Source organism: Ammospiza nelsoni, chromosome 18, assembly GCF_027579445.1.
Source record: "Ammospiza nelsoni isolate bAmmNel1 chromosome 18, bAmmNel1.pri, whole genome shotgun sequence".
Classification (NCBI taxonomy): domain Eukaryota; kingdom Metazoa; phylum Chordata; class Aves; order Passeriformes; family Passerellidae; genus Ammospiza; species Ammospiza nelsoni.
Genome location: NC_080650.1, coordinates 7,658,536 through 7,797,129, shown reverse-complemented (window position 1 = coordinate 7,797,129; position 138,594 = coordinate 7,658,536). Strand labels below are relative to the sequence as shown.

The following is a 138,594-nucleotide window of genomic DNA, read 5'->3' as shown; positions in this document are numbered from 1 at the left end:
GAAGCGACCCTTAGCCGCAGTGCCTGCCCAGCCCGCTCCCGCCCATTCCTGGGGCTGGGCCCGGGCTGGGCCTGCACCTGCAGAAGTCGGTGCTTTGGCACCCGGGCCGGTTCGTCCTCCCGTGACAGCCGCAGAGATGCGACAGTCGGCATCGCCCTCCTGGTCTGAACGGCGGTGGTCTGACCTCTCCCATACCAGCTCCTCAGAGGGGTCATTGTCAGAGCTTAAAACTAAAACCGCTTTAACCTATGCAAAACCTGCATCTCCGTCACCCCTCGGTACCCTGGCGGGCTCACACCGACCTGTCCGTATGCGGGATCGGTTACCCAGCTCAAGAGTTTGAGATCATCTCTAGGAAAACGCTGTGTCCTGCCATGAATGAAGTGGCCAGAGATGGTTCAAATCTCATCACTGTAAAATGTGAATAACAAGCAGCTCTTGTGCAAAATCAAGGACACCCGAGTCAGTTCCTCCTCAATTCTTGTGTTGCTTTTCCTCCTGCAGCTCCTGTCTGCCCCAGAGCGTCCCGCTCCGAGGGAGTCACTGGCAGAGCTCATTGCTGGGGTTCAGGACATCCCTCCCTGTGAGGTGAGTGCAGCTTTCTTGGAGTCACACAGAAGTGTTCTCATCAACACAAATTTTCCCAAGTCCACATTTAACCTTTAACTGTACGTGTTTAAGTCTCTGCTCTGCTTTCCAGAGCAGTTGGAAACTGTTGGCCTCTGTGGAGAGTTCAGAGGTGATACAGTTACCACTTTGTGCTTGTGGGTAGCACAACCACAGCTGCAAATGTTGGGATTTCTGCAGTGCTCCAGAATTCCCTGCTGGGCAACACCAGGGAAAGCCTGGCTGAACCAGAAACACTTGGCTGTGAAGGCAGAGGCAGCCCATGTGTCTTTCTGTGCCACATTTCAGTGCCTGTGTTTTGTTTTGACGCAGCTTGATTTAAAATACGCAGGTAGCTCTTAGGAGCGGGGCTGTTTCACACCATAAATGTTGTTTATTTAGTCTGCCAGGCAGGAATGAGGGTCAGTCTGTGTTTGTGGAGTGTGCCATGATATCTCAGATCTGCATGAAGATGTAATATCTACAGCCTGAACTTGGCTCCAAATGCAGGAATTTCAGAAGCATGTATAAAACCACTTGAGGTCTTCTTTAATGTGAAATAAGAGGAATATTTGTTCAAGGCCAGGTTGGATAAGGCTTGGAGCAACCTGGTCTAGTGAAAGGTTTCCCTGCCCATGGCAGGAGATGAGAACCACGTGAGGTTTAAGATCCTTTCTGGCACAACCCACTTGTATGATAAACCTGCAATGCTGCACTCTAAGCCAGTTAAAACAATTCTAATTCAATTTTTTGTGGAACTTCCCCAGGTCATTCTGATGTTCAGCACAAAATTGCTTTTCCCAGGCAGTTACAGTTCTCTCTGCAGAAAATCTCAGCAGAAATGTCACTGGAAATTACATTACTTGAATAAAGCTAATGGCTGGAACTTGTGTCAAGACAAATTAAACAATGGGAAAAAAAAGTGAAAGTTGCTGGTGTTGAATGAAAGGACAAAATCTCTTTGCATTTACTATTTCCCTTGCAGAGCACAACCAAAGAAGAAAAAGAAAGTGGATGTGAAGAAAGAGCAAGCACAGAAGGAGCGTATGAAGAAAAAGCTTAAAAAGTTGGAAAAAGCTGCCCCAGAACTGATTCCAATTGAGGATTTTATAACCCCACTGAAGTACACAGAGAACAACAGGTCTGTAGGTCTGCCTTTCACCTGCACTCACAGTGAATTTTTCCTTCTGCACAACTGCAACACAGTGCTAGCCTTGGTACAAAACCTTGCCCACCTCCATCAGGACAAAATGTGCAAAGGAAATATTTGTTCTTGCTAAAAATAATGAAGAACAGTGCATTTCCTGTTAGAGTGACTGGGAGACCTCATAGACTGACTAAATTATTAGTGAATTCAGTGTATTCTCTGGCTTTGGTGGGGGGTTTTTGCCTGGTGGTGGGATTTTTGGTTTTGGCATTTTGTTTTTCTTAGTCTGGTCTTTGGAGTCAGGCTGTTTCTCCATTACAGTGTCACCCTTCTCTTCATCAGGGTCCGCAGTCTTCCCGCTCTGTCTCCTGAAGAGTCTGAAAGAAGAGTTTTACTTCTGAAGAAGTGGTGTTTGTTTAAGCAGAAACAAGATGAGGCAGAAAAGAAAGCAATTCAAGCCCTGGTAGAATCTCAGCAGGAGGCTCTGAGGGAGCTGCAGCTGGAATCTGAGGAGCTGTACCAGGCAGCGATCCTGAGGGACGAGGGGCTCTTCCCCTTCGAGAGGGAGGGACCCAGTTACACCCCTCCCCTTCCTGGCTACGATCCCCCCGAGGGGAAGTGTGTGGACATCACCAAGGTGTACACACAGTGACAGGGGAGCTCCTGCTTCAGTGCCAGGAGGTGCTCAGTGACTGGAGGAAGAATGGAGTAATAAACAATTTTTCCTGCAGGTTACAACACTGCAGGACGTGACTGTAAAATAATAAATGAAGTATCTCTGTGTTTTAATGATGATCCACCTAGCAAAGCTACTCGACCTTACATAGTAGCAAAACCAATTTTTTTTTTTCTCATATTGCCGTGTAACTGTTGTAGCTACGTTTCTGTGAGTTTGCCCCAATACAAACCAGATCTCTCACTACATTCGTTTAAACCTTTATTTTTGAGTAGTTCTGAGTAGTCCCACAGCACACAGCACCACTGGAGAGCAGTTCCAGGGTGTGCAGCCCACAGGTGAGAAGCTCTTCAACCACCACAACCCTGATTCTGGGAAATGTCCTTTAAATGCCAGTGTTTGGGATTGTCCTGAGCCAGCAAGGAAGAGTCCTAGCTAGTTTGTTTTTTTGTTTTTTTTTTTTTTTTCCCCATTTGGCAGGTCTGGGGTGGGTACCTTGTTCCAGAAGTGCTCAATGCCAGCTGGTAGGGCAAGAGGCCCTCATAGCTAGAGCATGTATGCATTAATTTGAAAGATGCCTGCTGAAATGAAATCTTGCTATGTAAATCAACAGTAAAAGACCACAACCAAATTAAGCCCCTCAAATCTCCTTTTAAAAATATTCAGTGTTTAAATAAAATTTCAGAATTTTTGAGTGAGTGCTAAAGTATTGTAGGGCAGAGGTACAGCTGAATAACTTCAAGATGATGCAGAAGGGAAAAAAAATGCATAATTCTGAATTGTGTATTATGTTACTGACCAAACACAGAAAACAGTCTTGTTAATTTGATTTGTCGTGGTCAAGTGGTAGATACCAGTCAGATGGTGGGCTCTTCCTGAGCTTCCACACTGGAGCATATTTCTGTTTTTCCATAACTCGAGTTCTTTCACTCTTGCACAAAGCTTCCTGAAATACAGGAAAAAAAATATTTCAGTAATAGTGTTGGATGTTCCAGTCATACAGAGCTGATTTCCTGCCGTGAACATCTGAGCTAAAAGAATAAATATTTATCATGCTTAAGCAGACGTGCTAAATGTTATCTAAGTAAGCCAGAATACAAGTTGTTAACTAAATAATATTTATATTTTGCCTCTGGCTCCTAAGTTAGAAAGGAAACTCGCCAGAAGCTGTCCTGGCTGGCGGGAGGGAGGAGCTGGGCTGGAGCCCGCGCTGCAGGGCTGGGGGTGTCCCGTGTCCGGGGCTGGAGCCGGGGGCATTTCCAGACACACCAGCAATGCCTTTGCTCTGTAAGGTGGCGGATTTTTATTTTAGGAAGGAAATGTCAGCGTAACAGAAATCAAGAGCTTTCACAGCTGAAAATTCTCCCTGGGTCCTTCACTGGATTTTAAGATAACCCGACCCACCTCCGGCATTTCCAAACCCTCCCCAACCGCCGCGGCTGCGGGGCTTCAGTGCCAGCAGCCCCGGCCTAGAGAGCCCCGGGAGGCCGGGAGCGGGACCAGGAGCGGGGCCGGTACCTGCGCGGCGGGGGAGCGGTCCCTCTCCCAGGCTCGGCAGGCCTCGTAGTCCTCCCGCCAGCGGCTGCACTCCGGCAGCTCCCCGTGCGCGTAGTAGTGGTGGAAGGCGTGGCGCAGCCCGCGGCAATGCTTCCACTCCCCCCAGTAATCCTCGCACGAGCGCGGCGGCTGCGGACGGACATGGCCGGGCTGAACCGAGTCCCGCCGGGCTGAACCGAGTCCCGCCACCCGCCCGACCCCGATGCTCCCCGGCCCCGCTCCCGCTCACCCTCCAGGAGCTGCCCGTGCCCTCCATGCCGCCGCCGCCGCCAGTGGCCACCGCGCCTACGGCGGCACCCGCAGCCAATGGGGAGAAGCGGCATAGAACCGCCCCGGCCCGGCAGCCAATGGCGAAGGGCGGCACAGAGCGGCCCCGGCCTGGCAGCCAATGGTGAGGGGCGGCTCTGTCCCGGCAGCCAATGGCGAAGGGCGGCACAGAGCAGCCCCGGCCTGGCAGCCAATGGTGAGGGGCGGCTCTGTCCCGGCAGCCAATGGCGAGGGGCGGCACAGAGCGGCCCCGGCCTGGCAGCCAATGGCTGCGCGGCTGGCGCACGGGACCAGCGCCGGCCGCAAGCTCGGGCGCTGCCCGGGGAGGCGCTGGGGTCGCCCCGCAGCCCCCGGCCCTCGGCCGGTCCGAAAATCCCCCGGCCCTCGGTCGGTCCCAAATCACCACACGGGCACGCAGCTGGGAACGAGGAACTTTACTCGGGCTCGCAGGAGAGCGCAGGGTTGCACCCCGGTACGCTCGCCGGCAGACGAGAGGGCGCACAGGATACGCTCGCACCATTCCAAAGCGGCACCGGGCAGTGCAGATGGGTCCCTCCTCTCCCTACATGTGCCAAGAGATTGCTACGCTACGTTATAGTATCTGAACTATTAAAAGGCATGTTATTAATTATAAATATAAAAAGCAGTTACAGGGGGTTTGCTTAGAATGATTAATAACCCAACACCTGAAGCTAAGCTCAAAGAGACTCCCTGCACTAAAATCCTAAACACCAAAGTCACCCTTCATTTGCACCACACCAAAAAGCTGATCTGAAATTGTGGCAAAATACATATAAAGGGAGGAAAATACCAAGCACAGAGCAACATGAGATCATCATCACTCAGGAGATGTGGGGAAGATGTAGTCTAAGAACCAGACCCTTAGTAAGGTAGAGCTTGTTAGTTTTGCTTCTCAGGTTTACCAGAGATCTGTGTTCCCCTCTCTACAACGCATACAAAAAGCTTCTTCCAAATTCCCAGAACTGACAGCTCCAGCTCTAAACATGAAGCCAAAACACCTATTAAGTGCTCCTGTGTTGTAAAACGATCTCTCAACTGCAATTATTAAGATCCAAGATGCTGCAACTGTTATTTTATTTTCCCCCTAACTAGCTGAAGGTACCACAGCTTAGGGCTTTCTTCCTTTCTTGCGCAGGGACTGCCCCTCTCCTGAAAAGGCAATAAAGCGGCTTCCAGACTCATCCTGGGAAAAGAAAGGGAAAAAAGGTTTTACCTCTTGGCTCACTGCTTGTGTGTGATGAAAGCTGAACAATTGTTAGCAAGAATACTCCATCAGAGCAGCCACTGACTGTAGACATTTCACATCCCTAATGTAGATAAAAATAACTTTCTTCCTGAAAATAAAGTAGCAGCATTTTGGTGACCTTTCAGCCAACTGGCTGAATAAACTGACACCAGGCCAATCTCCTTCCATCAGTAACAAGGACATCAGAGGCTGCTTCATGTGACTCAAACCATTCTAAACAGCTACTTTCCAAAGGAAGCATGCTGTACAAAAAACAAGGGGAAAGAGAGAGGCACCACAAACTTGGATCTTAGTTCTAATGTCCTGATTCTGTGCAAAACTGGGGAGGATTCAACCTTATTTACCTCTTCCACCTTCTTGACCAGTGGACGTGAATTCCTAATGAATGTGATTCTACCGATCTTGAAGTCATAGTTGGGAATTCCTCTGGAAAAGAAGCATAAAAATATTATGTTTATATACTGTTAAATTTGACACAGAGAGAGCTCCTCTGTGTCTGTCAGTGTAATACCAACACTGACTGCACATTTTCATTTCTAAATAGCTCCAGAGTTAAACCACTGAATTGTTTTCTGAAGAAGCAAATAATCAAATACTGGAGTTGTTGTGGAAGGTTGGCCACAGGCATGTTTCCATTAGCCTGTGGATAAGAAAGTCTATTTTCTAAGGCAAACTCATGATAAAATGAGTTTGTTTATATTGCAGGAGCAGGGAAAAAACCAAACTCTGCTCAAACACTGATCCTGCACTGGTTTACAAGTGAATGATGCAGACATACCTTCGGATGTCCCCTGGTTTAATTGGTGAGGGACTGGGCTCCACACCTTTCTTCTTGCCATCCAATCTGTTCCCAGATCCAGAGAATGCCTGTGGATACAAAATCAGTTTTAATTGAACTGGCATTTGAAAGCCCACTGCACAAGGATGTTTTATCTGTAAAATCTTACAGCAATTTTTATTTAGTTTTTCAATTCATCATCTTTTTGGTATATAGAAGCTGATGAATTGTGGGTCTAGGGGTCTATCTCAGTCTCCCATCTGCCCTTTGCAGACAGCAAGTCATGCTGCACCTGGCTGTGATCACACAGAACAGTCCTAGGCACTTGCCAGTTAAATAACAAGCATCTCTAAGAACAGATACCATTATTTTGCAGTTGTTCAGCACAACTTTCCCTCACCATTTTACAGCATTCAGAAACCAGCAGAAACAGGGCACTTACACGAAATCCTATATCGCTCACATATCCACTGTGGTCTGTCTCCACATCCTGAGAGGGAAAAAACAAATTCATTTTGTCTCTGTTCTCACATGCACATGACGTGAAAACAGTTCCAAGTATTTCTGACCAAACAAAACTTCAGAACAATCACTCTCCCAAAACATCAGTTGGTAAACAGCAGTCCCCTAAATAACACATGCAAAAGCTTCTGGTAAGTAAAATTTCCCCCTAAGAACTTGTTTAAATAAAAAAATGTATGTTGGCACTCCTCCCACAATCAATAGTGACTTCTAGGGAATGCATTTTGGAAGAACAAAAGTTTAACATACTGCAGACTCTTCATGTTGTGCAGTTCTTTCTGGTTCTTTGTATCCCAAAGGAGCATCAAAATCCACCTATTTACACAAGAAGCATGAAAAAAACCTATGATTAATATTTTTCTTTAAATCATAAGCTTTATACTACTATTCCTCAAAACTCCATGAACAGTTATCACTACATTTGATCTAAAAAGAACTAAGGTTTGGTTGTTAAACATTTTAACTCAGAAGTAAAAAAGGCCAAGCCTCCTAGGAATGAACCTTAGCATGAAATGGAAACAGAGCAGTAGAACATCTCCACAATATCACTGGAGTGTGAGTAAAGACAAGGCTATTAAATAAAACTCAGATGAAACATGCCAAAGCTAAACATTAAATTCTGAGCTCTGCAGTCACCTGAAGTACATGAAGTGCCAATCAGGATCACAGATGGGGTTACCAAGGCACATGAGCACTCCCAAGTGAGTCACCTTCCCTGCCCCAGGGATTGCACCTTTCTTGCAGCACCAGCTGGGCTGGGTGTGCAGAGCTGTCACTGCTCAGGTGCCCTCTCCTCTTGGGGGACACAGCTAGGGCAGACTTTCCCCATCAGCTTTGACTTACATTCATGTCACACTCTATGATGGACACAGCCTTATCTGGTTTGGTCTCCATCACCCGAAGCTCATAGATCTGAAACAGACAGAGGCATTTGAAGATTGCATTATGTGTAAGGAGAGCACATCAAACCTTTCCCTCCAGACCTGAAGGAAGTATTCTTTAGGTTGAGGACTCAATACTGCAGGGTCTCTAGAGAATTGAAAAGCAAAAGTTTTTAACTTAGAAGCCTCTCTGGCTTCTGTACACATTACTGAACCTTGCTGCACTCTTACTGTACTTTAACCTGTAGTTCTGAAAACAAATTCTGAATTTAGGATAAATTCTTTCCTTTGACTTGTAAAACCTTCAACAGCACAAACATTTATTTTCTTGTGAGTCCAAAGAAACTTAAACAGCAGCTCAGAAAAAGACTTAGCTGACTCCATTTTCACTCCAATAGAAAGCCAACTGTGAAATCTGCCATGTGGGATTATTTGTCCAAACACTGCACAGCTCTGGGTCGATTGTTTTAGTACCAACATCCAACAACTGAACTTAGCCTACAGCCCTCAACCCTACACTGTACCTTTTCATTGTAGTTGATGGCAATCACATCCCCAGTAGTTAGACAGGCAAAGTTCCTCAATGCATTTTCCAGTCTTTGGAGTATGTTAAGATGAAATATTTGTTTTCAGTAAAACATCAAAGCCTTAAAGTCACCATACTGTAGACCTCTAATCCTTAGTTTCTCAAACATGGTTTAAAAGTCATCAGTACTGCAGACAGGATTTTAGGAAATGTTAGGATGTATAAGTTCTTCAAAGGGACACTCAAAACTCATTGGATTTTAAGACAACACTCCTTCTTCAGAGCACATCACCAGCCTCTCCCTGGTTTAACAGCCTGTACATCAGCTCCCCATCCCTTCTGTTTGCAGGAGCAGCAGCAGTGGCCATGGACTACAGCAAATGTATGAGCACACATGAAAAGCTCGCTCTGTTTCATCATTCCAATTTGGAAGACATTTTTTCCCCTTATTCCATAACTGAATAGGAAGGATACACAGCTTTGGGATTGGTGATGTCAAGAAAATCTGGGCTTTGTGGCTGGAATTTTGAATAAGTAGCAACTTGCAGATTCACACTCTCCACTTGCACCAGGCCTCCTTCTTCCAGCAGCAAATTCTGCATCATCTGCAAGAATGGAAACAAACACACAAAGCCCAATCAATGTGTCTGATGTTTTCAAATCTCTCTCCTGTACATATCAGCTCTGGTGTATATTCAATTTCAGGAAGAACAGTCAGGTGCACATTAAAAGCAGTCTGCTTTGCTAAGTTAAACTTCTGCAGAAGAGAGCCTGAGCCAGAACTGAAGGCTGTTGTAGAACATGACCAGCAGAGACAGGCACAGGAAATATTCCACCTCCTTAATATTAACTTGGTAACTTGCTAATCCTACTTTTCAGGTTCTGACAGTCCAGCATGAGGCAGCTCACCCAGTGTGGAAGGTAACAGATGCCCTCATCAGCCACAAACTCCAGCACTCCACAGTGAGTCATTCTGTCTGAGTTCTTGTTGGTCAGCTTGAACAGCATGGGGTAAGTGATATTAAGGCGGCCTAGTGAGAAAGGAGAAAAGAGTTTTGTTTGTTAAAAGCCCCTAGCACATTTTGAAGCTTTCAGAGATCAAACATCACCAAGAGAATGGGCCAGACCATAGGAGACCCCTCACCCCATTATCCCAACTGCTCAAAGCTACACAGAAAGCAGACACACAGATCCAGTGTGGCACTGAACTCAGAACCTTAAATGCTCAGGGAGCCCAACACTTCAGATGGCTGTACCTGAAGGTAAACAAGCCCCATGAATTCTGACAGAGAAAATACCTTTAAAATACATTTTTAAACTGATTATTCTCAGTGTCTATTTAAGACTTAAATAGATAACTAAAATACACATTTGTTCCTATTTCTAATGTTGTTATTCCAGAATAAAGTATTCACTTACTGAGTTGATCCAAAGCTGATGGTGGCATAATTACTGCAGAAATGAATAAGAATGTAAAATTAGGAAAAGTACATCCATACAAGAGTACATAACACACAATTTTATCCTTCCTTTCTCTAAAATCTCTTTTAAAAAAAGGGCAGATCCTAAAATATAAAAATTCAGTTTTAGACTGTTCAGTAGAAGCAGTCATGACAAATATCTCGCTACGTGGAGATTTCAGGATTATAATCAGGGAAAAATAAAAGAGAAGACAAGGTTTTACATTACTTTTACTTAAGAAAATTTTTCCCAAAGCTAACTTTATTTGTTAGGGCTCACAGGTGCTCTTCAATCGATACCAACTCAAAACAACATAGCATCATTCTGACAGCCTGAAAATTAAAGTTGGCCAGTCTTTTACTTTCTTTATACAAATTAAATGAAGTGCAACACGGTGGGGAGGAGAAACTCCTTAACCATAAACTTCCGTGGCTCACACTAGATACAAGATTGTAACAGGAAACTATAGATGAAGTCTCTCTCCTTCTAATACTCATAAACCCCGACTCACTTGATAAACACTTTTAATTACCGAGCAATGCAAGGGAACATGACCCATCCTACTTCCTCAGAGCCCGACCCAGGCTGCTCTGTCACCGTGTTTTCAATATTCCCGCTGCCTCGGCCAAAAGCTGCGACACTCGACACTATTCACAAACACTGCCAACAGTTTATTAGTCAAAATAAAACATGCACATACTCTTCCCGCCTTTCTCCACATCTGACCTGTCATTAGGTCCGGCAAGCATGGACACCGAGAAGCAGCGGTACTGGGTTGAAAAACGGTTCTGGAACACCCGGGGGATGGGGTGGTCAAACATATTAAAGGAGAACTAGAGAGGAAAAACAACACAGAGGAGAACGCGACCATCAGTATCTACAGCACACCGACTGTCACCGCACCCACTGAGGGCTCCTGAAGTGACGCGGCCCCTCCCCGGCGCCCCCCGCTCTCACCATGGCTGCGGCGGCGGCGGGCGCTCGCTCGGGGCGGCCGGGCCGGGCCGGGCCAGCGCCGCTCGTTCGCCTCACGGGCTGGGCCGGGCCCCACCCACGGCCCCGCCCCTCCCAGCGTGCCGCGCGCGCCGCCCGCCCGCCCGGCCATTGCGGGTGAGGGCGGAAGCCCGGCCTTCGCGCCCTCCGAGGCGGCCATCGCCGGGAGCCCCTTCTGCCCGTTCGGCTTCTCTTCGGTCCCCGGGTGCTGACGCGACCCTGCCGCCTCTTCTTTGACCTCCGTTTATTGGCAAAACCAGCAACGCGCCCTTAGCAAAGATGGCGGACACGGCGACAATACCCAGCAGGGTGCTTCCGGCCGGAGCCCTCTCGGGATTGGTCAGCAGCGCGTATCGTCACCGCCTTCTCCCCATCCTATTGGCGAAGCCCCGGAAAGGATTGGCCAGATCGCCCTGCAGAGGCGGGGTGAGCGCGTTCCTATTGGCCAGCGCCTTCTGAGGCGCGGACCAATGAGACGCGGCGCTGCTTTGGCGCCCAGTTTGAGCGGGCGCGGCCTGCGGCTGCCGCCCGTTCCCGCCGTGCGCCCGTTCCCGCCATGTTCGTGTCCGACTGCCGCCGGGAGTTCTACGATGTGATCGTCACCCAGGTGCGGGCAGCGCGCCGTGATCGGCCCGGGCCGGCCCCCGATCGGCCTCCCCTAGGGCTCTCCCCGCTCTGGGCTGCCGCGGTTCCCGCCGCCTCACGGCGTAGGGTCGGTGTGGGGCGTCCCCGCTCTGCCCGCGGCGGCTGAGGCGAACCGGCCGAGGCGAAGCGGCTGAAGGGCTGCGGTGCTCTGGGGCGGTGCCGGCCCCGCTCCGTGGGCTGCGGGGCGGGGGTCGGCGGCGGGGAGCACCGGCCGGGCGGCCGCGCTGAGGGCGAGGTCCGGCGGTCACCCGGGTGGTCAAAAATCCCTTTCCCGGATGGCAAAGATCCCTTTTCCGGGTGGTCAAAAATCCCTTTCCCGGGTGGTAAAGATCCCTTTTCCGGGTGGTCAAAAATCCCTTTCCCGGGTGGTAAAGATCCCTTTTCCGGGTGGTCAAAAATCCCTTTCCCGGGTGTTTTCCCCTTCCCTACCCTTGGGAACCGGGACAAAGCAGCGTCAGCGCCGTGAGGTCTCGACAGGGATTTCACTGACGGTTCGCCTCCTTCTGCAAAAGTGTTTTTGTGTGTTCTGGATCTCATGCTTAACAATGTCGTCTCTGAACTTTAGTTTAGTTTAATATCTTTCTAGCCGTTTTGGTGTTATTTGCCCAGACACTCAATACTGTTTTCTGCGATCTTTGATGGTTTTCCTGCAATCTTGTAGCACATCTGTTTGCTATTTGTATTTTGAACCCAGGGTTTGCTTAGCTCCGTTCGCTGTGGTAAGGTGGTGAAGCTTTTGTTGGACAGTCTTTTGGCATTTCTACCAATGAAATGGTATTATGGACTGTGCAAATGAAAGCATTTATCTTAATTTCTCCAGCTGTGAGCAAAATCTCAAAACACCCTTCCCCTAAGACCTAAAACAACACTCGCAAAACAAACAAAATCCGAGCCAACCAACCTCTCACTGTCCCCTCCCCACCAAAAATAGCAGCCAGCTTTGATTTAGGTGAAAGAATTTATTTCTTGAGTTGCCTTGCTTTTGCTACATATTTTTTTTAGTCAAAATTGGAGATCTGTGCTGAAAACAAAAGCCGTTCTAAACACGATGAAAATAATTGTAGGGCTTGACTAGGTGTGAAACTTCAAAAATATGTGAGGTTCAGAGGAGTTTGTGTAATAACATATCCCTAAAGGAGCTGACCCATTTTGAGTATGTGGAGTTGCTTGTTTTTAATATAGACAGTTATCCAAACTGGTTAATTTTGGTTGCAGTGTCCACTCAGAAGCAATCTTGTTTTATGCTTGTGATGATCTCTATGTGATGTCAGTGTTCTATGCATTTCATGTACCACCATGCTTTATTTGGCACCTCTATTAATGCTATTATTTTGTTGTTTTTACAGCGTGTTCTTCTTCTTGTTGCTTCAGATGTTGATGCATTATGTGCTTGTAAAATACTCCAAGTAAGTCTGGGTTCATTGTCACTGCAGGCTGACAGCACGAGAAAATATGGATGCCCTGGGATGCTGTACATGGGTGTGAGCTGGGGAGAGGGGGAAGCTTTAATCTGCTTCTGCAAGATTTGTTTCCATGAGTTATGACACTGCAAACTGGTAATTCCCAGTCTCAGAGATCACATAGATTTGTCATTTGGGATGAGATGTCTTTATTTTAAGGGTTTGTGTGGAACAGAGTCACAGCCTGGTGTAGAATTGCAGAGAGGCTGTTTCCCTGCTTCCCCTCCCCTCTGCTCACAGCTGTTCCTTCCTTGCAGGCTTTGTTTCAGTGTGACCATGTGCAATACACACTCGTGCCAGTGGCTGGGTGGCAAGAGCTTGAAACTGCCTTTCTGGAGCATAAAGATCAGGTGAAAAATACTAGAAAATTTTTGAGCTGTAGCTCATCTTTTGTTAAGATAAACTGCTTCCCTCCCCCAGTTTAAAATATCAACACTTAAGCTCATTATTATTATTGGTTTCTTCAAACTGTGGTTACAATTTAACCCACCAGTAATAAACTTTTCAAGTTTTTAACATCACCTCCAAAAAATGTGCTATAATGTTGATAGAGTCAAATGAAGTTTGCACAAATTATGAGATATAAAGGTCCTGGTATTGAATATCCAACATCCCTGAATTTTGGGATTTTTGAATTTTGTGTACTTTGCCTTAAAAAAATTTCTGCCTCAGAGACATCAAATATCAGAGAGTAAACACAAGTTTTGGCAATGATGAGTGCTCTGTAGGTTTTGTAAATGTATTTTCAGTTTTCCATGTCTCCTGGCAATTTAAGTAATGAGCTGCTTCCTTTTTTTCTGCTTTTCATTACAGTTCAAATACTTTGTTCTTATTAATTGTGGTGCCAATGTAGACCTCCTGGAAATCTTGCAGCCTGAAGAAGACACTTTTTTTTTTGTATGTGACAGTCACAGACCCATCAATGTAGTGAATGTTTACAATGACACACAGGTAAAACTTCCCTTTCATAATAAAAACCTCCCCACAGTGGTGGTGAGCAGTGTAGTGCTTTGCTGTGTTTGCAAAGCTGGTTAGAATGTTAGCTTGTAGGTCAGAAAGCAGCATTAATAAATAAATATTTGAAGTAATAATGTACATGACCAGAAAAAATCCTTTTTCCAGCAGTGAAATCTCTAATGTCAGCAATGTGGTAGTTGTCAGTAGTAAGCACCTGTTAATCTTTTTGCTGTAAATCAAACTGCCATAAATCAGAGGATAAACATCCCTTCAGAATCTGACATGTATTATTTCTCAACATCTAGCAGCACCCAGAATTTAAAGTATTAAGCACAAATTATGTTATTTTAACAAGCATTAAAATGATAATGTTTTCAATAATGCTCTAACAAAGGAACATGAATTTTTACTCTTATTTTCAGTAAATCAGTGTGGTATTTGTGTTAAAAACCAATGTTATGTTTTGTTATGCCAGGAATTAATACAGCCTAAATGAATTTTTAGTTTCTTTTCTAAGTAGGAGTGCATTTTGCTCACTAAATAAGATACTTACTCTAAAGAACAGCTTTCTCCTTGCTAGATTAAGCTGTTGGTCAAGCAAGAGGATGATCTCGATGTTCCTGCTTATGATGACATCTTCAGAGATGAGGAGGAGGAGGAGGAGGAGGAGGAGGAAGAGGACTCAGAGAATGAAAGTGGTGGCTCAGAGCCCCTGGAGAAGCGCAGACGGTTTGAGGAGGTTTGTTCACTGCTCTCTTCTGAAAGGAAGAAAGAACTCTGCTATTACATATATTTTACATCATAGGAATATTTGAGTTTAAAAATTGTGTTCCCTTAGGTCACAAATCCAAGTGCAAGATTTAAAAATAATCTACAACAACATGTAGTTTCACATTAACAAAATATTTATCTGAATTACACAAATATTTTCTCTAAAACAAATTTTTGAACTGTTTGAACTTACTTATGCATAATTCTTTGTATAATCAGTGAACTGGAGAGATCCATCTCCTAATATGTGGGCTTGGCAGTGTAGCAGTAGAATTTGTTTAGATATTAACTCCTTTTACAAAAAACCTGTTTGAGAAGATACAAACTCACAAATAGTTTAGCAATGCATTTTATCTGTGCTTGTAGCAGTAAACTCACAAAAGTTTATTAAATGTGCACATGAAATTTAATTTGCCATGTTACTTGTAGCATATTTCCTATTTATATTACAAAAGCAAAAAAAGGCATGGGACCAGCAACATTAAGGGACAACTAAATATGAAGACAACCTTAGATTTACTATATATTTCATGTTATCTTTGTTATCTTCCAATTAGCATTGTGCTTTTTTTTTCCTAGTAATTTGAAAAGGCACTACCTTAGCCAAAGGGGCTATCCAATTCAAAAGAAAATTACAGATACACAAAAGCTTTTCTCAGATCTGTTAAATATTTCACAAAAATCTTATGTGTGCTCCTTGGCAATATTTTTGGTAATGCTTTTCTCATTACATATTATTAATGGCAAATTTTTTAAAAGTAGGAGAAATATTTTTAATGGAAATTTTAATTACATTTTTAAAATTAAAGTTTAATAATTGAGGTATCTAGATGCTAATCTATTAGAATATTTTTTCTAGCTTTTTAACATCCTGGAAATTAATTTACAGGAGGTAATAGAGAGGACAATGAAAAGGAGACAAAGGAGAGAATGGGAAGCCCGCAGGTGTGTGAATGGGTTTATTTTATGTTGCTTCTTTTTCTTTCATTTGTTATTAAAATCGTGTTAAGAATACAAACACAAGATAACAAACTGTGATTTGCAAGATGCTTTGGTTATAATCTTGTTTAGAAAGTTGAGAGAGATTTAGTATATAAAGATAAACTTTAAATGGAGGAAATTGTGAATAGTAATTTAAAATTTGAGTACCAATAGGTGCATTGGCTCACTTCAAACAGCTGTAATATTCTTATCTTGTCTGTCCTGGGTTGAAATTTGTCCTTCTGTTTTCTACTTTTTACAATCCCACTGTAGTCAATAGGAATGAGCAGGAACAAATCAGATAAAATGGGATTTGAGGAATAGTGATGTAATTATTTTTCTTTTTTGCTTTATGAGTACATTTCAGTGTGGTTTCCATATTATTACTAAAGTCTAATGGCCTTGCAGATAAACAATTTCTGGCCCAAGTTTAATATTTTTAATTGCTTAAATTAAATTTAAATATTAATCACCATTTCTGGATTTTTTTTTTAATTAATTTGTTGCAATGACCAGTTCCCCACTTAGTCAAATCTGGTTTTTTTTTCCATTTTAGACGAGAAATTCTTTTTGATTATGAGCAATATGAATACCATGGAACCTCGGTAAGTATAAACTCTGTTTGCCATAAAACTTTAAGGTGACAGTGTAAAAGTAATTGGGCAATATCCAATGTTATAATTATCTATTACAATTATATAATTGTCTAATAATACTATTCAATATAATAATATTATTGTATCTTGCATTTTTATATCTTAGTGTTGTGTATATATATAATGCAGTTTATATATATATATATATATATACATATATATATATATATATATATATATATATATATATATATATGTAGTTGAACTTAGTCTAATGTTTTATGGCTTCTTTTAAATCTTTGCAAGGGTATCTACTTAAAAAATAGTCACCAAAAAGGCTTGAGCATGTAGGGAGGTTGTTTTTTTGTATTTCCGAGTGTCAGGATATCCCAAACACAGCACTTAGGGCATCAAACTGTTCTTTCTGTCATTTGGCCTCTCTGATTATTTATATTTAATTCTTTGCTTTCTGTATAATGCAGGTTTACAGAGCTCTCTAGAATATTTTTCTACTTAAGATCTTGGGAAGGAGCTGGCAGATTGTCAGACTGCAGGGTGATTTCTTGGGCTTTAGGAACGTGCTAGGACTGGGCAGATTGAGCTGTTCTGTTTGTTTACTGAACTGTGTCTTGTGTTCATTTGTCTTTTTGCTCCTCTCTTTTGCAGTCTGCAATGGTGATGTTTGATCTGGCATGGATAATGTCTAAGGATTTGAATGACATGTTGTGGTAGGTTCCCATCATCATTTTCTGTTGAGATTGGAAGCTTAAACTTGCCACAAAGGCAGGCATGGTTCCCAAAATTATTTTGTTTTTCTATGAGATTCCAGTTTCTTTTGGGGGAGGATACTTGTCTTCAACTAGAGGATGCATCTGTGTAAATTAATTAAAAGCAACAACAGATTTTGCATGGAAAAAAAGAGATTGGTAATATTGTGTATGTCTGCAAAAGAGGGAATAGTAGTAGTAGATAACTTTGTTATTAACTTTTCTGTATTGCTGGTAAACAATGTTTCTGATTTGTTCTATTACATAGTTAGAGGGTTAAATATAATATATCCTATTGGAATACTGTTGGTTTAACCTTTTTTTCTATTTCTTTTTTTCCAAAAAAAATTTAGGTGGGCTATTGTTGGCTTAACAGATCAGTGGGTCCAAGATAAAATCACTCAGTAAGAAAGTTTTTTTTTTATAAGTTTATTCTTTTATTATTAATCTTTCATATTTATTTGTCTATCTTACAAAATTTTATTTTTGGGAGTAACTAGCAGCAATTAGTAGAGATCAGGAAACATAAGGGTATTATTCTAACAGAAAGAAGTAATTAACAGTGATATTAAATATATTAATGCCTTAATGTGATCTGTTGCATTCCAAAGATAGGAATGTATTTATTTAAAAGATTATTTTCTATTACTTAGATTTTTAAGCTAACTTTTTTTTTCTCACAAAATTATAAATCAATCACTTCTAATCTGGGAGGAAATTGTGATTAATGGTAGTTTACCTGAGCATGAACTTGATACGTATTTATTAAAGGAAGAAACTTTTGTATGTTCTGTATCTTCCAGGTTTCTTTACAGTTTTAGATAAGAAGTTTCAAATATTTTTGTCTCTTTTTATTTCCTACTAGATATGATCAGAATTCTAGTATTACATGTGTAGACTTTAATTCTGGTGTTATATTTTCACTAATACATGAACATTTTCAAATAGATAAGTGTAATAGTATATTACACTTATCTTGTAATTTGCTACAAGATATTTCTGATTTCTTTGGTCTGTCTATTGCTTGGTTTTGTAGTATTGTTTTGTTTTGGGTTTTTTGTGGTTTTCTTTTTGTTTTGGTTGTGGCTTTTTGGTGGGCTGTTTTTGTTTGGTTGGGGGTTTTGGTTCTTTAATTTTAATTGCCTGGGTAAAAAGATGAATATTGAAAAAATATTCAATTTTTCAATAATTGGTGAATTATTGAAATAATGTTTCAATATTTCAATAATTATTTAACGAGTTGGGAGGGTTTAAAAATGTATCTACAGTTTTCACGTTTTCATGCTGTAGACTTTAGGAAGGATTATTATTTTCTTGTAATCAAGAAGAAAACTTGCCAGGCAGCAGGGGAAGTGGCAGACTGTTTGTGTTGCAGGATGAAGTACGTGACTGACATCGGGGTCCTGCAGCGCCACGTGTCGCGCCACAACCACCGCAACGAGGACGAGGAGAACTCCCTGTCCATTGACTGCATGAGAATTGCATTTGAGTATGAGTATCCTTAAAGAAGCTCTGGGCTGAACCCCTCTGGGGTTTTTATCTAGGAAAAAAAAAATGCCAGCACCATCTCTGCTTAGAGTGGAAATAAAATAAGGGGAAATGTTTTATAGTGGATGAATCTCTGTTCCAGCTGCTTGTGGGGCTTTAGTTCAGCTTAACCTTTCTGAACTGCTTACAAGTCACCATTGCTGCTCTTGGGTTACATCACCTGAGCTTCTCACTGCATTTTATGCAATATGTAAGGGCAGCTGAATCCTTTCCTGCTGGTGGAGTTTGTAGGGTCAGAGGATATTTGTGTTTGCAGTTATTTGCCTTAACTCCTGCTCAGCCTGCGCCTGGCACTGTACCAGCACTGGTCTCTCTATGAAAGTCTCTGCAACACCTGCTACACCTCTGCCAGCCTCAAGCTTTGGTCTGTGCAAGGGCAGAAGAGGCTCCAGGAGTTTTTGGCTGACATGGGGTGAGTTATAGAAATTTGGATCATTTTTTTTTAAATGAGTTACAGGAAAATATTCAGAATATAGCTGGCAAGTACTCAAGCTGTCAGCTTTTAAATATGATTGTGGGGTTCTGAATAGGTGGCAGTGTCTCTGAGTTACACAACTTGTGTATTGGTTTACAAGGAACATTTGCTGTATGCTTTTATGGAATGGCAGCTCAGTAAAGCAACCTCTACTTCCTTGTATTCACTTTTCAATGACTGAAAAAACAAATGCATACAAGTTTAGCCAGACTTAACCTTGTTAAATCATCTAATAATTTTAAAAATCCTATGAGAAAAAGGCAAAATACTTGTTTCTTCTGGCATACCTGTCAATGAATTTTTTTCCTCCTGTTCTTAGTTTGCCCTTGAAACAAGTGAAACAGAAGTTTAATTCCATGGACATGTCTTTAAAAGAAAATCTTCGGGAGATGATTGAAGAATCTGCAAACAAATTTGGGTAAATTGCTTTAAATACAAATGTTTTATCTGAAAATACTTTTCAATTAAGTTCAAATATTTTTGTATGAAGATGATCTAATATGTTGTTTTTAAAAATATGATTCTTAGATTGACAAAGTAAGGCTGGATTTGTTGCAAATGTTAGTATAAGGTTTGTCATCATGTACTTAAGATTAACAAACTGGGGAGACTGTTGATCATGTAAATAAGTTTTCCTGGGTCTATTTCATTTTGCAGAATGAAAGATTTGCGAGTTCAGACTTTCAGTATTCACTTTGGCTTTAAGAACAAGTTCTCAGCAAGTGACATAGTTTATGCAACAACTTCTCTCATGGAGAACATAGAGAAAGAGGGGCCTGAAACAACTAATTTCATTAAGGCTTTGGACAGTCTTTCCAGGTACTGAAAATATTCTTCTTCAGTATTTGCAATTTTATTTAGGCAAATGTATTGGGATTATGGATCTAAAATATGAATTGTTGCTTCATAAGCTATTGAATAAAAAACCCAGAATATCCCTGTGAATAGTATTTTGATATAATTTTTATGTGAAAAACTTTTTTGTACTATGGAAGTGTCTATTTATATTCTTTTTGTTGCAGAGGTAACCTGGACAAGCTGCACCAAGGACTGGACCTGGCCAAAAAGCAGCTACGTGCCATTCAGCAGACAGTGGCCAGCTGTATTTGCACCAACCTTGTCATTTCCCAGGGGCCATTTCTTTATTGCTCCCTCATGGAGGTCAGAATTGTGTGTTTGGCCTCTCATTTGGCTCTCCTTTTTGGCTGTATCATCCTTGAATAACAGTTGCCCTAAGTGCTTGGCCCAGCAAGAATTACTCTGTAAGAAAGAACCAATATCTCTGTGCAGTGCTGTCCTCTGATGGGTCAATATTGACATTGCTCTGAACTCCCAAAGGCAGAATCACCCCTCATAAAGGGGAGAGGGCTTTGCTGCAAAGCTGGGTGAGCTCAACCTGTATTGAAATGGTTCTTGTTAGTGTTCTTTGAGCCACACACAGCTTCTAGACTTGTTAGTAGACAATAAAACTAAGTAAGAGTAAGAATCATCTTGGGCTGTAATTAAAATAATTCTTCTTTTCCTAGGGCACACCAGATGTGAAACTGTTTTCCAAACCAGTGTCTCTATGTCTGCTTAGTAAATACTTACTGAAATCCTTTGTTTGCTCTGTAAGTAAATCAAAAGCATTTGACTCACAAACTTCTGGCTGGTGTAGTTCTAATTGTGCTGTCAGATACTTGCAGTTGATTATTAAAAGCATTAGAGGAAACTATTAACAATTTTCTCCTAATTGGATGATTTTAGCATATTTGTGAATACTGCTGTAGGGAAGGTACCTATCTGGAGACTTCATAGCATTGAGTTTTCATTACCAAGATAATAACAATCTAAACATTTGTGTAATTTTGTAAGTTTTGAGGGAGTGCATCACTGAAATTTCTATTAGTCCTTAAAGTAACTTTTACTGTAAGGAACAGTGAATTAAGATATCCTGTAAAGAAACCACCTTCTTTGAACTGCAGAATATGTGTATCCTTAGGTGGCTATTTGTAATGCTATCTCACATGGAGAGCTGATATTAAATTGCTTTCTGACCTTGTGTAACACAGAGATTTTCTGACTTCCAGACAAAAAACAAGCGCTGCAAGCTGCTGCCCCTGGTCATGGCTGCACCCATGGATGTGGAACAGGGAACTGTGATCATGGTGGGGATTCCTCCAGAGACAGAAAGCTCAGACAAAAAGAAGTAAGAAAAGTGTTTACAAGTTCTAAACCTGTCTCTGAAGCAAATATACCTTTCCTGTACTATTTAACACTGATTATGTTTACTTGAATGGTATCCTTCTCAAAAACACACCTTCTGCATACTGTGTGCATGGGATACTTTGAGAGAGGATACAGATCTTCAAGCAGGATCTTGCAATCCTTGCAAGGTTTTTCTTTTCCTTCCCTCTTAAAAGAGGGAAACAGTTCACTATATGGCCCATGACTTCATTTCTAAAAGCCTCCAATGTAAAAATTTTTGCAAGCGAATAAGTGAGGTGTGTGTTGAATACACAGCACCTGCAAAAACATCCGGAATCCATTTCCTCCTCTCAGCCAGGAGAAAGTTCCTTGCTTCTACCTCAGTAAACATCCTTTCCCGTGACACTCATCCGTATTTCTGCTCCTGCCTCAGCTTTTTTGGAAGAGCCTTCGAGAAGGCTGCGGAGAGCACGAGCTCCCGGACGCTGCACAACCACTTCCAGATGTCCAGTGAGTAGCGGGGCCCGCAGGGGGCGGTGCTGGCACGGCCCGCGGGAGGCTCGGCCGTGCTCAGGGCCTGCCTTCCTCTGCACAGAGCACGGGGCACCCAGCCCTGGCACAGAGCACGGGGCACCCAGCCCTGGCACAGAGCACGGGGCACCGAGCCGGGGCACAGAGCACGGGGCACCCAGCCCTGGCACAGAGCACGGGGCACCCAGCCCTGGCACAGAGCACGGGGCACCCAGCCTGGCTTTCTCAGTCTGTGTTCTGCATGCCCTGATGGTTTGCACATTGTGCCCTTCACAGTCCTTGATGTTGTCTGTGAAGGCTTTAAATTTAGCAGTGTGCTATTGATGGGATACTTTAGCAGTGAAATCAGCCTATCTTGCCCATGCTTAAAAAAAAAGAGGCTTTTTAAACAATATCTATCTATGCATGTTGAACATAATCAGAAATATTCTTATATTTAAGAAGTGCCTGCACTGTTGTGGAGTGAGCACCTGTGGTGGTGCTCATTCCCAGGACGAGGGAAGAGATGAGATTTATTATTTTATTATTTATATTATATTAAAAGAAAATTATATACTAAAACTATACTAAAAGAATAGAAGAAAGGATTTCATCAGAGGGCTGGCAAGGAATAGAAATGGAATGATAACAAAAGCTCGTGCCACTCAGAGTCTGAGCCAGCTGGACTGTGATTGGCCATTAATTAAAAACCACATGAAACTAATCAAAGATGCACCTGTTGCATTCCACAGCAGCAGAGAATGATTGTTTTTCTTCTCCTCTGAGGCTTCTCAGCTTCTCAGGAGAAAAATCCTGACAAAGGGATTTTTCAGAAAATATGGCAACAAGCACCTGTGGATTAGTTTGCTAATATTTAAACACAAAATAAACAATGTCCTTTGCATTTTGTTCAAATTGCTTCTCCTTCTTAAAGATGGGTAAAAATATAAATTGGTATACTCAGGCTTATTGTTCTTCAAGAGAAGATACCTGGTATATCTTCTGGTGATATCTGGTATATCTGTAATAAAATATTTCATATTTTAGTAATTGAATTGAAAACAGAAGATCGGAGCAAGTTTCTGGATGCACTCATTTCTCTCTTGTCTTAAAGGTAAGACACTAAGGATTGCTTTAAAAATTATTATAAATCAAGTAACCTGCCACTGTCTGTAGAATATTTTTTTTAAATATGGCAACTTTTAGTGAAAATATAAATTGAAGCTAAGAGTTTCTTACAAAGACAACTGTTTTCCTTTGGAGGAGGAGGCAGACAATGTGAAAGCAAGATTTTTTCATCCTTAAGACATTTATTTAAAAGTTTCATCATCCCTGAGCTTCTCTGTCATTGTTCCTAACTTTTTGTGCCTTTTTAACTCATGGTGGAAAGGGAGTTTGTGTTGTGAGAGAAATATTGGTTAATTGTAGCTGTTCCTCTGTTACTGACATTTAATTCTGATGGCTTCTTTGAGCTCAGGATGGAATTTTGGCCACAGCAGTGCCACTGGCTTTGATGTTAATGCAGAATTTGCATTTTTCTTTCCCAGTGTTAGGGTTGTAGCCTAGGTTGGTGTGCAGTTTCTACCTGGAACAGAGAGGGGGATGTAAGAATTTATTTGTAGTTGTCAAGTAGCTGCACACTGGTCCAAAGCAGCTTGTTAGACAGCAGAGGCATGCATGGCTCACAGGATTTCTACATCCATTTGTTCCTTTCTTTACCCTCTGACTACTGATTGTTTTGTCTTCTGCTCTTGTTGTGCAGTGGTGCCTTTTGGCTCCTTGTGCTGGAAGCTGAGGATGAGACCCTCTGAAATGATTTTGGATGTTCCAAAGTTCATGGTGCTGCAGTTTTGGTGTGTCTTAGGTACTGGTGCAAGCCTGGACTGGTGTTTTTATGCCTTTTAGGAGGTCAAAGGGATTTTGATCTCAGCACAGAGGTATTGAACACATCTTTGTCTAAACATCCTACCCTGGTAATGGCAAAGGCTGTCACCTGGTATTTGTACATTGGATTTCTATTTATCAAGCTTGCTTTTATTAGTAGATGTACTATTGTGATGTTCAGTTGTTGACTGACCACAAAAAATAGGTTTTGAAGTTCCATATTTATATTGCTGTTCAATTGTACTTTTAAAATTGTCTTGAATGCTTTTTATTTTTTAAATCAAACTATTTGAAACTCTCCTTGAAGTTCTAGAATGCTGAAAATGCTTTTTAGTATTATCAGATTGAAGTCTTGTAGTTTAATTGAAAGACTTGTTTTGTGAGAGGAGTTTTTAGATTTCAGGGTTTTTAAAATCCAAATACTGAGCAACTGCCAAATACCAAATGAAAAATCCAGGGAATGCCAGCATCAATAAAGCCTTTTTAGTCATGCATTGTGACACTGTATTGTCACTTGTAGCTTGACTCTGGGAATAGTTTTCCTGGAAGGAGGCTGAAGCACTATGATAACTCTGTGTAGAGTGTAGCACTATAAATATTGACAGAGTAGCTTATCCTGTTCCATTGCAGATTTCATTTTACTTTGGTCATGAAATGGCTCCTTGGCCTCACCCTGCTGTGTATATGTGTACATGTGGAATGCTCTTCTGCTGGAATTGTTTGTCTGAATTCACTGTGACTTCAATGTTTTCATGTATTGTAACAAATACATAGAGGTTATGTATCATTACATCATTCTTTGTACATATTTTAATACAGATTAATTTAATATTAAATGTGATTTAAATGTAGCCAACAACAACCTAATTAAACTATCTATTTTTATTCAAAGAAGTTGGTTTGGGTTTTTAAGAATTTTTTATATGTTGTCACCTTATCTGAATAAAATCCCTGTGCCAAGCTGGGATGGCCAAAAATTGTGCTTCCTAAGATAAAGCAAAGCTGCCTTTTGATTTTAAATGCTTACTAGGTAGTTTTGACAATAAATTGTATTGCCCCTTAGCAGCTCATTTTGGGTTTTGCAGCATACAGAAATTCTGTCACTTTGCTGGGCTTCATGTCTCTGGAAATGGAAACACAGAAGTTTCTGCTGTCCTTTGAACAAGTAGTGCCAGGCCAATTAATATGTAAAAGGTACAAGTCTCTGTGACAGAGAAGTGCACTTTTAAATATTCTCACTTTATCTTTCAGCTGCAAACTGCTGGGTGAATTAAATTAGATAAATGTAGGAAATTAATTTATTTATCCCAAAAGAATCACTGCCATTTCTGCAGTGTTAAATGACTAACTAGTTTAGCCCTATCATATATTTAAGACTTCTTTTACTAGGTGATTGTAGTGTTTTGAAAAATGGACAGATTTTCAGGCACAAGCACCCTTGAGCTTCAGCATATTGTGTCGTACTGGGAGGATGAGAAGTGGGAGCTAATTTTTATGTTGGGATGTGTTGGTGATTTGCCAGGTTCTTCAACCAAACATGTGTAACATAAAACAAACTTTCCTTGTCCCTCCTTTAGTGGTTTTCTTGGTTGGTTGTTTGGTTTTTGTTGGTTTATAAGGTTCAATTTTTCCCAAGATCTGCTGGAAGTGCCCAGAATGCTTTTGCAAATTTTAGAATTGATCAGCTGTTGAACTGATTCCCAGGTCATCCAAATGTGGCCCTAAATCAGTCAGGAGTGTGGAATGCTGTGTAAAAAGGAAGTTATTAAATCTACATGGACACCTGAAGGAGTTTCTGCCAATAGAGAAAAATTTTGCGTGTCAGCATTTTACAACGTAGGCAATAGAATCCAAGGCTCCTTATGTAGTTTATTTTAGGCTACAGAATGTGTTGAGTAATATGTTAATGCTACCTGGAGATTGTGGAGCAGTTTCATTCAGCAGCAATAACTTTGTGGTTTGAGTGGCCCATTGAAACTTGTGTAGATTGGGTAAAATGGTCACTTGACATCTCTGCCTGAGGAGATAATTATGCTTTTGATTGATTATCCCAAATTGTGGCTCTAATGACTCATTTTCAAATAGAGCACTGAGAAATCAGCTTAGCCTCTGAAATGTAGTCATATTCCACCTAGCCATGTCTGAATGCAAATAGAAACATTCCCTAAGGATTACACTGAAGCTGCAGTAACTCTTCCAGTGTTTGCTTGCTGTAATAGCAGCCTTCTAATCAGTTCTTTAAATATTTCTGCTGCTGCTAATCTGAGAACAATAGCAGTATAAAACAAATCCTTTAAAATGTTTTAGTTTTCCTTTAACAAAATAAAATGTTGAAAATCCTTAAATACCAAAGTACTGAAGCAGCTGAACAAGCTGATTTATGCCATTCCTGCTCAGTGATTCATGGCTGGGCTTTTTATGGGGTTATAGATTTAAACATAATTGAAATTGCACAGTAAAGATCTGATTTGATTTGAATTGAAGTGAATCCTCTTTTATGAAAGAATTCTGGTGACTTAATAGACTTGTACTTACCAGTGTCAAGGTTGCATGGTGGATAAAATTTCTTACCTCCTTTCATATTTCTCTTTAGGAAAAAAAAATAAAATTAATGAATGTTACAGCTTCCTTGGATGAAAAACCAACAGAGTCTGTGCCAGTTTGACTGTGGCAGTAGCAGCCACAGGGGGAGGCCAGTGGGCTTTGCTCAGTTCTTGGCCTCTAATGTCAGAAGCAGGTGCTGGGGAAGGACAGAGAAACCAAGCCCTGCATCTGATGCTTCCTTCCAGACACAAAGTGCTGTCCCAGTCCTTGTGCCCAAGGCCATCCTGAGCCAGGTGTGGTTTCTGTGTTTGGTCACTGTCAGTGTTTATCTGGGATTCTGCATTCACTTCCTCCTGGGTCTTTGCAAAATTCTAGCCTGTGCAGTGTTTGTGGTGAGTAGATCTGCAGCACAGCTAAGTATTGTGTGAAAAGCTAAACACTATGGAACAGTATAATAATGCTGGTTGCTCTTATTAATGGAAGTTAAAATCCCTACAATGATTTCTAAGCAAATTATTTTGCAAATATTCATTCTTTTTACTTGCTATTGTAAAACAATTTGTGATAAAGGACAGAAAATATTCCTGGCTTGAATATTAGAAGATATTAGGGGATTATGCCTTGATCTACAGTTGTATGTATGTTTATCATCAGACTTTTATGCTTTGGTACTTGGATGAAAATACAGTTGGTCCTACATCAGTAGGAGCTATAGTTCATGAGCCACATCAAATTTAGCTGCAGTATTGGCTCTTTCTTCCCACTCTTCCCTGTGACTACTCCCTTAGAGCCAACTGCTCTGCTGCCGTGGCAGAAGCAATAAATCAGAGGTATTTCAGAATCTGATGGTTTTAGCTGCTCTATCAGCTATTTGAGTTTATATTGGTAAGTAGCAATCATCACTTGTAAACCTGACAGGATCTGAGGCAGCCATTGCAGCCTTAAAATGCTGAATGGTTTGCAGGAGAGCTGTTTGACTGTTCAGTTAAATCCCATGTACTCTAGAGAACTCAGGCAGGAGAAGTACTTCTGAATTGTCATATTTGACTGTCTTTAATGCTTCAGTTTTCACTTTTTCCACTCCTGTTTTCAGGACAACATTTCCAGTGCTCACCTGTTCAGAAATACAAGAGAAATAAAACTTTACATCACTCCAATCACTAGTCTGGAGCACCCCAGTTGTAAAGTCCAGAAGAAGAAGTTTTAAAATCAGTCTCTTTTTTACAGGAGCTCTTTGAAGATGGTTTTGTTGTGTTGAATTGACCTCTCAGGGTGTGCTGACTTGTAAAGAGGGGAGCAGTACAGAGCAGTATTTATTAAAAGGGAGATGTAGTAATCACAAGTGAGGAGGAATCAAAGCATAAAACACCAGAACTGTTCTCACGGCAATAAACAGCATCATTTCTTGATTTTATGTGTACATCTGTCAATCGGTGGTTTTGATTCCCTCATAGAAGGAATATTCTTGAAAATGTTCCTCTGAAATTTCCTTTGTGAGTAAGTCTGGCTTGAGGGAAAGAAAGCAGTGAAATGTTTGTTTCTTTAAAGGGAAAAATTGAAATCCCTCTTGGCACTCATGTACCATTGTTGGCTTCAAGGTGGTACTAAAAGTTCCCTTGGAGCAGATTCAAGAGCTGAAAAATATGCTGCCCAGGGTGGAGCTCAAAAATGCCACCTTTATGTACAAGCATTTGGGTTATAAACACAGACTTAGCAGGAAATATTGCAGAACATTCACTAGGGAAAGAAAATTGTGGGAGCTTTTTATTTCAGACTGGATGCCATTCTTTTAAAGCATTTGAGTGTTGATTTTTGGCATTCAGAAGGTGGCAGAATTAGAGAAGAAACACAAAGGTCAAACATGTTGAAAATAGGCCAGAAATCCCTAATTTCATGGTACCCAAGCTGATGCCATCCCTGGGTCTGACAGAGCTGAGAATGGGGGTTTCCCAATCACTGCTGCTGGGTGAGAGAATCATTTTGGCTTCCTCTGCCCCCTCAAGGCATTTGTGGCTGCTGGTTCTTATCCTGGCGTTTGTTACCTTGACATCCTGTCTGCTCCATGGTGTGCATGTGGGCAATGCACTAAAATCTCAATATCCAGAGATAAAGACTTGTCTGGTAATTTGATATCACAACAAGCACTCAGCAGAGTTGCTGATGCAGGATATTCTCAATGAGCTGAAGGCTCACAAGTCATTCTGAAATCAGAATTAAGACCAATCCTGTAGGAATTTATGGGCAAGCCTAATCATATGTTATGAACTAAACTAAGGTAAAATGTATACACAAGCTGTATCACAGCATAGTTCCTTCCAGTGCTCGATCTCAGGTTATTTTATTAAGAGAACAGGGGATTTTTTTAATCCTTGGTTCAACAGCATCCTTCTCTGAAGTCTTTGCCACTTGCTTAAGGACTGTAGATGACTTCTCTGGGTATTCCTTCATGTTAATGCCTGGGATGCCTGTGTTAGACAAGAACCATGACATTCTGGGTCCTTTGTTTTCTTCTCAAAACCAGTTTTAATTTAGATGATTCCTTTCTGATCCTTGCAAAAGAGATAATACTCCCTTACAACAAAAGTGTGCTGTCTTTTATAGCACTTAGAGTCACCTCTTATTGCTGCAGCTTGTCTGTTTGCAGCCCCTTTGGTGTTAGTGTCTCTTTCCACTGTTTGGCTCAGTGGAATTTACTTTCATTTAATCATTCATTTGCAGCATGTCAGTGGAAAATTGGAGGTACCTGCCATTGAATTGGAAACAATTCACAGGGACAGTCAGCTCTTAGTATGTTTTTATTTGCTGAAAGGAGTCACCAAAGGGCTCTCAAAATAAATATGCCATTAATAATGATCTACTGTCTGATCTGAAAGTCTGACTGGATCAGTAGCCTAGAAGGAAGGGGCACGTAAAATGGTGTTTTCTTTAAAAACTGCTGTGGTCAGTGAAGTAATTCAGGACTCAAATAGCAAGAATACAGCATGCCCTGGATCAAGCATGGTCTGAGCTCTGAGATTACCTTCTTGGGCCTTGGCTAAGTTCCTCATTTGAGACCATGCACTGACCAAAATGTCCCCATGCCTATGTACAGGATGACATTCATCTTTTAAGAAATTAGCATTATAAATTTTTTTCCTGAGGCTGCCGTGCTTCCTTCAGGGAAGTTTCTTTTAACTGGAAAGGGCTTTGCTACATTGTATGGAAGATGTTAAAATTAATAAATAAAATTTAAAAAAAAAGTTCTCTCCAAACGGTTCAGGGCTTTTCCAGTGGTAACTGTTAAGTTCAGGGAAGCTCAAAAGAATCTTTGGCTATATCACTTGTGAGGGGGCAGACTGTCTTGGGAGATTTTTTTTCACAGGATCTCAAATTTGAAAAGCTGTTGCCCTACCAATGGAAATAATATCTCAACAGCTGCAGAACTAGTGCTGTAATATAATTCTGCAACCTGATCCTTTAGCTGAGAACTATGGTGTTTCATGGTACCATTTGGTTTGTGTCACACTGCTCAAATAATTGCCTTCCAAACAGAGCCAGGGCTTGTTGAGTGTTTCATTTTCACTGTCCATGTTTGCCTCAATTACACAGTCATTGCTTACTAGGTTAAATCAATATCCAGTTTTCAGATACATCCAGATTTCTAGCAATCCTATTTTGTCTATAATTGAGAGTTCGGGTCTATCTAGTACCAGACCATTACCACCCAACACTGTTTGTGGGATTTTCCTTGGGAAATTTAAGATGTTGTCTGTCATGTCAAGCTTTACTTTCTCATTTGCCAAAATCTTCATGGCTGAAACCATTTTCTGCTTTAAAAATATAAAACCTGGTATGCTCTTCATTATTTATAGCTCTTGTCAGTAACATACATTACCCTCCAGGGTTAATGGCTCTGCAAGTGTGTGCTATCAGAGCAGCACCATTTCTGCACTGTGTAAAAGTTACATTTTGAAAAATCGAGCACAATCCTTTAAAGACCTGTATGCACATATTGTAAAGCATTCATGGAATTCCCCAGACATGTCTGTTCTAGGGGGGAAATACTGTTCCCCTAAAACATTCTAAGGAAAAACCAAACCACCCTGCAGTTTTTCCTCTCTGTCTGCCTGTTTTCTCCCCTTGTGAGATTTTTCTGCCTCTGTGTAATCTGCCTCTAACATTAGGCAAAACCCATTCTTCCTACCAAAGGACTGAATCTCCCTGCAGTGTTTAGGTTTCTTTATCCTGTTGTTGGGCTGCAGTTTGTTCACACCCACAAAAACAGCATACATGGGTGCTGGATTTGGTTACCTGCTTTGCAAATCCAGTGTGTGCTGTTTCATGAACATGAAGAAGGGGAAGAGTATTGTTGTTTCAGCTGGTTCCACTTGCTGTGTAGCCATGTAAGTAGATTAGCTGATATCAGTGTTAAGGACAGAGTAGTTAAAACAATAACTTAATGAACATATCCTTTTTATGACACTTTTTCCTTGTAAAAGCTACTGAATTCTGACTCATTTATCTGACTCATACTGAATTGCTGGCTCCTGTTGTAGAATATCCTCTTAGAAACTTCCCTGAGCATAGCATGCTGTGTCAAAGGAACAGAGCTTTCCAACTGCTGCATACAAAACTGAGAAGGGGACCTGAAAAGGACTGAAAATGACCGGGTGAAGTACAAAAATAGAAAATAAAGAACTGAGAGGAAAAGAGAGACTGAGAAACAATAGAGGGTCAGCAGTAAATCCGGTTTGCCTTTCTAGCTCAGGAAGGTGTCCTGGAATCTGTGTTTCAGGGCACCCACTGGGTGGTCACCAGAGCTCTTTGAGTGTGTGAAATGAAATGGAAAACAATAGCTCAGCAGCAATTGCTTTTTTCCCTCTGATGAGGTGTTCCTTGAATTGCCAGCACGACTCCTGCTTGATTTAGCAGTGAATGCAGGCAGGCATTTCCTGAAGCGACAGCACTGTTAGAAATGCAAAGGAAGAGGGAATAGGATACAGGAGAGTGTCCCACTAAACTGTCTGAGCAACAAAAGGGAGGATGAAATGTAGCACAGCTGCACAGGGGTCATCTACCCAGCCTGAAAACCCTCATCTCATTCTACAAATAGGTGATAGGAGCCAACAAGATCTGTTTGAAAGAGATAGACCTTTTTGGAATGGGTAGTAGTTAAAGCCAGCTTTGTTGTCCTCCTAACTTCTCTTCTTTTTATTTAAACTCATATTATCTATTAAACTCTCAACTATGTCAATTCTCATGGGGAATTTTTGCCAGTAAATGTAGATGTTGTTTGTGTTCTGGGCCAATATCCCATTCTGACAGTCTCTGTGTATGTATATATCTGCTTACTCATCTGTTCCATTATCTCCAAATAACATATAAATTATTCCTTTCAGAAAGGCTCATCTTCTCTGAGCCTTTCAAAGATACAAATACAGTGTATGGCTCCGAGATTACTGCACTGACTTGGCAGAAACTGTTCAAGAATCACAGCTGCCCCTCCTCCTCCCTGATTGCAGCCCTTAGGAAAGAAATGTGATGACTCCTCATTTTTTTGTTATTCAGCACATATTTGTGACCTTTTCTTTCATTAAACTTTGTATTTCCTCTTTGCCTCACCTTCTTCCTTCATCAGGATGGATGTTAGAGAGCACCTCATGCAAATGGACAGGGAGACCCAAAAGGAGACATTACTGTGACAAATTAATTAGTTATTAGCTAAGCAGTATTTAGTCTCATCTTATGCCTTTATATTTTGTCACTTGTGCTGGTTTTTATCCAGTGTTCAGTCACTCCTTTTAGTTCTCTCATTTGTTTTTAGAACAAAAAAAATCTTGTACATTGCTGAGATCAGTTTTAAACCCTCCCACTGTCCAGGGCATTCACCACCTCACCTACACACATGTTATGTGCACTATTTTCTAGTCTGTTAAGAAAATCCTTTCCTATTGTACTTTCAGCTTGGGTACAGTATGAAACAAAGTTAATTATTGTTCTACGTTCACGTTTTAAGTTAACTGAGCTCTTTCGTTTTTACTTCTGTCTAGATATGTTCATTTCCATTTCCAGGCTCTCATTCCTGTTAGCTGTTTATCTGTGTGGTGTCTGTGCTTTTACTGTCACCTCAGAATCTCAGTTTGGTGCCTACAGCAGACTGAGGTCTTACGCCACTTTGCTCATTATAAAGCACTAACATCATGTCTTTCCTTTTTCTTCTTCTGAGTTAGACCCTTCTGTTTGACTCAAACTCCCTTGCAAGGTCACAAAGTGAGGTTTCACAGCAGTTTAAGAGCTCCTGCATCCTGCCTGCCCATGTTGTGAGGCCAGGCCAGACTTAAGACCTTTTGGTTCAGGAGAAGGATGCCAGTTTGCCCTTCCTTCACAATCTGAATTCCTGTGTAGCAGCAGGTGTTAAAACTGAAATTCTCAATTTCTTATAGTGACATGAGTCAGATTTCAGTAACTCTGTTAAGGGGAAAAACCTTGGTCTTAAAATTTAGCTCCCCCTCCCAGCCTGTCTTTGAAGTGGGCTTGTTTTCAACAAGCCAGTGTTGAGTGGAGCTTTTACCAGTGGAGTTCATTGCAATCTGCCAGAGGCCATTTCTGCAAGGCTGTGAATACATTTTGCAGAGAGAAAGAAGTAAAAAAATCTCCAACCTTGTGAGAGAGACAGGAGAAAAGGGGATTGCTCTTCCCACCACCAATGCTCAGGCTTTAGGACAGATGTCAGTAGTGGCTTCAGAGTGTGAAGAGAGCCCACGCAGCATCCAGGTATGAAGTCAGGACTGCTGTAATCAACTAAAAGTGCAGGTTCTAAAGAATGTAATCAGCTCTTCAGGAATCTGGGCAGGATGCCATGGATAATAGCTTTTCTTTTAGGAGGGACACTGTAATGATGATATGGATGTCTTAAATAGTTGTGGTCATTAATAACCCCAGGTAGACAAGAAGTCTCTTTTAATACTATCTAAACAACATTTTACCCCTAGAGTCTCAGTATGATATTGGCTTCTGGGAATATCCACTATCTATAGCTGCAGAATAACTGCTTTAATGATGTCTTTGTTTAATTTCTTCCTAATGGAATTCCCACCCAATGGAACTCTCTCCAAACTGCTGCCCAATCCACATTGTTACCGTAGACAAATATTATCTTTATGGGGAAACTAATTCCATATGTCTGAAAAGGGACATTACCATGTCACTTTCTGAAAATCTGAAACTCCTCTTCCATGGTACAAGCTGTGGAAGTTAAGATTTTATAAAATTGACAAGTATTTAGGTGCATGGATATTATCAGCTGGTCAGACAAGAAAATCAGGAGAAAACAGGACAGCCTAAAAATAATTTAGGGGTTCAAGAACATAATGGAATTCAAGTAGATGTTAAATTTTTAAAACTTGCCTTGCATGTCAACATTTTGAAATGTCAACAGTATAACAAAAATAAAATAGATGTAAACAGTGAAATGTATTATGTTGCTTGGATCTTGGCAGTCACTTCCAATGAAATAATAGCAGGAAATTATAGAGGAAAAAAATGGTGAAATCATTCTGTAGTCATTGGGTATTCATGTGAGTCTTCTGTGTCGAGATAACACTTGGGTTTATTTGTATTATAGAATGAAAGATTGCTGTTATAATTGGAAACTGTTAAAGGTTTTGTAGCTCAGGCTAAAGGTTATCCAGGCTGCTGCAGCAGATATCCTAATTCTGACAAAAGATATACAGTAAGGACAGAACATTATAACTGAAAGAGTAATCTAAAAATATACATAGTGCAAGAATTCTGCCGTGCTAGGCACTTGTTAGAGCTGATAAGAATTGGTGATTGTTGGGTTTTGTCCCAATTTTTCAAATATGTGAAGGTATATTGAAACTGAATCCTACCATTTTGAGATTTCACATATGTTCTTGTCAAGCAGTGCCTATTTTTCTTGCCTGAGTGATCATTTATGCCCAAGCCTAAATTCTCTTAAGGTTTAACCTTCTGTGGAAGTGTTCTGATAACAACAAACACAGTTGATGCTAATGAGTTACGTATGAGTGTAATAGAGGGGAATCAGTTCAGAATGTGTTTGAGAGTGGGAACAGAGGCCAGAGGTACCCACATATGGTTAAATTAATGGTCAGAGTACCTGGCATGGGATCAGGAGGAATGTCACTCTGAGCTCTGTCAGCTAACCTGCTTTGTTGAAACTTTAGAAATATACACAGCTGAAACACAATGCATTTAACATTGCAAACTATTTTAGCTACCAGATTACAATTGTTGTTGTGGGATCTGGTTTTGTGCATCTCCTAGCTTTTAGTGCATTTGTTCAACTCATAAAAATCTTCTGCTTATCTTAAAAAAGCCCCAAATGTTCTACAGCTGGCACAGCTGGTGCTGAAGACCTAAAATGTGCACATGTGTAGCTTACCTGCTTGCAGGACATAGCCAGCAATGAGAGATGCACGGGATGCTGGCACAGAGTTCACAGCTTGCTCACTGTATCAGAGTCATTTTGAGAGTGTTATCTGTTGTTTGCCTGGAAAAAATCAGCTATTTTAAACATTTACTTTTGTTCTCCACTGTAAATAAACATGAGCAGGCTTAATCTCATCTGTTTTGTTTGTGTACACCAGAGCACCTCCCTGGGCCATGCAAACTCTGCCTGGCTGGTGCAGCCTGGAGGATCCACTTGAAGGGAACATCCCTGGGTTTGAAGCTGAGGTGTAATAAGGAATGGATCCACTGCTATTGCTGTATACAAGAGCACTGAGGTACTTCATCATGCCTGAAGTAAGGCTATTTTTTCCCAAAAGAAGGAGAAACTTGTGTGGATGTCATATCAACTGGGCCTCAGGAACACCTTGTACCTGCTCTGAATACCCTGCCAGTGCTTTAGTCAATGTGAGTAGCTTTTGACATTCAAGATGCTTTAATGAGGATCTTTAATCAGTGCTGTATGTATAGTACCCCATGCTGGATGATTCTATTGTTCTCAAATCAAATAGCTAAGGCCAGTAGTTCAGTTAATGCACCAGTTAATTCTTGTCAGGATGGCTGACATCCAGATCATTCATATATTCATTTTCCTCTACCACTTTTAAAACAGCCACTGATGCTGATGAGTATTTTCACATTTTAAGTGGTAAAGTTTGTGTGATTTGATCCCCCCTGGTTCTGAGCTTATTTGGCTACAGCAACCAGCAACCCAAACCACAGGTGGAGTTTCAGAGAGGCAAAGCTCTCCCTCAGGGCAGTAGATGAGTGGCCAGGGAGCAGCATGAGGAGAGGACTGGCAGGAGCCCTGGGAGATGCCTTCAGCACAACACTTGTGTTTCCATGCTGAGTCCCACTGCTCCTTACTTTTCTCTGTCTGATTTTGGGTTGAATCCACACAGTGAGCTTTGGAAGGAGGGGGAAGCTCAGTGTTGTAACAAAATCCCAAAATGGCACAGACAAAGGACACTGATGAATTGATTCATGATGTCTCAATCTGTGCTTAAGAAAAAGGTGAAGCAAGTCTGTGTATCCAGGCAACTGTAAAGCCTTCACTGTTGCCATGGGAGGTTTTATCAGTGGTTGAAGTTCTCCTTTTCTTCTAATTGAGGGTAGTAGTAGGTAGAAGAAGGAGGTTTCTAGACAGACCCTATTGCTGCAGAGACAGCAAGGAACAGCCTGGAGCAGTGACACACACAGACACAAACTAAGGTCTGATCAAAATAAAAATGGTAGAAGTCAGTCATGTCCAAAATATAAATACAACAAACTCCTGAGGCTTTGTCAGGATGATTTGTCTTTTCACAATCAGGCTCCAAGTAAAACAAATGCAGTATTTGACCTGAAAAGAGAATTCACCTTCTCTCACCCAATTAATCTAATACAGCAGGAATATTTGTTATGTCTTACCAAGCAGCCTTACAAAAGAAAATCCTCAAACATGTGTGCTTAATTAATGATTTTCTTCTTCGGTGCACACACAAAAGGGATGCATTGTGGGTACCATCTGATGCTGAATGCTGCCTTAATATATTGTTCAATAAATGAATGAATATGGCACTTACATGTGGCATATGGCTCCTGACAGGCAGGACTGTCTTTTAGCATTACAGATATATGGATGATTTGGAGGAGACCTGCTTTTGGGGTTTGAAAGATGGCCAAGGAAAAAGAACAAATTCCTTGCATAATATTTGATCAAAGAATAGATTTTAAATAAAAATCTGAACTCTCTCACTCACAAAGAGTAAAATGTTTTGTATGTTTCAAAGAGCAGATACCCAACTAACATCTTTGTACAGGAAAAGGAAATATTTCCTTAAACATCCTGCAGCAAACATGACTGATTGAGCTTCCTTTTCCCCCTGCCTGGTGCATTTCCCTTCTTTGCACAGACAGGATCTAACCAGATTTGCAGGGTATGAACTGCAGGTTACTTTCAAATTCATAACTATGAAATGGTTCGTTTAGCAGGACAAAGGCCAAGCTGACAGACACCCTCTTTCCAGCTCAGCATGTGCATAGCAATGGGAGGGTGGCAAGGAGCTTTTGTTAATCTCAACCGAGCTGGCAAGTATGCTGCAAAATGAAGGCTTTGAAGATGTTTTTTCTTCATTTTTAAAGCAATAGTTTGTTAGAACAAAGCTTGAAAATCTTGAAAGAAAAAAAAAATCTACAAAATATTGAATGTCCTCCCTGGCAGTCAAATAACTTAGGTAAATTTCTCCACTAGCAATTAGTCTATATAGTTTACTTTACCAGTCTTTATTAGTTTTGGGTCTTTTTTTTTTAGGTTCTGTTCTGCTGCATCTGTGAAAATGTTTTTCCCCAGCTTGAATGCACTTTTGAAAAAAAAAAAAGAAATGCTTGGCAGAAACAATTAGGGTATCAGGTCAGGTTGGGGCTGATCCAAGCAGCAGGATTTTTTCCTTTTAGTTTAAATGTGTAAAAATTGAAAGCTTTAAAAGCTTCATGCTTAGAGCTGTTCCCAAAATAGCTGGGACTCACACTCCACTTCCTAATGTGCTCACATCACAAGAGCAGCTGCTGCTCCTTGCTCTCTTTTGTCTGAGGCTTCAGTGGAGAGCTGAGGTGCTGCTCTGCAAGGGAGCAGCCCTTCCTTCTTCCTCAGAGGTGACCCAGCTCTCCTCCCCAAAGCCAGCCCAGGTAAATTCCCTCTGGGCACCAATATCACACCCCACCTTCCTGAGCCAAACAACCCAGTGGCTTTCACAAAACACAGTGACTCTGTTCAGGGATTGGTTTACATGTTTTTATTTTTATGTGAAATCATAAATACAAAATAAAAATAGTAAACAAGTGCTATAGATTTATCTTTTCATTGGGATGAGGTTCAGGCCTGATCCTGAGCACTTCCAAGGTTTTAAATTCAGGACTAGATCTTTGTTCTTAGAAAACAAAATAGCAGAAACTGACTTAGACTTTTACCCTGAAGCCAGGGACATCAGTAACAGCATTCTCTCAGGTTATCTTTTAAAGCACAGCAACAACTAACGATACTGAAGGATGAGATTAAATATAAAAATATTTTTTTAAATGGGCTCCACTTCCTGCAAGTATTGTTGGGTGCTGCCCCTCTGATCTCAGGCACAAGTTACAGTTTTGGTAGGATGATGCTGTGTTTAGTAGCACATGCACAGTTAGCACCGGCTTCTTCCAAGAGATCTTTCTGTGTAAGTTTTTCAGATTTTGGTTATAAGAGGATCCAGCCCTGCCTCAATACAAGAAATTTGGCTTGTTAAAATTCCCTTCTAAGGCATTGGTTTCTCCTCCCTCTCCCAAAGACACCAGTTTTGATTTGAAATGCTAGTGATGGATTCTCCAGGAACATTTCATCTGTTGGTCAGACCCCAAATTCTGCAGCACTTGTGAAGGCTCTGCTGTTCAGAGACATGCAGACATTTTTGTCAGTGGGGTTTAGTTCTTTAACTTGAGACAAAAGAGGGCAAGGTCCAGGATTTGGGCTAATATCTGTGGGCTCATTTGCTAGACACCAGAGAGCTGAGTGACAAATACAGTTGGATGTTACAATTTGAAACAAAGTAGTCATGAAATAAAGGCACCAAACCATATAACAAGCCAACTTTGGTAGATTTCTTGCAAAATATATGCCTTTAAATACATTTACAGTTTACAAGGTTACACTGTTTTCAAAAAGTTGCAATGATGAAATATAGAATGTTTCACTCTTGTACCAAAACTACATATCATATAATAAAAACAAAATTACATATTTTATTAAAATGGAGGCAGTATTAGAGCTGCACCTCTATAGAGCAGAAGTACTTGTAGACATATTGCTCTGCTTTTGTATTCTCTGATGAGCTCAGACCCTGCTATTTATGTGTTTAAAAAACAAAAGGACTTATCTTCAAAAAGGTGCTCAATATTCAACATCAAAAATTGCAGGGGCAAGACTTTAGTCTCTCATTCCAGTCTATGAATTGCTGATACCTCAAGAATTTTAAGTTTGCTAAGCAAGGCAAGAATAGGGTCAATGTGAATCTGTCAGACCCACAGTTATGGTTTGTCAATGAGTTTGGTGTTACCAGAAAGCTGTAAGAGTTAATGCTCAGGTCAGCTATGCACTGTATTGCTACATGATTGTGAGGACCTATGAGGTTGTAGGGTTGATCTCTGAGGAGTATAAACAGCACATTTCCTCCCTAACTCTTGGCAGAAATCTCCTTATGGCAATGTAGATGCTGCCACAGTCAGTAGCATCATCCTGTGTGGATTTACAAATAATTAGATTGGAGGAGTATCAAACCATCCCCTTAAGCTCCTCCCTTAACAAAGTTTGTCTCTGCAGTGTAAAATGAAAAAGTGTAAACTAATATTTCAGACTGTGATGAAGTTCAGGAGGTGTTGACCTGAAGAAAATTAGAGTTATGTTGTCCAAACCATCTTCCTTCCAGTCTGCAGAGTGTTACTAGGGCAATGCAGAGGAGCTGAGAGCTGTGAGAGTCATGACTTCACAACTGATCACCTGGTGTAAAGTCTCACTCGAGATATTTTTGGTAAAATTCTTCCAGCAATTTTTTGCTTGATTTGGTAAATGAAGGAAAGCACGTGTTAACAAAACCATGGTGGGGAGCCAACCAAGCTCACGTCCAACTGAACACACATTTCAAAACTGGCAGCAAGCAGAGCTTGGCAGGAAGGCCACAAAGACATCATTCCCCCCAACCATCAGTATCTGGGGTGATTTTTATGTTTCCAATCTCCTGTAGTGCAGATGAGAGGAGCAGAGGCCCTGCTGGAGCCAGGACATACAGTGATCTCCTAGATTTCTTAGTCTAGTCCTTGAATAATTCTGGCAATGAGTTCATTTTCAAGTAAAAACAGAGCATAAGCTGAAGAAGAGATGAAGAACCTCAAGAGACAACCTACAATCTGATTTGTACTCCACTAAAGGACAGCAACTACCTGAAATCTCTTTCGAGGTTTCAAATACACACAGACCAATACGCTTCACTGAAGGACTGAAACAACTGAAGAAAGTTAAATAACTTTCTCCAAAGAGTTACTGCCTGTGGGATTAAGGACCGAGGTTAGTGTCAGGCTTTGGACAGGATCCCTATTTTAATTGCCCGAATAGATCAAACCCCCCGTTATCAGTCCGAGCGGGACCTGCCGGATGCAGCCTTTGGGGAGAGATGACGGAGATGCGAAGCTGCTCCTCGGCTCTGGCGCGCACCCGACGCCCGGTCCCGGCAGCAGGCGGTGCCCCGAGGCACCGGCAGCCACAACGGGGGCAGAGTACTCACAAGTGTCCCGGTAACACCGGGGAACGGCCGGGGCCGGCGGCGGGAGCCGGCGGGCAGGCGGCGGCGGCGAAGCCCGGACGGGGCGTCCCGGCAAACGCCGCCGTGACTCGCCGGGGCTCCTCGGTTCCCGACGCTGGTTCGCGGAGGGCTTTGCTCGGCCGGCAGCGCGGTCGGTCAGTACCGGGAGCCGGCGGCGCCGAGCGCGGCGCTGCCCGCAGCGGAGCGGCCGGACCCGCCGGGGAGCCGGGCTGGAGGGCAGCGGGGCGCTGCCCTGCCTAGGGCCGCCGCTTCACGGGGGTCCCCGCTAAGAAAAGCCTCCAGGCAGGGGAGCGCTGGAGCTCCCCGCAGACGCTCCCGGGCCGCAGCCGTCTGTCCGTGCCCCGCGGGGCCGCGGAGCGGGCCAGCCCCGCTCAGACGTAATTCTTCTTGTCGTACTCGCCGTTGGACGTGGGCCGCCGCGGCGCCGAGTACTTGACGGGGAAGGAGGTCTCGTCGCGCTGGGAGCAGGAGCAGCAGCAGATGAGGCAGCCCCCGAAGAGCAGCAGGGCCGTGGCCGCCCAGCCGATGTAGAGCGCGGCCCCCATCTCCCGCTTCTTGGACGACGGCACGCTGGGGTCGTAGAAGTCGCTGATGACGATGTTGGCGAACCAGCAGAGCGGGATGAGGACCAGGACCCCGCAGAGGATGTAGACGGCCCCGCCGGCGATCACGATGCGGGACTTCATCTTGCCGGGTCGGATGCAGTTGGTGCACTGCGCGCCCACCACGGTCACCAGCAGCGCCACCAGCCCCAGCAGCGCCACGATGACGGTGAGCGCCCGGCCCGCCTGCACCTCGGGCGGCAGCGCCAGGATGGAATCGTACACCTTGCACTGCATCTGCCCCGTGCTCTGCACCGCGCAGCTCATCCACAGCCCTTCCCAGATGGTCTGCGCCACCACGATGTTCCCGCCGATGAAGGCCGACACCTGCCACATGGGCAACCCGCAGGCCACGATCACCCCCACCCAGCCCAGGATGCCCAGTCCCAGCCCCAAAATTTCCACCGCCGCCGAAGTCATGGTGCTGCCAGCGCTGTCCCACGGGCTCCGCAGGAAGGAAGGCGCGGCGGGTCTGCTCCGCTGCCCCGGGCGGCTCCGAGCCGGCTCTGAGCGCCGCGGCCGCGGGCAGGGCTATTTGAGGTGACGCGGGGCGCCCGCCCTCCGCCCCCGGCCCGCCCGGCCCGGCCCTGCCCGGCAGCAGCGCCGCCCGCCGCGGGCCGGGGCCGGGGGCGGGTGTCCGGCCCTCCCTCCCGCTCGGGGGTCCCCACCGGAGCCGGGAAACTTGGCTCTGCTCTCCCCGGCTCCCTGCTCCGGGAGGAGCTCGCAGGGACGCTGCCCGGTCCCAGTTAGGCGTGGGGCGGGAGGCATCTCGTCTCGGATTTCGGCTGCTCAAATTCCTTTTAGTGCCGTTATCTGTGAATTTCCTATTTACTGATAAAGTCCGCAGCCAGACCTTCAGAGAGGTCTTGCCAATACAGGCACCCAGCAGTGTGAAAGTCCTGGTTATCGGAGTCTAATTGATCGTTTTTCGGAAGACTAAGCACTGATGGACAGGCACAGCTCTCTCCTGCACAGTGGGTCAGGAAAATGTTAAAAAATACCAGCGTCAATCGCTTAGAAACCACCCAGAAAATAAAAGAGCCTTGGATATGGGATCTGCATGTCACCTGTCAGTACCAGTAGACAGATTTTTAGATAGGTCCAGGAAAAATGACTGCTCTTAGCTCACACCAGGCATGAAACTGTTTGCTCTGATTCTGGAGCCAAGAGTAAGGTATACAATTTAAACATGCTTTCACAAAGATTTCAAACTTTACTTTATTGTTTTAATTGTTCCAGAACATTTTAATCTTTATGGTAGGTTAGGGAGTTAAATGCCCATGTCTAAACCACTGTATTTGCAAGAGGTTTTATCATCAGGCTGGGCAAATGTAATTGCTACAGTCTCTTCATGGACCACTGGTGTCCTGGATTGTTCTTGCCAAGTAGCCTTGTTTCAGCCCCTGCAGGTCTCAGTAGCAGCAGGTCTCAGCCCCCCAAGGCTGGCAGATGCAGGGAGTGTTTGTGGTGTGAATGCTGCAGTTACAGCAGCTGGAGAAGGAGAACAGAACTCATCAGCTGCCTCACAGAACTCACAAGGAGCTGTGCCTCAGTGGCTTTGCACTGGGTGTCTTGAGAAAGGCTTTTTGATTGCAATAGGTTTAAATGTTTTAGACAAAATTGAAAGTTATATTCACAGTGATTTTTGAATTGGTCTGACTAGATTTACTCTCAGTTAGCCCAAAGTGTCCTTCCAGTGCAGAGGAGACCACAGAGTTGAAAAGAACACATTTCCTGCCCCTGGATAAGCGGTTTTCTCTGTTGTACAAAAATGCACAGCACGTCTTGTGGCATGCAGATATTTGTGATCCAAATCTCAAGACTGATGTGAATGCAGCATGAATGGAAAAGTGCACATGTGAGGAAGCAGCAGAAGAAGAAAGATTAAGCAAAGGTTAAAGGAATCACATGGATTGACAGCTGAGGATGTGACTGCTGAAGTAAGAAGCAGCAATGTCCTGCACACATCCTGACAGGTGACTTCAGCAGAGGACCCCAGTGCAGTAGCAGGAGGATGACAACAAGGTCACAGCACACTGAATAAGGCCTTTCACTTCCTTTTTTTAATAACCAGAAGATGAAGTTTAGCCGCAAAATACGCAAATAGCCACAAGATACAAAAATATCAGGATCTTGTGGACCATCATGGAGTTGGACATGCTGACACATGATGGCTGCAGCCTTTTGATTATCTCTGCCTGAGGAGCTGTAAACAATTCTAGCATGGAAAATGTCTTCCTAACAAAGACTGCCTGGTAAACAGAGCTCAGAGGATTTATCTCCTCTTTCAGTTGTATATAAAATACATACAGTTTACTTCAATTATTCAAAACTGCAAATTCCAGTGTGCAAGTTCAGGAGGAATGTGTGACTGGGGCTGTGCAGTTTGTCAAACTGGGGCTGCTTACAATCACTCAGAAGAGTCCCTGGTGTCAGGAGGAGGAGAATGCGCAAAAAACCCGTCCACAGAAACAGAGATGTCTCAGAGGTGAACAGGAAGAAATCCAGATCACAGGCTGAAACTGAATAATATCTGTATTTATGATGATAATAATGATTATATAGAAAACAGCAGAGAAGAACAATTAAGCAAGGGGGGAGAAATGCCAGTTATCTTAGCCCATAAGCACAGGAAAGCCCCACCCTTGCCACTTGCCCGGGAGCACGGAACTCTGAGTTTCCTTCGATACATGGGCTGTGTGTGCTCTCCTGTGCTGGCTGGGAGGCACTCATGGGGCCAGTGCAGCTGCCTGGGTCTTTGGGCTGAGAAGGGAAACCAGCCCATGGCTTGTTTTACCTCTGCAAGCCTCACCCACCTTCTTTTGCTACCTGTAACCCAGCAACAGATTCCTTCAAATCACTTAATCCAAGGCAATTATTTCTCTGGGGAAATACATGCTTCATAATCACAGGGCAACAGAACCTTTCTGCTTAGAGGCATTTCCATTCCTGGTATTTCACTTTTCTCTGTTTCTTTTCATTACCCCAGATATTAACTTTTATCCTGGTTACTGGCAACAACCTCCATTTTTAATTACTTTATTCCTTGATCCTAAAAGTTTGTTGCACACACTACCTCTAATGAGATCACTGGTGCAAGGTGCTCTCAGGTTTGCTTACTTGAACTTACTGCTACCCTGACTGACACAGCTGCTGGGGGCCCTGAGGACACCATCAATTCAGCATATTGTGGTTTCTGATGGTGGTAATGTCAAAACACTGGAAATTAAACTCCCAGAAACAAAAAGGTTCTACTTGCTTAAAAGGAAATACAAATCAGCATAATGTTTTATTTGGGGTGTTAAGTAAAGAAAATCCCTCTTTGTAAGTTAAACCCTTGCTGGAAAAGTCTGGATTCCTTTAAACTCCAAGGCATGATGCTCTCACAGCAAAGCATCTCTTTAACAAATTATCATTCTTGTCATTACATCTATTTCTGCTTCAGCTCTGTATGAATGAAATGATTCTAAGGGGATACATAGGGGGGCTTTACAGCCTGTGAAAATGGGAGGAAGTGGTATTCAAGCTGAGAACAATTGCACAGGAGCCATACTATAGCAAGAGGGGCTCTGGGATTAGAGGTGATTGTGTTTTTGCTCCTTTCCTTACAATCAGGACAAACACCAGGCACAGAGTTATGGGAGGGCTGTTAATGGGGGTCCAGGCTCTCACCAGCACTGCTTGTCCTGGTGCATGAGCCCTGCCCATGGCACAGACATGCTGTGCCCAGCCCTCCAGCCTTGCCAGGGCTCTGCTCAGCCCCAAGGCCTCCCACCAGCAATGTTTGGATAGATTTGCCTTGGGGGACCTGAAATGTAGCGTGCAGAGCACACTCGGTTTATAATTTGTGGAGTGTCCCTTACCTAAGTGCTCTTTCTAATCCCTAAAATATTAAGGATCTGGAAGACAGGGGGAAATGACATTTGGGATCAATCTTATGCACAAACCTTGTATGAGTATGAGTCAAAAGATTAATTAAAAGCTCAATGATCTTGAGACAGCTTACCATAACTTTTGGATCAGACATAAGCAAAGGTGAAGAATTAGGAATCCTATTAGAGATAGATTTTGTGCCATATTTTGTATTCTAATTAGTGCTGAAATAAAGGCAGGGAGATTTACAAACACAGAGGGGTTAGGCTGTTGCCTTCTATATCAAGGCAGGCGACCTGGTTCTGAGGTACAGCTCGACAGCCCACTCTCCAGGGCCGTTCGGGCCAATGACGTACGCAGACACCAATGTGGTGGACGGTCAAAAGGTGTTTATTACTTCTTCTCATGGGGTCTTATAGTCTTGGGGGTCTCTACGTCAAAAAGGGGTTTGTCCTTCTTACCTATGGTTAGTAGGGAATGGAAAAGTACTGGGTAAGGAGTGGAAAGTTACTGGCTTCAGTGGGGCAACATTCCTACTGTTAGTGGGGCCACATTCCTATGTTAATTTCTTATCTATGAGTAACAGAGGGTCTTATCTACGGGGAACAGAGGGTCCTGGCTTTCCGTGACATCGCGACATCTTCCGCAGCGCCTCTTCCCTAGCTACCACAGTTAGGCAAAGGTTGTTCTTTATCTAGAAAGCCTGAGGTTTCTCAGAGAAGATTATTTCTTTCTGAATTTTCCTTTAAAATGCAATTCTTTTCCCAATAGAAGAGATTCCATACTAGGATAGGGTTCCAGGAAGTTCTTGTGTGTCAGCAGTGCCAATGTGTCTTCAGTGTGACACATGAGAAGACTGGCACATAGGAAATGAGTTCTTGTCAAATGAGCAAGTTATTACAAAATGAAGGTGCTCAATTTCACCACTGGATTTGTTTAATTTCTTTTGGAAACAAGCTGAAGTGGTTAACACAAAATTCTCACTTCTTCTCTTAGATCCTCTTTTGAGCAAAAAGAGAACCAAACCAGAATTTTGCAAGAACAGGTAGTGTTCTCAGTAACTGCTGCTAATGATGTAGAATCCAACACTTTTTTTTGTTCAAGTGTTGCTGCTGCCCCTCAGGATTGAGAAATGGATGGTTCCCTCTCAGTGGTGATGTGACTAGAGTCATGTAAAAGAAAGGAAGGAAATTGATATATGTAGCTGGAAAAACACTGAAAGAAGTTATAAATATGCTTCCAGCCTTCATATATTTGCTGCTGGAGATCCCTTTCCAGACACAGTGGCCCTAGCCCTGTGTCAGTCTCTTCTCTTTACACACACACTCTGCCTGGCTGCAGCCAGGACTACACATGGTGGGAATGCTGAGACAGTGTTACAGGTGCTTTCCTCACTGAATGAGGAAAACAATAGTGGTAAATCATCATTAGAACTAAATTCAACATCCCCCTCTTGAATTTCTTTGCACATAAACTTCTGGAGCAGCATTTGAATCTTCCCAGTGTTGGAATTGATCTTCAGTCTCTTTGTTAAACATGCCCTGCAGAGAACATTTCCAGTCACCACAGTCAGGACCAGCTGGGCTGCACTGGCGAGCCCCTGTGCACCCAACCCTTCAGCACCTTGTTTTCTGGATTTAGCTCTGCAGAGAGCACTGTGGTGTCACTAGACAGCCATAACCCCGTGTTAATTGTGTTCCAGAGCAGTAAATATGAGCAATGAAGGCCCTTTCCCAAAGTTTAGAATGTCAGTAAATGAGTTTGATCATCCCACTCATCAGAAGATCACACTGAATATGTGCTTAGGCTGTGTCACTTTAAATACTTCTCTTTAATGCTATGGACAGATCTTGAGAACATATTAAAGCTTGGATAGGCAGGATGGGGGGAAGCTATAGGAAATACACATTGTTTCATGCCTAATGGTCCATTCTACATCATGTTTCCTTCAGGACAACTACAGTTTAATTTTGTCCTTTTCCAGAGTCAGCCTCCTTCCACAGATTGTGGTGTACCAGGATCCTGGCAGATCTCTTTCCCATGTAATTCTTGGGAAATCAGATGAGATGTCAGTTTGTAAAGAGCAGCGTCAGCCAGGACAAATGCCATTGTTTTAAATACACATTGCAGATGTTGAAAGTAATTAGTAAACACATGACCATGAATTACTGAAAACTATTCAGGGTTAGTGATGGGAAATATACTACATTTATCTCATGTCTCAAGAAATGTGCAGTGCTGAGGAGATGTGGGAAGTTTGGGACCTCTCCTTAGCAGTGCAGCTGCTGCACATCTCAGCCAAGCTCTGCTTTCAGGAATAACACACATCTGCTTGGACAGTCCTGACTTCCTTCTTAAAAGGGAACTTTGTTCCAGTAAGAGGAAAAGATGATTGATATTGGTAGAAAGATGCAAAATGTCTCTTATACTGGAGAATATTTGAAGGCTTTTCTTATTGTTTCTTCATTGCCATAAGTAGTATCTTGAAATGGAGGGCTTGTATGTGCTGGTAAATGCAAAAGAAACACTTCTGTTCCTCTGAGACTACTATAAATCAAACATAATCTTCATTTCCTGTAGTATGTCACTGAAAATGAGGCTTGGGTGTTTTTTGCAGCAAGGGAAAATACTTATCTGTTGCAGATTTTCTTGTAAAGCAGCTTGTGTCTGTAAATCCTGGTGCATGCACAGATAATGGCTTCCTGTTCCTACCCTGCCCAGGCTCCAGCTCTGAGCTGTGGGTCTCAGAAGGGCTCATCAGTGACATCAGCTTTCCATGGACCTGACATCTCTGATTCCTGATGCAGCATGTCTGCAAAAATGAGGAAATTTGAGATGTTGGAGTGGTTCTTCCCATTGGTGGCTCCATACATAAAGCCCTACACAAAAGAGTATTTTGATCAAATCAATGGGAACTTCACCCTTAAACTTCTGTCTTTCAGCACACCCAAATCTTACAAATAAACCCAGGGAATATTTAAATTACTTAATCTGACATTCCCACTAGCTACATTCAAAGTATTTTTTTCTTTCCTAATTCTTTAAAAGAGGATGTCACCCACAGTGTGCAGTGGATTTATTTCTAAAAGGTTTGGATCTGGAGCCATGTACTGTAACTTAGCAAAGCATACACAAATACTTTGAATCAATATTTAAATGGATCTCACAACTGAAAAATAAAAACTGTTTTATGCAGCATATCTTAAGGAAAGTAATGCCAAGGAATGTGGAATTGGTTTATCTATTAAAACTCAATTTAGGTTTCAGTTTATGGCTGTATTTATTTAATATTTAATAAAATATTATTTTATTATAATCAGTATCACCATTTTCTCTGGTAAGAACAGGAACAAAAGACACATAATGTCTTTTGCTGAATGTATGAAGTATTTCTGACTTAGTAAGATGTGACTATACACAAAGTTAAGATTTGAATTCAAGGAAGCACTTTTGTCCTTTTGATAATGTAAACCCTGATGTATCAGGAACTTTAAGCAAAAGCATTGGAACTTCCAAGGGAAAAACGAAACAAAATTCTTTCAAAAATAATAATTCTGGGAATGAGTGATTCACAGTCAGAGTGCTGTTCACAGCATGAACATTTCTAGACTATTTAACCACTGTTCCTCAGTACAAGCACTTCTTCTGTTTGCACCTCTGCTGATATTGGTGTGAGAAATTAAAAACATGCAGCATGTGTTTGGGGGGCTGCATTTGCTATAGGGTCTGCAGTGCAGCATTTCTCAGTCACACACCCCAAACAATTCCAGTTCTGTTGCCTGGCATTCCTGGGAACTGCACTTTCATAACGAGTCTCATAACAGGTTTCAAAGGTAACAAAAGTACATTTTCATCAAGTGACTAATGCACTGTAACTCTCATTGTCACAGGATGCTCTTTAATGCCAGAAGCTGGGGTGGGTTCAAAAAGCAAGAAGAAAAATTCATGGAAGAGAGAACCATCAAGATAAAACTTCTGGCTCAGGAAGCAGCTGAGCTGCAGATTGCAGGAATCTGGGAGGATGCACAGGCACAGTGCTGCTGTTATCTTTTCCTAAGCATCTGCTCCTGGGCGCTGCAGAGGCAGGGCACTGCCAGGACTGGCCTCTGCCCTTACCCCAAGTGCCCTTCCTTACATCCCTTTCTGGCTGAATGGGACTTCTTTGGAAGGGTTGTGGCTTCCCTGAACCCTTTGTGTGACAATTGGTCAGTGATCTGATTCAGCCATGACTTGGGAAAATTATTGCCTCAATAGCAAAGATTTTGAAAATTCTGGAGACTCTTTCACCCCTTCCACTAAATCCTGCCAAAGGAAAGGAGTGACAGTCGTGGGAGCACTAACTCCCACCTGTCCCTGTGTTGATGGCAGTCTGTAGTTTGGCATTGTCTGTGCCAACATCTTATAATTTCTTCAAATACTAAGCAGTTGTTTGTGATAGCAGTGCATTGGTCCAAAATCTTGTGTCCACCACAGTGTTCTAATTTAGTGAAAGAAAAACTGTCACAGTTGATCCTCTGGTGATTGTACAAAACACCTATGTGGAAATCCATGGAATAATTTAAAATAAAACCTTAATTTCTAAGGAAGACTGAAATGCCGTCTTTTAACTCTTCCAGGAAGGAAGTGTAAATCAGAACTTTCAGTTATAACATTACATTTTGTTCTAGGAAATTGAACTTGCTTGTGCTTTCACTGGCTTTTATCTTGTTCTTACTCAGATCCCATCAATGCTCAGTTGATAATAGGAGCACAATGTGAGTTGCAGATAATGCCAATCTGCCTTCAGCAGCATGTGTTTCACTCCCACATTCTCCTGTTGTGAGCTGCAGCCCTGTTTGCTTAATGGTGGGAATACAGACATAACAGAAATGTGTTTCTTGGTATTCAGAATTCTAAGTCAAAAGATTTGCTGCTAGGTCATACACACAAGCTGCCCTCTCAAAATGTGTGGATAGATGTCCAGGAGCTTTCCTGAACACAGTTCTTGTAGCTGGAAGATTGGAAAAAGCCTTTGGGGTACTCCTGCTAATACCTGTTTTAGTTTTGACAGTGTTGCACTTGGAGTTTGGGCTATGTAACACTGTTTCCCCATGAGATCCGTGTCTGTAACTTAACTGTAGGCGTCATTTGCACTCCGGGTTTGCCTGCTGGAGTCCCTGGCAGCTCCGAGAACTTGCAGGAGGAGCCCACTGGGCCCTTCAGCGGTGACAGCGACCGGGGCTCTCACAGGACCAGAGGGAAAGCCGTGAGGGAGAGAACAGTGTAAGTAAAGCAAATATCAGGATTTTTTGTAGAATGTTCGAGAGAGGAATTTGCTTCATGTGTGAATGAGCACCTGCAAACCAACCAGGCTGGTGTTACATGCTGCATTACAGTCAAATAGCACAAAGTTTAAGCTCGATTTCCCCCGGTTTTCACACCAGCCATGTTTACCATTGAGGAGCATCTCTAAACCCGCTGTAAGTGGAGCAATGCCAAAACTCAACGATGTTTGGGTGGAAAACAGAAACCAAACCATTCCTTGTAGATGTTCACTTCGGAACACGGCTCGGCGGCGGCCCCGGCCCGCGGGCTGCCGTGGCCGCGCCCGGCGGGGCGGGCGGGGGCCGCTCTGTCCCTCCTCTCGCTGCTCCCGGAGCCGCCTCTCGCTGCCGGCTCCGGCCGGGCGTGCACCATAGAGTGGCGCGGGGTAGGCGGGCGCTCCGCCGCGGTGGCTGCTGGGATGCGGGAGGGCTGCGGGGCGGAGCGGCGGATCGCGGCCTGGCGGCGGGAGCGGCCGCGGCCTCAGGTGAGCGGCGGGAAGGGGCCCCGGCCCCGGCGGCGGCGCCTCCGCCCCCTCAGCGCTGCAGGGGCTCCCCGCGCAGGCACGGCCCTGACCCTGCCTCCCGCCGCCGTTTGCGGGGGTTGTGCAGCCGGTGTGTGGGAAGGGAGAAGTGTATCCGGGGCAGGAGCCCCGGGACGCCGCGGTGGGGCCGTTCCGCGCACACCTTGATTTGTTTTTAAAGCAAGGAGGGATTAATGTGAGGTGCGGACAGGGCCGCGGGGCTGGGGGAGCCGAGATGCGAGGAGAGGATGGGGCAGGAAGTGCTGTCTCCACTCAGGCATTCCTCGGATGCTTTTAAACTTGCGGCGCCCACCGAGGGCTGCCCGGAGCCGGGGGATGCGCAGAGCGACCCGTGCCTGCTTTGGCAACAAACCCAACCCGTGCTGTAATTCTGTTTGTCTTTAATTATTGTTCACCTGCAGGTCAGAGACTTCATGGTATCGTGAGGCTTAAGCATGACTTGGAAATTATTTAAATACAAATTTTTCAGTTTGCTGTGCGTTGGCAGTATGTACACAATTATACTTCAGCTCTGTGGGTGTGAGGCAGAGCTGCCTATTTCCTGATGAGTGATCGTGGCTAATATGTTTATCTTTTTAATTTAAAAAGGCCCTGTTTCTCACAGTTTAACAGTGCTTTTTGACTCAGTAACTCGGCAAAAATACTGTCAAACGCTGCTTGCATAGAAACAACATCATCCCTAAAACTGATCATTCACAAGAACGGTATCACTGCCTCCTTTGTGCATTTCAAGCAGCTGTTTTCATTGATAAAACAGTGTGAAAGGAGGTTGTTTAGAGTCATGTGTTAGCGTTGAAATGGAGCTTTAAATAAAATATTTAAGATTAGAGCTTTAGGTTCGTGTGTTGATTTTTCTTCACCTTTTAAGAATAGTGCTTATGCAGGTGGTTGAACTCCTGTTTAGTCCTTGCTCCTTTTGCTGTGCATATGTGCTGTGCATGCTGTTGAGTCACAGGCATGTTCCAGATTTTGATTCCCAGTAGTAATCCCTGTACAGTTTCCTTGGTTTAAACACAATACCAGAAGGAAGTCTGCAGAACTTATGAGCTCTGAACATCAGTTCCAAGCCATAGCGTGGTCTGTCTGGAAAAGTCACAGCTGGGTTGTTGCATTTTCTGTAAATTCCATGTTTGGTGGAAGTGATGCAGTCATTTTCCTGAATAAGAGTAAAGCAGAATTGTTAGTGTGTAAAAGAGCATTCCTTCAATTGATAATACCTATTTCTAATGAGGGAAAATGGAACCATCTGGGATTGTTCATCTGGAGGAGGTTTCCCACAGTGGAGGTGAGGACGTGCCAGGAACAAACATGGCACACAGAACAGGCTGTGCTGGATACATTTGTTAGAGCTCAGTGATTCACACAATCATGCCATTTTTGCTATTATTGATGTGACTCAGATCTGACATATCTTCCTTGGGTTTTGTAGTTGTTTTAGTGAGAAACCATAAATACTGCTGTTTTACTGACATATCTTGGTGTTTCTGTCTGCTTTAAATCTGAAAAGTGACTTCAGAATGCTGATGCTGTTGAGACCATTTCCAGCACTGGGAAACCTGTTTAAGTCTTTACTCCTGTCTGTGGCTATTAAATACTGCCAAAAAAGTATCTGAGTTATATAATCTCTGATGGAAGAAAGAAGCTTCATTTGAGAAATCAGGAGGGCTGTTCTGCTGGTTGAGATGGCTGTGAGGTCACTCAGAAGTGATTATTTGAAAATGTTGTCTGATATCCTTACATGGCCATGCCTTTGTACATGTTTGTAGTGCTTTCTTTGTGCTGGCTCCTATTGAGAAGCTCCCAGTCTGCCTGTTCCTCACAGTTTACTTCTTGCATCCTGACAGGAACAAAGGAAATGACCCATTTTCCTTCCCCTCTCTTTCCCTCTCCCCGGAATGCTGCTCTTAGCAGGGACAGTGGGATGGCACATCCAGCTCAACTCGGTGGCACTTTGCTCCTTTGCATTGCCAGCATCAAATTGTTCAGGATAGGAATTTGTTGGAATCCAAAATGAAACTTTGTTGTGTTACCCACTGTTCAAAACCAGATTTGGACATTCCTGTGCTGTAGCACAGTGTCCCTTTTTTACTGCTAGGCCTGCTAAGTAGAGCCCAGCATTATTTACAGATAAAGTTTCACTGCTTTTTGTAATTTGTTGCAAATGTATCTTATCTATTCCTTTCTCCTTGAACTGTTTTTAATGTGCTGTTTTGCTTATCTCATACTGATTGAAAGAGTACTTTGAAAATCTAAAGAAAGTGGAGCAGATACAGTTCTTGCTCTGGTTTGCCTCAGTTGTGGAGTTTTTTATGCATTTTGTTCTGGACAATTGATAAGTAATTAGATGCTACAATTTTCAGGTGTGTGAACTCCCCAAAGTGTTGCCAGAGACTCAACTTCACCTTGTTTTGGTGTTTGAGCCAGCTGTGTGCAGACAGAGCTGTGGGTTTCTGTGCTCACTGATGCACAGCAGGGACTGGTGCAGTGCCAAGCTCTCACTGGTGAGCAGTACTGGGAGTGCTGTACTTGTTTGGTTCTGAAAGAGGATTTAACATGTGGCATTTTGTTCATTCTGAGCTTTTGATTTGTACTGTATGGTAGAGCTTTGGGAAGGCAGCACATGGTCTCCAGGGAGGTTTGGTGGAATGATTTTCGAGGAAACCTCATGAGGGCAGTATTAGGAATTACAAAATGTCAAGGCTGAGCAACTGAGCTCCCAAAGGAACCCTGACACCTTTGGTGTTGTGGAACAGCCAGCAGGTGTTTCTGTGGGTTTTTTTGTTGTTGTTGAGGTAACTTTTGGCTAGCACACTTCTGTTCTAACAAAAGGCATTGGGAAGTTACTACCTGGAAGTGTGAGCTGCAGCCATGATGTGATCAGAGCAGCTGGGCTGCTGCTTTGCCTACAGCAACTTTCAGTCAGAGTAAGACACAAGGTAATGTGGTTTGCCTTGTAAGAAACAGGTTTTGTAAGCTGTACTTGTGGAACAGATGATTTTATGAAAAAATGTTCTTCATGAGATAACAGACTAACTTTGAGGCTGAGCGTGTCATAATCAGTTGATGGCAATTTTGACTCTTCTGCTTTTTAATCAAGTAACTTGAGTAATGCTGCAATGGATGGGACTCTACTGTCAGCTTAAATCAGAAGTAGGGAATTTGCCATACATATTGAAACCTGAATCATGCCCCTGTCTCCTTTATTTATGGGCACTGGGCCTGGGTGATTCTCCTCTGGCATTACTGTGAGAAATGGGTCAGGTATATCTGCATTGGCACTCATTCACTATGAGCTTTTCTAAACTCTGGAACTATGTTACTAATTTTATTGACAAGGTGACAACAGAGGTTTCCAAACTTAGAAACAAGATGTCAACAGAGTTACTTCTGTCACTGGGACTGTGAGTGTCTTTAAGGATATGTGACAATGGTTGGCTGGAGGCTGGAATGAGCCTTTGCCTACTGGTCAAAGGAAAAGAAGTTCTGGTTTTCAAAACCATTCTTAGTGGATGCTTTCCAGAATGTTTTGAAGGAATACACAATTAGAGGCTGACAGATGATTAGAATGAGAACCTCCCTATTTTCCAGGCAATGAATGCATTGGGCTTTCATTAGTAAAAGCAAATGAGCTGGATATGGGGGAAAAGTTGGAGGAGGAAAAAAAACCAACTTTCCTTGCTTACAGGGTAGGTGGTACCTGCACAGCTGCCAGGATTTGAAATGCCTGCTGCAGGGCAAATGAAGTACCATGGGAGCTGAAGATCTGTTTTCTTTAGAACTCCAAGCAGCAATTATGCTAACTTCAACTTTTCCTTCAGTCCAGAGCTTGGACTGTGCCAGGATTTGACTGTCAAAGTTCCAGTGTCAGAAACTGGACTGTATCCTGCTGAAATGACTCCTGCTACCCAACAGGAAGGTCTGAACACACAGGTGCCTGCATAGGTCACTTCCCTACTTTTCCAGGCCAAGAGCTGCATTGTCAACAAAGCAAGCTGTGAAGTGCTCCTGCCGCTTCTGCGTTTCCTGTCCCTGCTCTGGGGCTGCTCTAAATGAAAGGGCTTTGCTCTTGCCCTGATAACTAATCTATAGCACAGCTAACATCCTTGAGTGAAGAGATAAGGGCTTGCCAAAGTCCAGCTGTTCTGGGTGTCTGAAACTAAGGAACAAATCTCTTTTGATAGTCCTTCACGCTGGCATGAAATTTTGAGTCCGGCATGGGTTAGCCAAGTGTAGTGTCCTGTTCAGCAACAGCACTTTGATGTTACTGAAAATAATGTTGTGTTCTGACCCTTACCTGGGAGTCCTGTAGGTGTCCTGTTCTCATGAGAATTTTTGGATATGGTAATAATTCTCAAATGTAATGTTTGGACAACATTTGCATTACATTCGCCTATCTGTGAACCATCCTTCTACAAAGACAGGATGGGTGAAAGTTTGTTATGATACTAAATTGTAATATTTTGCATTTTAAAGGAATTTTTCTGTTTTGAAATTTTTAAGTATTTAAATTAAGTACTCCTGTGACTTATTTCAGAAGGAAGACATTTTGATTATGGTTTGTTTGTTCTGGTAATCCTTGAGTATGTGACATGTCATTTTACTAGAATAAAATGTGATCAGTTCAAAATTAAAAGTAATGTAATCTTCAAGTCAGCTAACATGCACTATGGCTTTTTTTTCTTCCAGTGAGTGAAACTTGAAGTGAAGAAACATGTCTCAGTCCGGTGAAAAAGTAAAGGTAAAGAGATGGCTGCATAGCTAATATTTTGTCTAGAATCTATTGAACTTCTGAAAACGTTTGTAGTTTTACTGGAGTGCTAAAATTGTGAATAAATTATACCTTATTGCTTCAGATGTGTTTTTTAGAAGGAACTGCTTAGTTGAAACAGAGGTTGTATGAGATCCTAGTGATGGACTTTCTGGTGTTCAGCAGACATTCAGTCTCTGCTTACAAAGTTAAAATGGTACCTTCACCTAAGGAAATTTCATGTGACAAACCTTCATTCCTAATGTTTTTACCCACCTGGATGGGGTTTAAAAGGATTGGTAGCAAATAAGTAATTGCCTTTTAAGTGATTTCCCTTGTCTTCCCCCACACCACTGGAAGTGTATGGCATTGTAGAAAACCTGTTCTCATCATAAACTCATCTGTGAAGAAGACATTTGGTTCCAGATAGCCCACAGGGCCCTAAATCAGGTGGCTGCAGTTCTTATTTAGGCTCCTATGAGGTTTTCAGTCAATGGGTAACAGATGTTGCAGCAGACTGCCCTGTTCATAGCCCAAATTTCTTTGATAAGTTTTTCAGGCATGTTTCTTTTCCCTGCTTTTGTGTTAGAAGTCAAAGATTGTGAAGATAGGTGAACAACTTAAGCAGCAAAAGATACATCTCTGTGTGATTGTATCTCAGTAATCCCCCATTAGTACAATGTTCTTGTTTTTTACCTGTAAGCATATGGATTATTTTTATAGAAGCTAGTAGCAGCAGACACCAAATTTGACCAGTATTTTTTATTTTGAGCTGTATTTATTTCTTAAGATTAATAATAGAGTATCCTGCAAGCTTGCAGATTTTTATTTTATCCAAGGAGAGGCTTTGTTTGTGTAGCTCAAGGTATTTATCTGATTTCTATTTATATCAGCCTGCTTGGTAAATGAACCTTTTTAAGGTCTGCTTTGCTATTGCAGCAAAAATGGTTTCATTCTCTATTCTCCTTGTGCTTTATATACCCCTGCACTTTATTGTGTAGAATCAAGTAAACTCTTTTTCAGCTTTTTAGGGGGAAGGGGATCTCATTTGTATTCAACTTTTGTTTTCTTGTCAGTTTTCCGACTCGGCAGGCTATGTGGGATTTGCTAATCTGCCCAACCAGGTTCACAGGAAATCTGTGAAGAAGGGCTTTGAATTCACACTCATGGTGGTTGGTAAGTGAGCTCTTTAAGTATTTTTGACTGTTATACAACAACATTTCTTTCACATAGATGTGTACATCTTCCTGCTTAGCAATTGACTGTTAGCAGTAGAAAAAGCTTTGAACCTCTATACACTTTCTAATTGCATCTGTTACTGTTTTGTCATGTTTAGTAGGAGGGAGTATTTATAGTGATTGAAGATGATGACTTGGAGCCAACAGGACATTTTGGCATTCCTGATTAATTGTCAGATGACAGGGGTGGTTGTTTAATCTTTCTCTTGTTTCCCCACTGAAGGCATGAATGCAACCAGTGAGTGTCTTGCTGTTGAAATGGTGATGTTGCTGTTGTGCTTTCTGCTGTTGTGTACTGACTCACTCTGGTGTCAGAGATAAACCTGTAATTTACCTTTCTGTCAATGAGCACCTCTGAGTCCCTTTGATGGAGAGTCCTGTAGGCACAAAGCTCTTCCTAGTGATGTTGAATTATGTTTACATTAAATCAGTTTAATGGTTTGCATGTGCAAAAGGAGTCCACAGTTACCCTTCTGTAGCAGTCAGTGAAAAATGAAAATGTGCTCTGTAGTACCATTTGGAATTACCTGGTGACAGCATTCAGCAGTGTTTGTGAGATAAACAGGTAATTTGTGATAATTGTAGAGTTCTTGTGTCATGTAGTTTGTGATGAGAAATACAAATAATTTTTCATCTCAAATAATATGGCCAGTTGTTCTAAATGATGGCTCCTTTGATTCCATGAGTTAGGAAACAAGCACTTTTTTGCAACTCAGATTTAGTAGTTAAATTTACACATTTAACTTTGTTACTTAGATGTAGGACAAAATTTGTATCATTTGAAGTTACAGAATTATGAAACTTCTCAGCTGAATTTTGAGTAATTTGCTTGATGATTTTCAGTTTAATGGAACCTATATGTGCCTAAGTGTAAGGGTGCAAAACGTGACGATTAGTTTGGAATTGCTTTACTCATTTGTCTTCCCAGCAGTGTTCCAGGTTCAATTTGTAGCTTAGGAAAACCTTCAAGCTCTCAGAAATTTTCAGCAGGAGAGTTACAGCTCTAATTTTGTTAGTTTAAATGAAAAAAGCTGTAATTTCTCTCAAGTAACTGAGCTATCTCTAGATCTATAGTCCAAGTGCTGTATGACCTTTCAGCTTTATTGTGACATCTGTTACAGTAAACTTACAATTTTCATGTTACATTTATGAAAACACTGGAGGCTTGTTTTTCCGGTGTTTTCAAAGTGCTTAGCTGAACCTTTGATGTTTTTATATCAAAAGCTAGGGTGGATCCTGATGAACAAATTATTTTTCCTCCGTAATGTGGGCTTGGAGAAAGACAAGGTGCTTTAAAAATCCTGGAGTTAAAAGTGTATATGCTTAATAACCTGAATTATTTTGTTTGTAGGTGAGTCTGGCTTAGGAAAATCCACTTTAATTAACAGTCTGTTCCTGACTGATCTTTATCCAGAACGTTACATTCCTGGAGCTGCAGGTAAATGTGGTTTTGCAGTTCCTTCAGCACACTCCACCCTATAAAATTTCTTGTTCTTTCAGTTAATATTGCTTCATTCTTTACCCATTACATCACTTTGTCACGCAGTATTTAAATTTTCTAAATTATGTTTTGTTGAGTTGTCATTTTCTTATTTAGATTTCCTTTCAAAGACAGCTTTTGTTTCTTTATCAGCTGCTATTAAAAAGAACACCTCCCAAACCTTTTAGGTATCAATATACCTAAGTGTGGTTTTATTCTAATCTCCATTTCTTCTCACTGCTTTTTGTCTGTAGTGCCTTAAATCCTGGTTAGAGGTGTAAATAACCTTTTGGCAAAGAATCTATTGAGCTTCTGAGTATTATTATTTTATTTTTTCACATTGTCATAAGTAAACCCATGTTTTAGTTTATTGTTTACTTACAAAAACGTGGTGTTAAATTCTGCTTACTGCTTTGTCTATTTTGATAAAATATTTTGTGTCATGCAGGTTACAACACACTTGAGCTTGCAGTTCCTCCTGTGGGGGTCTCTGCAGGAATTGATAGGCAAATAACAATCCAAATGTTCCTTTATTTTAGAGAAAATAGAGAGGACAGTTCAAATCGAAGCTTCCACAGTAGAGATAGAGGAGCGAGGGGTGAAGCTGCGTTTAACTGTAGTTGACACACCAGGATATGGAGATGCCATTAACAGCCAGGACTGGTATGTGTGGAAATCCTGCTTTGTTAATAAAGTGTGTGTCTTACACAAACACTATTCTAGTGTGTCTGGTACTTTCTAAACTTCCAATTTCAATTTTCTAACCACTTCTGATGTTTTTAAAAGTTTTGTAGGGTGTGTCTATAATTCTGCCTCAAAGTTAAGAGCCTCTCCTTCAAAAAGTTTCTCTGAGCACTGCAGTCAGCTTTTTGTCTCTATGGCCATTCCAATCAAACAAAATTCTGGTGGGGGGAAACTTTTTGTCTTTTACTTTCTGTGTCTCTGGCCCATCCAGTTTCCATGTTTTTAAGACAGTTCTTTTCATTCTCTGTGCTCTATGTGTACTACCAGCAACTTGGGTAGAACTGGTTGTTTTTTATGATGAAATTGCCACTTGGCTCTCTCTGGCCTAAATATCAACAACAATCTTTAATGAATGAAATAATTGTCAGTAGATACACTGGAAAATATACATAATTGCTTTAGCATAATGATTATGAAGAAAGAAATCTGTAAAGCAGCTTGAGAGGAATGGGGCAATTTGTGACAAACTAAATTCTTAAATGTAATTTCCAAATAATCACATTCAGGCAATTCTCTTTAACTGTGGAAAGCTGATGAATTTTTTCAAATAAGGATTAGAAATTCTTACTGGGATGCTTCTAGTTTCAGTGGATTAAAACTTTGAATTTTCGCATGGTTGTCTTTTAACAAGTGCCAACAATATTTATTTTATTTAGTTGTTAATTCTGTTGACACTTTATTTGTGGTGGTGGTAATCCCAAAGCAAACAAGGATCACTGAGCAGAGAAATGCAGCATAAAGCTAATACAGGCTGATTTGGATCCTTCACTTAAAGACCAGGGAATAGATAAATAGCAGATAAATAAACATATATAATGCTAATAGAATGTTTTGCAATCTTTCAGTGACAGAATGATGTATCTGCAGTGTTCTTATTATCAGATGGTTTTTCTCTTCTTTCTATGGTGTAAATGTAGGAACACAGCAAAAGTAAAGACAGTGAAGTTCTGTAATGCACTAAATGAAAGTCTGAAAGTGAAGCTCTAGTGAGATTTTTATTTTCCTCCCACTTTTCCTACTCTAGTAAGTTGAAAAAAATGGAACTTTTGGTATAACACAAAGGCATCTTTCTGGGCTGCATCATGGTCTTGCTTATTTTGTGCTCTGTTGACTAGAGCTTCCTTCCGCTGGAGCTGAGGCTCTGCAGCCTGTGCATTGTGTTAGAGAGAGCTCTTCCTGTTGATTGTGTTCTAATGCCCTTTGTTTATTCTGCTCAGATGTTTCTTAGAGACCTACGTGTTCAGATTTTCCCCTTTCTTTTTGGAGGTGTTCTGAATAGAATCATTCTGTGGTGATTCAGAGCTGAGTAGAACAGGTTAGACGTAATTTTATGTGACAAACCTGAAACATCAAATACACTACAGGAACAAATAGTACTTACATCTTACCATTAACTGCATCTTTTTATTTTGTATCTCTTTAGTCCACTTATGTCACATGAAAAGCCTTTCAGCCACAGCAAGTGTCATTTTGACAAAGTCTCTTAATCTTTACAGGATGTCTTTGGGAGTTGGATGGGCAAACTCTTTGTTTTGAGCTGTAGTGAAGACTAACCCAGAGCAACCACCTTCCTTCCTTGCTAGTTCAGAGGAAGGAGCAAGTTCATGTTCTTGAACTTATGTTTGTGTTCAGGAGCATTTACTGCAATCATGGTTCACCAGTAGATAGTGCTGATCATGATCCAAGATTTATAAAGCTCTTTTTTTGGGAAGGCTGTAATTTGTGCAGACTACTTGTTTTTCAAGGTGACAGATTTTACTAAGGCTGTTTTTGAGCACAGATAAAGTGGCACGGTGTCTCTAGGAGATGGCAATTGCTGGGAGAGTTTCAAATATCTTTCTCCTGAGTAGGTTCCCTAAATGGCTTTTAGTCTCTGTGCATTGATGAAAGGGCTAAATTTTAGAGTTTGACTTTTGGGGATGGGAGCTGAGGTAAATTTTTATGTATTTTATGTCAAAGAAGAAGTACTGATTAGGATTCTGTGCTAGTAGGAGTGTGTCCAGGAGGTCTATTGGATAGGATTGGAAAAACAACAGTGTTGAATTGGGAAATGCTTTGTTATAGATTTAGTACAACACACTTTCTGAAGTAGTGTAATTCTTGTTTTCTGGATGCTACTGTACTTAAAACAGTATGAAAGGTAAGTTGGAGGTGAAGCACAGTTAACCATGATGATTTTTTAAAGATTCTGTGTGAAGCTTTAGTGCAGGCTGGAGTTCTGTGCTCTAGAATCAGGCCCACAGCTAGGATTGCTCATGGCATCACTTTAGGAGTGTGTTTGGAGAACAGCAAAATTCTCTGTGGTGGGAGGTTTGACACATTCAAAGTCTTTCCATGCATAAGTACATTGGGATCATGAGAGAAGCATGTCCTTAAAATAACATCTTCCATCAGAACAGAGGGGATCTAATCAAGAGAGGAAAAAAATTGCTTGAGGCTTAGATTTACTTTGATATCTGGCCTCAAAAAAGTGGTTGACAAAAACAGACTACAAGTGAACTTGTTAGCTATTGCTGATCACACTCTATTTCATCTTGCTTGCAGTGTCACAGGTCATTCTTTGATAGCTGCTCTCAGCTCTTTGGCTGCTGCTAAATTTTTTTCTTTCTTATTTTGCTTTTTTTTTTTTTAACTGACTAAGGCTATATTTTATAGGTTTTGGCAGCTTGATAATATTGTTCATTTTCCCCAGTGGGTTTAAATGCAGCGTTTGTGCTGTTTGCTGTTAGAATACAGGATGTGCTATCTCCCATGTAATGACACAGTGTGGTGTGAGCCAGGTGTTTCCCGGAAGTCAGGAGCTACAGGACACTGACACCGTATTTACAGGGAAAATTAGACCTAGAAAACTGCACGTCAACTAATGGCATTGCCAGGGAAATGTGTGACAGTTCTCTCCCATTGTTAGTGTTTGGTTTCTGTCCTAGTATTTGTATGTCTTCAGTCTCGTTACCTTTTACCAGCCAAGAGAGGTATTGAAGATTAACAGGAACAAAAGCCATATTGATGTGTTTCAGCACATTTAGGTTTTAAGATGCTGTTTCCTAATGAGTAGCACGAAGGTCAAAACCCAATGAATTCCATCTTTTGCTTTCTTGTCTTCTGTAATATGACTTAGAATAGCTAAATCTTACAATGATGTAAATGTGTGTGTATATATTCTACTGTGGATTTATTCCTTCTTAATTCAAAAGCTTACTTAGCTTTGGAGAATCAAATTCCCTCCAGGATCTCTTCCATCATTCTTTTTACTTTCTTTTATTATCTCCTTTGCAGCCATGCGGCCCTGGGTAAAATGTTGCTGCCTATTGCAGTGTTTGCCAGCATTCTGTGTTCATTTTCCAAATTATTAATTTTCTTTTATCTGTTCTGTTTCCTCCTTAAGTGTATCTCATCAAGTTTGTGTTTTCTCAGCAACAGAAATATGGGTGTTCCTATTTCTCAAACTTTCTGCTTAGTTTGTTCTCAAGTAGTTTAAGACATATTCATGATACACAATCATCTGCCTCACCTTATCTACGTCAGCTGTTTCCTTCCCTTCCCCTGCAGTACCTGATATAAAGTGTCCTTTTATATGAATGGTGTTTGCAGGTGTCTGCATGCTCTGGAATAGCTTAAAATGATCTTCTTAGTTATGTGTTGTTTTCTTTTCTCTCTGGTCACTGCTCTCTGGGTCTGATTAATCTGTAATCAGATTTTGTGCTCATTTACTTCTTTGCAGGGAATATTTTAAATTGTCTTAAACTTAGTAGTTTTTTCCTTTGCCAATAGAAAAGAATTCTGTAAGGTAACAAAAATAACTTAATAAATCATGTGATGCTTGAGTGCATGACTTGCAAATGTATTTGTACTTAATTCTAACAGAATACCAGAATTTTCAGAGGTAACTATAGAAACCTGGCTCTAGGGTCAGGGTTGTAAATCAAGAGGATATCCGGGATATGTCATTCATCAACCAGTTTAAAAACAAATCTTCAGCCCCTAACCCCAGAAAAAAAAGCAGAAAAATCCTCAGTCTTCTGTTCCTGTGTTGTCTCAGCACCAAGTGCTTTTTTCTGAACTGGCACTTGAACTTTTTATCCAGTGAACAGAGTACCTGGCTCTAGGCATAAGTTGACACTTGGTGGTTGTTATGAAAGCACCCTTTTGCATTATCAAAATATTTTTCCTCAGTAAAAAATATTTTTACTGGATAAAATGCTAGGAAGTTGAATTTTCTGTAACAGTAGTGTTTTGATTCTTTCCTTATTATTTAAAGCTGATATAAGATGCCTGTCTTTCTTCCCCCTCCCATACCACAGCTTCAAAACAATTATCCACTACATTGACAACCAGTTTGAGCGGTACCTCCATGATGAGAGTGGGCTGAACAGGCGCCACATCATCGACAACAGAGTCCACTGCTGCTTCTACTTCATCTCTCCTTTTGGGCATGGGTAAGGAAAACCTTGAGCTTTGGTACTTCAGGGTGTTGTACCTCCATAGCAGATCATAAGTCTGTTCATTACTTGAGCTGGTAACTTAGCAGTAATGTTAATTGAGTCCCCAACCTGTCAGTTAGTGCAATTAAAACAGTCCATGGTGATTAGTGCTCTCCTTTACTGTGTCCCCTTTTGCATTTAATATTGTTTCAAGGCAGTCAGTACTGCGTTGTTTATCACTCAGAAACATAAATGCTTTTAACATCCACTTCATTATATAGAGACAGTTTTAATTATAGCTTAAACTTTGCACAATCAAGTTGATAAGCAAAGACATTAAGTTCAATGGCTTAATTTATTATGAAAATACTGTTTATATGGACACTTGAAATAAATAATTTTAAATACATTTGGTCTGTTATAAAGTAAACAACACAAAACTCCATGCCTATTTTAAATCTTTTTTTTTTCCTGCTTGTTGGCAGACTGAAGCCATTAGATGTGGAGTTCATGAAGGCTCTTCATGGAAAGGTCAACATTGTCCCTGTGATTGCCAAGGCTGACACCCTGACACTGAAGGAGAGGGAGAGGCTGAAGAGAAGAGTAGGTCTAACACTTGGTCATGAGAACAGAGCAATCCATACAATTTAAAGACAAATATAAAGTAATTTCTAATTGAAGAGGGGTAAATGATATTGGCCAAGGACCTAATCTTGGGGAAGTGGGAGGTGGGAAGGCTTCACTGAAGGCTGATGTGCTTTGCCAGTTACATTTGCTAAGAATGTGGTTGTTCTTGGCTTCATGTATCTTAGCAAAGCTGTGCACCCAGTAGCAACACTGTTTGTAACAAGGGTTCAGACAATCCTGAAAGAAGTGGAGATGTCTGAGAGCAGCGGCCAGAGTGCCCCTTAGTTCTTGAGAAGGTTAAAAGTGAGAACAGTGTGACTGTATGAACCTTGTCTGCAATGCAGGCAAAGATCCACTGAAAAGAGAAGGAGATACTTGTACAGAAATGAGCAGCTTTATGGTGAACCTGGTGAAAGGAGGAAGGAAATTTTAAAAAGTCTGTTCATTGAGACAAGAAGATCTTTGGATCTTTGGATCTTGCTGGGAGAAATTCTGTCCCAGCTCTTGAACTTTAATTTTGTTCCTCCACAAATACTATATGGTAATGACAGGTGCACTGCTTTCAAATTGAAGGAACTCATAGGGAAATCATAAAGCAAAAATGTGGCTGATTGTGCAGGTTTTATTGCTTTTCCTTTTCTGTTACTGTACTGACTTTGTAAATGATTTTTATCTCACACTGTTTGTGGAGCTGCCACTTTTTGTAAAGCTCCCATAATTCACCCTTTCAGCAGTGTATTTCAGGCTCAGTATTCACAGTTGTTACTTTTTGGTTCAGCATTTGAGAGCAGAATGATGTTGAAAGATTTGAAGGAGGCATTTAAGTGGAACAATAATTATTTAAAAATACAATTCACTGGGAATTTAACTAACTTTTAACTAACTGGTCTTTAAAACAGTCTGGACTTAGACATATGGACACCACATTTATGCACTGCTAAGTACAACAAGAAGAAGGGCATCTGTAGTCTAAGGGAGTGGTTAGGGAGCAGGTAAACAAGTTTCATTATTTTTATACTGCTGGCAAAGGTCATTCTGCAAACTGAGTTTATATTAAGTCAAATGTATAATGTGCTTCCAAAGCTTTGAAAATCAAAGCTACTGTATATTGTTCTAACTCAAAGCATCTTGGCCAACAGAGTCTCTAATCAAGAGTAGGAATCAAAGTCCTGCTTTGCTGACGCAGCTTGAAGTCTTACTTTTTTTAGATGTTTCTGCCATTTGGCCATCAATCTGAAGTAAAATGTTTTTGTTTTGCCGCTATGGATTAAGCAGCAAGATTAGCTTGTGGTGCTTGCAAAGGAAACCCAGCTTGGAGTAATTCCTGTTTGGGCTTTCTGGAATTCAAAGTTATTTTTTTAAACTTTTGAGTGGGAAGAAATGCACGACAGTTTCACAAGCTGTGCCATGCAAGGGTGCTAAGGAAACATGCTCAAAAGAATGACTTCATGAGAGGGGAACTAATATTTTGACTTTTTTTTTAATTTCCCATGGGAAGGCTAATCTTTAGGAACACAGAATCCTCTGAGGCCAATAAAATTCAGATTTGAAGAAGCAAAATGCTGTTTCATTGTTAGGAGCATAAAATACAGTTTGTTTTTATTGCAATTCTTTTTCCTTTCAGGAAAACACTAGGTTTAACAGCTGTAATATATTATTCTAGCACCCCTTGCTGTTGGCTTTCCCGTTATTGTTCCACTTGCATTTTATCTCAAAAGATCTCAGCCAGGTTAAATGTGCTTTCTTGTTTTATGCAACTACTTAAAGGCATCAAACTGCAGTGCTGCCCCACCCATCCCAGCTGTGCATCTTTTATTGGCATTTGGTGTCAGTTCAGGTCTCTTTCATTTTGCAAAATAGCAACAAAATCCATTTATTTAAATGGCATTTTGTGAATGTCTTATTTACTTTTTGGCAACACTTACTCCCAAATTTCTTTTCTCTCTATAACATGTTGCTCTCTGTGTAGGTGGGGGCTCATGGTACTCAGTGCGCGCGCGTGTGTGAGTGTAGGGGATGTTTATATACCTGGCAGGAAAACAATGTCAGGGAACAGCTGTGGCTCATACATGGACTTTCATTTGCCAATGGTCTGGAGAATTGTTTTCTTTTAAACACCTGTTAAATAACCAAGTTCTGGTTGGACAATTTTCATTTATACTGTAGCTGTCAGTTGCCATCATGACAGAGGATGGAGGAAGCCAGCAATACTCAGAGAAGGCTCATTAAGACCTCTCTATTTAAAGTCTGCTTGTTTTCATGCTACCAAGTTAATTTCCAGTTGTATACACACTAATGGCATCACAAGTCCTTACAGAGGCTCTTCTGAATATTTTTACCATTACTTCAAAACTCTCCCTGAATTTGCCCACACTTTGTCTGTGCTGAGAGTTCATTGAGCAGGGCAGCTGCTTGGTCCAGGTGATGTTTGTGGGGTTACAGTCACTGCTCTAGGAAGTTTGCACAGTTCCCCTATTCTGCTGAAACATCCAGGATCACTTTGGAGAGTGTCATTGTGGAATCTCAGCATTCTTCATGCTCTCCTTACACCACCACACTTCCTTTACTGAGAGTAACTTGTCAGTGCATTTGCTGCAGTGACAAGAGCTGACCTAAGTATATTCAGTAGTGTGGCAGCAGAAACATTCTCTTTGGTTTTGAAATGGAATTGACTTGTGCCACCTTTTGAAACTGCCAAAGGCCTGGAGTTATGCTGGCTGCTCACCCCTGCAGTGATTTCATTAGGAAAAGAATGTGCCCAGGAATACAGATACTGTATTTTTTATGTTACCCTCAGACATTAGTGACAAAGAAAACTGTTTAAGAACAGGATCTTTTTCTTAGTGGATTTTTAATGACTTTCTCCAGTTTAAGTGGATAATCAGCTTTTATCTTTTTTGATTCAAGAGGCACTAGGCACTGTCTTCTACATTTTTGAATGTATGAAATGCACAAAATATACTTTGACACAGGGTGAATGGTTTGAATTCTGTCACTATTGAATTCCTTCTTGTTACTTCACTTTTTTTCATATTAACCTCACTTTGCTTCTGTATTTGCCTTGTAAAACTTCTGGCATTTTAAAATTATTTACTTGCTGTGTTTTCCAAAAATACATTTATCTTTGGTGCCTTTTAAAAAATCTTCAAGCCTGTGCTATTTTGCCATTTAAACACTGAGTCAGGTGAATATTTGTGATAGACTAGTTAATCAAGTTCATATATTTTAAACTCTATTCAATATTTGAATACCTCTTCCATTAATTAAGAGTATTATTCTTTCTTTTTTGCAAACTTTCAGGTTCTGGATGAGATTTCTGAACATGGCATTCGGATTTATCAGCTCCCTGATGCAGATTCTGATGAAGATGAGGAGTTTAAAGAGCAAACTAGAGTTTTAAAGGCAAGTTTCACTCCTAGTTTATCATTTTGCTGCTGTAGTTATTCAATCTACAACGTGCCTAAAGGTACTTTATTCCTTTCACAATGTGTTGAAAATCTCAGTTTTCTTTGTGTGTTGACTCTGAATTATAATCCCTTTTATTCCAGTCTCTGCTTTATCAGAATTCCAAGTGTAGTGTGTCATGACTTTCTCTTCTTTCCTCTTTTAAGTGTAAACCACTGTTCACCTTGAACTAGTATTTGCAGTCTGTTTTCTGACTCAAACGTTTTAACATGTGAGCAGGGAGAGAGATTGTGGGTGTTGTAGTTGCTGTACTAATTAACAACTTGCCTTGTGTTAAAGCAGATAATCAAGGTTTTACTGAAGTAATTTCCTCTTTGTGCTTGCAAAGGTGTTTGAAGAATGTGTCTGAAATTCTCTTTCTAGCTACTTCACTCTGCATCTGAAGTATGTTTCTGTTGGCTGTTCTCCATGCATGATGTTATGTCAGATGACACATTATGCCCAAACTGTACTTGAACAACAGTTGAGTGTTCCTAAAGTGAGGCGTCATTTCCTTCTGGGCCTCTGTTAAAACAAATCAGTCCTAACACAGCTACAGGTGCTCCTAAGGAGAGGTTCCATTGCCTAAAATGGGATTTGTTGGTTTTTTAAAGTGAGAGGGTTTTAGTAGAGAGTGTTTGTCAGCATTTCTTTTCCCCCTCTCTTGCCTGTTACTTGAATCATTGTGTTTTCTTTAAAAGAAAGACAAAGCAAAATACAACAACTAACCAGCCAAAAATCAAAACAGTAACTTGTTTTTTCTGTCTTAACTAGGCTAGCATTCCCTTTGCTGTTATTGGATCCAATCAACTTATTGAAGTGAAGGGGAAAAAAATCCGAGGCCGCCTGTACCCCTGGGGAGTTGTTGAGGTTGAAAATCCAGAGCACAACGATTTCCTCAAGCTGCGCACAATGCTGGTGTGAGTAATGGTGGAGTGATCCCATCTCCTGTGCTGACGTCACTGCACAATGGCCACAAACCTATGGCAATGTTCATTCCTTAATTTAAAACTAGCCCTGATGCCAGCATACAGTTACATTCTAGTCCCCTGCAGCTTGTTTTTCTGCTGTACCCTCTGATCTCTCAATTCAGAAAGTATTTTCTATATTTTATGTTTCCAGATATATGTGATGATTTTATGCCTTATGTAAACTTATCTGATGGCTGAACATACCAACTGAAGTTTTGTTATAGTGCAGTTGGTGGGGCAGAGAGGCTTTTAAAATACTCTTCAAAGTGTAGAATATTCCAAAAGCAAAGTGCAATTTTCTTGGCAGTAGGGTAAATCCTTTGTTAAGTATGACACCCCACCCCGTTATGATTTTAGCCGATACGGATATTCTGCCTGCGTAAATGGTTTGAAGTGATTTTTTTAAAAAACGATGTTTTTCTATTGTTGGAAATGAATTCCGTTGTGTCATTCCAAATTGTGTCTGCACTGGGCAGGGATTGCCCTCTGCTGGGCACTGGGAGCAAGTGGGTTTTCCTTTTTTTTGTCTTGGCAATTGGAAATTGTTAAGCAATCTCAGCAGCTGTACGAGCCAAGCAGCTCCACCTAGTTCCCGGTTACAAATGATATTTGACAGCACTAAAGAGTAATAAAATACTTTTGGAATTAAAGTATCTTTCTGAATTACTGTCTTTGCAAGTTCTTAACACTGCAAAAACTGGTATAAACAACTCATCTGAAATAATTAATGACCAAGAGGAGGACAGCATCTTTTGGGTCTTTGAATGATATTGGTGGGGCACTTAGGAATGAGTTAAAGATCAATGAACTTGGAAGCAGAGTTCTGGCTGGCTTGGTCTGTAAGGATTTAATTTTCTGGTAAATACATTAGTTAGATAAAACAGAAGCAGAAGATAAAAGAGTGTTTTTCTTTGCTTTGCTGAGTGTTCAACAGCCTTTTGCATGTTCTAGGACTCACATGCAGGACCTGCAGGAGGTGACCCAAGACTTGCACTATGAGAATTTCCGTTCCGAGAGGCTAAAACGCACTGGCAAGTAAGTGTGGGCTGCCCTGGGTTCTGCTGCTCTCACTGCCCACTGACAGGGAATCTGCTCTTCCTCCTAACCAATCCCACCTGTAAACAATTATTTCTGATGAGATTTCAATCTGTGGAATTCTGAGATTTGTATGAAATGCTCTTCTTGAAGAAGAATAATATATAGCGAAGTGCTGTGCTTATAAGCAGCTTAAATCCCTTTTGCTCTATGCTTTTAATTGGAATGTGCAGGAAGAAGGTGCCTGCAAGCAAGATAGGTTTTATGTAATGATTTCTGCTTGAAGAAAATGAATGCTAGTGGGCAAATTTAAATAGGCCCCAGTCTGTCTGCTTAGGGAGGTATTGCTTCTCTTGCTCCTTCATGTGTAGCTAAAGAGAGTTTAGACCAAACAATGTTTTCTGATAATTTGTATGTTTTATGGAGTTTCTTATATCTTTTTTAATTCTTGGCAAGGCTATCCTTGGCAACTTAATGCAAAAAGTCCACAACTGCCTTTGCTGCATCTTTTTGGATAGTAATTTACTTTTGTCCACATTTCACTTGTTCTTCAAGTATCCAGCAAAGCATTTTGATGTTAAAGAAGAAATGAAATAGCCTACACAGCTTTTTAGTGATTGATTTTTGTACCGTGGATGGATAGTGAAGGAAATCTCTTCATTAAAGTAAATTGCAAAAAAAAAAAAAATCCATATAGCAGTAAAGAAAATTTAAGAAATGGGGAGTGAATAGCCGGAGAGGTAAAGATGGCCTTTTACAGAAGGGCAGCATGATTTTTAAAATGTCCTAATTTGCCCTTCTTCTACATGGAAGAATGTAGACTTTGATGTTATATTAATTGAAATATGAGTCTTGAATCTGTTCTTGGAGATTTTTACTTCTGTCAATGCATTCTTTTCTTATGCTGTCTTATGCATTCTTATGCTGTCAATGCATTCTTTTCTTCAATAGGCCTGTTGAAGAAGAAGTGGTGGACAAGGATAGAATCCTCCAGCAGAAAGAGGCTGAGGTAAGAGGAGCTTTCTAAAACTGGTTCTTTAAAAAGCCATGCTAGGTTCCAATTTCTGCATCAGCTGCTGCCTGTGGCAGGTAGGATTGGAGTTGTGTAAAATGACAGGCAGAACCTGACCATACAAGTGGCCCTTGCAGTGTTTTGTTTGTAGTCACTTGCACTGTGGATGGGAGGGAGTGTGTGCACTCCTGGTTGTAGACAGAATGTTTATCATTTCCTGTTTGGCTGCTGATTTTCCATAAGGATATTTGCTATTTTAAGTATTGAAATCAATTTATATTTGTCAGCTACACATGTTGGGTGCTGTGGTGGGATAGACTGACAGTCTCATGTCATTTCAGATGTGCAGGTGCTTACTGCAAGCACATTATCAATAAATTTGTTCTTGTGTCTTGTGGCTGTGGAGTAGAAGTAGGCTCTTGAGATTAAAAAATCCCATAATATAATTAATACATGTGCTTTTTCATCTTAACCTTGACTTACATCATAGTATTTTTGTTGTGCCTGTCAGTTTATGAAATCAGTGTTTTCAAACTCTGATTTCTCACTCTGTTTCCAAGTTATTGCTAGGCCTTTTAGCTTAGTATCTTAATGCTGAAGTTGTAGAGACTCAGAATTTTTTAGGCTGGTATTTAAATTCTAGCAGTATGCTGCCAGTGCTTATACTGCTTGCAGTCTGAAAACTTACTGCCAATTGCAAGATAGTGGGGTTTTTTCTCTTTATCCTTCTTTTATCCAATTCAGCTTGGATTCACATTCATAACTGCAGGAAAGATCATTGCACATGTGCAGCGATTTGGAATAAAAAATAAAAAAACTACAAACAGTTTTGTGTGTTTCTGAGGTGGAAAATTGGTTTCCATACATGGAAATTTTTGAAATTTAATTTGGTCTATGCATTTCCTTTTTCCCTTATAGCATCCATATTTAAAAATAGCTGACCCTGGTTAGCTATTGGCTAACCCTGGCATGCTGCTATAAATAGGAAAAAATTTTCCTATAAGGAAATACAGAAGCAGCTGATTATCACCATAATTAGTAGTTAATAATATGAATTACTGGAAATTGAGTGAGCTGCATATTTATCACTATATAACTGCATTTCAGCTGCACAAGCACACTTGATGACTGTGCACATACAAGAGTGGAACTTCTGCAAGTGTTCTGTACACAAATTAACTGCCTCCATTTCCTGGGGCATGTGCAAAGCAGCAGGAGCCCATCAGCTGATAGCCAGCAGCACTGAATGCTTCAAAAAGTCAAGAGCATTTTTTGAAAAGATTGTTTGTTTTTCTATTTTCCCTTAATGATTCCAAGCAGACAAGTAGACATAAAGAATTTAAGTCATAACTGTTTCTCCTGTTATTTGAACTGTGTAAATTGCCCATGCCTAGTAGTTAAGTAGAATTTTGGGTATCCTTGTAGAACTATTTGTTTTAAGACCTGTGTCTGAAGAAAGTCTCCTATAAATATTTTCCCTGGAAACTGTTGATATGACAGGCACTATATATATATATATATATATATATATAAAATATACTTTTATTTTCTATTTATGCATTGACACAGAGTGGTCAAAATAGACCAGTATATAAATATGTAATGTGTCTTTTATATAACATGGCTTAAAGGGATGAAATTTTGAATTTCTCAGGGGGCAGTCTTTGTAAGTTTCCTCTGGGGCTAATCATCTCTGAATAATTGCTGCTGAAGTTGCAGGGGATTAGGTTAGAACTTGAAAAAACAAATACATTTTTAACTTCTGCATTCTATTGTTCCGAAGAGATCAAGAGGCTTTGCTGAATCTTCTGTAGATAAGCTGGTATGAAGTCCCTTCATCTCCAAATCATCCCTAAGGTTCAGACTGGGAAAAATCTGTGGAGGAAAGAGGCACAGAGGAAATGGGTTTGCATTCCATGGCCTTCACAGAGAAAACAAATATCCATTTCCCCTCCTGTTCTGCATTCCCATCAGTAACGGTGCTTGATGTTCTATTTACAGTTTGGTGAGGTTTATATAACCTTGGAAGGAATGAATGCTTGAACTAGTGCCAGGATCATCTTTATCAAGGCATCACTTTTGCTAAATGGTCTTTTATTATGCCAAAGGATGTGGTCCCCAGTTCAGCCAATTTCTGATTGCTAATCTGTCATTTTGGATTTATTGCTTAGTCTGGTTGTGCTTTTGCTCATTTGCAAGTGATGACCTGTTTTTTTAGAGCTGGAAAATGAAAATAGGCATAAAGATATTCTTGTTACTTACAGTAAATATGATGCAGAACAGATTATTTTGATGTTATAGTGTAAGTGGGCACAAACTTAGTTTGTAGTTTTGTGCCATATTTTTCCTACTCTGTAGACATCTTGTTAATAAAAATCTGTGAAGTTTTTGACAGGTAGTACTTCCAGAAAAATGTCAGGGCTGTGATTACATGAAAACAGCAAGGAATAAACTCCTCTGGGTTTCTCCAGTGAGCTACCCTGAGACTTTGGGCAAATCTTTCCACACTTCTGTTTTCAGTGGAGTTGGTCAGCAGTGGGCTCTGTATGGTAGAATGAACACAATGTTGAACTTGTTTTTCTCTCTGTTTTTCCACTTTTTGAATGTGTGTAACCCTTTGGCAAATGGGATAAAGAGCCCTGGATCAGTGTGGGAGTCAGGAGGGGGAACAGCAGTGGGGCTGCCAGGCTGGGGGGCAGCAGTGACCCTGTGGGATGAGGATGGGACAGGTGTGTGCAGGTACCTGCCTGCCCCTGCTGGGCTTGGGGAAAGCATTGTCTGGAGAGCTAAGGGACAAACTTCCATGGGAAGAGACAGCATGACTGCTGATGAAGACCTGCAGACCTGAGGGAAATTAAAACAGGTCTAAAGTTTAATTTATTTTGTGGGATGTTACTGCCCAGTGCAGGGGGCAGAATGCTTCAGCCTTGCCCTGTGAAGTGTGCAGTTTTAGTCCTGGAGAACTTCCTCAGAAGAAAACTCCAATTTGCAATGGGAATCTCTGAGGAATTAGAGTGCAAAACCTTGGGGTTTTTTCTTCTTCTTCGAGCAATTGCTTTTTTGGTTGTTTTTAGCTGTTTTTTGAAGGAGCAGTGCAGGCACAGCTCAATGGCTGTGAGTGATTTCTGCTCTTTGTGAACGTGTCCTATGGAAGACATTTATCTTCATGGTAACCCCATTTCCAAATTTTCAGGAATATTTTTTCCTGTCTTCAGTTAACAAAATTACTTGTGTTCTTTGGTATTGGAAGTATGGAAGTATTTTTAATCAAAAGAACTCTTACAGGAACATTCACTAGAAAATCCACTGTGCAGTTTTCCATCTTCCCTGTTCTTGCAGCATCTTCACTTATGCCTTACATAAGAAAGGCATGGGCAGAAATAATCAGACTTGGTGGAGGGGAAACATATCAGTGGGAAGTAAATACTGTTAATTTCTTAATATTTCTGCTCCTGTGATACCTGCATGTTGGTTGAGAAGTTGTTCATGTTGTTTAAACAGGAGTAGTGTCTGTATTGAGATGCAAATCTGTAGGTACAGCAGAGCTGTGTCCGTGGTTTCTGTTTAGGGTGTGGATTCTAATAAACAGATGTATGGTTCACTTTTAACTCTGTAACCTTAGCTCTCATTTTAAATGTTTGTTTCCTTTCTGGTTTGCTGCAGTAGTTACATGATTGTTTGAACTAAATTGTAGACCTGAAATAAGTAAACTAAGGGGCATTTATACCAAGGTTATGTTTATTCTTTTCCCTTTTGTTATCTGAGAATTTACAGGAATTATTTGTTTTAACAGATTTCCAAACATTGTTTCCTAGCTTCCTTCCACTTATGATGTGCATTGGCCCTGTGCTGTCATGTTTTAGCATCTGTTCTTTAGGGGATGAGCACAAATATATCAATGCTGCCCTTGCAAGTGAGAGGACTCTGCTGAGCAAGGTCAAAGTCATTTTCTGCCCTTGATGCTTGCAGTCCCCAACAGCAAAGGGAATGATGATGTTGACATGACATCAATTTCAGTCTTTGGTGTGATTCTTTTATATCCTCCTTTATTAAGAGCAGAGCTTTTTCTGTCTATTCAGTAGGTCCAGAAAGGTGAACATGAGCTGGTTTTGTTTGTACTGTAACGTGGAGGAACAGCTCTTGTGTCCTGTCCTCTACTCAAAGAGGAATTGCTGAAGAGACTGGCATGGTTGCTCCTTGAGCACAATAGAGCTTGGTTCCCTTTTCTTAATTTGACAACAATGTGCCTTGTTTTTTTCACAGGCCTTGTGCCTGAAAGGTTTTCTACTGGATTATTCTAAAATAACTTCAGAAACTTGCCATTCCTTGGCTAGTGGAAAAGACTGAGACTTCACCAGTAGGTCTCAAAATCACCACATGAGGATAGAAAAGGAAAATCTTTTAATGTTAGAGCAGAGTAGGTTTCCTGGGGCTTCTGTGCTACCTTATATTTGTGTCATATGCAGCATCTGCTTTATTCTGTGCTATGGGCATTTTTTTATCAGTTAAAGTTAAGAAAATGCAATTCTCAGTGCTATATTTAAGTCTTAAAATATAATGTTGGCTATTAGCAGAATTCTGCATTTGAGCAATCACCATAATATGTGTGCAGCAGTATCTCCCCCTGTGATTACTGAATGGTTTCTATTTTGGGAATGTTTCATGGCTCAGCTTGGAGTGCTCTTGGGAAAGCTCAAGTAGGAGAGCTTACAAAAAGCTAGTTTTATTCTGATGGTAAATCTGCAGGGAGGCAGTTCAAAAGACCAGGTGTCTTACATATTTACAAGTTGATCTTTGAAGCTTTTCTTTTTTCTTGTATCATGAAATCAATCCAGCATTGATTTTGGGAACTTTGTGCTTTTTCTTCCTCCTTCCTGCAATGTTTTGCCATCTTCTTGATCAGAAGTTTTTTGTTTCAAGTACTTAGCAGAAAGATGTAGATGGGTTTATAATAATCCTCACAGACTTAGCTGCATTTCATGCTGTTCCTGTGTGAATCTCCTTTTGTCAGAGGGCATCTCTGCAGCAGTCACAGGAACGTGAATTAGCCTCTCTGAGCCCTGTGCTGCTGCAGCAAGAGGATAAGTCCACAAGCCAGTGAGTTTTAGGCAGCTCTGGTACTGCTGGCTGTGCTGCAATCTTTTTTACTCTTTAGTTAATCTTCTGTTTCTTACGTTTTCCTAAATCTGTATCTGAGAGCAGGCCAGAAAAAGTGATATAGGCACTTGCAGTTAGTTTTTCTTGTTCTGTGATGTTTCTTTCCGTTTGTTGGATTTTTTTAAACAAAACAAAACAACAGCTCAACACCACATGCCTATATTCAAGCATTTGTCTCAGGTTCTTTTGCATTGAACCTGGTGGAGTAACAAGTATCACAAAGGTTAATGTGGTAGACTGGATGAAAACAGAGTATAATTGTTTAGACAGAGTGGTTTTTCAGTTAGTTTTCCCCCTGAAAATAAATGAAAGCACATCTCTACAGAAATGAAAAAAAAAGACATTGCTATACAAGCCTCAGATTTTTACATGATCTCTGGTTTGAGGTGGACTCATGGGTTATACAATGTGCATGGAAATAGTAGCCCATTTCCTTCCCACCTTATGAAATGGGGTTCTTGTAGTTCTGTATGTGGAGCTTCCCCACCTGCATTTGGAAGGAAGTACTCAGTCATTTGTAAAGCAAATTAGAGGCATTTGCATATGTACTTTGAAAATCCATATTAGTGTTCTTTCTTCTGTCTTAGGAACATTTGGTTTGATTAATATTTTTTCTTTTTTTGAAAAAACAACCAGCAAAGCATTATATATAAGTGGCCTTTTATGAAATGGAAGCTAACTTTTAAGTGTTATAAGAAAATGCCTTAAGCAAACAGTTTTTTCCAGGAAAAGTAATTGTTTAGATGTAAAAAATATTGCTGCTTAATATGTTTAGTCTGGTGTTCCAAATTTTATAAACAACTTTCTATTTCTCTTTTGAAATAGTTTTTAAATCTTGTTTTCATGTTTGGCTGGTACTGCTGCTAAAAATTAACAGAGTTCTCTGATAGTCACAGGATAAGTGTTCCCCATGATCTTACACTTTGAGCACCTGTATCAGAACAAAGCTGCTGCACTCAGGTGTAGCTCTGTGCACACCTAAAGGACATGCTTTCCTTATTGTGGGTTAAATGTTGATTCACAGTCTGCAAGCATAGCTGGCTTCCAAAGATCTGGATTCTATTGCTTTATTTTCCTTATAACTATTCTTATAAATCTGTTGTGAAAGTTACATGTACTGAACTCTAGAATAAGAGATGGAGAAAACCAAAATATTCAGTTATGTGAATTATTGAACATTTCCAGTTTGTGAAGAAAAAAATAGGATCTGTGCTCTATCATGGAAAAAAAGTTTTAAGGTTTCTTGGATTTTTGGATTCTTGGATTTTTGGATTCTTGAATTTTCTTCCCATGCAATTGTTGTGAACACTTGGGTGTGTTTCTCTTCCAGCTGCGCCGCATGCAGGAGATGATTGCTCAGATGCAAGCCCAGATGAGGATGAAGCCTGGTGATGACTAAGGTGCTTAACATCTGGATGTATCAGGTATTGCTTTTCTGACTTCTTTTCACCTCTCACATAAGGTTTTGGCAATGATTATTGTTAATTTGGCCTTGCATTTACTGTACTTAATAGGAAAAAGTGATGTCATGAGTAGACTAGAAAATATATTTGCCAGTGTTATCTTGCAGTTGTTTGTAAGACCTGTAAATCCTTCTCTTCAGTGCCTTACTTTTGGATCATCAGGCTTTGCTTCTGTTAGCACAAGCTGGTCAGAAAGTTAGTTTGATATGTAAACAAAAGATAGTGTTTGGGGGTATGTAGGCTGCTGAGTTTTTAACAGTTTTCTCAAAGATTCAGACAGAATTTTGGTCAGGTGTACTGAATACAGACTCCCTTGATATGTCTGATGTATTAGGAGAGATCAGAGTGAGTGAAGAAAAAAATTCCTGTAGCACATACTCATTCTTTCTTCTGGTAGAATTTTTCTTTTAAATGCAAGAACAAAAAATTGAAGGATATGAGAAGCCTTGTTGCTTAATACTTCAGTTTAATACTCTAGTTGTGATTGCTGGTCTTGTGGAATGTAAAGCTTGAATAAAATGGATTATATTATCCCTTATGACCTTGTGTCAGCTGCCAACATTCCAAGCCTAAAATAAGGAGATTTTTTTGTTGCCTTTATTTGAACCTTCAGTCTTCCTGTTTACATAAAAAAAAAGAAAAAAATCATTAAGAAATAAACTTATTCCCTGGATTCTCAGTTAAGTTGATGGTTTTACTGGTATGGACACTGATATATCTGAGTGAAGTACTTAAGGGGAATTTACTAATTCAGTCTCAGGTTTCTTACAGTCACAGTTCCAAATGTTGCAGATGGAGGAGTCTTCACATCATGTCTTCCAACTTCCATACTAAGATATGTTTTCCCAGAGCTGGAAATCTAAACACTGAGGATAATTCTGTGGCTGACCACATGGTGTACATGAAAGCAGTGTCTGACAGAAAGCTCTCATTGTCCAGCCAGGAGCTGGTCATTTTGCAGCCTGTTCAATAGTGTTAAATACTATAGACTGAATTGAAGGTTCAAAGTTTTCACTTTGACTTTCTTGCCATGTGGCCAAATTCTTACCACTTGTAGAAATGGTTATTTAGTATAGGAAAGCTTTTTAGTGTAAATTATTGTTACTGTTTTTTGCTAAGGAACTCAGTTCCTTGTAGGATTTAGAAATCATGTTTAATCACACAGCACCTTCAAACTCATACTCAATAAGAAAAACTCACCATAAATCTACCCTTGTCCACAGCTGCTGTTGGCAGGGCAAAGGATGGCAAGGGGTACAAATATATTCAGAGTTCTTTGCTCAGCTCCTAGATGCTGCCTTTGCCGTGCAATCAGGCTCTGAGGGCTGATGGGATGTAGTATTGCCATTAATGGTTAGCCAGAAATGGCCCCAGATCCCCTGTGTTTCACTGCTTCTGGCAATACTGGAAATGGCCTTTATAAAAAGGAACTGGAGCATGGTTTGTCCTAGGCTGAATCTGCAGCCATGGCTACTTAAGTAAACAGAGTTCTGAGCATGCTCATGTCTGTCCTAGGGAAATGTTCTTCTGTAGATACCTCACTCTGCTAATCTGGAGTGCAGCTTGCACCACTCTGTTTGTTAAGCAGACTTTGCAGATTTAAGTGTTCCCATGATCTTGTTGTGATTTGAACTAAATCTTGAGGTGAAGTTAATTGGGCTGAAATACTTGAGTATGGATGATTCTGAGAAGAATTTGAATGAGATCCTCATACATGGAGGTCCTGCTGCTACTTTGGAATTTGCTAAGCTACATTTCTGCAGCTGCTGTGGAAATCATTGTTTGACAGATTGCTTTTAGGGAAGACTTTGGAACTTCTGGTTTTGTTACCCTTGAGAGAGAGTGATAGATTGATTTTTTTTTTTTTTTTAGAGTAATTTTTTGGCCAGTGTGCAGTCAGCACTGGATATGCAGTCCCCCTAAAGCAGGGTGTTGCTGTGTGATCCTGGCTGCATGTGGAAGGGAATCCTCATCCAGAGCTTAGCCTTGGGGGAGTTTCTCTCATGCATGTGAACTGACTTTGCAACTTAGGAGGTGTGATGAGTTCAACCTCCACCATTCCCATCAGATTTATTTGCTGTTTTTTTATTGAAATCACTATTTCTAGAGAAACCAGGAAACTTGTAATTAACACAGTGGTTAACAGAGCCAAACTGCCAACAAATTTAAATGCAGTTGGTATTAATCTTTTTGTTCTATCACAGTTTATCTTGAACATCTCTCAGGTTCTAGTTTTACAGGAACTTTAAAGGATCACCTGTCCTACTGAAAGCACAGTCTCTCCTCCCATTGCTCTTTTGCACCCTTACTTTGTGCTGAGAAAAATATGTGACTTTATAAACAGAGAGTTTATGTAAAAATTAATATTTTCATTCTTTTTATTTTGGATACATACTAATTTTTGTGTTTTCCTCAAAAGTCTCTTAAAATACTTTCCCCTACATAAAGCAGAGTTTTCAGGTATTTTGGGAAAAGTGGGGTGTGGTATGGTATGAAGACCTTTATAGGTAAGAGCTGGAGAATAAACAATAGGGTAATGAAATGTGTTAATATCAAATATGTGAAATGCCCACTTCTGATTTCAGGTGTATTTTGGAGTGGGGAGGAGATTGCTGACTGCTTTGGGGTTTTCTAGGAGGAGCATTGCATAATGATTAAAAAAGTGCTAAACCCAAATTGTTGCCAAAAAGACTGGGAAGTCTGTGTTACCAGAAAGTGCTACACAAATGGGATGACTGGAAGATCTGGTTTGCCTGATCCCTTTTGAGTAGGGCCATCTTTAAAGGTTTTATGGAAAAAGCAAAGGGAGAATTCACTTCAAACAGTTTCCTTTACTTTCAAGGCTGGAATAAGAGAATAAAGGGAGTGACAAAGGCAAAATTTAGATGTAGGGAATACACTCAAAGTTTCCAAAGAGGGCAGACAGATTTCTTGCTGTGGAGAAGTAGAATCCTGAAAGGGAATGAAGATGAGTGGAGACTGGGTTAGAGGTAGGAAAGGAAGATGATTTTGGCACACTTGTCATTGCTGTTTCCAACTGCAGTTTCTGACAAAAGCCTGTGAGAACAGATTGTGGTGATGAAGATCTTTTGAGTGTAGCCCTGACAAATGTGTGTGTGTTGACCTACACTTTTGTCTCTTTCCTTTCAACATTTAATAACTTCTGTGTGCAACTACTGCAGGTGGAGCATTCAATAAGAGCACAGCTAGACACCAGAATATTCTTAGAATAAGCAGTAACAATTTTTTTACCCTGACTTTTGATATTCTGCCCTTGCTGATCTTTCTCGGATTTGTTTTTTCTTGGAAAACACAAGACACTGCTATAAAGTGTAGGAGCTCATTGGTTCTTATATTTGACAGTTCACATGAAGGATTGAAGAGAAAGATGGAAGGTGAAATAAGGTAGCAAAACCTAAAACACATTTAGTTTTATTTGGGTGCTCAAATATGAAATGCTTTTGGAATATGCCTGCAGTAACTCCAATAGCATATTTACAAGTTTCTGAACTTGTCCATCTCAGATGAGCAATTATTATGAAAAGCAGGAATAATTATACCAAGTGTAATGGTTATTGGTGGATGTTTCTTCCCTTTCCTTCTCTGCTTCTCAAAGTGTATCTCTTTGCAATCTGTTTTCCTCTTGTTATTCTTACAAATCTGATTTGTCTGTCTTCACTCAGTTTCAAGATCATACTGGGACAAATCAGTAACAGAAGCCAGGCTGTGGAATGCTAATACAGCCATCTGGAAATATAGTTATAGTTAGGAAAATATATTCAGACAAAAAAGAAACCCAAGCATCTTGCACTTAAAATATCTGTAGGATGTTGAAAATTCTATTAGTATAGCTTGTGATTTCCACAAGCGTTTTAAAGCCTCCTGAGCACATTAACACTGTTCTAGTTCTTGATAAGAACAGTGCTAAAGACACCAAACAGCTCCTTCTTTCTCCCAATGAATTGACATCATTTAACAGAAGAACAAAAAGCACTGTCATAGCAACCAGCCTTCTAAAATGGTGCTGCTGAATGCTGAATTGATCTGATGAGAAATGTCATTTGAGGAAGTAGAGATGATGTTGTAGTTTTTTTGGCAGCTGAAATTGAGAGCCCAGAGAACGTGAAGCTTGGGCAAATTTGTAGTATTTGTAACAACTGCCTGGCACTGCCAGTGGATGTTTCTCTGGCTAGAAACTAGAGCAGGAGAGTGCTGTAAGTGTCCAGCTCTCCTCAGCTTCTCTGACTGTGCAGAAGTCAGCAAGCCCTGCATTGATGGGCTGGCAGAAGCTTTTTCACCTCTAGAGAATAGACTTCTGTTGGAAATTGTAAGGTAACATGAGGAACCTGAAAATGTGTCAGTGCCACTTTTCCCTAAAGAAACAGAGGAACATTTCTGATAGTTTTGAAGCTTGGATACTTAGATGTGACTCTGTGGTTATCACCCCTACTGACATATTAAACTGATGAGCACTGGTAATCAGTTTAAAGGCCAATTTTGTAATTTACTGTTAACTTGGCTGATGATGTTTCCTGTGGGGAAGTCTGAGGTCTTGCTACAGAGTAGCAAAGGAAAGGGAACAAACTTGAAGCAGTGAAGTCAACAGAGGGTGACTGAAACACCAGAAAACCAAAATGTTTGGGGTGTGGTGACAAAATGAGTCAAAACCTACAGCAGAGCACTGGTGTCATCCAGTCCTCCTCTGCCTTTTGGAAAGATGCCATTTCTCAAAGTTCTTGCTGATGATGGGACACTCAAAGGGCAGTAGTTATCATAAAATGGGTGATATTTGAAGAAAAACAATTGAAGTGAGTGAGAAAATATAGCTGCTTATCAAGCAAATTTCTCTCATTTGGAGTTCAGAAGTGAGCACAGAGGTGCCAAGTCACCCTGTGTTGTAATGGTGGTCTTGGAAGAGCTGAGGGGACAAACCCATTTCCTTTAAAAGGTGTTCAAAATCTTCATAAACACAGGACTCTGAGCTGTGTGACCACTGGATCAGGGTGCCCGTGTATGTAGTACATGCTAGTTATGCTGCTTACTGAGAGAGTTTTGTTTTAATGGCCCACTGGAGAAATATTCTCTTTGTTCAATGGTGGTGTGAACTCACGTTGCAGATGGAGGCATTTGTTATTTGTTAACTCTGGGTGTTGGTGAAATGAGCGTGGGAGGCTGTAAGGTTGGTCTAGTAAAGCTGGAGGTCAAACTTGTCAAGAATAGTATCAACCTAATTGTATCATAAAATATTGCCTTACAAGGAGATGAGGAAGAAAGAGCAGTGAAATGAATCCATGTTAAAATTACAAGCATACTTTGCCCAAGTGTGTTCTAGGAGCTTGTAAAATGTAGGTATTGTGTAGCTAATGCTGCTAACATCAATGCACAGCTGTGCTTAGAACCCAAAGCTTTGTGTTTATTGGAAATTCCAGTCTTTTTGTGAGTCTGAAACATGAGTTACAGTTTCTTCTTGAGGTATGTTCTGTAACAGATTAGAGTTGGGCAGGCAGTGGCAGAAACCAAATTTCTATTTCAAACTCAAAGTAGCAGTGTAGCACAACAGGTTGAGTTTGAATTTGAGTATTGAATTTGCTCAGCAATTTATGGACTCTGGCTTTAAAGCTTTATTGCTACCTTGCTTGTTTAGTTGTTATTAGAAGTGATGGGCTCCTTAAAATGAGAAGGAGTTGTGTATTGAACAGAACTCCCACAGTGGGAAGGGCAAAGAGCAAAGCACATGGCTCTGTATCCTCACTGTAGTCTGGATGGGTGTTACAGTGTATTTCACGAGTAAATTGGCAAAGAAACACAATAGGATATTTCTGTTTTCTCCATCCACATGAGCACTTAGTTTAATCTAACTTCTTCTGTCAGGAAAGAGTATATTTTTGGGACTGGAGAATTTGAGGTGTATCCCCTGAGTTCCAAATCTGACACAACTTTTTAAGCAGGATCCAATCTTCAGAGAAGGCTGGGATTCACCTTTCTTTGTAGCAGCCTTTTTGATTGGCAAGTAACTGGAGAAATATCCAAAACTGGTAGTTATTTTTGAAATTACAGACCAGTATCCCTTTTTTTTTTTTTTGGCCTCGGGGACACTGCTATATGAATGCTTGAAAGAAATATCTGCTTTCCTGCTTTACCTTAGCAGTGTTGGTGCATGATGTTGAGCTTGCTGCCTGCCCTGTTTAGCTGGGTGGTTTGTTTCCCTCAGCAGCAATAATGCTTCAGAGAGCAGGCCAAGGTTGATGTGCTGTGTGCAGGACTGTTGAGAGGAGCTGTGACGCTCTCCTTGTGTTCTTGCAGGCTGAGGGGGGGTGTGGGTGCCTAAGAAGTTATGTAGCTAAAAATAAGTTCTCATTTAGAAGCTCTTATTGGACATTTGTGATAAATATTTGGGACCAAACTGCTCAGCTGATCTGGTTGCAATGTAGGTGCCTGTGCTGCAGGAACTGCAACTCTCCATTCCCTGGATTATGCTGCTTTGCTCAGAGGGGTCTGACAGCCCCCAGTGCTCTGACAGTGCTGAGAGTTTGTCCTTTCTAATGCTCTGTTTTCCACTTTTGTTCCCAGCAGCATACGGTTCTCTAAGTGGATGGGTGCTCTCTTTTCTTTGCCCGTGGTAACGCTCAAATGCTAAAGCTGGATGCCACAGACCAAGACCTGCATTAAAACACAAAGTCTGAAGATCGTGTTGTAAACCTGCTTGTTTTATATAATCATTGTTATTCAACTTATAGTGTATCTTTTTTGATTCCTTTCATAACACTGTCTTCATACTTACCAATGTGGTTTTATTATCCTTCCTGTACCTTTTTATTCAGAAACTGCCAAGAGTACACTGTTTGGACTAGTCATTGTGGTGGGTTTAAAGAATTAATCATATATCTGCTAGGTTGTTCTGAACAGTTTTGTGGTTAATACTAAGACTTTGTGGCCTGTTTACGGTAACTGTACCTGTGTTTGCACAGTATTATAACTTTCACCTGCCATTTTAGGTTATTATGTATCGTATCGGTTTTTCAGAACTTCCTCTGTGCTTTTGTTGCTTTTGAAGCTTCGTCTCTGGTGATTTGCATTTGTGTGATGTATGAGAAAATGTCAGAAACGCTGATGAGTCACCAGTGGTTGGAAAAAGCTGACTTTTCTAAACGCCGTGCCTTAACACACCTAAACACTCCACACACGAACACCTTGTGTGGATGTCTCTGAGGTTTGGCTTCAGGTCTCAAGAATTGATGGCAAAAATTTGTCACAGGCATTTCTATCTGTCAGCTGAGCGATGGCATGTCGTGATTTTTTTATATATACCATAGCACTACTTTGAAGTTTTGTAATAAATTGTATGAATGTGGAAAATGTTGATTTTCTTTTTGGGGTGGTTTTTCTTGTTTTATTTTGCCTTTTCAAGCTAATGTATGAAATGCTTTAATGGCATTGTGCACAGTGCATATTCAAAGGTGTTGTGATGTTTACCCTGGGATACGAAGGTGTTTTCTAAAGTTTGTATATCTGCAAACTGCATTGATTTCATTTCAAAACAACTTTTAAAGTGTTTTACCTATAAGTTAGGTAGCAAAGCTTCACATCTATTTTTTCCAAAGTCCATTAAGCACCTGCTGCTGTCTTTGGGTGGATGAATATCTTGGAAAATCTGATCACACACCTTGCTTTATAAGTTCATGAATGTTGTTATTTCTTTTATGTCATTGCTGAGTTATAGCTCTATTCTGCATGCTTTTGTAGTCTTGTGTGTTTTATATATGCACAAGTGTAAATTACTTTCCAAATATGGGATTGAGACACTTTGTCTTCTGTACTAAATTGGGGTGTCTTTCATGTAATGATTACCCCTAATTTTGCTGTCTAGCAATGAGTGTTTAATCAGGATAGCATTCACAAATGATTGGCATTACTGGGATGCATATTTGGCTTGCTTGGAGTTGAACTGCATAAAATGGACATTACCTTGTTACTTCAGTGGCTGCTGTAACGAAGTTGAAAGAAGAAATGGACTGACAGATTTGCATTCACACAAATTTTCTGCCATTTTTATGAAGATTTGAATTTAACCCTGTCTGTCCAGAGGGCCAAGGTGAGAGATTTAATGGCAAACTTTTTCTCATAATTTGTGTTGTCATAAAAATGTGCTGTTATTTGCACATTTCTTGTTTTTCTTCCAGGATTTTGCATCATATTTTGCAACCCTCTTAATTATGTGCTGTTTGTGCTTGTGAGAGTCAGGACAGCCACACCCCTCCTGAGAAACACAGACTTCAGTTGGAGACCTTAGGTACAAGCTAGATTAGCTCTCTGAGCAAAGGTGGCATGAAAGCTTTGCCTTTCAAAGCCACCTAGGACAATAGGGAAGTAGACTCTCAAGAGCATCTAGTCTTTAATTTTATTAAAAACAGAGGAGTTTTTTCTCTCTCTTTAAAGCAAGGCACCTAAAGTCACCTTCACAGGTCTTGTGTAGGAAGCCTCAGTGAAAAGGTTTTTACTTGGTGATACTGAGTGCTGATTGATAGTCTGTACTTTCTTTGGGTTTGTGCATTCCAGATGGAGCATTTTGGCTCAAAGTTTGAGATCTATTTTAATAATTGTCCAAGAAGGGCTTGTAGAGCTGCTGATTCCATATGTGAGTATTTTCCTTTCAATGTAGTTTTATTTTTTTATGCTTTCTACCACTTCTTTGATCTTGACTGATGTTAGTTTTCAGTTACATTTGAACTTGGTTTTGTTAAAATACTTAACAGCTTACTGGGGGAATATACAGTTGTTAAGCCAAGTCTTTGTACTGTGGAGCTCTCTGGACAGAGGACACTGGCTGGAGCTTTCTGACTTTGCATTTCAGCTCCCATAGGTGTTGGCAGTCCCAGGACCTTGCAGGACAAGTCCCTTGCTCTGAATTTCATCCTGGCCTTCTCCAGACCGACATTTTCCAGCACTGGGACAAAGTGCCCACATGTAAATTTTTAAATGACTGTTCAGCAGGATCAAAGAGCATTTCACTGCAGTTCTTTCAGTCTTCATTAGTTTTAAAACACTGTGGCAGACTATAAAAGAAGACTCAAGAAAGGCTGATTGGCTTGTTGGTGCCTTTAATTGTGGTGCAGAGTCTCTGATGGTGTCAGGCTTTCTAGCATATAAAAACAAGGAAATTTGCTGACAATTACCTGATTCATTTTTTTCTGATGCTTTGAATCAATGGCTAAAAGTGAGCTAATGTGGGTTTAAAATGTATGTGCCTCGGATTGCCAGGCCTTGGAAGTGTCTCCTTGTTTTGTTATGAGGGATGTTTTGAATGAGAAGGTGGAAGAAATGCCAAGATAAATGCTGTGATGACTACAAGGATTTGAACAGTTGGTATTGTGGCATCAGTGTCACATTTGTTCCCAGGCAGGGCAGTGCCCTTCAGTTATGCAGCCATCACTCTGCCAAGCTTATCCTGTCCTGTATTCTGAAGAGTTTCAGGTCTGATCATTTGCCTGTCCTTGAAATGGTGAAGACATGACCCCTCCCTGCAGCCATGGAAGTCAGGGGAAGGATCTGGGTGTCCTTAGTGTTCACATCCCATTCTCCTTTCTTCTCTGCTGTTGAGTTTTCTATGACTTGTTCTCATGTCATGTGCAACTGCTGCTTTTCATTTAAGTTCTCTCTTGCCTTGTCTTAAAGAGTTATGCTGACAGCTTTTACCTAAAATAACTTTTCATATAACCTCTTTAAAAATTTTTAGTGGAAACAGAGCACACATTCCTACTTCACACAGCATGGTTGCAGTATGATTCAGGACTTCCCACTGTATTTTGAGATGCTAAATCTGGAAACACATTTCCTATTTACTCCATTTGTGTTTGGGTTTTGTATTTTTTTTAATACTGTATTCGCCCTTCTCGGTGCTGTGTTTCTGTTCGAGAGCAGGGAGTGCTGCCTTTTATAGTGTTTAAACCTTCAGGGGTGTGTAGGGTGGCTGCGGGGGTTATTCCTGCCCATCAGCCGGGCCCGGGGCTGTGTTCGCCAGCCGGTGGCTCGGGGCGGGGCTGGAGGGGGGGATCGCTCCGGTGCTCGGCCGGCGGATCCCCTGCCCTGGCCGGCTCCGGCAGCCCCCGGCCCGGCTGTCACCGGCGGGTCCCCTGCCCTGGCCGGCTCCGGCAGCCCCCGGCCCGGCTGTCACCGGCGGGGGCGGGCCCGGGGCGGGCTCGGCTCCCGGGATTGGCGGCCCCGGGCGGCCCCGGCCCCTCAGCGGCGGCGCGGGGCGGCCCCGGCGCTCGCACTCGCTCAGTCCCCCGGCCAGGCTCGCACACACGGGCACGGCTGTCGCTCCGGGCAGGCACCATGAGCACGGCCATGCGGTACAAGAGCAAGCTGGTGAACCCAGGTGAGGCGGCGGGTCCGCGCGGCCGCTCCGCCCCGCGGCCCGGCGCGTCCCCCTCGCCTCACTGTGTCTCCTTTTCTCTCCCCGCTGCCGGTTCCCCCCGCGGGCATCCCGCCCTGGCCGCGCCGCCCCGCAGAGGAGAAGCAGGTAGGTGAGCTCGGCTCTCCGCGGGGATGCGGCTGCTACCTGGGCACGGCGGCCGCTTGGCCGCATTCATCCGGGAAATAGGCGCTTTGCCTGCCGCATCCTCCCGGATTTTGGCTTGGCTTTCTTTTTTGTCGCTGCCTTTGGGTGTGTCGAGCGGGTTCGGATGGAGAAAGGCGGCGCGGGGCTGGCAGAGGCGTTTGGGTATTGGGAGCACGTCTCGCATCCCTCTCCCCTCCGCAGCACAGATGCGCAGACACAGCCCCGCTCCTGCCGCTCCTTGGTGCTGCAGCCGATCGGCACCTCGCAGGCGGCCAGGATTTGGGTGTTAGGAAACATCTGTTTTGCTTTGCAAAGCTAATAGCTATTTGGAGACATGCCTTTGAGTCCTGGAGAGAGAGGAGGGGTGATGCAATCAGATGACATCGACAGGTTTTTTTGTTGTCTATTTGGTATTTGGAAAGATTTAGGATGTTTGAAAAGAAGAGGAATCTTCCTCTGCAGAGCTTGAATGCTTAGATGAGGGGTTATCAGGGTCCTGTGTGTTCCTCAGTACCCATCATCACGGTATAGGGAAGTCTGCTGTAAAGGAAAGAGCCTTTCTGTCTCACAAGGGTGGGGATGGAGATGATGGTTAACACAGCAGAGCAGTGCATGGGAAGAATCTCACCCCACTCCCAGCCTGGTTTACAGTTGCCTTTGAGTCCAGTCTTTCTCTGAGGCTCCAATTCTGTATGAAGCAAACACCTTGCCTGCTAAGACCCTAGTACTGCACAACCTTTTTGGGCCACAAAAAAAGCAAACTAGCTTTGTAGCAGCTTGGATATTTACCTGGCCATGGCAAGAAATGGTGTTTCCCTATATAATGCAGACTTGGCACTGTGCATTTTGTGAGCTGCTAACTGCAGTGATGAGAAGAACAAAGTAAATCTAGGAGTAATAGGATAATGGGATCACCAGAAGCATTTTTCCCAAGGTAGTTTAAATTTTGCTAGTATTTTATAGTTATTTGTGAATATTGCATTTAATTCTTGTTATATTTATGGATGAAAGCAATCCAGAATGTGTTCTGACACCGTGGAATATCTAGTGTAAGCTGTGAAGTGGGGAGAAGCTTTGTGACATCCCCCCCAAATCCTGCTGTTCTACAGTTCATGTTTTTAAATGAAGAGGGAAGCGGGTTCTGTACAAGGTTCCTTTCTGTGCATTCCCTAGGGCAAGAAGCAAGGTAGAGATCAGAGGAGTCTGTTGTAGATATTATCATAACTCCTGAAGGCTCTTGTCACACTGCATAGGCAGAAGTGGGCTGGAGTCTGTACCCCAAAGAGCCCGTGTGTCCAGGCCAGTGCAGTTCCAGCTGGGCAGAGGAGAGCTTTCCTGCAGTGTGGAGGAGGAGTGAGTGTGTGTGTGTGTGTGTGTGTGTGTGTGTGTGTGTGTGTGTGTGTGTAACCGCGTGTCTTACGCTGAGTGTAGAGTGGCTCCTGCATGACAGAGCACAGTTCATTATGGGTTTGGGCCAGGCCTGTTACTTGTGGATGGAAAGGGAAAACCAAGCTGTGAACACAAAGCAATCTGTTAAAATTAGACTGAATACACAAAAGTATAAATTATTTTTATTTAGCATTTTTAAGAGCAGGATTCTTCTGCCTGCTCTCAATCTTTTTGCATCTGACAGCAGATAACAATTGAAAGGATTTACTAAGGCTGTAGTTCTTGTCTGAATTGATTTTTAAAAAAATTATTATAAAAGCTGGTTTTTAATGAATATTTGGGAAATGAAGGGAGCTTCTTAGAGGGCAGTACAATAGATTGTATATAAGTAGGGTTGCCTTTGGTAAAGTCTTAATAATATTCATGACTTACAAAGTCCGTGGAATGGAACAATGTGCTGTCAGAGAACGTGTGTTCATCCTCCCTCACAGCATGGTCAGGGCTGATGCATTGTCTGCGTTCAGGGTACTCTGATTTGCAGGGTACTCTGGGCTCCTAATTACTGCCATTCATCAGGAAAAAATAACGGGAGATTCTCCAGCTCTCTGATTTCCAAGGAATGACCTCTTAATTACTGAAGTCGGTGGAGGTTGCATCCTGGTCTCTGTGTGCAGAGCATCCAGCCTTCCCAGGGGAAGGGTTGTGGTTTAAGAGCTTGGGCTGGTGTGGAGATCTATGGCAGGTTGCCTGGTGACACCAAGCTCCTCAGTTTTATTATACCTCAGTTCAGCACCTCTTGGAGAGGGATGGTTTCTTTCCTAGCAATTTCTTCGTGATCCAGTGGTAAATAGAGATTCTCATGGTGAAGCTGGGTAGGAAATGAAGAAATGACTAATGTCACATGTGCAGAGGAGTAGGCCCCATGTAGGGAAACCCAGCAATTTGTCAAGAGTTTGACAGGGCAAGTACAGCAGATGGGTGCTCTGCCAAAGCCAGAGGTGTTGCTGTGGGAGGAGTAAAGGTGAAACCTTGGGAGTACCTGGTTAAACTGGAGTCTCCTGGCACACTCGTGCAGAACATGCCCCCTAGCTCGTGTTGATGGCTGTGTGTGTGTGTTTGGGGTGTTACCTTGCTGTGTCTCTGAAGCTGGCTCCTGCCCATTCAGGTTCATGTCTGTCATGTTCTTTGAAGTCATTGTTTCTTTTTAAATCAGGAGGATGGGAACCTCTCCTTCCCAAGTTGATCTCTCCCCACCCCATCAACTTGCAAAGTTGTTTGGGTGTGGGAGCAGAGACTATCTGGTGGATCCAGTTCTTTCAGTGGGTTTGAAATTACAGGGCTGTGCCTTTTGCATTCAGTTTAATCTTTTTTTTTTTTACTTGAACTTATTTTTAAGTGGTCTGCTTGTCAGTAACATATATATGGGGGTCTGTGTATGGAGAAGATGCTGTGCAAAAAGTACTTTGATTGGAGGAGTGGTTTCAGTTTGAGTCATTGAAAACTGAATTCATTGCTCTTATGTTTCAGTTTTTGAGAATCTGGGGTTTATATGTTAAAAATTTACATTCTGACTCCTTTGGTTTTTTCTTATAAAAATGGAGCAGAGATTTCTATCATTCCTGCAACAGCAGAGATGTCTTCTATCTAAAATAGCAACTGTGCCAACACAGAGCATAATTTTTAAGGTCAACTTTCAACCCCAGCCTTGCCTACCAGAGAACACTGGCTGGTGGAAATCCCCCAGTTCCCTGCTAATTTGTACTGAACTGCCTTCTCCTTTCCTCTACTGAACTTATGGAGAAATAGGCCCAGATGGGCTACAGGTAAGTGTTTCTCCTGAAGGACTGAACTCTGTGCAGAGCTGAGACACTCAGGGTAGTTGTAGATACTGCCCATCAACTGAGGACAACTCAGTGCAGGCAGCTGCTGGTGACCAAGAACAGATTAAGAGGAGGGAAAAGTGGTGATTCCTTATGCTTGCCTTGAGCTGGTTGAATATGACCTAATGTGACCTCAGTTTCTATGTAGATACCTATGGGGGAGAATTGATTAACTGAGTTTGGTGAAACATGTGATGAGAAGTATCATCAGAGTGGTAGGTTCTCTTGTACAGGAACTGTACAACAAAAACCATAAGCAGAGCTAAGTCTTTACAGAATCTCCCCAAAGTCTCTGCTGGAGTAGCTTGGAGGACTTGTACCTGCACTGTTCCTTTGTAACATTTCCATCTTTCACCTAAATGTTTTTCTTACAATAACAGTTCTTGTATCTTGTGGCTAGAAGAGCGTTGTTGCTTGTGCAGAAAATAGGGAATCTGGAAGGAGAACAGACTACCACTGACTCTTTAATTTTCTCAGAATTAAACCAATTATTTTATAATTGTGATTCTTTGAGTCATTGGGAGCAGCAGTATGGATCTGTGTTCCTGCTCTGTGTCAATTCAGGGTGGTTGTGGTGAGGTGGCTTTTTTTTTTTTCCCCCTCGGAGAAAGCAAAATTATGTTTGCAGCTGTCTAATGGGATATTTCACCACAGCTGGATAGTCTCTCACTGTGTCATAGCTTGCCCTGGGTGAGGCTGTTTCTCTTTGACTCCCTACATTAATGTCTCTTCCAACCTCTGTGTTTTCCAACCCTGGTCATGCATCCTGGCTACCAAGATGCGCCTGCCAGAAAGGGAGTAGCAAATTAGTCACAGAATCTGGAGGTAAATACTAGAAACACTCCTAAAGCAGCACATCCCTGCTTGTTTTTCTGATGTCCCAGTGTATCTTGGCCAGATGCAACATAGGAGTGGAAGCTTTTACTTCTCTGTGAAAAGCCTTGTGTGTTTCATTCATTATTTTTGGCCCATTTCAAAAGACAGTATTGGTGCCTTGCCCTCAGAGCTGGGCAGAGTCTCAGGGCTTAGAACAGTGCTGGGAGCGGGTGGGACTGCAGCAGGTCAGGAGGTTCAGCCCTGTCTGTCCTTCTGCTGTGCATCTGTCCAAACAGCCTGGCTGCAGGAGGCCCTGTGTCACAGATGGGCTGTGCTGGGCTGGGAAGGGAAGTTCATCCTGGGCACTTGGACTTTTTTTTCGCCATTCTTTGTCTGCTTGGCTACTTGGAAAAGGGCTGTAAAAAGAGGTGAGTGCATGGGCTTTGTGGTGAAACAGAACCGCTGGAGAGCTGGGCACAGATTCTGTCTCCTGCTGCTGTCTCTCTTCAATTATTTATGCTTCAAATGGATGAAACAGTTGTGAGTGCAGGGCAGGGGAGAGGATCAGCAAGTACCAATCTGCAGTTTATGGAAAGGAGAAGTAAATGCTTCCTGCACAGGATTTTTGTCACTTCAATTTCCCCGCTCAGCTACTTGTGCTCAACTCCAAAATTCTGCTGCACTTGTGAAAGTTGTACAGGGCTGTTCCAGTGCTCCAGGCACATTAACCAAATGTGTAAGTTCAACAGAGTTAGGGCTTGGTCCTTGCTGATATTGAGGGAGTAGGAACAACCTCCATTTAACCCCAAGAGATGCTGGTGACACTTTTTCAGCTGCTGGGTTCCAGACTGCTGAGGCTTTCAAAAGCTTGCAATTGCAGAGGGGGAAATGTTGCTGCCATTTGAACAAAGGAGAAGCACAGTCCCTGGATGCTTTTAGTCTCCAAAGTCAAGGAATCTCTTACAACCAGTTATGCACTCAAAAAATGTTACTGGCTTCATAGTCATGCTGTTCTTCATTTGATGGTTCTAGCAGTGAATGTAAGGGGCTTGTGTTGTGACCTGGAAAAGTTGAGGAATGGCAAGTCAAGAGAGGGAAACAACTGGTGGAGTTCAGTGTCTTCTAGAACCCATATTGCCCAGTTTCAGTTTCAGTCTAAGGTGCTGTTCATTAAATACCCAGAGAAATGGACATCTTGGAAATGCAGAGGAGATTCCATCTCAGCCAGCTGGTTGGTTGCTGTGCCAGGCCAGGCTGGGGGCCTGCTGTGCATCTCAAGAGCTTTGCCAAATTAGTTTTAAATGTTCAGTCCAAGGGGTATCTCCAGCTGTTTTGGGACACCCCACAGTGGTGGCTCCTGTAACCATGCTGCAGTTACTGCTCATGTGTGCTGGAACCAAGCCTGGGGAGCTCAGCTCCATCCTTAGCACTTCAGGTACCTCTTGCTGAGATACCTTTTGGCTGAGCTGAGAGGATTCCCCTCCTATTCTTGTTCCTCTTCCAGTTCAAGTGGCCTCTGTGTTGCTTTTTTTCTTGGATAACAGAGCATGAACTGGAGGGTACATTCTTTGCTTACCTGTAGAGTTTTCTTTCCTGACCAACACTAAGTGTTTGTCCCCTTCTTGCCCAAGGCACAGGCTTCCCTGTTACAGTGAAACCACACAGTGAAATGCTCTACTCATAAGAGAAATGTGGGGCACCTCTAATACTTGTGTGACTTCATATGTTTGTGAAGTGTATGCAAGAAGTTTCATACCATACTGGAATAATTCCCATAAGGGCTGGATTTTGTGTGTGTGTGTGTGCATGTCTACAGTGTGGTTAGCCTTGAAGCACAGGAAAAAATGCTTGTCTGCTGTTACACATTCCTTTCTCCCAGAGATTTGTCCCTGGAGCTGTGAAGAGGTTTGCAGTCATCTTGTTCCCACAAAAGTGTTCAGGAGCTGGATTTGTGTGTGGTGGTGGGATCAGATGCCAGAACATATGCTCCTCATCAGTATGTATGTGTGCTGCTGTTCATCCATGTTTTGGCTTTCCAGAAACACTCTTCAGCATGAACAGGGGAAGGCAGCACTGCACGCTGAGAGGGAAGACTGGGATGTACAGTGCTGACCACAGGGGCTGGGCTGCAGGAAGGGGAACAGATCTGCTGCTTCTGACTTAAGTAAGAGCTGTCTTCGTTTTAGGACTGAATAGGGTGATATTCTTCATTCCTTCTCTTTTGTATTTCCAGTGCATTAATTGAAATCTGTTATGACCTGCTAACATTCAGCTCTAGACTGCTCTCCCTTCCCTCAGTCCTCACTCCCTGCTGCAAGGCTGGTACCCAGCAGCATCACAGCAGCCAAGTGCTGGGGGTGGCTGGAAGGCAGAGTGTGCTGAGAAGATGCAGGGACTGTTTTGCTAATGAGCAAAGCTTGGCTAACTGTTGGCCAAGAACTGAAGAGGAAGTGAAACCCTGCACAAGCATCTGCAAGGGTGTAACGCCAAGAGGGGGAGGAGAATTGTTTAGTTTCTGGCTTGAGTACAACTGTCCAGTCCTGAAATCAGAAGAAATAAGAGAAGTTGAGTTCTGGAAGAGGGGTGTAGCTGTGCTGGGCAGAACAGTGCAGGGATGCTCAGGATGGCAGAGACCTCTCTGGATACAGCTGTGGAGCCCTTGGCCTGCCCCAGCCTGGTGCTGTGCCATGGCAGCCAGGGCTGAGGGAGGCTCAGAGTTAATGCTTGGAAATGTAACACTGGGGAATCTTGGACTGTGGTTCATGCAAGCCTGGGGCTCTGTGGGGTGTGAGCCAGTGTGGTTTGAAGTCAGTCAGAGGTGGGAAGCCCTTACCAGAGTTAACTCCAGTTGTTCACTCAGCTCTTCAGTCCGGGCTGTTTCTGGGCTGATGGCAGAACAGCCGTGCTCACCCTGCCCTGACTCCTGCTGGGGAGGGAGGGGCAGCGGCTGCCTGGCCCTGCCTGTGCTGTGAGAGCCCTCGGTGCCAAGGAGAGGAGACCTGAACTTTGTGAGGCTCAGCCCTTTGCTCTTCCGGGGATCTTGGGGAGTGCCCTGTTTGTCTTCAGCTCGTTATCCAACGTGTCCGGGTGTGTATGGGGCTGGGATGGCCCATCTCTGCCTGACCCCACCCGAGGCACTTGGTGCCATTCTCTCAGAATGACTCCTGGCAGGGAAACTGGAGCTGAGAGTGCAGGCTGAGCAAATAAACCCCGGGATCATGAGTGCTAGCTCCTGGAGAGCGGCCATGAGGAGAGAGCCCGTCCCACTGACCTCTGAACGTTGTCAGTGCAGAAGCAGGGAGGGGAAAGAGATCCACTCAGCTTGTGGGAAAAGAGGCTCCAAGGGTTTAACATCTTCCCTCTGCTTTCTGTGAGGCAAAGCCCGTGGCAGTGCAGATGTGGCTCCAGTGATTACGTTTCATTTTTTCTTGCAGACCTCTGGTGCATGAAGCTGTGTGAACACACATGAGAGCACAAGCCAGGCCTTTTACTTGCTATAGTTTGTATTGCAATTATTTTTAAGGTTACTTCCCAGGCAAGTCACTTTGCTTTCAGCTTTTTGTAATGTCTCCTCACTGTTTCCTCAGCGTGGGAACTATTTTAATCCTTCCTGATGCACTGAGCTCATTCTCGCTGTGATACGTACACACAAGTAGTCTCTTTAGATCCTGCAGTCTTACATCCACTTTTATTTTCAAATAAATTACATACTACATTAATTATATATTCAGGTGAAATTGAGTCACAAAGGCATCTGCCTGCCCTGTGTACAATCCCCTTGGCTTTGGTTTGAAGCTCTCCTGAGTCTCTGCCAGTGATATGAAGTCCTGGAAATGCCCATCTGGACCAACAGTAATTTCCCTCTGCTCAAGGCCTGCTGTAAAAAAATGTCAGGGAGATTTATGGCTTTTAAGATTCTATAGATTCTCGGGGGTTCCTGCTGCTTAGGGAGTTTGGTGCCAGCTGGGATCAGACAGTAATGGAACAAGCATCAGAAGCTGATATTTGCCCTGTTTTGTAGGCAGTGGGCTGAATCAAGGCAGCAGGAGTTCATTCAAGAGATGCAGCTGGTCTGCAGCAAAGCCTTGCCATGATTGCACAGGGCCAAGATGAGCAGGAATGTGTCATTGGGACAGTGAGAGATGCTGTCAGGGCTGATCTCTTGTCTCCTGGCCATTGTCCTTGCAGTCCTGACTCTCAGAGATGGTTCTGTGATGCAGCTGGAGCAATGCACTGGAGCTGTAGCAAGCAGAAGAGAAACTGCTTGTGTCCCATCCCAAGGTTTATACCTGGGCTATTCAGCTGTTTTAAAGAGCTCCCCTCCCCTTGAAAGGAGGCCTTGGCAGCACATGTATTTATGAGGGAAGTGGGTCTTGGGGAGGACAGTAATTTAGCAGAAGTCTGTACTTTTACTGAGCAGTTAATCCAGGCACATGCTTGGGGAGCACTCCAGGGTCACTGAGCAGCTGGGACCCTCTGGATCAGCCCTGGTTTGCCAACAGCCCAGGGGCTGACACTTCAGAGGCTCAGGGAGGTCAGTGAGTTAGAGCCTGTTTGCTGCATACCCCCCGTCAGTGCCACATGGACCTGCTTGGGACCCTGATCACCATCACTGTGCAGCAGGAGTGTGTCCTCCTGTCACCTGGATAAGCCTCATCTGCCCTGCCCCACCCTGCTTGGCTCACACCAGGTTCACAGCACTGGATCTCAGAGCAATTTGAGTAAACCAGAAGCAACTGGATGGAGCCCAGTGTTCCTGTTCCTCAGTGCTGGCTCTGTTCAGCTGCCAGTCCCCAAATGCACTTGCATGATGGCATTATTTGCACCATCTCTCATTAATGTCAGTGAAAGCCTTTCTGTTTGACGTGCTGGGGCTGCTCCTCAGCAGCTGCTCACACGTTCCAGCCAGTGCCAGGCGTTTTGCTGCCTCTTTTGAATGCCCAGTGTCCTCCCTGCTCCTCCCTGGTGGCACTGTCATGGACAGGTGTCAGGCAATAGCAGAATTGTTCTCTTAGTAAACAAGTGATGGTGTAATTGGAGCTGCCCCTCATGTGGCAGCAGTGCAGTGTGTGCATGGGGTTGCTAATGAGGGATGTCATGGGGCTTGTTAGTTTGAAAGCTTAGTGAGCCATCTTCTGTTTCCCTGCAAAGTGTGTGGATGCTCCTTCCCATCAGCTGTTCCTGTGCTGCATCTTGCACTTGGGTGTGTTTGGTGCTGCAAGTTAGAGCTCACAGCACATATTGGGCATTGTGGAGGACTCAGATCCCATTTATCATGACATTAATGGCAGTGGACATCCAGGAAATGTCTGGATGAGACCACTGCTCTCCTTTCCTCAGATACCCTGTGTGTGCTCGAGGGCTGAGCTTCCTTGTGGCTCCAGTGAATCCATGTGTGCTGGGTACCTAGAGTTTGTCCCTTAGCTGATTAGGGATTTTCCTTAATGAGAAATAACTATTTTTCTTCATTATTTTTCAAAAAATAAAATAATTAGGATATCCACCCACCTCTTGGCTGGCATCCTGCAGTAATAGGCCAGCATGTGTTTTCTTCAGAAAAGGAAGCAGGTCTTGCTTTGTATTTTCAAGGCAATGGTTTATAAATGAGCCTGGAAAGCCTGCAAGGGGCAGTGGGATGAGAACCCACACAGAGAATAAATCTGAGAAAATAAATCCCAGAAAATGCATCCCAAGAGATCATTGTTTGGCCTGGCAAGTCAGAGCCCAGGCTAGAAGCCCAGGAGAACCCCTCCTCACTTTGCATGTGATGGTGGTTCTAGCTTTGCTTGAAGATAGTTATCCTTGGATTCCTGAAACCCATAAAGGTTTGACTTCACGCTGTGCTGCACGTCCTAAGAGCCATTCATGGGTGTCTAATTTGATTTTACACCCAGTTCTCGTTAAAGGGCTGCGAGTGACAAATTACTCTTGGCCTGTTGTGGCTGTCACTTGAGCTGACATTGCAGGGGGTGCTGGCTCTCTGCTAACCCATGGACTGAGCAGAGCATTCCCCACCCTGCCTTGCTGCTCTGCCTTACCTACATGGCTGCTTCCATTTCCTTTGGGTTGCCTTGTAGGAAAACACAGCCCAGCAAATGCATTTTTTTCCACTCCATTGCTTCCAAGTTCTTTCTAACACTGTGTGTTGCTGCCCCTTGTGTGTCCAACAGCCACAGCTTTTGCAGTCAAATGACTTTCTGTCTTCTCTAATATCTTTTTAATCTGGTTTCATTCTGACTTCTAGAAATCCAATGTAATCATCTCAAAGGTGACATCTTCATGAACTCTGCTATTCCAGTGTCTGCTATGTTAGCATCTCTCATCTTACATCTCATGTACTTCACCATTTTTGTTATTTTCAGATGAGCCCAGAAAGAGACTCATGAAATCAGCAATTCTACAGAAAAATTCTCAGGAGGGAGGATTCCACCATTATCTGTTCCTTACAATCAGGACTCTATTATTGAGCTGCTGATAATGGTTTTTCTACAGGGCAAGTAGAGAGTACATTGATGACTCTGACTGGATACAGTGGAAATCAAGACTGAAATAGCAGCAAAGACCAGTGTCACAGGGATGTTATCAGCAAAGAACAGATGTTATGGAGAACTCTGTTTGTTCAGTGGTTGGGCTGTGGTCCTGATGCAAGGACAGTAGTTATTCAGCATGGGACACTAACCTTTTGTGATTGCTTTCTCTCTCAGTTTTTAAGGGAATGAATTGTTATCTTAAGGTCGAAAGGATTTCAGGTGGTGTAGAGAATGCACTTTTGAATGTCTGTCTTTTAATAATCCTCTGCAAGATGTATGACTTTAGTGTCTGTCTCCTGCAGTCCAGCTGGGTGATAAGGTTTGTTCCTAAGGCTGTAATTTTTTGTGAGGAGAGGGGCAAAATGGCAGTCTTGAATTCAGTAGAAAATACCATCCCTGAGACCTTGACTCGTATTCCACTTCTGTCCTGGTCAAATTGGGTTGCCTGGTCTGGCTGCAGTATTTTATACTGAATTATCAGTGGTGAGATTTGCCAAAATTGCAGAGTTAGGTTATAAACCCAGTGCCTTTTTTGGTAAGATCACAGCAGCTCTGATCTTCTTGTTCCAGTATGAAGCTCAATGGGGCCTTGTGGCAAGATGGCAGTTAGTGAGTGTTTGCATGGCAGTGGTGTCTGTGGTGCCTCTCCTGGGCCACAGCCTTGCAGTTTCCCACTGTGCCAGTCCAGGAATGTGAGCTGTTCCTGCCACAAATGAAGTGATCCTGTTTGCAGTGCCTCTGAAATTGTTGGCACATTCTGGATTAACCAAGGAGCTGACACATTCCTCTGGTCTGGGTCGGTGGTGTGGAGATGAAAGGCAATGGGCTGAAAGATGAGCATTCCCACAAAGGCCATTGTACAATGCAGTTATTTAAAAGGCAATTTTTTTAGGCAATTTGCAATAGTAGGAACCAAGGGACAGCCTTCTTTTAACACAGATGAAAGTGCCTAACTCCTTTGAAACTGAGGAGCTAGATACCTCCTGGATTTTTATAAATTTGGCTCTGGTGAGCAGCCTTGTCACTGCTGTTCCCCCTCCATCCCTCTGATCTAAGCTGCTGTGTAGCAAGAGCTCTCACCATCTCCCATGAGGGGGCTGCTGCTGCCTCGGCATTTACACACCTGGTGCCAGGCTTACAGCTGCCTTTCATGTGCTGTGGTCCATGGATTAGGTCCAGGAAAGGGCTTGCTGAAGGAAACTACTGCAAGAGGTATGTTCCAGGCTGCTCTGAATGGCCCTTTCATCTTTGCCTCAAAAAAATCAGTGAGAGTTGTAGCTCTGTGAAAGGAACGTGGCTGTGCTCAGGAGTGACAGACCCATTTAACATTTTGGTTTCTGTATTGGAACTGAAACTTTTACAATGCTGCTTCTATTTTAGGGATCTGTTCAGCAGAGATGTTCCATTGCAGATTAATCTCTTAAGCTCATCCCACCTTCTTTTGAAAATTGTCCTCTTTATTTTCCTTCAGACTTCTCCCTAAACCCCTCCTGTGTCTCCCTGGCAGGAGCTGGCTAGTGGACAGTCACTGTTTATCTCAGTGGCTGTGCTGCTTCCTGACTGCTCTGTGTGCCTGGCAGTTGTTTTGTGTGCTGAGCAGGGGCCCTGTGTGGCTGGGATGGCCCCTGTGCTCCAGCTCTGCACCCTGACAGGGATGTGCTCCCTGGGAGTGTGGAGCTGGCTGCACTCTGCTCTCTGGGTGACAAATGCAGGGCTGAGGAGCCAGGCACTGCACTGCCCTGAGGCCTTGTGCTCCCATGTGCCTGTCTCTGCTTTACCCAGACTCCTCACAGCATGGAAAACTCACACAGGCTTTGCTCTTGCAGATCTTTTCTTATCTTTTGCAGTGTTGGTATCTTTGCAGGCGACAGGAACATGGTTTGGAGCTCTCCAGGGTGTCTGGGTGCAGGGTGAAGAGCATGACTCTTCTTTAGTGCTCACCAGCACTGGATCCTTAAGGGCTCAGCAGACAGCAGGGCAGGTGTGGGTGTTTGTAGTGAAATTCTCTATGCTCAGAGGTGATGGAACTGAACCCAGGAAATAACAGCTCTGTCTAGGGGCATTTCTGTCTGGAGGCCATGATTTTTAGGGAGACACAGCATACTTTGATGAAGGTGTGGCTCTGCTCCCCTGTGAGTCAATCACACCACAACTAAAGCTTCCCACAGGCACTTGAACCTCCGGATTCCCCTTTGCCCAAATGTTCAACTTCAGACCTGTTCCTTCCATGTCGTGGTTGGTGTTTCTCAGGGTGTGAAGCACTCCCTGCTCCACTCATTGCTGTTGGAGCTCTCCCACTGGGAACTCACCGGCGCTGCTGTGTGGAAGCTCTGGGGTTCCTCACCTCCCCACCAAGGCAGCCTGTCTGTTGGACAGTCACTTCCCCGTGTTGATGACTTCTGCTGGCATCTTACCGAGTTACAGGTGGGAAGCCAGAACTGGCAGAAAGAAGCTGGTGGGAGTGCAGCCAGGTGGGAACAGCCTGCTGCTTCCTCTGCTGAGACCTCTTTGTGCTGCAGTGTATTTATTCCTGGTCTATGCTGAAGAGGAGCTACCTGAACAGCCCAGGTCTGTGCCAGGGGTTGAGAGAGATTCCTTTCTCAGATATCCACTCCTTCTAGGAGGTCTGAAGCCCACAAGGAAAGAAGGTCTCACTTTCATTGCAGTTTTGGCTGGTTGTTTGCCTGTGCAAAGAGGCTGAGGAAGCAAGTGCTCCTTGGGAGATGCAGTCATGCTGTACTTCTCCTGCTGTTCAGCCCCAAGGTTGTTGTGTGATCCAAAGAAACTCTCACAAGATTGGCAGCACACACAACCCATCTTCCATCTGCTTGAAGGAAGTCTAAAATGCTGCAGCATGTGATGGATAGCTGCACTCAAGCATGTTCTGCCCCTTGTTCCTCTACCCACTGCATTTCAATAGCTCTTCCCACCCTGTGGGGTTGTGCCAGGGGCTGCTGTGTCACCAGTGAGGCCAAGGCCATGTGCATGTGTGAGCTGCATTGGATTCCAAACAGGGTGTGGACCACAGCAGCTGTATTTGCTGACAAAATGGCCCCATCCAATGGCTGCCATTGCAATGAGACTGGGAGTTCTGGAAGAGACCCACAAAACCTGGGTGCCTTCCTGTGGTGAGCAAAGTCTGGGGTGAGAGGAAAAACCCCTGACTGTGTATATGACAGTGATGTGTGGTGGCTGTTACTGCCTGAGGCACTGCTGGGTGCTGCAGTCAGGTTAGAGCTTCCAGCAATGACACTCTGATTCATCTGTGGTCAATGTGTTTTTAAAGGAATGCCACTGAACTGTCAGTCTGCTTTCTCCTGGCCAAGTGTGACCACTGCAGGGCTCTTTTCCTTACGACTCCCCCATGCTGGTGACCCTAATTTTCATTTTCCTTTCTCAGTCTGCTTCCTTAGGCATTTGTGCTGTCTGATCCAGGTGGGAGAATCCTGCTCCCACCTTGGCCAGTGTGGCCACTTGTACAGTGAAGAATGGGGCTGTGCTGGAGAAACCACAGGGTTGTGGGCTGGTGCTCAGTGCTGCATTGCCAGTACAAACCATTTCCAGCCCTGTGTGTGGGGAGATGGAGTTGGGCTGCTGCAGTTGGAGCTGGCACAAGGCAGAGCAGTGTGGCTGGGCTCATCTGACAACACCAAGCTGTGATTCTTCCCCACTGCTCTGCTTGGGTTTGGGTTTGGGGGTTGAGTGTAGTCCTGTGCAGCTTGTGCCATGCCCTGCTGTTAATTCAAAGCAGCTTCTGCCAGATTTGTTCTTGCAGGGGAAGGAGGGAGGGTGGAGGGTTCGGGTGGCAGTCAACTGGGAGGCAGAGATAAATTAAGTGTTGAGCTCTTAATGGGGAACATGCTCCATTGGTTTGGGTTTCCCTCCCCACCCATCCCACTCTTTTTAATCTGTGGCACAGTCCTGGGAGCAGTTTGAGAACGGAAGTGATTTCAGACTGGAGGTGACCTCATCTGTCTCCAGCTCTGAGGTGGAGCAGTGTTTGGAGGCCAAGCCAGAGCTTATGGTTTGAATGATGCAGGCAAGGAGCTGAGGCTCCAGGAGAGCCCTGTGCCTCCTGCCCAGTGCTGTGCAGCTGTGTGAGGGGGTGGTAACTGTGATGGCTGTGGGGATTTTTATCTTTCTGTTCTCATCTTTCTCCATGCTAGAGTGGGGGGAAGTAGGAAGGAGAAGCAGAGTCTGAAAGACACAGCTGGACATGTCACATATCAGAGCAGTTAGTTCCTGGTGAGAGTCCAGCCCTGTCCTGCAGGGTGCTGAGCTGGGCCCAGCTGGAAAACACACTAAGTGTGGCCATGTGCTGTGGGGAAAGGTGCATGGATGGAAGAGTCCCTGCTGGGTTCTTTGAATTTGAGGACCCTGTGGATCAGCAGAAATGGAGATGAGAGCCCTCCTGGAGGTTTTGCTTTTTAGGACCCAAGATGTCAGTGAGAAATCTGGGAGATTTGAGGATCTGGAGCATGGGGTGGGAGCCAGCTGGGGTACCAGCTGCTGGTCCAGATAGTGATGAGGAGCACATGAGACCATAGATGCTACTTGCAGAAATTACCAGATAATTCTGCTTCCTGACATGGAAAAAGGCCCTTTCTACTGACTTGGTGTCTGCTATTTTGAGGTGGCCAAGATTTTCTGTTGCGCAGCTGGAGCCTGGAGTCCTTGGACTCTGCTGGAGTCCTCCAAACCCAGCTCTGTCCTGGATGCAGGAGCTGGTCTGCCAGGTGCAGCTCTGGACTTCATAAATGTCCATGTTTTTCAGTAAGGACAGCTTCCAAGTGCTGTCTCACAAGCTGTGTGGGGGTGTCCAGCCACTTCCCCTTGAGCTCAGTTGTCTTCTGGCTCCAGCTCAAGCTGAAGAGAAGCTGGGCTGTGGTAGGCTATGGCTGGGAAAATAAAAGCAGTCTTTTCTCATGTCTCTGTGGCTGTGTGGCTGCAGAAACTCCCTGTAGCTGGGTAGGCAGTATTGGAAGGAAATGAATTGACTGGAAGAATTTGCTTTTCTCTTGGCCTTGTCCCAGGTGGCATCAAGACTCTTGCTTGGAGATAAATTTCCCTCCAACCACTGCTAAACAGGGAGAGTTTAACCATTCATGGGATGAGACTTTCCCCAGCCTTCGTGCCCCTCTTCCCTGTTGCACTGGGAGCAGAGACTGAAAATGAATCCTGTTGTGACCATGTCACAGTGGGGACAAAAGTTTGCAGACTTTCCTCCTTCCTGCCCCAGCATTGTCTCCATGCCTGTATGTGATGAAACAGTCCCAAAGTGCATAGACAAACAGGTATTTTGTGTTAAAAATGCCCCTTTTTTCTTCTCTGCTCAGCATCCCACAGCTGTGCCTATGACACTGAAGGTGACTGGTGCTGGCTGGGTAACAGAGGAGCTCTGCCATGTCTTTGAGGAGAAGTTTGGGTCCCAGGAGCCCCAGGAGAGGTTTATGCTGCTGTCAGTGGTGACACGGTGCCAGTGCTGGCTGCCTGCAGGGCTCAAGACCTTGGCAGCCCCCTGCATCTGCAGCCTCTGTGTGTGAGCCCCAGCAGCATCCCACAAAGGTACCATTATCCCCAAGCCTTGCCTGCTGTTGAAGTCAGGAGGGCACAATAAAGATGTGTCCTGGCAGCGGCCTGGAGCGGGCTCGTGTGCCAGGAACAGAAGAGGTTTTGTACCAGGCACTGCTCTGCTGGGAGGTTTGTCAGCTCTGGAGCTGGGATGGTAACTCAGGGCTCTGTGCCCAGCCCTGCTGTGCTGCTCAGGGCCTCCCCTGATGCAGGGCAGGGTCATTGGCTCTTCCTTCACTGGGGGAGGTCTTGGCAGCAGATCTTGCTTGCCTGAGCACAGCTCTGCCCGGTGGGCTGGGAGCTGCAGGAGGCAGGGCTGCCCTGTGCTCTGTGGCCTGGAGCTGTGTGTGCTCTCTGCAATGTATCAAATCCCCAAGAGCAGCCTCAGGGTGATTGGGACAGGGCTGTAATGGACCAGGATGGCAATGTCACTCTATCTGGAGCTCTGAGGAGAAATGTCTCCTGGGAGGATTTCAGCAGAGCAGGGCTGAGTGGGACAGCTTGACAATATGTGACAGCAAAGCAAAGGCAGATTGGAGAAGCAAGGGAAGCTCCTGTGCTTGGGCTGTTAGACCAGATACATGAGGTACAGGAGGATACACTTTAGAGAATGCTCTTTTCCAGCTATTGGGAATGGACCTGAGGTCTGGCTGCTCTCCCACCTCTGTCTGCAGCATCAGTGCCATTGTAGTGGGACTGAGCATGGTGGTGTCTGCCAGGTGATCCAGAACTGCCCTCTGCAGAGGGGCATGGTTGGAGCTGAGATAATCAAAACCACAATGGGGCAGAGAAGTTGGTGATGGGATTGGGGCAGTGAGACAAGATCATGTTGGGAAGGATCCCTCTATGAAGCTGTGTAGGATGTTTCAGGATTTTGGTTTTGTGGCAGTTTTGTCCAGGCAGTTGCTGCTACTGCAGTATCACAGGGTGTTGCTGTGTTTTGTTCATGCTATGTCCTGATATTCCTGATATTCCATCCTTTCTCACCTAAGAGCAATGTTCTCCAGGAACATTCAGTTCTGCTCTCTCCAGTCAAGACTAGGAAGATTTTATTGTGAAGGAAAGGAGAATTTAAGATATGTTCTGCTGCTCTCTGCTGTTTTTGTGAGTCCACCACAGGCACCAGATCCTCCAAACAGAAGGAATCTCTGAAGGGAATTGCAGGGCCCATGGGCAGGCTGAGAGGAGCATAATGTTTCTTCTGGCTCTGAAAAAAGTGTGCTCAGAGAGGAAGTAGCAAGCACAGGAAAAGGGGAGTTTCTGAACACAAACTGTCAAGAATTAAGCAATCTGATTTATAGTATGAAGCCTCCTGTTGAGCAAGAAGACTGTTTTCCCTCCCAAGCAGGTGTGACTGGTAAAGCAAGGTGGCAAAGTCCTCCCAAAGTTCAGCTGCCAGACAGGACTAATACTTCTGTAGCCCTCTCCACAGAGGGTGTCCCCAGTTTTCATCCCTTTGTTCCTGCTGCCTTTTTTGGAAGCTGCATAGAGTCTTCCCATTGTCTAGGAAGCTGCCTAGACTCTCCCATGGTTCCTGCTGCCATTTTCATCGCCACTCTGTGCTTTTGTGTTGCACAGGCACCACTTGCACATTTTGCTCTTTTGTGGGCCTGGGTACATGGTTTGCCCAAGCATTATGTATATAAAAATGAAGGCATGGAAAAGGTGTCTGGGTAAAGATTTCTTGGCATAACATTTCTGCAGGACCCTGATATAGAAAAAAAACAGGGCCCGGTAGCTGTTAATTTAGAGATCCTGGCTTATCAGTGGCAGATTCCTTCTGGCTTTAAGAGGGCAGGCCAAGAGATGTGGGAACAGCTTTATCAACCCCTCCTCTGCTGTGGTGCCATGCAGAGCAATAATTTGGTGTGGGAGCACTTGGGAGCAAGTCCTCTGTGCCTTCAGGGAAGTGGCCTGTGGGTGGATTAATGATGGAGCTTGGTCACAAAATCAGAGGAGGAGGGCTGCAGTGCCTCCCAGGTGTTCATTTTGCAGAAGGGAGGTATTAGGCCATTGAGGAGGGTGAATTCAGCCTCTGTCCCAACTGGCTGGCTGTTCACTCCCTGTGTGCCCAGGAGAGCAAACCCTCTCTGGAGTCCTTTGCTGTGTAGCTGCTCCTGTGAGCCAGCACATAAATGGAAACAGATGGCTCCATCTCAGTGGTTAGCAGGAGTCTCTCACTGCTGCAAAACTGCTAATGAACTCTGGGGCTGGACTGGAGCACACAAGGCTGCTGTGCTGGGCTCCTGGCTCTGCTGGGGTGCCTGTTACTGCCCCCCTGTCACAAGAGCACCAAGATTGCTGAGCTGACCCCCCAGCCTGGCAAACTGCAGCAGCCTCAGGCAGGGTGTTCATCTGGGTACTGTAGAGCCACCAGGACCTGTCAGTGTCCAGCAGTCTTGGTAAATGATCTGTGTGGTCCATCCTGCCTGTGGGCTCCAGACCTTGCAATTCACACCTGTGTTATGGAAGGGCATGGGGAGCCCTTTAGTATCTGACACAATTCCTGCTGAGACTCTTAGCCAGATAATTCTTCATCTAAAATTCTTTGCTCTGTTTCACTACAAACTCAGACTAACTAGTCTTATTTTTGCCCTACTGGCCAACATGTCCCTGATAAGGAGAAGCAACATTCAGCAGTTACTGCCTATTACTCTTAAGCTTGGAAAAAACTTATTTAAATTCCCTTTGACAGCACAGTTTGATTTAGATGTTCAGTGACTTGAAGTTTTCTCCCATCATCACATGGAATGTGACTCTCCAGTCACACTGCAGGGCACAGGGAAGCAGTGAGTTGTGCAGCAAAGGTGTAACCAGGCTTGGTGTTTGCTGGAGCAAGTAGGTGATTGAGAAGGGAAGAGAAAGGTGTTGGAAAGCATTTCTTGACTCTGTTTTTGATTATTCTGACAGCTGGCCCCCAGGCACAGCCTCAGTGTCTGCGATGGCAGGGTACAAGGAGCCAATGTCAATGCTGGATGGCTGCAAAACCACAGGCAAATCCTGGTCCCCAGCTGCCTTGCTGCCCTTACCTTTTCTTCTTCATTCATGCAGCAAAGTGCCAGACTCTGGATCTGCCTGGGTGGTGCCACAGCTGTGCTGGGACCTCCTTGGGCAGCCAGGGCTGTGATGCCCATTGGGAACACCATCCCTCACTGCTGCCATGATCCAGTGTGGGCACCGGTGTGTACCAGGCCCTGGCAAGCCCAGCCAGGCTGTAAATGGTGCAAGAGGCACTGATAGTTACCCGCTGTGCCATGGCTGCAGTGCCTCAGCCTTGTGCCCTGCAAGCCTGGCACAGCTGGGTAACGCTGCATGCAGCTCTTGGGGGGCTGCCAGCAGTGGGCTGGCAGGGATCACAGGGGAGGGAGGCAGCTGCAAGCTCCTGGAATCTTCTGAAAGGCATTTCAAAGCTCCTTACATGGAACAAGCAGCAGTTTGGTTTTTACAGCCACGTGCAGAACAGAAGCTACCAAGCCCAGGCAGTGATGTGGAGCTGCTGGAAGTCTTGATGGTTTGCACTGGAGGGCTGTAAGCTCCATGCTCTGCATGGATTCAGGACATTGCCCATGGAGAGAGAACACAGGATGTCACAGGGTACAAGAGGACAGAATTGACAGATTGTCTCTGAAAGCTTCAGTCTGTACATCTCCTGTGAGGGGGAAACTGGGAAAGCTGTGGATCCCAGCAGGAATAAGTTCTCTCTGTCAGGTGGAACTCATGTGTCTGTGCATCTCTGCAGGTCCTGGGGATGCTTGTGCAACCATCAGGGCTTGAGGTATCAGTACTGCTTCCCAGAAAGCCACTTCTTAGTGGCAGGGGAGAACAGACAATCTTGTATGCTCAGTGAGGATCTCTTTGGATGCTTCCTCTGGGCACACAATCCTCTCCTCCTCTGGGAGCTCTGAGATACAGCTCTGTGTTAAATTACCCCAATTTCAACATTGCTCCATCTCTTCCTCAGGTTTCCTGCAGGAGGGTGTTATGATCTTTTTCTGAGAGCATCTCACACCATGGCTGAGAACCAGGTACGCTTCTTTAGGCCCTGCCCAAAAGGAGTGTTTGGTACCACTGCTCATAAATGGAGTGTGCTGCAACCCCAGTCCAGCTGATTGCATATTCCTGCTGATTAGCTAATTGCTTCCAATTGCCAGCACCATCACACTCATTGAATTCACACTGTGATTTCTGGGTCACCTGGGGAAAAGGGGCAGGGTGCAGCTATGGGAGGGAAGGCTGTGTTTACCAGGCTGAAAAGGACAAAAGCTACTGCAGTGAAGCACTCAAATCGTCATGCAGTTCATTCTGCTGTTCATATTGAACCAAGAACAACATCCTGGGGAGGAAGGGAGCAAAATTTCCTTCTGCCTAATGCTGCTGGATTGTGCGGGGCTGTGGGGGAACTGCCAGCCAGAGAAACCATCAGGAGGGGAAAGGAAATGGAAAGGAATCTAATTATCCATCTGCAAAGACAGATGCTAGTCCTGACACAGGGCCCAGCCCTGGGCAGGCTGATGTGGGCAGTGACGTTTGCAGACTGTTTTTATGGTGGGGCTGGAAACAGCTCCTGGGGGACCCCTGTGGGATAGCAGATGGCCCAGCACACATCCCAGAGAGCTGGGGCAGACTGGAAGGCACACAGCTGCTTTCTCCAGGAGCACTGGGCTGTGCTGGGCTCCGAGGGACAGCACTTGGCAGCCAGGTACAGCTGTGTTGTGTGGAGGTGGAGCAAGGCAGAGCTGTGCAAAGGGAGGAGGGTGAGTGCATGGCTCCCTCTCAGCAGGCTCATCTCTGTCAACTGGGCTGGGGTTGCAAGCCCAGGGGTGAGGGTGGGAAGGAAGGTGAAGGTCCCTGTGGGCCTCTGCTGTCTCTAGGTGCACAAGGACTCTGCTTCATGGTACTGAGTGTGCAGACAGCAGGGAGGGAGGGTGTGTGGCTGGAGCCTGGGTCTCTGAGTCCTTCATCAGGAGAGCCCCTAGGAAGGAGAAGGTGCCTCTACCTCCTTGTTCTGCACAGCTTTTTGGGGTTATTGCTCACACAGTCTGAGGCCAGCTTTTGTCTCCTTGGGTGCCTCCCAGAACTGAAAGTTGCTATAGAGAGCTGCCTTTCCCCCCTTAATTAAAGGAATTAAAAATTATTTGGTGAGCTGAGTGGGCTTATTCTCCTCTCTTGTGGGCATCAACTACTGCTAAAGTTATGTTAATTGTAGGTGGAAGATAGAGGTTGGGAATTCTCCCAAGACAGTTGGCTTTCATTCTCCCAATAAGGTTTTTGGGAGCCTGCTGGGAGGACAGCAGGGTTAAGAAAGATCTCCTTGCAGACGTGGGAGTATCCATGAGATGGGTGAACTGGGAATGAATCAGGAGAATTTCTGCTTGAGTGGAGCATCTTTGTTGTCCACTACCTTGCTGTCCATGATCTGTGCTCAGTGTGCTGTTTGCAGGTGTGGTGCCCCAGCCTGGACTGCCTTCCCCTGTGATGCCCTTGGATTAGCTCCTGCTGGACCAGGTGTAGGTGTCTCACAATGGTCCTGTCTGGTTCAGGATTCAGCCTCTTTGGTAGACAGGCCTGATCCTGCATCCCTTACTCACGTGAGCAGTCGTCTCTATTGCAAAGGGACTACTCGGTGAGTAAGGATCGCAGGATTGGGACCACTACCTGTAACTTAAACTGCACCTTCTGTAGGATCCTGTCCCAACCTTTTTCTATTCATGAATGTTAACATGCACCAAGAACTTCCAAAACTGATGTTCTTGTCATTTGGATGGAGAACCTGAGAGCTGGAAGAAGCAGTGCCTTTCCATTGCAGAGCATAAATCACCATTCTTTTCCATCCTTTTGACCAAACCACTCTCAGCCCAGCCAGCTTCTGTGCCCCAGAGGGATGTGTACCTGTTTGTCTCCCAAACACTGTTCCTGGCTTCCCAGGGCTGGCAGGGCTCTGCTCTGCCTCTCCCTGGTTTTCCCAGCTGTAGCTTTGAGATGAGAGGCCGGGCATCTAAGTCTGATCTGTGCTGCAGAGCTGGAGGGTGAATCGGAGGAGAGATGAGCAGCAGTAGTGCCGAGACTGCCACAGACTTTCTTGCACCACCCGGCTTCTCCTTCTGTCTTGGCAGGCTAAATTTGGAGCCCTCTGTCCTGTGCTAAGGAGTATGTTCGAAATGGGAGGAAGCAGCGAGGGTGGCAGGTTTGCCCTGTACGTTGATTCCCGTGTGGCCCTGGCCAGGGAAGCCGCCGGGGCTGTCCCCGCTCGGACCCGGCCCTGGCGTGCCCCGGCTCCTCCCTGGCGCGGAGCGCTCCGGGACCGCAGCGCGGCTCCTCCCGCGACAGGAGCGGGCACAGACCGAGGGGCTGCGGGGAGAGACCCGGGCACAGACCGAGGGGCTGCGGGGAGAGACCCGGGCAGCACCGAGGGGCTGACATCCAGCCAGCTCCGCGTCTGCCCAGTTTGTTATATCGTGCAGATTATCCCAAATGAGGAGCTGGGTGTGAGAAGCTCTGTGAACTCGCTCCAGAGCAAGTCACGAGTTTAAACAAGCAGGAGGCGAATTACGGTCGTGGCTCCTTTCTAAGAGCTGGAAGTGGAGGCATGGCATGAGTCACACAGTGCTGCTTGGGAAGCACGAGGCACTTCAAGAGGAAGCAGGGAGCATAAATACCTTTGAAATAGAATTTGATACATTTCTGGAGGGATTATGTGCCAAAGCAGCAGTGATCCTTGAGCGGAAATTAAAAGTTTGACCTGTGGGATAGGTAAAAGAAAACATGAGATCTGGCTGCTGTGCAGATTATGCTTGTGGCACTGAACATTGCAGAGGATTAATCCTGTGCTTTGGGATTTCTGCATCTCTTATCTGGTATCTTGCTTTTTCCTGATCATCACAGCATGAAACCTGGCTAAAGAGTCAGGGCTCTGATGCTCCCAGAATCCACTTAGATGGAGCCTTGCTTGCAAGTTTGAAGTTAAATTATTCATCAGAGTTTAGATCAGCAAGGCTTTTTTCCCTTGGATCAGGTCAGCAGGAGCCTCAGGGTGAGTGTGCAGCTCTGCTGGTGATGAAGCAGCAGAGTTCAGACCTTGCAATACCCGTGAGATTCATCTGTCTGAAGTCAGCGCTGATGCTCATTATAGTAGGAGAGGAGGCAGCAGGAGAAGGAGGTGGTAACTGAGCCCTGGAGGCTCCCAGCTATGCACCTGCATAGAGGATATTGGCTGTTCCTCATCCTCCATTGCCCTGGTCCAAGCTGGGAATGGGTTTGCTGCCTGCTGCTGCTCCTGTTCAGCTTGAGCAAACAGGAACTGGAACTGCCCTTCCCTTCGTCCTAGAAAACAGCCAGAAAGAAAATTTCACTTCTGTGGGGAATACTGAAAATAGCTTAGATGTTTCAGAGGAAGAAACATAAATGCTGTTATTACGTGACTGTGTGACCCTGCCAAGCCATGGATAAGCAGTTTCACCACTCTCCCATGCAGGCCAGGCTGGCTGGGTGCATCCCTGGTGGGACCCTGTTGCCTGCTCTAGAGCATCTGTCTGGATCAGACTGAAGAGTTTTCCTCCCATGACATGCTCCAAGGATGGAGCCTGAGCACTGCAGTCCCTAAGCCCCAGCACCTCTGCCAGGAAACAGCTCCCCTGCAGGTGGAGGGAGGATCTCTGCTGTCACAGTTTCACAAAGAACTGGTCTGTGAGGTGGGAAGGACTTGGTGCACCCCAAGTCTGTGTTGCCTTTGCTGACTGTTTGGCAGGTTGGGGCCGGGCAGGTTGGGGTTGTCTGCTCTGACATTCAGAAACCTGGACCCTGCAGCCAGTTTGACTCCTGAGCTGCTGCCTGGAGAGGAGCTCAGAGGTGCCAGTGGAAGAAAACACTTTGGATTTGCTCTAGGTCTTAGAAATGCCAAGTTTTTCCCTGCTGAGCTCGGCTGCATGCTTCACGAGATGTGCTCTGTGTTTCTTCTTTTAAGGGTGGTGTACATCAGATTTCTTGTTGGAGGAGCAGGCCAGGAATTACACTGGGCATTTCTAGGGGCTGTGTGGAAAAAGGATTGTGATCAGAAAGGACAGGGGCAAAACAAGATTGGCTTGGCTGTCTTTGGGAAGTTTGGACACAGATCAGCCTGAGCCAACAGCTCTGGGTGTGTCACGCAGCATATCTGAGGGACACAAAGGAGTCTGTCATTTATGGTTTGGGGACTCTGAGGATGCCAGATGAGCATCTCTCCTGTCTCTAGGAGGGACAGGAGAGGCTGAGAGCAGTTGAATGTCCTTCAGCATTTTGGAAGCCACAGCATTGGACACTCAGTCTTAAGATGATCTCTGTAGCCAAGACCTACTCTACTGTTTCTTTTCCTGAGCTGTTCTTTGAGTTGCCAGGCATGGCCTTCTGACTGGAATTCCTCCCTGGCTGCCAGTCCTGAGAGCATGTGTGATGTGTGAGAGCTCAAGGCACTCAGGAGACAGTCGTTCCTTGTTCCTCCCTGCACTGTCAGCACAGCTCCTGGGGCCATGAACAACACTGTGGTTTTGTTGCAACCAAATCGTTGTCAACTTCATCTGTGATCCCAGCCCAAAAGAATGTTCTGATTTGGTGCAGTGGGCTGCTGGGGACACAGCATGTCTCCATGTGCCTTTGGAAGATGCTTGTGGTTGGTGGCCATGGGGCCTGTGGTACTCAGACAAGAGTTTTCCAAGCCATGAGAATTCATGGGAGTTGAAAAGGATTTGTTTGCAGCTATTGTGGTTTATGGTGTGGAAGGACTGGTGAAACCTCCTGTTATCTTAAGAAGGTTTGGATGCACCTTGGGTGTGCCACAAGCCATTGCTCTAGCTGCCCAGTGCAGGCAGCATGGTGCTGTCACTTCTCAGTCATGTGCCCATTCCAGACCCTGGTGGGAGAGTGCCCCAGTCCTGGAAAACGTGGATTAGGTGAATCTAGGAGGAAGAAGAGGTGTTATAAGCATGGGCTGACCTACCACTGAGCAGGGAGACCAATGCAGGGCTGTCAGCTCCCTGGGGAATGGAGCAATGCAGCAGAGGGAGGGCAGAGCTGCCAAACAGGGAAGTGTTCTGAGCAGTGGCAATTCCTGCCACACCTGGATCTCAGTCCAGGTCTTCTGCTTGACTGCCACCCACAGAAACAACTGGGAACAAAACTCAGTGGGTGTAATTAAGGATGCTGATGGCAGAGTAGGGTGGCTGCATGTGGTATGACAGCTGTTGTATGGCAGGAGTTTTCCTGCTTTGGGAGTGTTTCCCAGTTCTCCTCCATTTGTTTTTATCAGCCTCTAGGACCTTGTACCTTTGACTTCTGACATCACCCTCCATCAGCTTATAGGATGGCAGCGTAGATAAAACACTGGGGGGGTTCCCCATTTCTTTCATTTGCACACTCACAGCTGTTCCCAGACTTCAGGCCACTGGACCTTATAGTGACTCAGTACCTTATAACAGACCCTGGTGTCAGCCAGACTTGGGGTACATGGTGGAGGCCCTGGATTGTGGCCCAAGGTGACCAGGGCAGGCCTTGCTGGTCTGGCACTCAGTGGAGTCACTGCTGGAGTCCTGCAGGTCCCAGAGAAGCAGCAGGAGCTCTGGCTGACAGCAAGGCAGGATTATGGCTGCAGCCTGTGTCCTTCCCATTGGTGAGCAGAAAGCTGCTCAGGAACCCGTGAGGCAAGGGACAGGTTCCTCCAGCACCACCAGTGCTGTCATCTCTGTCACTTCATTATACATGCTGTGGTATTGTCACTCCATTATACAGATTGTGGTATTAACCCCCTGCTTCCCAGAATGGTGTGATTATATGAAATTAGGAACTTTTGTCTGTTTAATATAAATTCCTGTTCAGTTTCTATGGTTGCACAGAAAAGCTGGAAGGCATATTTTATAGAAAGGTTCAGAACCCAGATGTGAGATTTGATTAACTTTTTGGTGTGCTGGGCTGTTGTTGGGTTGGTTCATCTGCTTAATGAACACACAGATACTTACTTATTCTGAAATGTCTTCAGAGCTTGAATGGTTGTGTAAGATCCAGAATGCATCTGCTGCTATTCCAGTTGGATTCAGAGATGAGCCTGCACCACGTGGGGACAGAGCCACGTCAACCAGGACTGCGATCTGGGGGTTGTATTTGAACCCTGCTTTTTGGGGGCTTTGTGGACCCTTGAGGCCCTCACCCACACAACCAGAAGCAGTAGTTTTTTGCTGAGAGCAGGTTTCCTCCAGCAAACCTTTGTCTGGGCTGCATCAGGCAGGGTATGTAAGAAATCCTGCAGCTGAATAGGCCCATCTGTCACGGGGAGTCAGGCTGAAGGCAGGGACAGCATCCGGTACGTGCGCAGCCTCTCCGCGGGACACTGGCGGGGCAGAGACGTCGCCTCTGGCCTGCGGCCGCGGTGGCCTTTGTCCTGTCCTCGCTGGCAGGCTCCTCCCGCGGCACAGGCGGAGGCAGGAAATCCCGGGCAGCTGCCTGGGAGCCTCCTCGCCGTTCCTCGCCTCTCCTCGGCTCTCCTCCTCGCCTCGGCACCGAGGCGAGCCGAGCCAGCCCTGCGTGTGTGTGCACGCGTAGGCGGGGGGGCTGCCGCATGGATTTAGCGAAGGCTGGGAAGGAACACATGGGTTGGGGTTTTTTCCCTTGGCCCGCCGTGGCTGTCCGTCCGTCCTGCCAGCCGCGGTTATGGATTCGATCATTATTCAGGAGCGGTTAGTGGAACGGCTGCTGTCTCCCCGGACGCAGGCACAGCGAAGCCACCCGGGCAAGCTGAAGGTACAGGGATGTATTTATAGCACTGCGCGATCCGGGGAGCAGCGGGGACAGGAGGGGGGAGGATGGTGCCCGAGAAGACGCGCGCAGCGCAAGATGAGACCTCTGAGGAGCAGAGGAGCGGGAAGCCGCCGGTAAGGGGGGGACGAGGGGCACGGAAAGGAGGGGAGCAGCACCGAGGGCAGGGGGGAGATGCGCGGCGCTTTTGTGCGGTTATTGATGCAGTGATTCCCTGCCTGAATGGCGTGTGCGTGCATGGGGGGGACTCAGGGCAGCAGCGCTATGTGTGCCCACACGCACTCCGATTTGTGTTAATTAACAGTGTTAATGCTGTGCTTTGCTGGCCGCTTTCCTTCTCTTCAGCAAATGCTGGTGGCCGAATGGTTTTGCCGATTCTCCTGTGCTCAGCCCCAAGCCCGAGGAGCAGATGTCCGTGGCAGATGCCTCGGGGGCTGTTTGTGTTATGAATTTATGCAGCTTTCTGCAATGAAAGGAAACAAATGTTCTGCCTCTCCTGCAGGGCTGGGCTGTGCTGGTCCGTGCAGACGCGGATGTGGCGGCCGTGCCTGGCCGGAGGGGACAGGCTGCAGGAAGGGCTTGTACTGAAGGCTGTGACACCGACAGGGCCCCTTCCCCCTGAAGAGGCAGAGGCACCAGGGTCTTAGCACAGCTCCGTCATTTTTGGGGCTTGCTCCAGACCTTGACACGGATTATTCTTCAAATTTGCTGTGGTCCCATATTGTTTAATTTTAGCCCTTTTGAATATACCCAGCAAGGCCCCTTTTATCCCCAGGCTGAATGAAGTCACGTGAGATCTGGGTTAGTTTAAACAGCGCATCCAGCAGAGAGGTGAGGGAAGGACAGCAGTGATGGAGGCTGTACTCTGTCTGGGAGATGCAGACAGCCCTGTGGACACCTCAGTACCAGGATAGCTTCTCCTCTGTGCAACACATCCTGAGTGTTTCTATGCCCCCAACATGAACGGGGCTTGAGCCCACGCAGGGCTTTGTTGCTTGGCTTGAACTCCCAGGGAGAGCACTGGCTGCCAGGGGAGCCCTGGCCACCTCAGCTGGGTGTTAGAGGATGTGAGGATGTGACATTCCTGTAATGTCTGGTGAATCAGCAAGCGGGTGCCAAGGGAGAGTATGGGTGTGTTTTTCTTGGCCTGGGGTGCTTTGGTTTGTGACAGGGTCCCGAAGATTGGCCACAGCTCTTCGTGGCCTCTGTGGTGGTGTGTGGGGCACGTTCCCCGGCACGTGGCTGTGGGATGCCAGCGGGAACAAAGGCAGCAGCATGGAGCAGGCAGCGGGAGAGGGGCTCCTTGTGCCAGAGTGCTGCTGGCTTGGCTGGCCGAGGCCCTTTCCTGACAGCTGGAGCTGGCAAGGGAAGCGCAGTGCAGGAACCAGCTGTCCTGGCTCTTGTCAGCTTGATGGGACCTCGCTTGTGAGGGTCAAGAACACAAGGCTGTGATGCATTTAGGAACTCCCTCTGTCCAAGCCTCTCATCTAATCAATGGATTTTAACTTTTCATAACCCAGAAAGCCCCCTGTCTCTGTTAGTAGCCCTCCCAGCCTCTCCACCCCCTGCAGGCTTGCTCTGCAGGTAGTACCTGGAGGTGGTGAGTGGTGTAGAGCTTTGAGCAAGGCAGACACCAGGCTCAGGAGGCTACCTGGGCTCCTTAAGTGCCATACTGATGCTGCCATGCTGGCAGAGGTGGAGGTACATCCATCTGACCAGCCATGGACACCCTGCAGAACCACAAGGCTGGTGCAGAGACCACGCTGCTGTTCCTGAGGGAGGGCTGTTACAAGAAGGGGATCCCTCCTCACAACTCACTTTGGGTCTCTTGCCTTCACCCTTGACAGGGCCCTGCAGTGTGTCCATGGCTGGGGACAGGGTTTTTCCCCTCACAGGTCTGGCTGCCTCCCATAGTGAGGGAAGCTCTTCTGTTGGTATTGCACTCAGCATTGACCTTCCCTTCAGTAGGGGAAATGACTACATGAGTCATGGGTAAAGGGCAGGGTCCCTGCACCAGCTGGGATATGCTGATTTTGAATATCATAATTCCACAGAGCTATGGGGAGGCAACCAGGGGTACAGCAAATCCATGGGCTGAACAGAAATGAGAGATCAGGTTCAGCCAGTTACACCTGGCAGAAGTGGAGTTGCAGTAGGGTGCAGCTCCCCAGTGTCTCCATTGTCAGCCCTTAGTCATCTAGGTTTAAAACCAAGCAAAACAAGAGAAACACACCCCAAGCCTCAGCCATGGTTTCATCAGCACATTACCAGTACTATTTCACATGTCAAGTCACTGGAGAGAGCAGGTGATCATTGTCTTTCCAAAGTCTGGTAAAGATCAGGGCAGGAGAAGCACAAAAGGGAAGTATGTTATATATTTGTGGTGCTTGCTGGGAAACCCTGGACCTTTTACTGGAGGAGCTGGCTGTTCCATGTCCACTTTAGCTGTGCTCATGGATGTGTTTGACCAGGGAGTGAAGCAGCTGGGAGACAGCTCTGGTGCTGAGACAGAGCTGGAAGCAGAATCTTCTTCCTTGTTTTTGTGACCTTGCCATTATCACGTTTCTCACTCTGCTTTGCACACCTCATTGCCCTTTGCTGAGCCCTGTGGGTGGCAGTTTGTGGTGTCCCCCAGGCAGGCATTGCTCTGCTGCATGCAGCTTATCAGAGCTGCCATCATTCATCACCCGGGGTCCTACTGCAGTGCTGGGGATGTCACTGCCTCTTAGATCAGCCATTACAGCTCTAGTTTAGTTTTCTCTCTGTCCTTTCCTGCCTTTCTGGACTGTGGGGTGATGAAACAACATTGCTTCAGCTATGGGAGGTGAGGGAGATCAGAACCCACAATCACTCAGGGCTAAAATGACCAAGTTTCAGATCCAAACCAAGCCTCAATTGCCAGAAGGCAGTGACAGTCCTAAAGGACAGAGTCCTTGGGCCACCATGGCCGTCAGCCACATCTGTTCCATCTCAGTGGGCAGCTCCAGAGCAGCCATAAATTGGGAGGAGGAGACTCTGTCTTCCCTTCTCAGTGTCCCCAGTGGAACTTTGCAGTCTGTCAGACTGAGGATGCCCAGGGATTCTCACACAGGGGGACATGCAGCTGTAGAGAGCTGCCTAGGAGTGACATTGCCCACCTGCAGTGTGGAAATAGGTGCAAGTCAGCATTGCCCTAAGCTTAGCACAAAATATGGATCATATTTTGTATTTCTTTGAGAATGTGGCTCAGGAATGGAGATAGTTAAACTTAGGAACAGAGTTGCTCCCTGCTGTGCCTGGAGAATGGGTGAGGGCAGTCATGTGCTTGAAGGCATCCATGGAATAGGAGCTAGGGCCAGTTTTGAGGAACTCTTGGCTCCATGGATGTGTCTGTGGTGTGAATCCCAGTGGTATCATTATATTCAGTGAAATGCAGAGTCTATCTAGCTCAGGCATTTGTGAATGGCTTAGTGTGCTTGTACAGAGTATGCTGTGCTTGTGAGATGCCTGTGGATTTGTGCTGTGAGGGAGCACTCAGTGACAAGGGGCTCTTTCTTGGGGGTGGTTGAGTGGTAGGTAACACTCCAGTAATACTAAAAGTCATACCCTCACCAAAATCATCCTAGTTCTATTATCAATATTTCCACATCCTTCCACTTCCCATGCTCCTTGAACTTTGGTCTCTTCAGAAATAACACAAGAGATTACTCAGGATTTCCTCTTATTCAGCCAGGAGTGGCTGTGACACAGCAAGAAATAATCCCCTCTCAGGTCAAGCAGAAGCTGAGCCACTGTACCTTCCTCTAGACACGGCTCAGGACTGTGCAAGCCCCAGGGTGCTAATTACAGAGCTCTCCATCATGTAGCACATGTGCCTCTGGAGGGAGGGATGTGGAAATGACCTGGGGAGAGGTGACATTTGGTGACCCTGCTGTGAAGGGAGCCTGTGACTGTACAGCTGAAGCAGAGTTAGGAAGGCTGTCTGTCAGCAGCCTGGATGTGCTCTCTGCTGGGAATGGTGGGATGTGATGTGCTTTTTCCCTTGTGCTCTCTGTGCTGGGAAGCTGCTGGGAGAGCAGCCAAGCAGGGCTGTGGCTGGGACATGTCCCTTTGTGCCCACCTGTGGGAAGGGCCAAGTCCCTAAGCCCAGAGGAGGTGTGTGCCTTGCCCTGCACTGCTGCCAGGACAGGGACCCGCCTCTCCTCCAGCCCTTGGCTCTGCCCCAGGGGCTTTTTGAGTCCCACTCCCTTCACTATGTGAGGCTCAAGCAGAAGGGGTGGCACACTCTGACCTGCTGCCATCCACCTGTGCCCCACAGGACCATGAGAAGCAGTACGTGGGCTTTGCCACCCTGCCCAACCAGGTGCACCGCAAATCCGTGAAGAAGGGATTTGACTTCACCCTGATGGTTGCAGGTGAGACTGCCCGTGGATGGGGTGGCTGGGCCACACAGTGGGGATGTGGAGGGAACCAGCTCTCCTCACTTCCCTTGGGTGCTCCCATAGCACCTGATCCTCCCCTCACTCTGTTCTGGTCCTTGTCTCAGGCCTTGCTTTGCTCCCCAGCCCGTGGAGTTCCCCCAGCAGGAACAGGCCCCCCTTGACCCCTCATAACCCCCTCGAGCAAGCTTTTCCTCCAGCAGTGATTGCTCTGGGTGGTGAAGGCAGGGCTGAACAGGGAAGGAGGGAAAGAAAGAACAGGGAGCTGGGAGATCACATTTTTACATGGATTGAGACATCTTGCAGCAAAAGTCTTTCCACTACTGGAAAAATGTAGTGCCAATAAACAGCTCCTGACAGCTTGTATCTCTTGCTTCCTCTGGCTCAGGATTCAAAGCCCTGTTCAAAGTTTCATTTGTAAGTCAATTAGTGGGTCATGTTGCTTGCTTATTCCTCCTCCCCTTTGTGCTCTGTCAATTAGGAGAGTCGGGCCTGGGCAAATCCACGCTGGTGAATAGCCTGTTCCTGACAGACCTCTACAAAGACAGAAAGCTCCTCAATGCAGAGGGTAAGTTGGGGGCAAAGCAGGGTGAATGGGACTGTCCTAAGGACTAGCACTTTGGTTCCTTGCTCCAGCAGCAACTATAAGCTTGGCTGGATCCCAGCCCTCTTGTTTGGCTCTGCTCTCTTTTGTGTCTGCTAAGGCACACAGAATTGAGCAAAAACAGTTTGGCTGTAGGGCCCTTCCCTTTGAAGGGAAGATGAAGCTGCAGAGCAGCTGTTTGGGATGAGCTATTAGGGATGAGATGTTTGGGATGAGATATTGAGATTTGTCTTTTGTTCTTGGATGCTGGAGTATGGTAGGGATTCCCCTTCCCCAATGACTGGACAAAATGTTCAGAACAGCTGAGCTACAGGCACTTCAGAGGTTTGTGGATCTTCTTGCAGTCTGTCTGCCTGCTGCTGGCCCCTGCAGTACCACCCTCCTGGGGCTCCACAGAACATGATCTGGGGTTTTTGAAACCTGTGTTACTCCCTGTTTTCAGTGGTAAAAAGGAGCTGGCTTGTCATGGGTGTAGTGGGGACCCCCAGCATTACTGTCTGGCTTTAATTCACATGCTCCTGTTTAAAGAGAGGATCAACCAGACAGTGGAGATCATCAAGCACACAGTGGACATTGAGGAGAAGGGTGTCAAGCTGAAGCTGACCATAGTAGACACACCAGGCTTTGGAGATGCTGTTAACAACACTGAGTGGTGAGCAGGGCACTGCTGCCTTCCTTTTAGTCCTTGACCTCACAGTCATTAGGAGACAGGAGACACTACTGATGATTTTGTTTTGATTGAATTGCCCTTCCCAGCTGGAAGCCCATCACTGACTACATTGACCAGCAGTTTGAGCAGTATTTCCGTGATGAGAGTGGCCTGAACCGGAAGAACATCCAGGACAACCGAGTGCATTGCTGCCTCTACTTCATCTCTCCCTTTGGGCACGGGTGAGAGCCCACACTCCAGGCCTGGGGGGTGACTCAGTGTCTCAGGGTGACTCATAAGGGAAGACCCTTGTGCCCCAGGATTGCCCTGTAGCAGCTTGTACACTGCCAGGGCTGTTTGCACAGGAGAGGAGCTGTCTGGATGTTCTCCCTCTGCTAAGCATCACAGCACTCCCTTCCCCTCACTGGCAGCCTGTGAACAGACAGAGCAGATCTCCCTCAGGCCTTACAGCCTGATTTGAAAATCAGGAGAAATAATGCCATGCAGACTTGTATGTTCCTATCTAGCTAAGCTGGACTGATGTGTAGGAAAGGGAGTTTTAAGCTGCCTTAAGTCCCTGCCCCTTGCTGGCTCATGTGTCAGCCTAGCCTGGAGCAGCTGAAGGGGCTGTGTTGGCTGCCTGTGGTACAGGACAGCTGGAGGGAGACCCCAGGCTGTGAACTGGGCAGTATTTGGCCTGAGAGGGAGCAAATACCCAGCCAGTGTCTGTATGAGACACTCAGCAGCTCAGAGAGCTTTCCTGGAGGTACAGCCCTAGCTGAGGGCTGTCCCAGTGCTGCTGCAGGCTCCTGTGACAGCGCTGTCCTTTTCCCTTTGTGCTGGAGGGGTGACAGAGGCTGGAGGGGGAACTGCCCAGTGTGTCCTTGCTAACAGTGTCCCTCATCCCTGCTGCAGGCTGAGGCCTGTGGATGTTGAGTTCATGAAGGCTCTGCATGAGAAGGTGAACATTGTGCCCCTGATTGCCAAAGCTGACTGCCTGATCCCCTCCGAGATCCGGAAGCTGAAGGAGAGGGTGAGATGCTCCTTCTGTCCAGGGTTATACCTGAAGTAGGGGCAGGGATGAGCTGAGGAAGGAGGGCAGATAGACATATATGTATTTATGTGTCTGTACAGCATGTTTGTGTGTGTATATACACACACATATACACAGTATCTGCACATACAACTGCAGCCATGCTCTGCTCTCAACAGAGAGGCTGACTGTAGAAGAAACATCAAATCCTTTTGCCATCTGTAGGCTATAGCAAACCATGGTAGCACAAATAAAATGAACCCAGCATTTCTGTATTGCTCAGTTTTATATCCTTTTGTCTTGCATGGACATAGATCCGGGAAGAGATTGACAAATTTGGCATTAAAGTGTATCAATTTCCTGAGTGTGACTCTGATGAAGATGAGGAGTTCAAGCAACAAGACAGAGAGCTGAAGGTAAGGAATCAGCTCAGCAGGGTCTGGGGAATCAGGCTCATGGATGTATGGGTCAGTCCAGAAGGAGCCAGAGCTGTCCTGCTTGTGCTGAAGGCCTGTGCTGCTGCTGCCCAGGGAACAGCCTTGGCTCATGTGGCAGATGGCCTGGAGAAGGTGCTGATGTCCTTGCTGGTGCCATGAAGCCAAATGTGGCATGAACTCACAGCCCTTCTGCTCTCCCTCCAGGCAGTGTCAGTCTTTCCTCCATCTGCCCCAGCGTGTGTGTTTAAGATGAAAGCTGGGTACAGCAGTTCTGAGCCCCTGTTTGTGGGTGATGCCATCAGCAAGGAGGAGAGATTTGTGAGTGATTAGGCACCACTGCACTGTGACACATTAGTTGCATTGGAGGGCACAACATGATCATAGAGGCGTATCTGGAGGCCCCAGCAGCCCACTCCTCACTGCCTCCCAAGCCTGTGTGTGCATGCAGTATGGCCTTGTTTCTCCTGTCAGAGGCGGGCATTGGGCTTTGACTCCCTTCTGAGCAGAGAGGAGCACAGTCTGTACATTCCTGCTCTTGGCATACTTGCTTGGTGTCCCAGCCTCTTTGCTCTGGCTTCCTTGTAGAGCTTCCCCTTAATGAAGGGATGCAGGCACCTGCAGAGACACAGCTTCCCTCAGGACAGCTGAGCTCAGGCTGGGAACCAGGCTGCCTGTAGATCCCAGTTCTTTAGGCTTTTCTCTGCAGCTGGGTTGTGGCACCCTGCTCTGTGGCACATGTGGATGTCCTTTCCTATCAGCACCTTCCTCCTGCTGTTCTGCTGTGCCTGAGCTTGGCCCCTGGAGCAGGGATCCATGGGCTGAGCGGGCTCACGGTGCCTCTGTTCCAGGAGAGCGCTCCCTTCGCCGTCATCGGCAGCAACACCGTGGTGGAGGCCAAGGGCCAGCGGGTCCGGGGACGGCTCTACCCCTGGGGCATTGTGGAAGGTAAGCTTGGAGCTGGGAGCACTGGGAGGAGGGACAGGCAGGGATGGGACAAGGACAGACAGGCATGGCAGGGGAGGGATGGCACAAGGTAGGGTAGAGACAGAGGCACTGGGACTGGCTCAGGAAGTTTGTGTTGCTGGGAGTGTATCAGTAACCCTCCCACTGCAGACTGAGGAAGAGAGGCTCCAGTGTGAATGGATGAATGCCTAAGCTTTAATGTGCACTAGAACATGGCTTCTCATTAAGCAGGGCAGGCTGGGCATTGCCTGTTTATTTTCTGGGGAGAAGCTGTTGCCCTCAGCCAAACAATCAGAAACCCTCATGCACTCCCTCCTCTGCTGCTGCTCCTGTAAGTGCTGGAATTGCTGGGCTGGAGGCTGTGCTGATGCACAGTGTTTGTCTCCAACTTTCTTCCCTTCTAAAGTGAGAAATTCCATAAAGCCCTTAGGCAGAATAACCCTGGAATAGCTTTTGCTGATTTGCCTTTGCTGGCTTGTTGCTTTAAGACCTTGCAGCTTTAGATCCCAAAAGTTGTGTTTGCACTCATGGGCTGGTGCTGGCTGCTTGAGCTGCTCAGCTGTTGGCTCTGCTCCCTCAATGGCTCCAGAGGGGGCTGTGCCTGTTAGGATGCTGGCATTTGGCAACGGGATCATGTTTGTGAACCCCTGTGCCTGATACAGCTGTTTTTCCCCAGCCTTGCAGAGAGACAAATGGAGATCATCACAGCAGCACAGTGCTTCCCACAGTGCTGTCTGGAGCCAGGCTCCCCATGGCAACAGCAGCTCTTTCACCTCTCCATTGCCTGCTCTTGTCTTTGCCCCTCAGGGGCTGATTTTATCTACAGGGGCCTTTTGATAAGTCCTAAATTCTGATCAGGCAAGCAATTTACCTCCAGCACCAGCTGTGCTCACTGTGGTTCATGCCAGTAACATCCCATTACATGGGATCCTCTCTCAGGGCTCTGCTGTATGTGCTTAATTCATCCTTTTACACAGAAAAGGTCCTGGGAACGTGGGGCATTCAGCAGCCTGGCCTCAGTGTTGAGAAGTGCAGGGCACCATTGAGGCCTGTGCCAGGGCAGTGGTGGGGGAGGATGAGGAAGGAGCCCTGGGGTGGGGTTTTGGTGCAGTCTGTGTGTCCAGGAGCTGAAAAGGGGCTCCCTGGAGAGGCCTGGTGGGATGTGATGTCCAAGCACTCTCCCGTTGTTGGTTCCCCAGTGGAGAACCAGGCTCACTGCGACTTCGTGAAGCTGCGGAACATGCTGATCCGGACTCACATGCACGACCTCAAGGACGTCACCTGTGATGTCCACTACGAGAACTACCGAGCTCAGTGCATCCAGCAAATGACCAGGTGGGTCCCCACCTCTGGTGGGAGGGGTCTGCCACCCTCTGTGGAGCTGGGGTTGCTCTCACAACAGCATATTGGTCAGGAGGTTGTGGATCTGCTGGGGACTTGCTGGGCTGCAGCCTCCAGGAATGGCACTGGGAACTAAAATAGCAAATCCAAGCATGTTTCCCACAGCCTGAACCCAAGGCAGGAATGTTTCTGAGAATTCACATTCCTGTCTGAGGAATCCTCATGCAGATATAAAGAAATAGGCCTGGAGATTCTTTTGAAGAGCTGTTTCTAGCAGTGGATGAAATACATCCAGCCAAATAAAATGGGATAAACCATCTCTCTGGTGAGGGATAGCTGTGTGCATTGCTGAACAGGAATGCATTCTGTGGTCTGTAGTTATGTCTAAATAATAGCATGACTCTTGGGATGCTGCTGTTTCTCAGACAACAGGGCCCAGCCAGTTAGTAAGACAACACATCTTCAAAGATTTCTCTGCATTGTCTTCCCTTTGCATTGATGCTCTGTGGTTTTAGTCAGAATGATCAGACAACAGGAGAGAGAACACTCACAGGCTTCTCATTTGAGACCTCTACTTTTCCTTCTCTCTTCCATGACTGATATATTGGTGAAAAAATTTGTGTTGAAGTAGGTCTTGGCTCCTCTGTTGTGAGCCATCCCCTTCACTTCCTGCCAGCCCTGGCTGGGCAGCTCTGTGTGCCACGTTGCAGAGCAGAATGCTGTGCTTCAGCAAGGAGCAGTCCTGAGTGTGTGCCAACGTGCAGGTTGGCACATTCTCCTAACACACAGTGCATCCCTGTACTTTTGCATAGCAGACAAGCCTGTTTTTTTCAGCAGCAAGTATATGGAGTCCCAAAATAACTATGTTAAATGCTAGAGCTGGGTGAACAGTGTCACAGCTGCTATTTAGTTAGGCTGTGTGTCTATTAAAAGAAGAGCACAGTGAAAAAGTGGTTGCTATGCCTAGAGAAAACTTCAGTTTGGTACTGATTAGTTCCTTGCCAGTGGACAAGTTTCATAAAACCAGCACAGGGCCAGTTCTAGGGAGCTGTTTTAGTAGGAGATCCTAAGCTCCAAGGCTGGAATTATATCAACAATGAGCCAATGGTGACTCCAAGTGGTGAACACGTGCAAATGACATAGTGAAGTTCCAATTTCAGCCCAGGCTTCTTTGGTTACTACCATTCTCTCCTCATGTAGTGAGAGCTCCAGTCTTTTGAAAAAAAAACCTCTCCTTCCTGTGTCCCCTGCCTGCAGTCATGAGCACCCCAGCCCTCAGAGCAAGGCTGCTGTGCTGGGCCTGTCTCGTGCCTCCCACCTGCTGAACAGGAGGTCTCATTCTCCACCCAAGTGCATTCCACAGGTCTGGTCTGGATTGCCCTACAGCCCCTCCACTTGGTTGGGTGTGTGATGCTGCATGGCTGGTGGCTCTACCTTGGGGAGTGACAGTCATTGTGTGGTGACACCAAAGCCAGCCATCCTGGACCATGAGTGACTGCTCTTCCCCCCTCTCTCCATCTCTCTAGCAAGCTGACTCAGGACAACAGGATAGAAAGCCCCATTCCTATCCTGCCTCTCCCAACACCAGACACAGAGACAGAGAAGCTGATTAAGATGAAGGATGAGGAGGTGAGTACCATTTGTGCCTGTGCCTCCTGGATGCTGGAGCTGGAAGCTCAGGAGTTTCTCCAGGGTTGCCCCATAGGGGTGTCCTGAGGCTCCCACTCCTGCATCCCCCTGTGGGCTCCTGGGGTGGAGGACAGGGTTAAAAGCTGTGGCTTCCTCTGTCAGGGAAACACAGCTCCCTTCCACCCAGACATGGTGCCTCTGTGCTCAGGCAGGAATTAACACTCCCTGAGGGATCCCCTTGCCAGCTCCAAGGGCTGCCAGGTGTGGATCCTCTGCTCCCTTTCTCACTCTCTCTCCTGTCTCCTGCAGTTACGGCGGATGCAAGAGATGCTGCAGAAGATGCAGCAGCAGATGCAGGATCAGTGAGAGGCAGGTACCTGGAGGGCAGAGGGGATCCCCCAGCGACCATCTGAGACCTGGCAAGAGCTGTGAACATTTAGAAAAGGTTTCCTGTTGTAAAGAGACTTGTGAGCAAGAGCTGCACCTGCACCCTCTAATTTATTAGCAGCAGTGCTGGCTTTTAGACCAGCTGGATTGTGGAGGAGGCTGTTCACTTAACAGTTTACTGATGTGTATTTCTTTTTTCAATAATTATTGTTTTGTTTCTTTTTTTTTTTCTTTTTTTTCTTATTTTTTTTTTTAAGAAACTAGCCTGGGACGTCTCTAAGGCATCCTAAAAAATAAGAAAAGAAAAAATTCCCCTTTCCTATGTACTAATCTCTTGTTTGGGAATGCTCTGGTATTTAAAGTCTTGGTTTCTCTGGTGTACAAACTTAAAGTATCTGTGTCACTGCACGTAGGTGTTTACTCCCAACTGAGGTGCTGTGTCCCTGTCCCTGTCCCCTTGTCTGGGGCCAGCACAAGCATTGTAAAGGCAGCCATACCCTCCTGTGAGTTTGACCTGTGCTGCTTCTCAGCCTGGGGACAGTGCTGGCACAGAGAACTGGGGCTGGGGGTTCCTCTGTGCACTGACCTGCTCAGGAGTCCTGATGATTGCCTGATATCCTGTCCAGGTTTTTATGGATTTTTTGTTTAGTTGGTTGGTTTTGTTCTTCCTATCAAGGAAACTCCAGGATGTTTGCACTGAACAGCAAGAGACTGAGTGCCTCAAGGCTGGTTACAAGAAAACTGTTCTCAGTTACATCTTTCTGGCAGAGAAGTTGAGTTGTTGACTATTGCCTGCAAGGAGGTGATGGGAGTGAGCACTTTGCCTGCCATGGTTTCCTCCCACAGCAGGCTGGAGGCATTGGCAGAGGAACCCTAAGGCCCTGCAGTAGCTGGGTGAGGGTGTTTCATGGTTTAGCTCTGGTCATCACTTGCAGTGTGTCTTCAGTGTCTGCTCTGAAAAGCTCTGTAGCATCCAGAGCACTTGCCAAGACTGCTTTGGAAGGGGTAGAAGCCCTAGGGCTGAAATCCAACCCAAAATGCAGACCTGTCCCCTACCCCCAGGCTTTGCAGTCCCATGAGCACATTGCTGGCTCCAAGCTTCTCCTGGGGGAAGGAGCAGTTGTTGTAGGCTTGTACAGAGATCTGCAGGCAGTCTGTGTGGGCAGGTGTTGGGTCAGCCTGGCAGGTGCAGGACTGTCACTGAGTGGGGCTGAGCACAGCCCAGCAGGCTTGGCTCTTGCTCCCCTGCCTTTCCCCTGGGCACTCAACCCTTCTCCTCCTCCTTATTCCTTGGCTCTTCTTGCCCTAGTGCTGGGAAGGCTGGTGGGTCTGCTGGGCAGAGATAAAAGCTCTCTTTGGGCAGCAGCTCCTGTCCTGTTCTTGCTTCCTGCAGTATTTTTAACTTGAGTGCAGCCAGAGCAGAGCCCTGGAGTGTGATGTGCCTGACAGGGCAGGGCTTGCCAGCAACACTGCCACGCTCACAGGAGTCAGGGCTGTTGGAGGGAGAGACACTTGGTGCTTCCCTCTGACTCCAGGGAGTGCAGCCATGGGCTGGGCCCTTCTGCTCCTTGCCTGACTCCTCTGCCCCCTTTCCCCTTTTGTATCTGTTCCTCCATCTCTGGATCTCCCCAGTAGATCTCCCTGGGTAGTAAGCAGTGTTGGCCAGGAATAGCAGGCCCTAGGTTCTGTTACTGGGTACTGCATTTGTCTGAATCCTCCCTGGGGCTTCAGAGCCCTGTCAGGGTTTGTCCAGTGGTGAGTAGGTTGGCTGGTTCCAGTTATTCACTGTACAGAGACTCTGCTTAGCCAGTGCATGGGCTGTAGGGGCAGGGGAAGGCACCATGTGGAAGGAGAAAATAAGGATGGAAGCCCTTTCACAGAACTGTGTATGCTGGGCAAGAGCAGGGTTCAACAATGTTCAGGGTTTTTTTTTCAGGCTCCCTTATTTTGGGCTCATTAGTGGCAGTGCCATCCCAGGAGGGCAGAAGGATTCAGCTTGACTTCAGTAACAAGAAGGACTCAGGCACCTGAGAGGAAGTACAGCCTTTCTTTGCATGATGTCCTTACTTGGGCAGTGGAGTAGCCTGAAACAGGAGCTTCCTCCAGGTTTTCCAAAAAGATGGACAGCTGAGTTCTCAGCTTTGTCTGTGCTGACATAAAAGAAAACATCTTGAAGTAACCTGTCCCCTCCTTTCTTACAAAGTCTTGGTGAGGAGGATGTTCTGTTGCAAATGAGCCCTGTCCACCTGGAGATTTTCCTCTTTCAAACAGATTCATTCCTAGAAGATAAAGGAGAGCTTTTCCCTTTAGCATGGCCATGGAGCAGCTGACAGCTTTGATGCTGGGCTGTGCACAGAGGTGCTGTGTGCTGGTGAAAGCACAGGGCTCACTGTCACAGGCAGGGCTGCTGAGGCTGGATCTGCCCATCCCTCCACCTAGGGAAGTCTCCATCAGCTCAGCTCAGTGTTTCCTACATCAGGTCAAGGGTCACAAACCTGTCCTCTACAGAGAGCTGAAGCCTTTGGCTACCAGCTGGCAAATATGGTTCAAGTTGCATTTGGGAAAAACCACACAGGAGTGAGGCACCAGAGATGGCTTCCACAGAGGGGTGGTGGTATCTGAAATCATGTCTCTGTAGGATGTTTCTTGGCCTGAGTGCCAGAATTTAGGGACTGCTTGGAAAGGGATTAGAGACTGATTTTTGGGGACATCAGGGGTTCAGATTCTGGCCCAGAAGGTGGAATCTGTTTATTTAAGGAGTATGTTGTACTGTGGCATCAATTCTCACAGTAAGTGGAGAAGAGACCCCTGAACACAGGGGCCTTATGTGGCTCTGGCAGTGAGAAGTGTGGATAGAAAAGCAATTTAACACCTCCCTCATGCAACGTCCACAGCCTCACATACAATCCCTGCACCCCTGGCACATTCCCATGCCTCTGCCAAGCTTTGCCCTGCTGAGTGAGTGGCTGCAGGGATGGTGTCCCACCCACAGCTATCCAGGCTGCAGCTGGGGCTGTTGGTACATCTTGGTCCCTGTGCCTGACAGGATGGATCCATGGCATGAACTCCTTGTGTGCCACTGCTGTGCTGGTCCTGCCTGTGCAGTCCTTGCTGCCTCCTTGCATGCCTCCCCTCACAGGAGGGGCTCCCACTCGTGCTCTGCAATGGCATTCCCTGCTCTTCCTCACAAACTCTGCTGTGCTTCAATGCTGGCTTGCTCCTGCCATGCACCTTCCTCACCCCCAGCTCCATTCCTAGGCTCTATGTTTCCTGTCCATCTGTTGGGTTATTATAATTATATATTTTTTTGTAAATTTATGTTTGAACATTTTGTCATTGTGAACAAAGAAAATGAAACCTTTTAAACATATCCATTTTATTAAATGATTATTGTTATTATTATTAATGTTTACTACCTGAATTGATCAGTGAAATAAATACATTCAAAAATCCAACCTCTTTCTGTTTCATTTTCAGCCCCCTTGAGCAGCACTGGTGATACATTATGAGCAGGAAAGAGCAAAACTGACCCTTTCTCCTTTTATCTAATTCAGTCAGAGCAGGTTTCAGGCAGGTTTCCTGCATGGGATTTCTGGCCTGTTTATTGCAGAAGCTAGCAGGATGATCTTGAAGGTTCTTCTATATCCAAGCTTCCCTAGGAGTGGTATCTAAATCATCAATGGTCAGCTGGGCAAGATCCAGTCCCAGGAAATCCAGTTTGTAAGTAGCCAGGAGAGCATTGCCAAGTCCATGCTGCATGCAGAGCCACAGATCAGCTCCATGGCACACCTGGCCTGAACACCTGCCTGTGAATAAACACAGCACTGAACACAGGAGGTGAGGTAAGTTTGCTGAACAAACTTACCCTGCTGTAGTTGAGCTGCTCCCAAGTGGAAAGCAGACTCTGCAGGAAAAACTGGGTTAGTTTGTTAGCCTAAGATATCTTCCCCACTCTGCCTGGCCACCACAGTGAAACAACTGGAATTATCTGCTCCAATTTTGTAGAAATTTAAAGTTTTATTGTTTTCTTCAGAGCATAAAAGATTTCCCTTTGTTAGGGCCACATTCTGCAATTTTTTTGCACCCTCAATTCTCTTGACATTCAGGGCATTCATAATTTCTGGTCTCTAGGATGTCCACAGCACAATGTAACAGAATTCAGTTCAATGGAGCAACAGTTCCATAATGTGATTCTGGTGGCCTTAGGCTAAGGAGTGCAGTGTGTGCCTGGTCAGGCTGATGGCAGAGAAGTGTCTGTGAAGATGCAATGGCCATGAGAAGATGTGATTCTGCCTGAATGCAGTTTTGGTCCTTGGACTTACCTGTTGAAGTATTTGTGTAATGCAGCTTCTAAATAAAGCATGTGCTCAGTCTTTCTCAGTAACTGCATTTGTCAGGGGCTGTGGGCTCACTTGGCTGCCTGAAGAGTAGCTCCTCAGAGCACTGCCTTTCCCAGTCTGTTGGCCTTCCTGTAAATCCAATTAGTTTTATTTTGATGTTGACAGTGAAATGCCAAGAGTTATATTTTACCCCTATAACAATCATGAGAGGATGCAAGAGTCTGAAGAGTCTTTCTCTGGAAAGATGGATGGACTGGCAGACCATGTCTATCAGCAGATCTTTCACTAATAAGAACTGGATTTGTGTCCCTGCTTCAAGGGAAACCTGAGGGTGTGCACCCAGAAAGTTCTAGGTGTCACCACTCTGCCAAGTTTTCCTGATGAGATGAGAAACCAAAGTGCTGAGGGAGTATGGTACAAAGCAGTAACATCACCTCCAGTCTGAAGTGCATTTTGAGTTCCTGGGCTGTTGAAGCCCAGAATCACAGTTACCACCCAGCAATGTGTTCTTGTGAGCAGTGTCAGCTCCCCTTTCTTGGAAGACTTGCTCAATGAAGCCTCAGCTTCCGGTGACATGCAGCAGGCTTGCAGGAAGGCCCCATGTGGGAGGTGTCCCTGGGATGAGGCTGAGCCTTATCTTGCCAGCCAGCTGCAAGGGGATTATCCGGGAGCAGAGCTCTGCACACACACTGCACTGGCTGGGCTGCCTCAAGACCTTTCTCTGGTGCTGTAAAGCCAGCAAGAAAGCAAGGATTGAACTACTCTGGTAAGTCAATAATGCTACCTTCTACTCTTTTTAAAAATTTTATTTAATTGATTGACTATTACAATTTGTCAAGCACAGAAAAATGCTGCCTTGTTGCAGGTATGTGTAGTTGTTCTCCTGGAGAAGTTACAGCAGCTCCTGTTCAGCAGAGCATGAGACTGTAACATATAAAAAGCTCGTTGACCCATGTCTCTGAGCACAGGTCATTATTCACCTGCTGGGGCAGTGTCTAGCATGAAAAACTCCACTGGCCTCCATCCCCAGCGGTCAGCACCTTCACTGCAGCCAAAGACTGTTTATCACTTCTTTTCAAAGCTGGAAAGGCTATTTTTTTTACTCATGGTAACAGTAGATTTATTTCTGAATCTCCTCTTGCAGTTGGCATGAACAAAGCTTTGCTTACAGATGTAATCCAGAGCTATGATAAGGCATGAGGAAGTTCATATCCTAGTTTTTGATTCCTTGATAGAAATTTTCTTGGCTACCCTGATAAAATTCACCTTCAGTAATGGTGAAAACATAAGCAGCTCTTCTACACTTCTGAGGACTAGTGAAAATGTATTTGATGGCTGCCGCTAAGCCTTCCAGTACCATGTATTCATATCCTTCCTCAAATCCAGGGTTGGAAGACCATGAAAATTCCTTCACCTATACTGAGAGACCGGAATTTGCTCTCTTTTAACTCTGTTCTTTTCAGAGCTCTCGTGTCTCCAGTGGAGGACACCAAATTCACCCAACTTCAGAAGCTTATCCTCAGAACAAAACAACAGAAGACCTTGGCTGTGGTGTCAGCCCTAGAGTGCGTGGTGTCTGGTCTCCACCTTATCCAATCTCACCAGGGAAGTGTCTGCAGGTGAAAATGAACAGTGGAATTCTCTTGTCCCTCCTTGGCTTCCTCCCACTCGTGACACCCACATGCCCGGTGCCATGCAGGTGCACCACCAGGATCACTGACTGCTCACTGAAAAACCTGACTGTAGAAAACCTGCCCACTGCCTTCCGTCCCTCGGCTGAAATCATCCACCTCGCTTCCAACAGGCTCACCTCTATTCCCAACGGGCTCTTTGACAACCTGAGGAGCCTCCAGGCAGTCTACCTGCAGGGCAACCCTTGGGAATGCACCTGTGACATCCTCTACCTGCGCTCCTGGCTGCAGTGGCAGCAGAACCGCAGCCTGTACAGGGATGTGAGGTGCAGCTCCCCGGAGCACCTGCAGGGCCGCATCATCGCCTACCTGACCGAGGATGAGATCGTCTCCACGTGCCAGCACTGGTACTGCAGCCTGGCTCTGCTCTCTCAGCTCTCCCTCTTCATCCTCCTTATCCTCCAAACCATCTTGGTTATCCTCATCATCGTCTACCTGCGGAAATTTCGGAGAATGACCGCTGAAGTCCGGAGCACCACCCAAGAACTTGGCCACCAGTGAGACCCTTGGGTATCTTCTTCAACAAACCCCTCCAACAATGATTAACATCACGAGACAGAAGACCCTCCTTCCTTTGGGGGACGCTGTGCCGAAGTCCTGTAGTTTGTGACACCTAGAGGGGACAATTTAGTACAGCATCTAATCCTGACTGCAATCTGAAGCAGGACTTGAACTGATCAGACATTTTCTGTGTTCTTAAAGGATCAATCTTGTGTTTTTTCAATGCTTTAAATTCTTTAGCATGATGTTGGCTGCTTGTCTGAGCTGGAAGTGGTTTGTTAGACTAAGGAAATCATAAACTACAGTGAGCAGAACTGACTCAAACAGGTCATAGGGCTCCAGTGCTCGATCTCTCCCCTCCTACAGCATTCCAGCCATATTTCCCAGGATGCTTCTGATTGTGCTGGGTCAGGTGAGGACAGAGGTGGACAGCAAACTGTTTGAGTACTGAGCTAGGAAAATGGAGAAATAATTTCCTTCTGCTACCACAGACAGCATTAAGAGCTTTTGACTAGGGATTTAGTATTCTCCTGCCTTGGTTTCCCAAGGAAAGGGGAAAGGAAATGTCTTCTTGCTTGATGCATCTTTTTCAGTGTTCTTCTGGGGGACGGAGGACATGTCTAGAAGCCCACTCACTTTACTTTATCTGCATTCCTTTTAGTCTACTTTAGTTTTAATACTGACTTAATTGAGTGAAACTGGGGCCCTGAATCTTTATGAGAAATTCATCCTGAAGACAAGAATTGTTTGACTGTGCCTTTATGGTGCTTGGCACAAGAGATCTGGTCTTGAGAGGCTCAGACTACAAACCCCACTGATGTGCCTACTGCTGTTTATGGTGTCCCTTAATTATTTTTGAAATAAAGCAAAATTTAAATAAAATTATGCACGATGATGTAAAGAGCTTATTTTTCTATTCAGCACTGGGTATCTTGCATGCTGTTGTGCTCCCTGAGACGAGACTGTTCCTAACCCTCAGACTTTGGGCCAAGCAAAACAAATCCTGAGGGCAGGTGGAGAAATTACTGGAGTGCACCGTAGAGTTAAACTTTGGCAGCTGCTGGCTTCTACCATGGGCCAGGAGAAGCAGGGAGTTTCTTCCAAAGCCACTTTGTGGCTGCTTGTTTTGTGATGCAGCTGGAATGTGGAGGGTGTTTGTGGGGGCAGCGGGCTCTGGGGTGACCAGCAGGTGAACGACCTGTGCCCTTCACCCCCAAACCCAAGTCACGGGGGGTCCATTCCTCGCTCAGCTCACACTGAATGCAGCTCGGCCACGAGAACAGCTCTGCCCAGGGGCTGCTGGCAGCGGTGGGGACAGGACAGCCGGTGGCAGGGGATGGGGCAGGCTGGGGCAGTGACCGAACAGGCGGGGGAAGGGGATGGGACTTGGGACAGGTGAGGGCAGTAACAGAGCAGTGACAGGACACGGGTCAGGGAGGGCAGTGACCGAGCAGGGACAGGGGAGACACGGGGCAGGGAGGGACCCGGGGCAGTGACCGAGCACCGCCAGGGGGCGCTGCCCCGCGGCCGCCGAGCACCCCCTGGCGGCCCGCTGGCCGCTGCCCCAGGCCGCTGAGGGAGCCCGTGACGGGCGAAGGAGCTGAAGGAGCCGGGCATTCCGGCGCCGCCTGAGGAGAAGAAGGGAGTTCTGCCGGATTTCTCTGCCTCAGGCTGCTCCACCTCGGCTCAGCTCAGCCCAGGGGGCCGCGCTAGCCCCAAACGCGCCAGGGGTTGCAGTGAAAAGCCGCAGGTGCTCGGGAGGGCGGTGCGATGGAGCTGAGGCGGGAAGATGGAGGCCTGTGGGGCCCCTCACGGGCAGCGCGCGGGTGGAGTCGATGGCTCAGAAGGACGTTCCCCATGCTGTGTGTGCCGGCGCCAGCCTGACTGAGGTGAGTAACGTGGGGCTCTGCCTTGGGTGTCTCCTTCTGCCATTTCCTTGCTGTGCCCCGTGTCCCTCCAGTACTAATCCCTGTGGCATTGGCCTGACTGGATGTGGCAGCAAGGCACCCAAGGAAATGGGGGTCCAACTCACATTTATTTTTTCTTCTGGAGACTGCACCTCTTGCACCAGTATCCCCTGCAATATCACTATGACCACAACCTCCAAGGAGGGACACAGGTCCACCAAGGAGCCTCTTCTGTGGAGAGCTCCAGATTGGTGCTCCATGAGGCCCCGTGAGGGGACCCAGAGGCCTCCATCTTCCCGCCTCAGCTCCATCGGCACCGCCGACCCGGGCACCTGGGGCTTCTCACTGCAACACCTGCTGGGTTTGGTGCCTGCAGGTTTTTAGCTTAATTTGCCTGGGTTAGAAGGTGCTGCTGGTGCATGTGGGCAGTTCAACAGGTTCAGTTGCTGGGAGAGACTGAACTGGGAGCAGGCACAGTCCCAGCCCTGTGACAGCTTAGTCTATTGACACTGCCATGGGGTGCTGAAAATCCTTCATGGCTCAGTGTGTCCAGAGAGACAGAACAACTGCTGACTTTGGGTTTGCTTCCCTAAGCAGGCAGGAGCGCTCCTGACTCTGCATCACTAAGTCTTGGCACACGGAAGTTTAAAAGCCTTTTTGGCATTATTTGCACCTGTGAAAAATTTGACCAGCCATGGCACTGTGATAATGAATTGCACTGAGTGCAGAGTGATTTGTGTGCCATGGCAGCATGTCTAATCCATAAATCCAGAGCCTGCATACTTTGCCTTCTCCTGGCTCAGGAATCTGCATGTCACAGATGCTTTCTTGCTCTGCTACCCAGTGGAGGATCTGCTGGGATGTCGTTGAAAGGAGAACTGGCTTTCATTCTGAAGGGACACTGTCCAAGAATGCACAGATGCTTTGAAGGGGAAGCAGGGGTGAAATATGGCAAACATAAAAAGCGCAAGCTATTAAGCTGCTTTGCAAATAATTTTCTGGTATCGAGGCCAATCCAAGCCCATGCCATGCAGGGTTGGGCTGCCAGGCCTGCTGGACAGTCTAGTGCTTTGCCAAAGGTTCAGATGCTTCCAAGCAGCTCCTTTCTCTGAAAGTTACCATGTTAAAGAAACCTGGGAGACCAGACCAAGGTGTTTGCAGCCTCCGTGATGCAGAGCTCCAAAGCTGAGGTGTCTAAAAAGCAGGTCAGCATTTCCTAAGTGAAGGACCAAATGGTTGGTAGATGATATTGAGGAAGGCACACTGCTTTGTTCTTCCTCCAAATGCCTTGTTTCTCAGTTATTTTTATCGTGACTTCTGCATGTTTTATAGAGAAAAAGAAGGCTTGAAAGCAAAGCAAGCTGATTTTGGAGCCCAGAGAATTTTAACCCATAACCCCACAGTCCCTGTACCATATGGTGATAGCGGTTCTGTTTTGCTTCAAGATTGCTGCAGGCCCTTGTTTACAGATTGCCTGGGTCCATGTGACCCTTGGGAACCTGCCCCTGTTCTTTTATTTACACTTTCACGGGTTCTGCACCCTCAGGCGTGCAGTGAAAATATCACATCTGTACACACAGGCAGCAGCTCGTTATCACCCTCTGCAGGGCTTGGTCACTGGGACAGGCACTTCCATGCAGCACTTGCAGATTAGGCAGTGCTTGGAGATAGTGTGGAGGTGGCACATCCCTCTCATGCAGTCAGGGCTGGGTGCTGGGTGTGTGCCTGAGTGAGAACTTTCAGTGGATGCCTTGGTGGCAGCCTGATCTGGCATTTGTTGCATTGTTTACAAATGGTAAGAAGCATTTTTCTTGTTCATGAATATGAGGCTGCCTGGCCTTCTCTAAACCTCTCATTTCCCTTCAGGATTGAAGCATGAAGGGCAGCCCAGAGAGAGTTCCAAGAAAACAGTGTTGATTCCACATTATGGGACATCTTCTCTGTCCTAGGGTACATGGCAAAACAAAGATTTGAGAAATGTTTAGAAGTGACTTTTACTTGTTTTATGTCTATATTTGCATATGAAAACAAAGGCTCCATCAGGTTCATAGGGCTTTTTTGGAGGGCTTTAATGGAGAGCACAATTTAATTTAACAGGTTTCTGCAAAAGATTAGTTATCATGGGGAAGTGCATTGAAAGCAGCAGGTTACAGTGTTTTATTCTGAGATTGTGTGTGTGTACATACTGTATGTCTAGGTAAAGTTCCATGCTCCCTGGAAGGACAGGATGGAGCACTACTGGAGGATATAAAAGATTTAAGTGGGTTTAGTAAAAAAAAAAAAACCTCATCAAATTACCCTAGAAATTAAATCTACAAGTAATTTTTTTTCTATTTCTTTATATATCTCATGGTCTGCTTCTGCTCTGAATTGTTTGTGACTATTGAGAATAGAATGTGCTGGGAGGTATTTCTATGTATTTCCGCAGAGAAAAATTAACCTGAGAGTTACAAAACCAAATGCCAGGAATGCCCTCTGTGGATACCAAAAGGTTCAGGCTGTGTAGCTGATCTGCTGTCCTGGTCTGTCACAGCTGATGATCACTCCTGCCCTGCCCTGTCACAGCTCTTTGGTTCACAGCACTGCCATTCCTTCTGCATGGGAGCAGCTGAAGGAAAGTCTGTCTGTCTGCAGAGCCACTGCAGCACTGACAGGCACTGGGGCTCGCTCAGGAGAGGGCAGCAAATCGCTGTTAAACTCCTGTTTGCTTTGAATAGTAAATACACTTGAGATTTGGGCCTGGGAGAGGGTGAGGGCAAGTGTGATGTGAGCCAGAGGCTGACAGGGATGCTCCAGACTTAGCTGCCCAAGCAGCAGACTTTGCTTCTTGAACCAGTAACTACTGTTTTTTCTTCTGGGTAGTAACTTAGTTTACTTAGTACCTGCTAAGTAAAAAGCTTCTTTTCTTGTTGTTGTTTCAAAGTATCAGCCTGAAACAGAGAGGGAGAGGAGGTGGTCATTATGATGTTGTGGCCATGATGTAAATAGGGCTGGTTCTCTGTGGGTGTTTAGTCTGATGAGTTTTGGAGGGTGGCAATCCATCCTTTGGCAGATGGTAGGAAAAGCTCTTGCCATGGTCACTGAGTGGTGAGAACAGTGGGTTTTCACTGATATGCCTGTTGGAGATGGGAAGGTGCCAGGGCTGTTTGAACCTCTCACAGGTGAATCTTCACGTTGGGTCAGGAGGATGGGTGGGAGGTAGGTGCTCTCAGAATGCCCCAGGGCTGTGTAGGACAGAGGACTCAAAATTGTTGGGGTTGGCTCTGTGCATCTGTGGGACAGAAAATGCAGAGGCTTGAACAGGCAGCTGTGTAAGCACCCATGGAATTTAAGTGCCCTTGCACTGGCAGGAGCTGTGGGGAGCTGAAATCTGGATCAAAGGACTGTGAAATACCAACAACTCCTGTTAGGACTCCTAGCCCTTGACTTGGTTGTGTCTCATAGGGTATGATAAGGGATGTGCCTGTGTTTGGGGAGCTTTTACCTCCAGCATTCTCATGCTCACCAAAGGATTATGTGGGTGCCCACACTTGCTCTGTATCTCCATTACCTGATCTTTCAACACAATGTTAGCAATCCGGTTTTTTTCCCAGGATGAGACTTTAATTCCCTCCCATTGATCATGGCCAAAGAAGAGAGCTCAAATGGAGATTTTATTCCAGAAACAATGGCCCCCTTATGTGCTGTGTCCTGATCTCTCTGAATGAACCTGCTGGTGAAATGAAGGCTTTTCTCCGGGCTGTTTTGTACCTCTCACAGGTGAATCTTCATATTGGCTCAGCTGCCCTGATTCCTGCAGGGAGAGAGAAGGGAAGTTAATCATGGAATCTTTGTTCTGTGGGGACTGAGACAAAATGAGAGTCAGTGGGACTTGGGCTTTATATTTAGATTCCATAAATCCCCATGTGCTGCAGGGGATTTGTACCCATTAACACCTACAAAGTGAAGGGCAAGTTCCCTGTGCAGTTTTGTGTTCTGCCTTCAGACACTTCTCTCCAGGTCCAGCCCAAATCCTCTTGCCTGGGCTGGCTGCTCACTTCCAGCCAAATTGCTCTTGTCCTTCTTGCCTTGTCCTCAGCTCTGCTGGGAGCTGCTGCCTATTCTGTCTGTACCTGCTCTTCCACACCCTTCCCACTGCTGTCAGCATTTCCCAAGCTGTACATAAAATACAGATTGCTGCTTTGCCATGTTTGGCTCTCTGATAGCCGAGCTGCAGCAAAACCACCAAACTTATTAATTTGATCATCCAGTGCAGGAGGCTTTGAAAGCAAGACCTTGGTGTTCTTGATTACTTCCTCTCCTGTCATCCCCTCTTGCCACTATCCATCAAGAACGGCATTTTAATGATCCCTTTGCTTCTTTTCCTTTTTTCCGAGACTTCAAAGAGCACAAGAAGCAGCATTGTCATTTCTGTGCTGCCTAAATGAAGGGAAACTCTCCAAGTGCTGCATGTGAATTTCAGTGTGCAAATTCCCATGCAGTTTCCTACAGCACATCAGGCAGTGTTATGTATTCTGTCCATTGCTGGATTTGAGAAGAAAAAAAGAATATTGTATTGGTTTCTGTTCCTGTGTTGAGAGGAATAAAGAGATATACTTACATCAGGTAGAGATGGAGAGAGTAATTTGAAAATATATAATGAGAGGTATTTTCCTGTGTGTATATCTGAAAGGAAGCTCCTCGGTGAGTGCAGACCTCTGTGGTGGTGTT

General features: G+C 44.7%; 8 protein-coding genes across 13 annotated transcripts in view; 5 read left to right on the top strand and 3 right to left on the bottom strand.

The window, feature by feature from the left end:
• The window catches only part of MRPL40 (mitochondrial ribosomal protein L40), a 2,811-nt gene extending 136 nt beyond the window's left edge, over positions 1 to 2,675 (top strand). Inside the window, exons 2-4 of the mRNA XM_059485380.1 lie at positions 505 to 588; positions 1,592 to 1,747; positions 2,096 to 2,675. Coding sequence (XP_059341363.1) covers positions 505 to 588; positions 1,592 to 1,747; positions 2,096 to 2,405 — 550 coding nt within the window. The 3' untranslated portion in view covers positions 2,406 to 2,675. The remainder of the gene's footprint in view (positions 1 to 504; positions 589 to 1,591; positions 1,748 to 2,095) is intronic.
• A 193-nt stretch (positions 2,676 to 2,868) lies between these two features.
• On the bottom strand, positions 2,869 to 4,284 carry C18H22orf39 (chromosome 18 C22orf39 homolog). The gene is made up of 3 exons (XM_059485382.1): positions 4,216 to 4,284; positions 3,948 to 4,115; positions 2,869 to 3,375 (listed from the first exon to the last, which is right to left on the bottom strand). The coding sequence occupies exons 1-3, from the start codon at positions 4,240 to 4,242 to the stop codon at positions 3,250 to 3,252; spliced, it is 321 nt and encodes a 106-aa protein (XP_059341365.1). The 5' UTR covers positions 4,243 to 4,284; the 3' UTR covers positions 2,869 to 3,249.
• Positions 4,285 to 4,672: 388 nt separating this feature from the next.
• UFD1 (ubiquitin recognition factor in ER associated degradation 1) lies at positions 4,673 to 10,739 on the bottom strand. Of its 2 annotated transcripts, none has more exons than XM_059485311.1 (12): positions 10,646 to 10,739; positions 10,389 to 10,521; positions 9,647 to 9,679; positions 9,137 to 9,258; positions 8,702 to 8,832; positions 8,226 to 8,298; positions 7,664 to 7,732; positions 7,070 to 7,135; positions 6,741 to 6,788; positions 6,299 to 6,387; positions 5,865 to 5,946; positions 4,673 to 5,457 (listed from the first exon to the last, which is right to left on the bottom strand). In XM_059485311.1, exons 1-12 carry the CDS (start codon positions 10,646 to 10,648, stop codon positions 5,383 to 5,385), a joined length of 924 nt encoding a protein of 307 aa, XP_059341294.1. In that variant the 5' UTR covers positions 10,649 to 10,739; the 3' UTR covers positions 4,673 to 5,382. The 2 variants fall into 2 exon arrangements, with proteins under 2 accessions (XP_059341294.1, XP_059341295.1); XM_059485312.1 differs by having other exon boundaries at positions 10,415 to 10,521; positions 10,646 to 10,725.
• Positions 10,740 to 11,154: 415 nt separating this feature from the next.
• CDC45 (cell division cycle 45) lies at positions 11,155 to 24,356 on the top strand. The gene is made up of 19 exons (XM_059485505.1): positions 11,155 to 11,288; positions 12,673 to 12,732; positions 13,044 to 13,136; positions 13,600 to 13,737; positions 14,324 to 14,482; positions 15,404 to 15,459; positions 16,052 to 16,100; positions 16,758 to 16,819; positions 17,212 to 17,262; positions 18,234 to 18,353; positions 18,687 to 18,818; positions 19,201 to 19,299; positions 19,539 to 19,700; positions 19,904 to 20,042; positions 20,408 to 20,491; positions 20,951 to 21,069; positions 21,502 to 21,578; positions 22,626 to 22,692; positions 23,341 to 24,356. The coding sequence occupies exons 1-18, from the start codon at positions 11,238 to 11,240 to the stop codon at positions 22,688 to 22,690; spliced, it is 1,716 nt and encodes a 571-aa protein (XP_059341488.1). The 5' UTR covers positions 11,155 to 11,237; the 3' UTR covers positions 22,691 to 22,692; positions 23,341 to 24,356.
• Positions 24,357 to 37,234: 12,878 nt separating this feature from the next.
• On the bottom strand, positions 37,235 to 41,107 carry CLDN5 (claudin 5). The gene has a single exon (XM_059484896.1). It carries the CDS (start codon positions 40,825 to 40,827, stop codon positions 40,177 to 40,179), a length of 651 nt encoding a protein of 216 aa, XP_059340879.1. The 5' UTR covers positions 40,828 to 41,107; the 3' UTR covers positions 37,235 to 40,176.
• A 13,210-nt stretch (positions 41,108 to 54,317) lies between these two features.
• On the top strand, positions 54,318 to 83,820 carry LOC132081660 (septin-2). 2 transcript variants are annotated; one of them, XM_059485512.1, is made up of 13 exons: positions 54,318 to 54,466; positions 54,812 to 54,863; positions 55,949 to 56,048; positions 57,462 to 57,548; positions 58,130 to 58,253; positions 62,636 to 62,770; positions 63,241 to 63,358; positions 66,683 to 66,784; positions 67,601 to 67,746; positions 68,749 to 68,832; positions 69,784 to 69,841; positions 76,332 to 76,425; positions 83,035 to 83,820. In XM_059485512.1, exons 2-12 carry the CDS (start codon positions 54,837 to 54,839, stop codon positions 76,398 to 76,400), a joined length of 1,050 nt encoding a protein of 349 aa, XP_059341495.1. In that variant the 5' UTR covers positions 54,318 to 54,466; positions 54,812 to 54,836; the 3' UTR covers positions 76,401 to 76,425; positions 83,035 to 83,820. The 2 variants fall into 2 exon arrangements, with proteins under 2 accessions (XP_059341495.1, XP_059341494.1); XM_059485511.1 differs by having other exon boundaries at positions 54,322 to 54,466; positions 83,038 to 83,820.
• A 3,137-nt stretch (positions 83,821 to 86,957) lies between these two features.
• SEPTIN5 (septin 5) lies at positions 86,958 to 128,900 on the top strand. Of its 4 annotated transcripts, none has more exons than XM_059485510.1 (11): positions 86,958 to 86,983; positions 118,282 to 118,378; positions 118,884 to 118,970; positions 119,535 to 119,658; positions 119,763 to 119,897; positions 120,571 to 120,688; positions 121,003 to 121,104; positions 121,974 to 122,070; positions 123,288 to 123,423; positions 124,956 to 125,058; positions 125,368 to 128,900. In XM_059485510.1, exons 2-11 carry the CDS (start codon positions 118,369 to 118,371, stop codon positions 125,422 to 125,424), a joined length of 969 nt encoding a protein of 322 aa, XP_059341493.1. In that variant the 5' UTR covers positions 86,958 to 86,983; positions 118,282 to 118,368; the 3' UTR covers positions 125,425 to 128,900. The 4 variants fall into 4 exon arrangements, with proteins under 4 accessions (XP_059341493.1, XP_059341492.1, XP_059341489.1 ...); XM_059485509.1 differs by lacking the exon at positions 86,958 to 86,983 and adding an exon at positions 107,173 to 107,233; XM_059485506.1 differs by lacking the exon at positions 86,958 to 86,983 and adding an exon at positions 113,682 to 113,969.
• A 199-nt stretch (positions 128,901 to 129,099) lies between these two features.
• GP1BB (glycoprotein Ib platelet subunit beta) lies at positions 129,100 to 132,859 on the top strand. The gene is made up of 2 exons (XM_059485513.1): positions 129,100 to 130,551; positions 131,249 to 132,859. Exon 2 carries the CDS (start codon positions 131,411 to 131,413, stop codon positions 131,975 to 131,977), a length of 567 nt encoding a protein of 188 aa, XP_059341496.1. The 5' UTR covers positions 129,100 to 130,551; positions 131,249 to 131,410; the 3' UTR covers positions 131,978 to 132,859.
• The last annotated feature ends 5,735 nt before the right edge of the window (positions 132,860 to 138,594 follow it).

Bases quoted from the DNA above. Each gene is read 5' to 3' on its own strand.
- CLDN5 (XM_059484896.1), bottom strand. From the start codon at position 40,827: ATGACTTCGGCGGCGGTGGAAATTTTGGGGCTGGGACTGGGCATCCTG.
- GP1BB (XM_059485513.1), top strand. From the start codon at position 131,411: ATGAACAGTGGAATTCTCTTGTCCCTCCTTGGCTTCCTCCCACTCGTG.
- C18H22orf39 (XM_059485382.1), bottom strand. From the start codon at position 4,242: ATGGAGGGCACGGGCAGCTCCTGGAGG. The intron at 4,116-4,215 runs GTGAGCGGGAGC...GTCCGTCCGCAG, and splicing joins GCACGGGCAGCTCCTGGAGG to CCGCCGCGCTCGTGCGAGGA. The intron at 3,376-3,947 runs GTACCGGCCCCG...CCTGTATTTCAG, and splicing joins ACCGCTCCCCCGCCGCGCAG to GAAGCTTTGTGCAAGAGTGA.
- SEPTIN5 (XM_059485506.1), top strand. From the start codon at position 113,880: ATGGATTCGATCATTATTCAGGAGCGGTTAGTGGAACGGCTGCTGTCT. The intron at 120,689-121,002 runs GTGAGATGCTCC...GCATGGACATAG, and splicing joins TCCGGAAGCTGAAGGAGAGG to ATCCGGGAAGAGATTGACAA. The intron at 121,105-121,973 runs GTAAGGAATCAG...CCTCTGTTCCAG, and splicing joins AACAAGACAGAGAGCTGAAG to GAGAGCGCTCCCTTCGCCGT.
- UFD1 (XM_059485311.1), bottom strand. The intron at 9,259-9,646 runs GTAAGTGAATAC...CTTTCTCACTAG, and splicing joins ATCAGCTTTGGATCAACTCA to GCCGCCTTAATATCACTTAC. The intron at 5,947-6,298 runs GTATGTCTGCAT...CTTCTTTTCCAG, and splicing joins AAACCAGGGGACATCCGAAG to AGGAATTCCCAACTATGACT.
- CDC45 (XM_059485505.1), top strand. From the start codon at position 11,238: ATGTTCGTGTCCGACTGCCGCCGGGAGTTCTACGATGTGATCGTCACC. The intron at 16,101-16,757 runs GTAAGTATAAAC...TCTCTTTTGCAG, and splicing joins ATGAATACCATGGAACCTCG to TCTGCAATGGTGATGTTTGA. The intron at 18,354-18,686 runs GTATCCTTAAAG...ACTCCTGCTCAG, and splicing joins AGAATTGCATTTGAGTATGA to CCTGCGCCTGGCACTGTACC.
- LOC132081660 (XM_059485512.1), top strand. From the start codon at position 54,837: ATGTCTCAGTCCGGTGAAAAAGTAAAG. The intron at 62,771-63,240 runs GTAAGGAAAACC...GCTTGTTGGCAG, and splicing joins ATCTCTCCTTTTGGGCATGG to ACTGAAGCCATTAGATGTGG. The intron at 69,842-76,331 runs GTAAGAGGAGCT...TTTCTCTTCCAG, and splicing joins TCCAGCAGAAAGAGGCTGAG to CTGCGCCGCATGCAGGAGAT.